Below are 125,343 nucleotides of genomic sequence, written 5' to 3'. Positions count from 1 at the left end.
CCACAGTGATCAGTCTGGTCATCCAGTACACCAGTCAAAAGGTGGAGATCTTGCTCATGTGTCTGGTACAGTTTTTCCCTCTAGCTTAACTGCCTTGCTTCTAGAATATCTCTGTTAGGGCACTTTGTTTGTAGGTCATGTCTATGCGATGTGTTTTAGGCCCGGTTTTTTTTTTTTTTTAATTTACAAACTTCATATAATCCATGGACACTGTGTTTCTTAAACAGAATTCCAGTCAGTAAAATTAAAGTAGGAAACTATTTATAAAGGCCTTGGGAAGACCATTCATCTCTTAAATTCCCTAGTGAAATAAGCTGTAAACCTGTAAAACTCATCCCCCAAGACTAAACAGTAGTTCAGCAGGATGTGGGTTTTGCAGTCCGTGTTGGGTGACTTTGTGGTTCCACAGAAGTTAAGGCCTCTCCATGTTGATCAAGTCATTAGATCGGCTGCGGAAGTATCTCATGGCCTGATCCTTAGATAGGCGATAGCCCTTATATAGATAGAATCATACAGTATTTGTTGTGTCTGGCATATTTCACTTAGCATAAAGTTTTCAACGTTTATTATATCGCAGCACGCATCAGAATTGCATTCCTTCTCAATGCTGAATGATATTCCATTGTGCGGATATACCACATTTATCAGTTCATCTGCTGATGGACTCTTGAGTCATTTCTCCCTTTTGGCACTTGTGAATAATTCTTCATTGATCCTTCATGTAAAGGTATCTGTATGGATCCCTGCTTTGATTTATTTAGGTATATATTTAGGAGTGGAATTGCTGGATCACACGGTAATTTTATGTTTAACTTTTTGAGGAAGGATTGGGTTTCAATTGGGTTAATTTAAAAGACTCACAGAGCAGAATGCCATCTCACTAGAAATCCAGTTGTGGGGCTAATGTCTGTTAATAGATCAGTAAGCAATCCAAGGACATCTAACTTAGGCCTTTTACTCTCTTACCTAAAATATTTATTGAGTACAGGCTATGTCCCAGACCCCATTTTTGAACAGAGACCAGAGAAGGAAGCTTATAATCTAGTGTAGGATTCAGAGAGTTACGTCACAGTACCTAAGCACTGTCATCGTATAAGAAAGCAACTAGAATGAGGGTGCCCAGAGGAAAGAGGAGTTGGTCTGGGTGGAGGTGAGGAGGCAAGGCAAAGCAAGATGAAGAGTTAATTTTGTTTTGAGCCTAAGATGCCTGTGGAATAGCCAAATGGAGATGTGAGCTGGAGGGAGCTTAGGGGAAAAATGTGAGCCAGAGATCGATATTTGGGACTTGTCAGCGTATGTGATGGTAATTGAGGGCATAAGAATGAAAACACAAGACAAAAATGTCTTTTTGGGGCAGGTGCACAGAGAAGGAGAAGGAATGGCCAAAAGATGAGTGGATAGCCAAAGAGTCGGGCTCATGGGGCCTAGAGTAGTTTCAAAAAGCCAGATTTCACACAAATCAACAAATCATGTCTGAAGGCATTGATACTCGAACTGTGTTGAGAACCTTTGTTAAGATTTAATTTTTAAATCTATCTTAACTGAAAAAAATAAAAACCAACAAACTCACATATGCTGCTTGTAACATTTTAAAACCTTGAAACCAACTAACAGGAGTTCCAGGTAAACGGTTTTTGTACAGATGCCACAACAAGGCCATCTCTGGTAAATTGAAGAGCATCTTGCTATTTCAAGGTGAGTTATTAAAGAATTCCACTGCTTAGTGTGAATTAGGACTTTCTCAACACTCTGCAGCTGAAACAAAATACAGAAATCAAGTCTTGTACATAACCTAACTTCTTCTTAAATAAACCCAGACTCAAATGTTTGTTGTTTTCTAAAAATAACTTCGCTTTTCTTACTTTACTGGTCAAATTAAGTGTCCTACACCATCCCTTCTGTTGATGTGTTGGTTTTCCACGTAGCTGTCATTCCTAAAAGGTTGCAGGGACAGAGGGCCACAGATCAAAGGAGGTTGACACTTACCTCGTAGAACTTGGCTTATTTCTCTGTGGCTCACCTCTCTCTCCTCAAAGTCAAGTTGTAGGGGCTTACATGTATTTCCTGTATCTTTTTTAATGTGTTTTTCGGATACTTAACTCACCACTAGGACCAGGTGGTTTTGTGTTTGCATTGCTGTGGGAAGTTTATAGAGAGTTAACATTGATGTGATCTTAAATGATCTTTACTCTTTTTTTCATATTGATTCGTAAATAATTGTATACAAATTATCTCTGGTAGAAGTGATCATAATGACAACAACAGGAAAAAATGCTCTTTGTATTTGGTTTTAGATTGCTGTGTGGTATTTGATTTTTATTTCTCGTTTAAGTTAAAATTAGCTTGAATTCCTTGAGTAGACAAAGCTTGCACTACTTAGGCAACAAATGAGAGCATGTTAGACATTCCAGGAAGAAAAGAGGAGCTACTGGTTTTCAAATTTGGCTCCAAATAACCCATAAAAATTTGCAAATCACTTGTGAATTGTCAAATAAACTCTACCTTTTAAACCATTTTTGTTTATATTTTTCTATTTAGTGATTAATCCTGGTCTCTTTTAGCAGAGCCTTTATTTTATACTCTGTGCACTGAAATCCTGTGTTATATGTAAAAATATAAAATACAGAACTTCACGGTCTATGGCTCATGGCCATCTCAACAGTTGACAACAAATTTTCACAACAGTGTCATGACCTAAATGTTACTGTTATCCCCATGTTGTGATTTTATAGAGCCTGAGATTGAGCAAGATTAAGTGATTGGCCAAGTCAAGGGCCGCCAAGGAGGAGAACACAGGCCACTTCATCCCGCCTAAACTGTGAACTGCAGACTTTTTTTAAGAAGACAGGTACAAAAATTTATCAGTTCCCAATATTTAACAGCCTATCACCTAGGAAAATTGTTTTCCATTTCACAATGGTATACATCTTTGAATATTTATCTCCCTGCTGTCCCTTATCAGGATAAAAAAACCTTTATGCTACTCCTTCATGTGTGCTTTCTTTTTGCAAACATTCTTAATAGTACAGATAGAAAAGTCACTCTTGATCTTTCAGTTCCATCCCTACAAATTATGCCCTTTGGGCACATTTATATGCATTTATACATAATATGTGCTTATAGAAATATCTAATTGTTTTGGGGGGAGGAGTACATAAGTTCTCTTATCGGTGTGTCTTGTTCTATAGTTAGCTGGTTTTAGATCTCTTTGGAAGCTCTGTCCGAGTTAGTACTGTTTTTAACTCCTTCAGAGTGTTCCATTTTATGGATATATCACAGTTTGTTTAAGCATTTCCATATTTTCTTTCCTTTCTCATGCTACCCTCTTCCTGACTTGAGGCTCCTTTGCTAACCACAGTATTAGGGATATTCAAAGGAGATTAGTGCCCAGTTACCAAATGCCACCGCAGCGCCTCTTATATCCTCAATGAAAATGAACTCTAGATGGAAAAATTGTCCTGAAAACTAAAACTCAAGGGAAAAAAAAATGTTTTAACTGGTCCTGCTAAAACTCTTTCTAAATTACAAGCAACACCCAGCACCGTGCTTTGAACGTGGTAGTCACTGAACATGCTTCCTGCCGTAGGAACCAGGATGCCCAGTGTAGATGGCCAGCCTTTGCCGAGGGACTGGGGTCACCGCTGTTGCACAGCGGCCCCATCTGCGGCCACCCGGAGCGCCGGCACAGCTGCAGGGGACCGCTGAAAATGCAAAGTGCTATGCTTTGTAGCCCTCAAAGTGGGCGGGAAAGGACAAATAGATACTGAAACGGGTATTTCCAGACAGTGCCTCCCTCTTTGGCCAGCAGCCTTTTGTTACCTCGATGGTGGCTTTGCTTCTGCTAGCATCCCCTGCCAGTGGCTGTTTATTCAAACATCTGAGCACCTCCAGTGTCACAAGGGACTGAGCTAAGCACTGAGAACACCAACGTGATAATACACAGTCCCTACCCTCAAAAAGCTAAGGTCCAGTGAAGGAGGCAGACACAGCCGACAGTCAGGAACAGTAAGACAGTGACACTATGAAAGGAGTCCTGGCTTCTGCTCAACAGGTAGAGGAGGGGGTTAGTGTCTTTGAGGAGGTGGCATTTGAGCTAAAATGAAAAGGATGAGTAGATGTCCACCTTGAAGATTCAGGTGGATGGGTGGAAAGCCCAGGGGAAAGGACATATCACGAAGAGCCACACACTGAAATTCAGCCTGACGCCCTGGCGGGCCCATCAGTGGTTTCACTAGGGCTCCAGAGCACATGGGATGGCCACGTTCCAGACTGCGACCTTGCCTTGGGTCCTTGGCAGTTCTGACTTCAACTGAAGGTGGTGGATGCCACTGAAACCTTGCAGGACGGAAGTGTCATGACTAGATTTACACTTGAGAGCAGGTAAATCACTCTGGCCACATTATCAAGAATCCATTGAAGACTACATGAGACGATGGGGGTGTTCATTGACCTTAATTGTGGTGACCATTTTACAATGAGTACATGTATCAAATCGTCCCACTGCACACCTTAAACTTACATAATGTTCTTTTTTTAAATATTTTATTTATTTATGATAGACATAGAGAGGCAGAGACACAGGCAGAGGGAGAGACAGGCTCCATGCTAGGAGCCTGACATGGGTCTCGATCCTGGGGCCCCAGGATTGCGCCCTGGGCCAAAGACAGGCGCTAAACCACTGAGCCACCCAGGGATCCCTATGTAATGTTCTTTAAAAAAAAAAAGGATTTATTTATTTATGAGAGACAGAAAGGCAGAGACATAGGCAGAGGGAGAAGCAGGCTCCCCTCGGTAGACTCTCCACCACTGAGCCACGGAGGCGTCCCAACTTACACAATGTTCTGTGTTAAATGTCAATAAAGCTGGGAGAAATGGATTAAAGAAAGGTTCTGCAAACAGATTCAGAATTCAAGACTTTTTTTTAAATTGTAGCAATCCAGGTAAGAGACAAAAATGAAATGAAGCCAGAAAAAGCTGAACTTACTAGGAGAGACTCAAGAGGTATCTGATGGCAAGATTCAAAATTCTAAATTCCTGCTTCATTTGTGGCATTTATTGCTTCCTTTGCCTTCCTCCCACCCCCAATACAAGCCACAGCAAAAGCCTTCTATTCGCTGGCCCTCAGGATTGGGTGGTTACGGCAGTAATGAGTCAGTCCTCTACTTTTGAATTCCTCCACTCAAATGAGATTAAAAAGGAAAAGACAAGAGGAGGTGAAGGAAAGCAAGATGACAAGAGGGTGACAAGTGTGACTAAGAAGGGGCCCTGAGTGCTGCTCCCTTCCTCCAATGCACTGACCTTAGATGAGAGGTTGGGGGACAAATAAGTGCCCCCCCCTCCAGACAGGATGGGGGGTTGAAGACCCATGCCTCACTTTGCAGGTTTTGCCTATGGAAGAATTCCCCTGGGCCAGGAGGATGGAGCAGCTCCCAAGGAGAAATAGTGATGTGGTGTGTCTGCTAAGGGAGTCCCCAGCAAGTCCCCTGGAGCCCCACAGGGAACCCGTGGGGACATAGCTGAGAAGCCTCCCTGCCCCTGCCCCCGGCAGGTGGAGAAGCTGCTGACAAGCCAGTGAATTGGGATAGAGGGTCACTGCTGTGGATGTGGGACCAAGGACCAGATGGACATCTCTGGATGCTGGCTGCAGAAGGCTCTCAGCGAGTGCCAGCATCAGTAGAAGTGGACCAAGAACCCGAACCCCCCACTCTTTCCCAGACCCCTAAGCGCTCTGACACCATATGGAGCGAACTTGTAACCCTCGAGGAGGTGTAGCCAGGAAAACTTAACTGGCTGGTTTTGTCTTGAAATAACAAAAACCATGCTTCTGCTCTTGGGCAGAAAATATTTTAGAACAAAATTGAGAAGAACAAGATGATTTGCACATCCTACTTGCGGCCTGTGGACACGTGCCCACTACCAACAGACCTTGCAGGACGTGACAACTGTCTGGAGGACCTGTGGGCTTCCAGACTCAGCTTAAAGCAAGGGGAGGCCTGTGCTGGCCATGTTGAGTTTGAGGTGCTTCCCCAGCTGGAGATCTAAATCTGGAAGTTACCAGAAAACAGACTGTTGGCGAAGTCCTAGGCATGTGAACTCCTGGAGGGTGAAGAGGACAGGCTGGAGCTGTAGAAAGCCCTGACATTTAAAGGGATGCGCGGAGAAAATGGGGGTCGGGGAAAGCCCGTGATGACAGGTCCACGTGACCTAGACAAGCACCAGCAGGGGACACCAAATAAACTGACGGCTAGGACTTCTACTGAATGGGCTCCAGTCCCAAGATAGTTCATGGTCATAAACTAAAATTCTCTGTGACATCTCTCCTTGACCAGAAAATCAGCTGCCTCATCCCCAGGCCGGAAGCCATGTCCGTGGAGTTCAACCTTGCTTCCACGGTGTTCCTGCAAGGAGATCTGTTCCTGTGCTCGGGGGACACTCACATGTTATGTCAATGTGCTGTCAGGGTCCTGGGAGGGTTGTTTTTTTGGTTTGGTTTGGGGCAACATTACCCACTTTTTCAAGAAAAGATCTCCATCACAATTTGTTTTCAGAGATTAAGACTAAATAAATTTGTTTTTTCGGGTCTAAGCTGCTTATTTCTGGGCAATGACAACTACATAAATCCATCATTCCCTTATCACCCTGGCTGCCAGGAAGCTCGAGACCAGGTTTTAGGCTTAATTTGCTATCACGTTCCTCAGCTAGGAATTCTTTGTATTCTAGGTTTTTTCCTTGTTGATCCCTATTTGTTTTTTCCTGTTCCTATTTTGTTATCAGTAGTTTGGTCTTGTACTGGTCTGATAGTACCTATATTTTTATAATAAGTTACCTCAACTCTTTAGTGAGTTTGGTAAGAAGAATAGCTAATTAGAAAATAAGTGAATGTCATCATTTTACAGGTTTTTTTTTTTTTTAACCTCTATCTCTCTCTAAGGCTGACCATTGGTCTATGGTAGTAACTGGTGTCTTCATTTTAGTTACAAAGTTCGTTCTGGGGCAGCCTGGGTGGCTCAGTGGTTGAGCATCTGCCTTTGGCTCAGGGCGTGATCCTGGGGTCCTGGGATCGAGTCCCACGTGGGGCTCCCTGCGTGGAGCCTGCTTCTCCCTCTGCCTGTGCCTCTGCCTCTCTGTCTGTGTCTCTCATGGATAAATAAAGTCTTTTTAAAATTTGTTTCATTTTTAAAAATTTAACAAAGTTCATTCTGACGAGTAATTCAGAGAAAATTCCCCGACCCCACACCCCAGTAGCCAACCGTATATCCACAACAGTAGCAAAAATGAAACATTTGTTTGCTGACACAGGGCATTTAAGAGAACGAGGTAACCCCAGTGAAGGGAGATCAGCAAGCTTTCCTCTCTCAGCTCTTAGCTCTTCCCTGTTGTGGCCACGTTGGTTAACAATGTGGCCAGCGATCTTTTAAGTCATTAGCATAAAACCTGCCTTCTCCAAATCCCATGTGAGAGCTGATAACCTTCTTGCTCTAACTATTGAAGAATCATGGGCAAGAACTCGGCAAAAATACTGTGTTCCCTGTACTGTGCCTGGTCCATTACTTTGGACGTGCTGTCACCGGCCACATCTTTGAGACGATCACATCTTTTTGAGATGCCAAGATGTACTTTTGCTACCGCCAGTCAGGAGGACACAGGCTTCCCTCCAAGGCGGAGCGACCTACTGAAGGGCGCTGGGGTAAGACCAAACCTCCCCCCGCGGAGATTGGGCCGGGCCGGGCGCAGCCTCCTTCAGAGTGAAGCCCACACCTGTGAACACACCTGGACCTTCCTTGCCTCACCTGGCTACAAACTCACCCTAGGTCTCCGTTCGCCGGGTTACAATGAGGTTACCAGGCGCCACGGCTTTACTCCTCCCATTTCAGAGGGTCCCGCGTCACCCGATTTGAAAGTTGGATGAAACCCCTTAAATAAAACCCACCGCAGGCCTTCCGGGCCTTGGTCCGCAGCCTCTGCCGGCCGAACCTATTGTACGTTCTTGCCTTGCAGGTGCAGTATTTTACCTTCTTCCCGATAGAAGTGATTTTCCTCCCCCAGTCTCGGAATTGCCTGTTTTCCGGGCATTACCTTCGTTCGGGTTTGGCCTCCCTTGGCTGTGCAGGCCTCCCCGGGCCTGTCGCTCGCGGGGCCTCTCCACCCGCCGTCTGCAAAGCCCATGGTGGGTGCTCGCTGCTCTGGGGCCGCGGGGGCTGGAGGGGACTAGCCCGCTGACCGCCCCCCCCCCCGGGTTCGCCGTTGCCCCCTCCACCTAAGCGACCGGGTCTTCTCTGGCTCGTCCATCCCCAGGAGGAACCTCTGGTGTCTCGGGGCAAGGAGGGCCCCGGCGTGGGGGGGGACCCGTTGCCCCCGTTGCAGGCCGCACCCCTGCAAGCCCAGGCCTGGCTCCCGGGCAGCGCTGCCGCAGACTCCCACGGGCGCCGCCACGGTTAAATCCGTAGTTCCTGCGCAGACCAGGGCATTTCTGCCCCAGGTTTTTTATTCCTTTAACTGCCATGTTAGGGAGAAGCAGGTTTCAATCCATCATATTTAACAAAGTCCTTTGTTGGCATTCTTTATATTTTTGGGTATTTTGATTCTTTAGGACTGTTTCCATAGAACGTCAGAAAATAGAAATTCTGCACTTGTCAGTTGCACCCAATTCTCTACAAAAAGTAAACATGAAGGTAAGATTTTTTGGTCATTGTTAATATAGTTGTTGCCTGTTGCATTTTCAATTTGACATGTGAATGAAATTCTGTTCTCTTAAAGAAGGAAATATGATCATTGCTGCCTTTCAGACTGTCCGGGAGCAATCTGTTCTAATCTCAGATGTCCCTGCTTGTTATAAATTACTCAGTCTTTGGGAGAAATCCTAGTATCCTATTTCAGGAGAATAATTTTTACTAGGCACCAGGTACTCTTCTATTCGATCCGCCTAACCACCATATGAACTTCACTGTCGTCTCAATTTTATGGAGGAACAAATTGAAACAGAGAAATTTGTCCAAATTCGCACAGCTCGACTAGGTGTCCGAGTCCTTGCTATGAGCCACGTTGCCGCGTTATGTTGCAACATCTTTTTATTTAGTGAACATTTTAAAGCTCTTCCCACCTACTTCCTCAAAGGAAACTCATCCTGTTAGGACACCAAGGAGAGTTTCACAGATACAGGGATGCACACACTCAGAGCAAACTGAAAGGAGCTGAAAATGCTGCAGACCAGAAGTTTGAGATGAGTCGTTTTTTTTCCATTGGAGCACTTAATCTGCTCTGATTTGCTGGCAACTAAAAAAAAATTGAAATGTTAGATTATATGGTTCTCGTGTAGAGCAAGCACGCAAATTATTTTGAGAACACAAGTTTCTGGCAATTGAATTCTAGAAGCAATTTCTAGAATTGTAGTAAAAAACTAAAACTATTAGGGTTTTAAAAATATCTTTATTGTGAAAATGAATACTCAGAAAAATACATTAACATAAATGTACAGCTCACCGAATTGTTGTAAAGGGAGCCCCACCTAACCACACCCTGGTCAAGAAATAAAAGCTTCACAGACCCAAAGAACACAAACATGACCATTGTAATTTTTTTTTAAAGATTTTATTTATTCATGAGACACACACACAGAGGCAGACACAGGCAGAGGGAGAAGCAGGCTCCGGCAGGGAGCCTGACGCGGGACTCGATCCGGGGACCCCAGGATCACGCCCTGGGCTGAAGGCAGGCGCCAAACCGCTGAGCCACCCAGGGGTCCCTGTCTTCTTTTTTATTATTCTACAGTATTTTACTGAATGCCTGCACCACGTGTGAGGAATGGACCACAGTTTGTCCATTCCTCATGAGATGCACATTTGGGGTATTCTGGGGGCGGGCTTTGTGAGCAGTCTCGTCTAGGTCTCCTTCCTGACTGAAGTGTGTGCGTATTTTAGGTGAGTCACGGGGGAGCACAGATCCAACTTCTGTAGATGATGCCTAGCAATCTTCCAAAATAGTTATTACCATTTATACCACCACTGGTAGTGTCTGAAAGCTCTTTTCTAAGTCCTTAAGAAGACTTGAAATTGTCCATCTTTTCCATTTTAACCATTGTTGAGGGCATAACGGCATCTGATTCTGGTTTAGTGCTCTCCTTATTACTAATGAGGTCGACCCTTTTTTGTGTGCACCAACCATCTGAATCTCTTCTATGAATTAACCTCCTAGTCAAGTCTCATGCCCAGTTTTCTACTGCATTGTCTGCTTTTCCTTGAGTTATCAGGATTTTTTAAAAGATTTATTGGGGATTCCTGGGTGGCTCAGTGGTTTAGCGCTGCCTTTCGCCCAGGGCGTGATCCTGGAGTCCCAGGATCGAGTCCTGCGTCGGGCTCCCTGCATGGAGCCTGCTTTCTCCCTCTGCCTGTGTCTCTGCCTCTCTCAGCAATATGTCTATCATGAATAACTAAAAAATTAAAAAAAATCTTAAAAGATTTATTTACTCATGAGAGGTACATGGAGAGAGGCAGAGACACAGGCAGGGGGAGAAGCAGGCTCCCTGTGGGGACTGATGTGGGACTCGATCCCGGGACCCCAGGATCACGCCTTGAGCCGAAAGCAGACTTTAAATCAACTGAGCCACCCAGACACCTGGTTTGTCAGTTTTTAAACAATGATAGCTTTTATAATTTTAACTTTTAGCTATTTGATACTAGCATACAGAAATTCTCAAAAACTGAGTATTATCAAGAAATTCTTACTAAAACTCTTAAATTCATTCAAATTTTTTCTACATACATAATATACTATCTGTGAAACAGTATCATTTTCTATCCTTCACTTTTTCTTGCCTGCGATGTTAGTACCTCTGATACAGTGGCGAATGAAGTGGTGACAGAGGGATTCCTCATCTTCAGTCTCAAAGCTCCATGGTCTTGTAGTGCCTGACACCTCTATTTGCCACTAAAAAACAAATATTGGAGCAATTTTTATGGACTTTTCACTACTTTGGGCTGCAAGTGATGCTTATTATTACTGCTTTTTCCATTTCATTGGTCAGGACTAAGTGGTCATGCAGCTCTTCTAACTGCAGGGGTGCTGGCAGCTGGATTATGGGATTAGCAGGACTGATGGCAGGTACGGTGGGACCCACTCCAGGGAGCGTAGGAGGCCTCCCGAGAGGCGACCTCAGTGGAAATCTGAAGGATGAGGTATTCGTTTCCTAGGACTGCTGTAGTAAACCACCACAGACCGGGGGGCTTAACTGACCTTGATTTAGTCTCAGTCTATGGATGCTCGAAGTCCAAAATCAAGGCATCAGCAGGGTTGGCTCCTCTTGAGGACCCTGAAGGATCTGTCCAGGCCTCTCTCCTCGGTGTGTACACTGCCATCTTTCCTGTAGGTCTTTCCACAGGCTCTTCCCTCTATGCATGTTCGTATCTAAACTCCCCCACTTATAAAGGTACAAGGCATAGTGGACTAGGGCCCACTCTAGTGACCTTACTTTAACCTGACTACTGCTCTAAATAGCTTGCCCAGGTAGGGCACCCAATTTCTAAAAAGAGGTATGTCACAAAGTGGCCTGTAGGGAAGACCAAACAATTTTTTAAAAATAGATCTGAACCACTAGAACACTTGTATGTTTACTCAAAGATTCTACAGATTTTGGTCTTTCTTTAAACATGAAGAGGGATGCCAGGGTCCTGGGATCGAGTCCTTATCAGGCACCTACAGGGAGCCTGCTTCTCCCTCTTTGTCCTTGACTCTCAGAAATAAATGTTTAAAAAAATATATGGAAAAAATTATTTTGGCCTACACCGGTCTGGGATGTTGTCCCCAACTGGACTACTTCCACTATAGAACCATGGTATGGCTTTTGCACAATGTAATTTTGAATAAGATTATGTCACAATATGCCCATAGGAGGGAACTTATCTTCTTGCTCCTCTCCCAAGTCACTTAATGGTGGTTATTCTTCTAGCTTAGGTATATATTTACTCTATACTGCACACAAAAATTTACATTTATTCTAAGTCTTTTATTATATTTTTTAAAAAGATTTATTCATGAGAGACACAGAGAGAGAGAGGCAGAGATACAGGCAGAGGGAGAAGCAGGCTCCATGCAGGGAGCACGATGCAGGACTCGATCCCGGGGCTCCAGGATCATGTCCTGGGCTGAAGGCAGGCGCCAAACCACTGAGCCACACAGGGATCCCTAAATCTTGTATTCTAAATCATAAGCAGTTTTAGGAGTAACTATGATTGATGGATTCCTGCCAGCCTTCATTCTTTCCTGAGCCTCCAGCCCAGGGCGTGACCAAGTTGTCACTAGATAAGTCCCGCGTCAGGCTCCCTGCATGGAGCCTGCTTCCCCCTCTGCCTGAGTCTCTGCCTCACTCTCTCATGAATAAATTAAAAAGTCTTTTTAAAAAGAATGTCGGTGTTTTTGCACCAAAGAATTCTAAACCTCTCCCAAACAGCTTCCTGCAGCAAAGAATTCCTGAGATTTTCAACCAGCATATGGAATTCAGCAAGGTCAGGATGAGTGACAGTGGTAAAGGACTGTGGAATTGTTGTTGGGCCTAGAGTTACCGGAGGTGTTTTGTTTTTTTTTTTTTTAATTTTTATTTATGATAGTCACACAGAGAGAGAGAGAGAGAGAGAGAGGCAGAGACACAGGCAGAGGGAGAAGCAGGCTCCACGCACCGGGAGCCCGACGTGGGACTCGATCCCGGGTCTCCAGGATCGCGCCCTGGGCCAAAGGCAGGCGCCAAACCGCTGCGCCACCCAGGGATCCCCAGTGTTTTTGTTTTTTACCTGACTTGAGACTAGTCCAACCCAGGGAGGGTATCCCAAAGCAAACACACACACCAGGACTTCGTAAGTGTGAACTAGGTGCCAGGATTCCTCTGAAGCACTGTGTTGGGAGTTGTATTAATTCAAGAGGCAGAGATGATGTTGTCAGTTTGGCTAGATTTCCCTTTATTAAATCCATTCTCGGAATTCTCAGAGAAAACTCATCTAGTAATCCAAGCCTCCTGGCTAGTTTCAGATTTATTTACGGAGGGAATACTTGGGAGAAATTTCTCCCTTAGTGTAGAATCCTGGAGCTGAAGTACCAAATCCCAGGATGTTTAGCCCATCATCTTATAAATGATGGCTTGGGAAGGAAGGGGGAAGGAAAAGAAGAAATAAATCACGTACTGCCAGCTTAGGAACCTTTTCACCCAGCAACTAGCATAGCCCCAATAATAACACATCAGAAGAAAAAGTCTGTTATCTGTGGGAGCAAAACTGATCAGAACTGCACAAGGAGGAACTGGAACTGGAGCTCATATCAAAGACTGAGCAGCACCGGCTAAGCGATCTATGGCTTCCAGTTACGCTAGTCCTATGTGTGTAACTGTAAAGCCAATAATCTCAAATAGTCACAGATGGGTTGCTAAAACGAAAGGCAATTAGAGACTTTCCTGTTTTGAAAAGTCAACATCGGCCTACTATGTGGAGAGCTACAGACATGAATAAGGCTTTTATCAGCACGAATCCGGCTACTTCATTTTAAACAGTAATCGGGAGGCAGAAGTTATAGATTAGTGGTGGCTGAAGCCTCTTCATAATGTTATAGCAAATTCACAACTTGCTGTGCTCCTGTTTGAAATAAAGTGACCAATATCTACCACCAATGCTATTTTAAACAAACAAAATAAACTCAATAAATATCTTTTATTAAAGAAAAAAGGAGTATTGTTTGTTAAGCACCAAAACTGTATGTTGTTATTACATTGCATGTACAAGAGAAGGTGATTGCAATACTTGCTGTACAAGTACTTAACTCCGAAGTCATGAGTGTAAAAAACATGAAATACAAAGCAAAACAATAATTACAACGCAATAAAGTTGCACTAAAGAGCGAAAGGCAATAGTCAAAACAATTATTGGAGATTCCAGAGTATTGCTATAAATGCCTGCTTAGTTTTTTCTTTGTACTTTTAATACTTTAGAATATTAATGGAGCATATTTAAGTATTGTAAATTTGCAAGAGTTGGCATTTACAATACACTGTGCACACGTCCATTTAATGTACGGTGTTAAAGCCATCTTTAAAAGCCAAGCACGATGTGCTAGTGTTTTGCTTCTACCATTATAATATTGCACAAAGCTAGTAAATGGTGAATTGGTTTGCCATTTTAATTTTTCACTTAACCATAAAGGCTAAAAAAAAAAAAAAAAAAAGTCAGTTTCAGTGGCCCTAATGGGCTTTTAATCATGCAGAATGATCTGTAGCCTTCGATTTTTCATAAACTATGTATTATGGTTTCACACTTGGCAAGACATACAGTACAAGAAACTCAGCAAGACAGTGTGGATTCTTTCCTTCTTTCCGAGTCAAAGTAGTCAGAAGTCACTGTCTGGGTGGTATTGTCTATCCCTCTTGGTTCACAATTGAAGGGAAAATGCCATCTTGTGATCATGGATACTTCTTAAAACCAATGTAATTAGTACTGGGAAAAGCTAGAATAACTTGTTACACTCTTGGATAGTTAACCATAGAACATGCAGGTTTAAAAAAAAAAAAACACCAAAACATCCCTTGTTAAAAATTCAACTATAACCAACACCCATACACCCTCTGTGTATACATCTAAAAATCACTTTCCACGGTCTTTCCTCTCCACCCGTAACCCCCCCCACACTGAGCCACTTGAAGTTATAACTGACTTTTTATAAAAAGCAACAAAAAACTTTCCCCTCTCAAAACAAATGACTGCTTTGAGATTCAATGTGAAACAGCACTGATGAAATATTTGTCAACCTCAGAGGTATTTTCTGCATGTGCACCTTACAGTGGCATCATAAAAGTGGAGAAGGGGAGAAACATTTATAAATCTGAATTCAATCAATTAAATTCCTGAAATACCAAGCTGTACATTTATACTTGTGGGCAAAACATAACATTTTAGAATGAACACATTTTCAAAATAACCCAGTGGGAAAACATGGCGCACTCTCGCGCGCGCGCACGCGAGCATGCACACACACACAGTCCAGATCCCCACTCACCTTTAAAAAACCCTCTGTTTACATACATGATAGTTTAGGCAGCAATATAAACTCATTTTGTAGGAAAAACTTTTAAATTAGACTATTTATAGGATAAAAAATACCATTGCTTCAATTTACAAAGCAGTCAGGCAGAGATTCCTCATTATGTGCTTTAAAGCGCACTCTGCAGCAGAGTTCAGAAATAACTACTGAATTGTTCAGTAGCACTAAACAAATGCAACATGCTCCAACGGTAAGGTGCTTCCACTTTTTTAACTCTTCCATCTGAAATAAAGCTTGCGAGTCAATCCTCTAACACTAAGCATAGCTCTTCTTGGATGCTAAGAAATTGAAATAAAATCAATGCACACTTAACTTTATATTATTTAAATTCAGTGCAAGAATTACGTGAAACTTGTTAAGGTTTCTGCTCTCATCAACTGGCTGCATGTTAACAATGCATCTGCCAGGGTTTCTAAATGTTTTGCAGCTGTTCAAAGCGATCTTTTACAAATAACCTGGTAAGAATGTGTATGAAATTTGAATTCCCTGATAAGGCCTTTAAGAGACCCCTTAGTACTTTCTGGGTTGGTATCTCATATGTGTATATACTAATTATAAAAGTTTAAAAACAAAAAAATCCCAAACCTTGTATTTATTAAAAGAAAAAACTTTCCTCAGGCTAAAGACAAGTTTATACACAAACTCAATAAATGGAATTTAAAAATGGAATCTTAGGGAATGTAGAGAACTAAATAAATTGTGTTAATTGTTCACTGGTCCCATTCCAAGCAGACGGTGTTGCCCATTCAGTTTTGTTCCACTGACCCGAGTTTTAATTCTTAGTGGCTGCTACGGCCAAGGTATGCCTCAGAATTTAACAATATCTAATGGCAAAGCGGTCATGCTGTGTGTTACCAAAGATTGCTACACAGTTTAGCTTTGTAGAAACAAGGATTTTTGCCCCCTTGTTTTACAGAGTAAATCAGAGTGCTGAAAATCTGTTTCATGTAATGAGGAAAACACCACATTCCAACTGTAGAAAATACTACACCTGGTCATTTCTTATGGCTGCATCTAAATTAGTTTAAAAATATATAAGAAATCTTTCAGTTCCACAGTAAGAACTAGGGAATGATTGTTTTTATGCTGCTTCCGAACTCAGAACTTATAAAACACACATCAAGTAAGCAAGACAACTGCTCCTTTCAAAAATCCTCTTTAGCCAGGCATTTGGTCACACTGCTATGCCACAATACCACCCATATTTGAGATCATTAGGAATACCTTTTCTATTGGTTATATACACAGCATTCTGACTATAACTGGGAGAACTTTAAAATTGGCATTCAAGTGAGCAGTAGCATTAACCTTAAAATATCCTCAAGTTATCTAAAATATATTACAGTCGAGACTAGATTGGTAAATGGACTTCTAAAGTGATTCGGCACAAGCAAGCAGCTGTTTGTGGATTTTTATGACAGAAATGACACACTGAGATATATAACTATCAAATATTTTAAACCATATAAATAGTATGGGCAAGTTTGGAACTTGAAACATCATCTATAAATACCATCCTAACTAAATATATTAAAATTTAATATTGAGGGCAAAGATGCTCTTTTTTGGGGGCAAGGGGAGGAGGGGAATTCAATCATGCTTACATAATTGTTGGGTCCGGAAACTGTTTTAATTAACATGAGGGGGAAAAATTAACATAAGGATTCAACTGGTAATCTATCTCATCTTGGACAAGTGGACTGTAGTTATTTAAAATTTTAACACTGAGATTCCAAAAGGTGAATGATCTGCAGTTACTTGTAATTCTGTGGAAGTAGGAATCTGAATCTTAAGGATGGAAAGTAGGTATGTTGGAGAACGTTATTCAGCAGAGTGTAAGCATAGCTGGTTATTAAGGAGGTTTTGCAAGTGAGATAACCTTCATGGAGTACCACCGTGAGATGTACTCAGAGCTGTGGATGCACCCCCAAAAGGATTCACAGGGGTCTGTACCCTGTCTAGCATTTGCTGAACACTTACCAGGACATGATTCTGAAAGACAAATCACAGGACCCATTTATAATTGAGCCCAACTCTCGATGGAATCCCCACTCTAACATTAAATGGGGAGTAATTCTGACAACAGTTCTAGTGATTTTGCTGTTCATTTAATGTTAAGTTCTCCTGTGTTTTTCTAAGTATCAATGAATGGGAAAAAAATGATTCATAAGCATTCAAAGGCTTAATATTGATACATGATTTTTTTAAGGTTTGAAAATTTGCTTTAACATTTTTTTGCTAAATTATATTCAAACCAATCATTCTTTCAATTGAAAAGCACGCTTAAATGCCTTACTAATTCCACCTCCCCATTGTAGGATAAAGAGTCTCTATACAAGATATATATTTTAATTTTCCAAGATAACATGTGGGAATACAAGAAGAAAGCTAAAGTACTATGAAAAAAAACTGTGCAAAAAGCTCCTACTCTCCTCAATAAACAGAAAATTTTCTCCATAATTATTCTAAAGGAAATACATCTTAAAGTGACAAAGGTCTAAGCATTTTTTTCTCTCTTCCGGAAAACCAATTTATACATTGGAGCGCTGCTATTCTGGGACTGCTTTCTGGTGCTAGGCCAGAGAAACGCTTTCAGGAGAAAGTTCTCTTTGGTACACCAGTCCTTACCTAACTCCGTTCATACAGAGGCTAACGTCTATCTGATGCAGAATTACACTCTATAGAAGACGGTGGGCTGGGTCCAACATATCCACCCTTCATTCAGCCCACAACAGTCCTGCTGAGAATCCACAGTGGCTCCACTCACAAAAAAATGCATCCTTTGGGACTCCAATACAGCAAAGTCAGCACCTAGAACTACATACATAGGTTTTAAAAAGTCTACTGATAGTAACAAAGGCTCTCTCCCAAAATTCCATTCAAAACATTGTGAAGATAGTGAAATCCCAGCCAAGGAGGCTTTTCTGCCTACTTTCTGCATGTTTGTAAGGGCACACTTCACTGAGGAGCATAAAAAACTTAAATGGTGCATGTTAAACAGACTTAATATCTGCATCCCTATTACTGAATCCTCATTTTTGATTCTCAATAGGAAAGTCATGTTGAATTACACTAATCAAGCAATTGTTCAAACAAAGAGACTAAAAATAATTTGAAACATTATCAAGTTACAAAGTATTGCTTTTCATAAACAAAGCTGCACATGAAATCCAAACTATTATAAATTCACAATTATGAAGAGCTATTTAAAAGCATGGAAATTTTTACTTCAAAACCTTACAAAGTGTGAGAGTAGGTGGTCTTTTAAAAATATGCCATGTTAAATGTATCATGTTGTGGTAAACACAGTAAGTGTATCTCCGTGGTTATCTTTCTTTTCAGATGTTGAACATCTTTATGAAATTTCCTCTGGAGATGAGTAAGATGGAAATTTTCAGGGCATTTCCATCTGATTCTTTCCAATTCCTATCCTATAGCTATCATGATAAACTTTTTCAGAGTGCTGCATTATTTATAAAAGCTGATATGGAAGCAGCCCTGTGTTTTCAAGCAGAGGACTATTCAGTGCGTGGAAAGATGGATTTCAAAGCAGTCCCAATACAGCTCACAGTAGATCTCTGTCAGCCCACTGTCTTCCAACTCAGAACAACCCCTAGCTTTAGCGGCCACTACAAGGATGTACGTGGGTGGACAGGAGGGGAAGGTGCTTTAAAAAAACAGGCATCTCTGGAAGGCCTTTTCTTCATTGCATCAGGAGCATTGCACATCTAAAACTCATGTTAACCACCAACTACTGGAATGACTGGAAAAGCGTTAACTTGCCAATTGTGCTTCCATTTTTTCATACCACTGAGCCAACACACTTTTTGCATCTAATGGAATCCAGCTGGGAAATCACGTGTTTAAAATTTTGTTTTTCAAAAACAAATCCTTGATCTTCAACTGAAGGTATTTTTTTTTCTGTTGAGTCACCTGTTTATAAACAAAAAAAGTGTATTAAAAAATGTAGACTTATTGAAGATAGTGTGGTCTTTTAAAAATATGCCGTGTTAAATGTATCATGTTGTAAACGCATGTATATCCCCATACAACTTGCAATATCTGGATGAACACTGATTTTTCTTATAAATGTCCATTTGTAGAGATCATATATAGGAGACAAAAGATGCGTTTGTATTCTTAAAGCAATAAAAATGAAAACAAAGTAACTTGAATATGATTTAGATCACTTCAAGATTGTATGTTAGATTCACTTTTATTCCTTTTACTCAAATTTTATGTCAAAACTATTCAGTAAAAATGACCAAATACAACTGAACATATCAGCCTCATAAAATGCCAGTAGATTAGAATTAAATATTTTAAAAATTCACCAGAAAGTGAGTTTTTGTTATACTGACGTTTAGAGGACAGGATTAGTACTAGTCTTTAAATGATGCTTTAGCAAAGTTTCAGAGTAGTTGTACTTGAGATCTATGGGCGTACACATGTCACAGGAGCATTTATATGAAAGAGCTACTAATCAGATAAAAAAGGACATAGACATAAACTGAGTCCTAACTTATTATAGTTCTGAATTAACTAATACTGTAACTACATGTGGCTTTGGGGCACCTGAAACATGGCTGCTGTGAATGAGAAAATGAATTTTTAATTTGATTTAAATTAAAATCTGAAGCAGAAATATTAAAATATTTCTCTATTGGATGCAATTTTATTGTTTTGGTAGGACATTTTTTTTTAAATTTTTATTTATTTATGATAGAGAGAGAGAGAGAGAGGCAGAGACACAGGCAGAGGGAGAAGCAGGCTCCATGCACCGGGAGCCCGACGTGGGATTCGATCCCGGGTCTTCAGGATCGCGCTCTGGGCCAAAGGCAGGCGCCAAACCGCTACGCCACCCAGGGATCCCTGGTAGGACATTTCAACTTTAACCACTGAATGATTAGCATAGAAATTGAAATGTGCTACAAGTATAAAATACACACTAAATTTTGAGGACTACATTTAAAAAAATGTAAACTACATCATGAATTTTTTATATTGATAGCATGTTGAAATATACTATTTGGGATATACCATATAAAATATTATTGAGATCAATTTCAAAAAAATTTATTTTTTAAGGTAACTATGGTAACTTTACATCTGTGGCTCATATTTTTTTTTTTTTAAGATTTAAAAACAGCGCACAGCAGGGGGAGCAGCAGGGAGAGGGAGAAGCAGGCATCCTGCTGAGCAGGGAGCCCAACTGGGGTTTCATCCCAGGACCCTGGGAACGTGACGTGAGCCAAAGGCAGATGCTTAAGTGACCGAGCAAGCCACGCATGCCTCGTATTTCTATCAGTGCCATCATAGTTACTTCATGACTTAAAAGGAGGAACTTGCAGAAAACCAATTGGAAACTCCATATGAAGCCTCTATAATGATATGTATTCCCTTACATTTAGAAAGTTCCTTCAAGGACACGCTTACCTACGACTAGTTCTTAAAAGAGTTTTAAAGGAAGACACAGCAGAACAGGAGATAATGACTATTTCATGAAGTTTTGAGAAACTACTTGTTTTTCTGAAGAGCTAATTAATGATTTCAGATCTGTAGGAAGCTGATCTGTAACAGGAAATACAAATTATAGTGTTTTTAGCCATCTGTAGAGAAGATCTGGAAGTTCAGTCTTTAAAAACTATTTCCCAAGACCACACACGAGGTAGGAGGAATAGTTCCTTTATCACTGCCTGCTCAGACGGGCCTACGGTTTGCTTCTGGTACGGGATAGGTTGTTTTTTTTTTTTTTATAAATAACCGACTTTGCAGGTATCTGAACTCCTGTGTTGCTGGGGAGTATTTCATTGTTTCTCTCATTATAATACATATACCAGCCGTAAATAATCAGCCAAAACCAGGAAATTTTGGGTATTCATGGTGGACATACTCTTAACATTGGCTCTAAGGCTAAAGTAGTAGCCTAAAGCTAAAAATAACTACCACGCATGGGCATGTCGGAAATGCTGCTGCTGTGCCTATGTGTTAGGATCTGGCAGGACTGGTGAAAACCGAGAAGAGGGGAACTGGCCTGAGCTCCTGCCACCGGGGAACGTACCCCACCTGCGCTACTGCCAGCAGCTGTGACCAAAAAACAGAAACACTCATTTATTATGTGAAGGCCCCACTCTGAGGTTAGCCAGTTAGTGCCTAAGACGGTAGGTCCCAGCAGAGGCAGACACTGGGATGGGTAGGACACACCGCGAAGTGGGGAGAGAATCTACACATCTCCAGTGTGGGAAGGCTTCCTGGTCAGACATCCTCTATCTCTGGACTGCTCATACACTGAGCAGATGCAATACTGTATCTCCATGCTTCTGCAAAGCACGTGTATAGCACAAATGGTTTGGAATTACTTGGCAATTCAAAAACACTGGTTCCGGGGATCCCTGGGTGGCGCAGCGGTTTAGTGCCCGCCTTTGGCCCAGGGTGCGATCCTGGAGTCCCGGGATCGAGTCCCGCATCGGGCTCCCGGAAATGGAGCCTGCTTCTCCCTCTGCCTGTGTCTCTGCCTCTCTTTTTCTCTATGTCTATCATGAATAAATAAATAAAATATTTAAAAACAAACAAACAAACAAAAAAACCAAAACACTGGTTCCTACAAAATGGTAATTTTGTATAAATTCTCCTCTTCTATAAAGAGGAGAAAAGGCATGCCAGTGGCCTAATTGCCGTGGTAGCATTGGTAGTCACACGTGGTAGCGTGTGACTGAATGCTGCCTGGAACGCACTAACAAAGGTCATCTATACCCACTCATCGAGGGGAATGGGACGTTTTCAACCCCCCCCCCTTTTTTTAAAGCTACTGATTAGTGTAGAGGCTGATGGGCAGAGGAGGGATGGGGGTGCACAGCAGAAGAACATCTACTTTTTCCTGATGGATCCATCCACAAATAAGCAGGTAAAATTGCTTTTGATAGTATCTGATATATCTCGCACTCTTTCAAATGTAATTAATATAAAGAATTCCTGACACAGTTTACCTTTTTTGTATTAAGTGTTCAAAATCAGAGGTATGCCTGCATAGACATCAGATCTACTCAGAATCCACATGAGTGAAAGCCAAGAATCTGCATTTTTAATAAGCTCCCCAGGTAATTCTTATAACCAAGCATGTTTAAGAATCACTTTGCTGACCAATAAATTTATTATTCCTTCACCTACTTTCCTTCCAGGGCTAGGAGTCTTCCCTCCACTTTTGGTGAATGTTGTAAAGACCACAGAAATATAGTCCATTGAGAGAGCAATCAAGATACTTAATAGGACATGTGCATATTTGCATTGCAGTTTGCACAACTTATAATATTTCAGCTATCACTACTGTCAGTTCTCTATGTACTATTTATAGCATATGTTACCTTTACTGACTGTATTTAGCATAATTTGTGCCACAGGACTACATAATTATCTTACTAAGTGTGGCTCAGTAACAACTCTATTACTTTAGGAGAATGCCAAATGTATATATAACCAGAACCTACAGGGGTACTCAATAAGAAACACTTATTACATATTTATTATATTAGCTGCAACTTTATCTGTAACATGCAACAATTATGACAAGCCTTAAAATGATAGACCTTCATTTTAAAGGCTTGGAAAGCTAGATAATCAGGCAATGCAATAATTTTTATAAACTGATCTCAGAAAATTCCTTTGTAGGAAGCTAAGAAGACATCCAAATTCAATATACCTAACAGGTTGTACCTGAAATGCTTCACTCAAAAAAGGCCTTTTCTATTTTTAAAGCAAGAAATAAGACTGCCACTTCACTGGAATGAAACTATCCTCTTTATTCGGGCTATATCTATACTGTAGAAATTATTAATGAGCAGGATATAAACAGCATTTACATACCAGGTATCTTCTTGAAAAGTGCTTTACTGTTAAGTTTCAAGAAACTACACAAAACCTAAAGTTTACAAATCCATGATCAATTCTATAAGTGAGCTGTATAATAAATAAACCCAACCATAAAATTTAACAGATTTCATCATCTACTATGAAACCTATATTACCAAATGCTACTAAAGAAAGTAGGGATGATTTACTTGTTAGTTTTCCCAATCTGTGCAAGGCAAAGCCTCCTCTTCATCCTCCGACTCAGGGGACGCCTCTTTGATTCTTCTAAGAGCCTCATGGATGCTCCGTGTTAGAGGGTCTGTGTCAGGCAGAAGCGTGAAGGATTCTCTCAGAACTTCCTTCTGTACCTTCTTCAATTTTACCCCTTTCCTGATTTGTGCCAAGATATTATTACTATCATCCTCGTCAGGAAAAGGAGGCAGAGTTCGCTGTTCAACTTTTTTCAGGTGAAAACTACCACGCTTCAAGGAAGCTAGCACCTCATCCATGGGTGAACTCACTTTACAAACGAGAAAGAACAATTATAGTTAAGATCACGATGAGAGTTGAACGGGCAACCTCTAAGTCTTTAGGACTGTGCTAGCCAAGGACACTAAAAACAAAATGGACCATAAAGTGTGGACTGAAGGTTTTCCCAGGAACACATGGGATCCCAGTTATGCTCTTTGAGAAAGCAAAGCCCCAACAGCCACACTTCAATTCCAAGTTATTATTTCTATTATTTTCCATGTGAGAGAAGCAAGCTAGAAGGTGGTCTTTGGGAATATCATGGGTGAGACAACCAAAGGATTTCCATAATGCACCAACTCAATCTAAATTCAGACACTGAGTTATAAATGTACTTTTAAAGAACTAAGTTTTGATTCACTGTGTTAATTTTTTAAGTTTTTTTTTTTTTTTTTTTTAATTATTAAGTAAACTGCTCTCTATATGGGGCTTGAACTCAGGACACCAAGGTCAAGAGTTGCATGCTCTAATAACTGAGCCAGCCAGGTACCTGCACTATGGTGCTATTGATTTTTCCACTTAGTTATTTTACATACAAAATTCTACTCCAGTTACAAGATAGAATTTACAGAATGCTTACAGAATGGTTTTACAGAATGGTTTCTTAGAATTTAATATCTAAATCATTTTTATGTAATGTTCTCCCAATGAAAGGTACAGACCAGGATTCCTTTTTCTTTTCAAAAACAGCTTTCTAAAGGCAAATCTGACATGCAATAAGTTATGTTCCTCTTCCATACTTCCTTGCTTTTTTATACAGAGCATACCAAAGCCCTCAATAAACACGTGACCAGATGTTAAATGGTCCTATCAGTGTGATCCTAGTGTGATAGTCTTTCTTGCCCAGCTGTTTTTTTCTGATGTGAAAACCTTTCCTGTATCTCCTAGGTTTAAAATCAGATTTTCCCCTTAACACAGAAAGAGCCACTTACTATGTATTACCAGATACACCAAGCATCACTTCAAAATATATAGTTTTTAAAATATCCCTAAGAGCTCAGGGTGATACACGTCTGTGTATATACACATTTGCTGATGTGGGTTGGTAGGATTTCCACCAAGGTGTGACCCTGAAAACTGTTTGCTATCAAATAATGTCCAAAAATAAAATAACGTTTTAAGTTTTGTAGGGTCCTATGAAATATAAGTCCTTTGATTATGCCTCACTTTATTCAACAGATGAATACGAAAATGTCTGTTCAACTTACCCCTTCTCCTCTGCAAACCTTCTGCAGTCTTTTTGAGCTTCTTCCTGGCACTGACTAGCTGGCTGCTGTCAAAGAGATGTGCTGAGGGGGCACTCGCAGACTTCGGGATCCTCTTCTCATTCCCCTCTGTCCTAGGCAGACCCTTCTCCAGTGTCTCTAGGGAGTTGTCCTTAGCAACAGGCAAAGGTGGTGGTGGGGGAGGTGGTGGTGGTGGTGGTGGTGGTGGAGGTGGTGTTGGAGGAAGAGGTGGGGGAAGTGGAGCTATGGTAACAGAACCTGGTTCGAGGTCAATATTATTTAAAAGTGGAAGAGAAACAGTGGGTGGCAGTTCAGAGGTAACACCGCTGAGAGGTAATGAAGTGGGTTCAAGTTGTGCTAATGAAGTATCTTCAAGTTGTGCGAGGCTTTGGGCTTCTGTTTTCTGTGATGACTCAAACTTGCCTCTTCCTTCCTCCACCTTTTCACTTTTATCTTCTACCTGTAGCGCCCCTGGCAGAGAGTCACACTGCTCCTCACAGGGCACAGGACTGGCTGTGCTTCTTCTTCTTGCATGAGCCAGTCGCAATCTGGTTGATTTAAGTATGACTTGGCCAGGGTATCTCTAAAAAAATCAGAAGGTATTATAACTGGTCAGATCACATTAAAATATTTTATGAGCAAACATTTTTCAAACAAGCATAACTGGGATCCCACGTGTTCCTGGGAAACCTTCAGTCCACATTTTATGATCCATTCTGTTTTTAGTGTCCTTGGCTAGCACAGTCCTAAAGTCTCACAATAAGGTATTATAACTGGTCAGATTACATTAAAACATTTTTATGAACATTTTATTTCCTCCTTTAGATGAAAGATGGTATTCTAAAGCTTTTGTGATTTTTGGAGAAGGTTCTTTAATAAAGTTATACAGATGACTAGAATACCAAAGCATAATACCTTTTGACAATTATCACTGAACTCTTTTGCTTATTAAATTCTGTCTCCTTTTATCCACTTAAGAAACCAACTGTTCAAAATTACCATGGGATTTAAAGAAGATTAAAGATCTTTAAATAACTTTAAATTCATTTAAAGAACTTTAATGACTGACATTATTATTTTTTTAAGACTTTATGTATTCGACAGATTGAACCAGAGCGCACAACCAGGGGGAATGGCAGAGGGAAAAACAGACTCCCCACTGAGCAGGGAGTCTACCGTGGGGCTCAATCCCTGGACCTCAGGATCATGACCTGAACCGGAGGCAGATGCTTAACCAAATGAGCCACCGAGGTGCCCCTGAAATTATTAATTTAAATGAAAAATAATAGCAATGTAAAATATGAAACATAAATGCTTTTGGTATACAGAAAGCTATGAAACTGTTAGTTTCTTACATGCATTTTCAAATACTTACAAATAAAAAAATTAAAAATTAATGTTCTTTTTAAAAACCATCTTGTGGCATTTAAAAAACTCTTGAGGGGATCCCTGGGTGGCTCGGCGGTTTGGCGCCTGCCTTCGGCCCAGGGCGCGATCGGGGAGTCCCGGGATCGAGTCCCGTGTCGGGCTCCCAGTATGGAGCCTGCTTCTCCCCCCCCCCCCCGTGTCTCTGCCTCTCTCTCTCTCTGTGTCTACCATAAATGAATGAATGAATGAATGAATGAATGAATGAATCTTTAAAAATAAAAAATAAAATACTCTTGAAACAATATGTACGTTTTTATGATGGAGAGGGAAGATTTTTTTTGAGTAATGATATACAGAACTCTCCATCTGTCTTTTACTATAGTAAAACCTAGCATTAATCCAGGGCCATGGGTTAGCCTGGCAAGAGAACTGCCAGACCCTTTCTCATATAAGTTGATCCACTTTAATTATGCCAGGGTCACTGCCGTAGACTGTTACTATAGGTTATTATATGTGGTATTAATAACAAGGTGATACCTGAAATGGATAGTCAATTGTGAATTTTATAAAACTCAAGAAGAATCCAGGCTTGCCAGAAGCCCCGACCATTACTTTTATGCTACTGAAGTGGTAGACCAATAGCATGAAAATATTAATGCTGTACACAAGTGGATTATAGGTATGAGATGCCTGCATGATGCAGTCAATTAAACGACTAACTCTTGGTTTCGGCTCAGGTCGTGATCTTAGGGTTGTGAAACTGAGCCCAGAGTCAGACTCCATGCTCAGTGCACAGAGTCGGCTTAAGATTCTCTCTCTCCGGGGATCCCTGGGTAGCTCAGCAGTTTAGCGCCTGGAGTCCCGGGATCAAGTCCCATGTCGGGCTCCTGGGATGGAGCCTACTTCTCCCTCTGCCTGAGTCTCTGACTCTTTCTCTATGTCTATCATGAATAAATAAATAAAATCTAAAAAAAAAAAAAAAAAAAAGATTCTCTCTCCCTCTTCTGCTCCTGCCCCCACTCTTTCTCCCAATAAATGATAAATCTTTAAAAAACAAAAACAAAAAAATAAGAAAATAAATTTAAAAAATAAAAATAAAAAACAAAAACAGAAACAAGAAATCCACAAGTGGAAGAAAGGTAGCCTTTTAATCAAACATTAAAACAAAAGGCAAATTATTTTAAGATTTTATTTGTGTGTGTGTGTGTAACAAAGAGAGAGAGAGAGAGAGGAGGAGGAGGAGGAGAGATTCTAGTGTAGACTTCCAAGAGCAGAGCCAGACGCAGGGCCCAATCTTAACCCTGAGATAACATGAGACAAAATCAAGAGTCAGACGCTTAACCGATTGAGTCACCCAGGTACCCCTAAAATAATTTTCTTTTTGGTTTTATTTAAATTCAATTTCATTAACAAATAGTGTATTATTATTTTGGGGGTGCAACTGTGTTTCATCAGTTGCATATAACTCACAATGCTTATTATAACATCAAGTGCCCTACTTATTGCCCATTAACCCATTCCCAAGAATTATATTTTCTAAATAATAGAGGAAAAAACAAAGTTTTTCTTAAAATCTTACAATAGGAGTGTATATGTAGCTATTTAAAAAGCAATGAAAAACAATAAATTGATCATACTTTTATATTACCTGTTTAAAATTTCGAAGTCTATCCAGTGTTCTTTGTCTCTCCTGGCTAACCCAAGCACTTTTTCTTTCTTCTTCATCATGTAATTTTTCTCTCTTCTGGTAAAAAATTAATAGTAATTCCATTATGATGTGTCCCGTTCATTTTTCTTAATTGGGGAAAAAAGTTCCCCCAATAAGTAAAATGGGTAACTCCAAAGAATGATTCACTTTGCTTAACAAAGTGTTTTAATGGCATGAAATTGATTTCTATTAAAAACTGGTATAGTTTTAAAATTCACAATGATAGGAGAAAAACAATACTGTTTCGTTTTTTGCATTTACCTACAATTAAAGATGTTTATTCTGACAAGTAAAATCAAATATCACTGAACTAAAAATGTTTCATCTGGGTTTCTGGCTTAACCAATTTAAGTATAAAATACTTATAGCTGCTATATTTTACTAAATAGAAAAGTTGAACATAAAAATAAAATCAGCAACAACCTGGCCTGGATTCAGATACTGCACATTAGTTCAACCAATACAATCAGCAGTTGGGGGCGGAGGAGCATTTGAAATAAACCAGAGAAAGACAAATATCATATGATTTCACTCAAAAGTGCAATTTAAGAAACAAATGGGGAAAGGAAAAGACAGAACGGAAGAAAGAGTAACCAAGAAACAGATTAACTTATAACAGAGAACAAACAGATGGTTGCCAGAGGGGAGGTGAGTGGGGGGAATGGGTGAAAGAGGTGATGTAGATGAAGAGTATACTTATCATGAAATGCACTGAGTAACGTAAAAGAATTGTTGAATGATTAGATTGTACACCTGAAACAAACAGGACAGTGTACAGTAACTATACTGGACTTCCCTGTGCTGGTGAGTCACCTAAACGACATCTAATTAAATCTCATTTTGCAGAACAAGCATTAAATGAAAAGGCTTTCTAGCTTCATAAATAGTTAATGCCTTATTTCCTGCTTTGTTTTAAAAACCTGGAGATATCTCCTACAAGATCAGTTAATTTCGTGTGAAGAGGACAGTGGTCTCCGGTGTCATTAACTTGTCTCTCTTCCATTTGTCCTTTTCAAATTCAATCTTCCATTATTCTCTTATTCTATTACCTCTCTTCTTTCCCACCAGCTTTTCTCTGGACAATTTCTAGTGAGAGTTACTGCTTCATTTGTCTCGGATGATTATGTTGAAATCTAACGGATAACTTGAATCTTCATGCTGAAAGTGAACATCGAGTTTCAGGAAACCCTGATGCACAATGATCACCTGGTAAAGTTACTAGACTTCCACAATAAACAAAAGACTCTGTAAGTATACAGGTTTTAAATGCAAGTCTCATGGAGAATGGGTGGAGGGAAGGGAGACCTCAGGCCTCTACAATGCAACATTCAATGCTACAAGAAAGAACAATGTGTCCAAAATTTTGATGGAGAGAAAATTTAATTTATGACCTAGACAGATGATCTCTTGCTTAGGAAAGGGACAAGCATCCCCAAACATGCCACAACACAGAATAGATAGTAACCATGAAACTTTCCTGAAATAGTACCTCAGTGAAATCTAACTCTAAGAGGAATCAAACTCAGGAACAGAAATTGTGATAATCTATTCTGGTTTTGATTTTCTTTGTAACTTTTTCCTGTATTCATTTAATCTTTTATAGTGATCATTTATGTCTTTTTACAAACATAAGGATTTTTTAAATGTATGAGAATGGTTGAGAAGCAGTTTTGCAAACCACTAATTAAAATTGCTTATAATAGAAGAATTTTCAAATACACAGTAAAGGAGTTTAGAATATGCTTTTAAAAATCTGGTACGTGATCAAAATTTTTACACTTATCAAGATACTCTATATTTCAGGAAAAAAACTGCCTTGCTTATTTAGGTAACAGGACAAAATCAGAAAATACTAAGTAAAGCACAAGAAAACTTTACAAAAAATAACATGCTAAAATACCATCTAAGAGAGTAATATGGTAGAGGAGAAGCAGCTGGAAAAAGAAATTCCATTCTCATATCAAACACTAATTACCTGTCAGCCAGACCCTATATTAAACCCTAGGAAAGCAGGGATGTGTATGTGGTAGTGAGAAGAGTAGGCATGTTCAACAGAGCTGGCGAGTTAGCTGTCAAGCACCAAGGAAGAAACTGACCCTGTTAGAGGTGGAGGTGCTGAAAAGGAGGAAAACTCCTAGAAGAGAGCACAGGCAGTAATCTCTTGGACTTTTCTATACAGGTCTCCTTAGGCAGAGGAAACAAAACCAAAACCAAATTTTATATTGGACTACCCCAATATAAAATAACTTCAGCACAGTGAAGGAAACTATTAACACAACAAAAAGGTGAACTGCTAAATGGAAGATACCTGCAAATAATATGTCCAGTAAGAAGTTAATATCCAAAAAATAAAGAACTTATACAACTCTACACCCCCAAAATAAATAAATAGATAGATAGATAGATAGATAGATAGATAGATAGATAGATAAATAAGAACTATCTGCTTTAAAAATCGGCAGAGGATTTTTCCAAAGAAGATATGCAATTGGCTAACACACACAAGAAAAAATGCTCAACATCACTCATCATTGGGGAAATGCAAAGCAAAACCTCAATGACATATCACCTTACACCTGTTAGAATGCCTAGAATTTAAAAAGACAAGAAATAACAAGTGTTGGTGAGGATGTGAACAAAAGGAACTCTTGTGCACTGTTGGTGGGAATGTAAATTCTGCAGCCACTGTGGACAACATATGGAGGTTCCTCAAAAAACTAAAACTAGAAATACCCAATGATCCAGTAATTTCACTTTTGGACATTTACCCAAAGAATATGAAAACACTAATTTGAAAAGATATATGCATCCCTATGTTTGTTGCGGCATTCATTATTCACAAGAGTCAACATATGTAAGCAACCTAAGTGTCCGTTGAAAGAGGAGTGGATAAAGATGGATATGTACAATGGAGTATTATTACTCAGCCCAAAAAAAAGAATGAGATCTTGCCATCTGTAACAACATGAATATATAGCTAGGAGGTATTAGCTAAGTGAAGTAAGTCCAACAAATACTACATGATTCACTTACATGTGGAACTTAAAACAAAATGAACAAACCAAAAAAAGCAGAAAACAGACCCGTCAGTACAAAGAACAAACTTGTGGTTTCTAGAGCAAAGGGAGGTGGGCAGGTGGGAAAAAGGGGGTGAAGGGCAATGGAAGATATAGGCTTCCAGTTCTGTAATGAATAACTCACGGGGATAAAAGGTACAGCACAGGGAATAGTCAGTGGTGCTGTGATAGTGCTGTGTGGTGACAGATGCCAACTACATTTGTGATGAGTATAGCATAATATATAGAACTGTCAGAACACTATGTTGTACAACTGAAACTAATGTAACGTCAGCTACACTTCAATTTTAAAAAATCTTCAGTTAGAAAAAAAAAAAACTATTATGAACACCAGTGTAGCTAAGGGACTACATCTTAACTATAAGGAATTATGTGATACCACAGATGTTAGCAATGGCAATCATACTGCAATAGGAATGTATCAAAACAGTACCCTGCATCTTAAATTGACACAATGTTATATGTAAAATATCTCAATTTTTGAAAACTGTCAAAAACAGTTTTTAGAAAACCATTTTAAGTAAAATAGTCTTAAAAGTCCTGATCAGTTTCCATACACTACAGCTTGTTTAAGTCTTCTGTTTGTACTTTCTTGAAGTGAAACCCTTCAGTTATTAGTATGATTACATAAAACAAGAATGCACTTTTTTAATGAGGGAAAAAATGACTTGTTTCCCCACCACCATTCCTTCTCTTACTCAATTTGTCTCTCAGCTCTAAAAGGGGGGAGAGGGGGGCTTTACATTTTCTTTATTCTGTTTTAGAGAGTTTCTGACAAATATTAAAATAGACTTCCTTAGTCTTCGTTAAATATTTAATTTGCAAGGATTTCCAGAAGAAATTTTTCAGACAATAATGTTAACATATAGGAATGTGCATTTTAAACCCCCCCAAGAGATTTTAATAAAGGTGGTTCAAAGCTAACTTTAAAAAACAACAATTTAATGTAGGCCAAATATGCCTTTTCCTACAGTTAGGCATATTAAAGATGAGATGGTTAATGGGCTCATTCTTCCACACTTAGCATTTCCAAAGCTGGTATTAGGCAGAATTATAAGGCAGATGACAGGGCAGCCCCGGTGCCGTAGCGGTTTAGCGCCGCCTGCAGCCCAGGGCAAGATCCTGGAGTCCAGGGATCGAGTCCCACGTCAGGCTCTCTGCATGGAGCCTGCTTCTCCCTCTGCCTGTGTCTCTGCCTGCCTCTCTCTCTCTCTCTCTCTCTCTCTCTCTCTCTCTCTCCCCCCATCCATCTCTATGAATAAATAAATAAAATCTTAAAAAAAGATTAAAAAAATATATAAGGCAGATGACATTTATCTTTGAGATCCCCTCAAATGTCAATTTCTTGATTTTTTTTTTTTTTTTTTTTTTTTTTTTTTTTTTTTTACTCTTCTTTGCCTTAAAAAAACTCCTGGAGAAAAGGATTTGATACTCATTCTAACAAAATAATTAGCTACTACATCTACCAAAGTAGTAGTATTTCATCAGAAGCCAACATCTTCCTAAAGCAAGTAACAACTAAGCATGGAATCTCAACAATCTGACAGCACAGGTACAGATGGTGATAGGGGGCATTCCTATTACTCTGGTAGGCTGGCCCATTATCCTTTACAAGGTAACTTATGATCTATGAAAAGGACATTAAAAAATAAAAGTACAGGGCACCTGGGTGGCTCAGTGGTTGAGCATCTGCCTTTGGCTCAGGTTGTGATCCCAGGATCCTGGGTTTGAGCTCCGCATCAGGATCCCCACAGGGAGCCTGCTTCTCCCTCTGCCTATAGTCTCTATCTCTCTCTGTGTCTCTCATGAATAAATAAATAAAATATTTTTAAACATAAAAAATAAAAGTACAAGAAATAATTTTGTTATTTATAGTTTCTTGGAGAATGATGAATCTTACAGTTTTATGGGTAGTTTGGCTACTTTTATGTGTTTAAAATCAAGAGTAAGGAATGACTTACACATATGCCAAAAAGAGCTTACAGGATTAATACATATTAAAGCCATTTAGCCTTTAGGGTGATACTAAAGCATATATAGTGATATTGTCATGTCAATATTTCTATTCAATGAAATCAAAATTAATGGTTGAGTAATCTAAGATACGTGTGTCTGAAAAGACTACTATCAGGATAATATACTGCAGACATAATGAGGTACAGCAATGCTGGGAGTAGAAGAAAGCTAATACAATTTTTTAAAAAATGAACTAATGATCTCAGTACATCACATATAGAGAAGAACCTGCTCAATTTGATAAGGAATATCTACCGAAAAAACCTATTGCTAAGCATGGTAGTTAACAGTGAGACACTAGAAGCGTTCTTGTTAAGATCAGGAAAAGACAAAGATGTCCCCTTTCTCACCATTTCTTTTCAGCACCGTATTGGAAGTCCTATATAATGGAACAAGAAGAGTAAATAAAAGATACATAGATTGACTTCATTCACAGATGACAAGACTGTTCATGTAGAAAACCTAAAAGAACCAACAGAAAAACAAAAACTCCTGGAACTAGTAAGTGATTACAGCTCAGTTAGAGTAAAAGGTTGACATGTAAAAGTCAACTGCCTTTAATATAAGAGCAATGAACATCTCAAGTTTAATATTAAAAACTATTTATGTGGGATCCCTGGGTGGCGCAGCGGTTTGGCGCCTGCCTTTGGCCCAGGGCGCGATCCTGGAGACCCGGGATCGAATCCCACATCGGGCTCCCGGTGCATGGAGCCTGCTTCTCCCTCTGCCTGTGTCTCTGCACCTCTCTCTCTCTCTCTCTCTCTCTCTCTCTGTGACTATCATAAATAAATAAAAATTAAAAAAAAATAAATAAAAACTATTTATGTTACCACCAAAAAAGGAAAGAGGCACAAATCTACTAATTTAGATATAAATCTTAGGTATACATATAAATATATATAGCATCTATATGAGGCAAACTATAAAACTTACAGAAGAAATCAAAGAAGATCTAAATAAATGGAGAGCTATTCCTTGGTTAGATAGGAAGACTCAATAGTGTTAAAGTATAATTATTTCCAAAATTAACCCAAAGATGTGATGTAATCTTAGTCAAAATCTCAGTTGCTTTTTTTTTAAAGATTTTATTTACTTATTTATAAGAGACACACACACACATACACACACACACACACACACACAGAGAGAGAGAGAGAGAGAGAGAGAGAGAGAGAGAGACAGACAGACAGACAGACAGGGGGGAAGCAGGCTCCACGCAGGGAGCCTGATGTGGGACTTGATCCCAGGTCTCCAGGATCACACCCTGGGCCGAAGGCGGGTGCTAAAACTGCTGATTGATTTTTGATTACTGACTAGCTTTGGAGAGGCAAAAGATCTAGTCAATATAAAAGAACACAGAGCACAAAACAGACCCAAACATATTTAATCAACTGATCTTTAACCCAAGAGGAAAGGCAATCCAATGGAGAAATGAAAGTTTTTTTTTGTTTTGTTTTTTTAAAGATATGGTGTTGGAACAACTAGACGTTCACATTTAAGGCTTGTGGCTTATAACCTTCACATACATTAACTCAAAACAGATCAAACACTTAAATGTAAACACTTAAATGTAAAATGCAACTTAAAGCTCTCACAACATAGGAGATATATAGATGACCTTACATTTGAGGAGGACTTTTAAGATATAATACCAGAAGTATAACCCATGAAGAAAGAATTGCTAATCTGGACTTCATTAACATAGAATTTTAAATTAAAATAAAATTCTCTTCTGCAAGAGATTCTGTCAAGAGAATGAAGACAAGCCACACACTGGGAGAAAATATTTGCAAAAACCCTATGTGATAAAGGCTTGTTAACCAGAACAGATTTAAAAAATTCAATTAAAAGATCAGCAAAAGATATGGACATAACCTTAGTAAAGAAGACAGAGATGACAAAAAAAAGCATTATAAACAGAGGCTCATTATCATATAACATTAGGGAACTGCAAACTAAGCAATCAATTACCACCACATGCCTAATTACAATGGCTAAAATTAAAAACAAAAACACTGACAATACCAAATGCTGGTAAAAATGTGGAGCAACAGGAACTCTCATTCACTGCTGGTAACACAAAATGGTATAGCCACTCTGAAAGACAGTTTCAGTTTCCTACAAAATCAAATCAACTCTCACCTCATGATCCAACAATAGTGCTCCTTGATATAATTTATCCAGAACATGAAAACTTAAGTACACGCAAAAACCTTTATGAACGTTTATAGCAACTTTATTAATAATGGCCAAACGTTGGGAGTAACCAACCTATCTCTGTAGGTGAATCAATAAACTGCAGCATACCAAGATGATGGAATATTATCCGGCACTAAAAAAGAAATGAACTATCAAGCCATGAACGTGCATGGAGAAAGAAAAACAAAATGCATGGAGGAATTTTAAATGCATATTAGTAAGTTATGCCAATCTGAAAAGACTACATAAATTCCAATTGAACATTTTAGAAAAGGCAAAACTGTAGAAACAGTAAAAAGATAGTGGTTGCCAGAGGATTGAAGAGGGGAGCGGGGATCAATAGGTAGAACACAGGACATTTTGAGGATGGTGAAAATATTCTGTGTGACATTATAATGGTGGATTCATATCACTATACATTTGCAAAACCAATAGAATATACACTACCAAGAATGAGCTGCAATGTCAACTATGGACTTTGAGTGATAATGATGTATCAGTGCTGAGTCACTGACTGTAACAAAGGTAGCACTCTTTGGTTAGCAGACAGTGTGCATGTGTGGAGGTTTATAGGAACTGTCTATACCATCTACTCAATTTGTGTAAAACTGTTCTAAGTAATGTATATATATGTATGGATATATATTGAACTACATAAGTTCACATATACACATATATGGAATAAATGCTAACATCTAGTTACTCACATTTTCTTATTCTCTATCAATCTTATTTACTTTGAGACATCTAAAAATCAAAGTTTTCTTCTAAGTCTTTAGAGTCCAAACTTACTAGTTGTACTGTGTGATGGGTTCTATACTCATCTTCACTCCGAAGGCGCTGTTGGAACTTTTCATTGTGTTTTGCAATACAAATTTCCTATAAATACATAAAACGTGTTTTAATAGAGTGAAACCTGAAAGACTCAAAACATCACACCAGAATTTATCTTATTGGGTTTAATTTTAATCTTAACATATATCTACATAGCAAAACATCAAGTAAGCCACCTCTGGCTTCTCATCTAGAGTACTAAAGCAGCATAAAACAAATCATTAGGATCTTTTTTTAAAAAAAAAAAAATTGGTATTAACTTCTCTAGAATCCTTTTTTTTTAATGGGGAGGGATGCAGCAAGACAGAGTGGAAGAGGGTGTCCTTAGATAATCTCAAAGCTCTTTTTTAGCAGTGAAGTCTGTGGATTCTAAGTCTTATTGTACTCTTTAAACTAGTCTGGGCAAGAAAGGATATATAACTCTTGGCTTAAAGTCTGTATTCTTAAACTTTGATGAGTTGAAGAACATGATTTGCCTGGAGTGGCTTAAATAGTATTATGAAATTTGTATCTTAAGGTCAGAGACTGAGTGAAAAGAGACCTTAAAAATAAAAAGTCAGAACTGTATTTTAAAGCAACTGTATCAGGATGCCCGGGTGGCTCAGCAGTTTATCACTTGCCTTCGGTCCAGGGGGTGATCCTGGAGTCCCAGGATCGAATCCCACATCGGGCTCCCTGCATGGAGCCTGCTTCTCCCTCTGCCTGTGTCTCTGCCTTTCTCTCTCATTCTGTCCCTCATGAATAAATAAAATCTTTTAAAAATTAATAAATAAAGCAACTGTATCATCCACCCACATGGGGTTGACTCTATTGCCTAACAGTATAGACCCTAAAATTAACCTCTTTAGGACAGTCTCTAAAGGATAACAAAGATGATATTATATATAAGTAAAATGATAAAGTGATACAATGGATCAGGTTTCTAAAAAAAAAAAAATCATACAAACTAAGACAGAATCCTACCTTTGTGCCTAACTACCTGCCTTTCCTTGGGTGATTTACTTAACTACCAGGAGCCATAGTTCCTTTGATTATCAAATGAGAATATAGATCCCTTATTTTCAGATTTTACAGAGGTGGCATGGTGCGTATACATTACCCAATAACTCCAGCAGGATCTGAAGCAGCACCCTATAAGTAATAGTACCATTTTTGCAGTGAAATACATGAAAAGTCAAAAGGACTATGAAAGGGACAACTTCCTCTCAGCTCAGATCTGGGTTGTCACCACACCAAGCCTGAGAACGCTTTTGATTGTTGGAGCTTTTTCGACTTCAGGTAAAAGATTATCATCTCATTTAATTACTGATATCATTAAAGAATATAAAAATGCATAAAGAATAGTGCTATTTCTATTATTATTCTTAAAAAATCCAATCACAAAGCATAGACTTCAAGTCCTCATGGTATAGCCAGAGACTGTCTTTGTTTTTTCAAGAGGAGAGACAAGATATGATTTATTTACAATCAGAACTACACTTGGGCATGAAATTCTATGGTGGGTGCTGGATAAAACAAGCACCCTGTGACTATATGTTGACATGGAGAAAAGGATTACAGAACGATGTTACATGGAGAGGCATAGTTTCATGTTCTCATTAGCTTTCTTTTTATGACTTAGTGTTTCTAATTTATACTCATTCCAACCATCTTTTGCCACTCCTTTCTGCAGACTTGTCACCCCAAGTGGTAGGCTTGGAGGTATGGGGAATAAGGATGGGGGAAGGCAAGACCATTCAGAACCCCCAATTCTATGTGATGTGATGGGTTGTGGCAGATCTGGGGCTGCTGGTATAAACCAGCAGATCCTCTGGGGGTGACTTCTCCTACCTCAGATTTAAATTAATCTATACAATTCCTTCAAGACTGAGGTCAAAACCAAGACTTAATTGTTGAACAGCACTGAGCTTCTTAAATAGTGAGCCGGGGAGGGGGGTAGGGGGCTGCTAGGTGGCTCAACGGGTTAAGTATCTGCCTTTGGCTCAGGTTGTGATCCCAGGATTCTGGGATCTAGCCCCACATCAGACTGTCTAAGTCAGTGGGTAGTCTGCTTCTTCCTCTCACTATCCCCATTTGTGCTCTCTCTCTTAGGTGGATAAAGGAAATCTTTTTTAAAATTAAAAAAATAATTAATGAGCCAGGAGCTGCATTTACTTTCCTACAGTCATGGCCTTTAGCACAGTTACTTTCAGTACTTTTCAGAGTATCATAGGTAAACAGCTATCCTAATGTGTTTTCACTAGCTATCCTAATCACTAGCTATCCTAATGTGTTTTCTTCAGAAAACTACATGTTAATATAATGGCCTGAGGATTGAGAAGAGGTAACTCTTAGTTTTAAAACATTCAAGTAGGGCAACCCCGGTGGCTTAGTGGTTTAGCACCGCCATCAGCAAAGGGTGTGATCCCGGAAACCCGGGATCAAGTCCCGTCTCGGGCTCCCTGCATGGAGCCTGCTTCTCCCTCTGCCTGTGTCTCTGCGCCTCTCTCTCTCTCTCTCATTAATAAATAAATAACCTTTAAAAAATAAATTAATTAATTAAAAAAAACATGCAAGTATTAGGGGCACTTGGTTGGCTCAGCCAATTAAGCATCTGCCTTCAGCTTAGGTCTTGATCCCAGAGTCCCAGGATCGAGCCCTGTGTCAGGCTCCCTGCTCAGTAGGGAAGTCTGCTTCTCCCTCTTTCTCTGCCATTCCTGCTGCTTGTACTCTGACTCTTTCTACCTCTCTGTCAAATAATACAATCTTAGACAGACAAACATGCAAATTTTAGTGACAGATGGGTTAGAATTATTACATATAGGTCAAGGACTAAGTAATGACTAAAAGCAAGGTTTAAAATTAAGGCTGTCTATTCAATAAATACCTATTATACCTTTTTATTTCTGAGGTAGGCTTTCTTGGCTGAAACCCGTCCACGTCTTGCTTCCAGCTGGCGTGCTTTCTGCTGAAGTTTCTGTAGCTCTTCTCTCTGTAAGTGCACAGACGCTGCCATCTCTTCCTTCTCCAGCATGGCCTCCATGCTTTCGTAAGTGTCATAGTATACCACTTCATCTCTCTTTTCTGTAACAGAAGAACAACGAAAGGTAGAGTTAAGAGCATGGGCTACAAAGTCAGACAGAACAAGATTCTAATTAACTTATTGGCTCTGTAACCTCTGTTTTTTCTTTTTTTTTAAGGATTTTACTTATTTGACAGAGCACAAGTGGAGGGAGCTGCATGCTGGCAGAAGGATAGGGAGCAGCAGAATCCCTGCTGAGCAAGGAGCCCAATGGGGCTCGATTCCAGGACCCTAGGATCAGGAAATGAGCTGAGGGCAGACCGTTAACCAACTGAGCCACCCAGGTGCCACAAACTTTTTTTAAAAGACTCAGTTTGATCCTGGTTAAGTACCTGATTCCTTTCCCGCCGCCCCCAACCCCAATAAGCTCTACAACCATCAAGGGGCTTGAACTCATGACCTCTTAACTTCTCTGTAAAAAAGTGATTATTAGGAAATATACCTTCTCGGGTGAGAGTGTGTTTAGAAAGTACTTAACAGTGTCTGGCATGTATTTATTTAAGTGCTCAGTAACTGTTACGTATCATCCTCCAAATTCAAAAATTTTCTGGCTGTAACAACCTTACAAAGTGAGTATTTTACAAAGCTAATAATACTGCTCAGTCTACTAAATGACTGGAGTTTAAGAGCTCCTCTAAAATGTTCTATGTTAAAACTTTTTTAGTCTCAACAGTTTGAAGAAATATAGCTGACAAATATATCTATCTTCTCTATGTATTCAATTTTTTCTGGATTTACATAGTTGAATGCACAATGTACCTGATATAAGTCTTTTGATGCTTTCCAGTTGTGCTGTCAATAACAACTCTTCACACTTCAGGATTTCAAACTGTACTTCATACAACTGAAGTTGCAGATCATAATAATCAGCTTCTAACTGATCCAATCGGGCTATGGCTTCTGTACCACCCTGCAAACTCTGCATCTGCATGAAGAAAAAAAAAAAACATTTTTAATTGGTGGGGACAAGAAATAATAAATTGGGGCACCTGGGTTGCTCAGACCATCTGCCTGTGGCTCACTTCAAGATCCTGGCGTCCTGGGATCAAGTCTCGCCATCAGGCTCCCCACAGAAAGCCTACTTCTCCCTCTGTGTCTTTGTGTGTTTCTTATGAATAAATTATTTTTTTTAAATGGATGTTCTAAGTTATTTAGTTTTGCTTTCCATAGATGAATGAGATTATATATGAATGAATAAGATTAAGCCAGACTGGGATGGTTACAACCAAGGAATAGAAAGTCTGGTTTCTCAACACATCCAGAGCTGTGTTGTTGTGCTCCATGGTCACAGCTTGGATAAGATCTAGAATCTGGTGAATGGAGAGCAAAGTAAGCGGGTGTGAGGAGAACAGCATGACATAACTGATTTTCTGGAAATCCCTGCGTCTTTGATAACTATTAGTATCTTTAAGTAAACGCGCTCGGGATCCTACATTGAACCTAAGGTGGAATTCAGATTTCTAAGCATGTCTCATGAAGCGGTGGAGGGTCCTACAGGAAGTTTGCTTGGCTGGTTGATTGGGTTTTGGTCCTGAATAGTTGGAGAGAAGAGATTTTGCCAGGCATTAGAAGGAAATTACTACCAGCAAGGTATGCTTCAGGTATTAGTCCCCAACCTCATTATTTCCGTGGATTCCTACTTGGATCTACAGAGAAAGGTAGCTATAAGGAGCTAACAGAATGGCTTTTCAGTAGGCTATGAAGTTCAAGCATGGGAGAGAGTAAAGCATTCCTTTGGGGACATTTCTTCTAAGAATACAGTGCTGTCACTTTGGCAGTGTAAAGGTTCACACTTAGAAATTTCAAGACACTACAGGCACCAGTGTGCCCTGAGGGAAGTAGCAGCCTTGGTGAAAAAGGCCCTGGCCTCAAATGGCATCCCAGTAAATCACTACCAAAGAGATGGAGGAACAGAGGAAAATGAAAGAAATATTTTGTGACCTCATGTGAGAGGTGATCTGGGGTCCCAGAATACTAAAGGGATACTTGGCTAGTAGTTTTGGGACAGTTGTGGCAACAAAGTTCATATTGCTGCAAAATAATCCTGTCTTGTAAGGTTGGTGAAACATGTTAGCACACAGAGAGACTATGTTTTAAACAAGAGTCCAGCCTTTTCTTTATGTTCTAGATACTCAACACAGTCTTACCTAAAAACTATTTTTTTAGCACATAATTTCAAGTTCCTTTTAAACTGCAAAGCAACATGGGGTACCTGAGTGGCTCAGTTGGTTAAGCGTGCTTTTAGCTCAGGTCATGATCTTAGGGTCCTAAGATTAAGGCCCATGTCATGCTCCACACTCAGCAGGGATTCTGCTTCTCCCCCCCTCCTGAGTCTCTCCCAACCACTTGTACTCACATGCTCACTCTCTCTCAAATAAATAAAATCTTAAAAGAAAACACTGCAAGGCAATAGTTGGGCTGTGATCTAAGTGTGCAATGGTACACATTTAAAAAAAAATAATCTGGTTAATTAAATACAATGTGAGAAATGCTATACAGATATACATATTTAATGAATTATAAGTCAGTGATCCTGGTGCATTAGAATATATTTTTTTGACTGACACAATAAATACAGAACAAACCACAAAAGGCTTTCATTATAGTGGCTTCTAGAGGAGAATGTTTTTTTTAAAGAAGAGAATGTTGACAAAATGAAATCCTGATGTTTTTGTCCTAAGTCATAAAATTTCTTTCGAGACTTCCAGTCTCGTTTTAAATTATAAATATCCCTTCACGCATGGTCTTGAGTCTCTTATCCAGCTTTGGAGACTAGCTCCAGAATGCATAATCTTTTAATCAGCAGCACACTTTCTGTGAGCACAGCATACACGTAAAATATGTAATGTTAGAAGGTTTTATTCTCTAGGGAATTATAATCAGTTAAGATGAAACCTTAGTATAAATCGGTCTAAAAACGTTCATGTAAGATCAGTTCCAGGGACACCGGTAGAAATCCAGGCTGTTAGTTGCACCTTCAATGTCTCTAGTTTTCTCTAGCTGGAAAGAACAATTTATGTGCCATGTTCATAATGCTGTGCTAAGGCTCCCCCGCTCCCCCCACCGCCAGGACTCTCCAAATTTGACTCTCTTATCTAATACTTTGGCTAAGGAAGAAAGCTGAGACACCCCTGTTGACGTACCTTTACATTGTCAGCCAATATCAAATACCAAACTTAAGAAGTGACCTTACCCCCCAACTTGCTGGTTTACTGAGTTCTATACAAAGCAAGGCTGTCCAGAGGTGGATCTACCATCACAAGGTTCAAGAAGGACAAAACCCTATCAAAGGCAGAAGTGCAGACAAAGAGGCAGAAGTGCAGACAAAGGATCTGTTGAATCCCAACCTCCGAGAGAGAAAACAAACAATAGGGGAGTGGTGGGCGTGGGGCAAGTAAAACGGTTTTAAGAATTTTATGGGCTATGCTAAGGAGAAAGAGATAAGAGACAAGTCAGGGAAATCTGGGAGGGCAAAACTGTCCTCTGAAGTTTATTTAAACTTTAAAATGGAGATGAAATCCTCAGTGAAAGATATGTAGACACAGGGGAAGGCTATGCTGCTCCAAATCTCTTCCCTACATTATCTGTAATTTTCAGACTGATTTTTTCCATACCTACATTTCAGCTGACCACAGAATTTTAAGAGAAGGGGAATCCATAGTGAAAGGAGTACTGACTCTGGACAAAGGAGCAGTGCAGAGAACTTAGGTGACACAGTTGGGGAACCTTTTTTTATGCCTGAGGGCACTGCTTCCCTGGACAAGAAGTAAGCTGAGTGCTTAAAGGAGATAATCAAATGCCAATGAAAACTCTGCTAGCTTGAAATTTTACTCAGCTCAACTTTTACCTTCTGCATAAACGTTTTTTAAAAATATTTATTTACTTGGGACACCTGGGTGGCTCAACAGTTGAGTGTCTACCTTCGGCTCAAGGCGTGATCCCAGGATCCGGGATCGAGTCCTGCATGGGGCTCCCTGTGAGGAGCCTGCTTCTCCCTCTGCTTGTGTCTCTGCCTCTCTCTGTGTGTCTCTCATGAATAAAACAATAAACCTTTAAAATAAATATTTACTAATTATGGGGGGGGGGAGGGACAGCCCGTGCACATATGCGCCAGGGGAGGGGCAGAGGAAAATGGGGAGAGTGAGAATCCCAGGCACACTCCCCACTGGGTGCAGAGCCCAACAAGAGAAGAGGCTCACTTCCACAACACCAAAATCAAAACCTGAGCCAAAAACAAGAGCTCGATGCTCAACCTACTGAGCCACCCAGTCACCCTCTAAATAAACAAAATAAACTTTTGATACTAGGATACCAAGATCCCAAAACAAACTGCCTTCCCACTATAACCCAGGTAATACCAGCAATGTCAGAGCCTTATTCAATTCTCCCAATTCCTACAAGATGGCCTTCCCATCAGACAAAAGTAGGGAGCACTATTACAGTAAGTATGGAAAAGAAAACAAAGTAAGTTTTTACAGTAAATCTAGCAAGGAAATGAAGTAAATATCCACACATCCATGTAAGTGCATCATTAACTGCTGACCCCAATGATGATCATTCCCACCATGCACAATAACAATATAATAGCTTTCTTGTATACCTATCTGAATTACAGAATATCATGTAACCACACAGAAAACAAGTTATACAAACTAATGTCCCTGTCCTGCCTTTCACCCTAGTGTGCTAGAAAAACCTCATGACATGTAAGAGGCTATGAAAAATAAAGTTTTCAGAGTATCTGCAGGTGGAGTCGTTCATTCAAGAAATACTCCCCGGGCATCTGCTGCTGTCTGAGTTACAGAGTATAGCAGTTAGCAATAAATAAAGTGAGCAAAGAGTCATCATGAAAACCTTGCACCCTATAAGAGAAATAATAAAGGCAAGCTCGGCAAGTTCGCAATCAACACTAGCCATTTTATTATGGGTAAATGATAGAACATGAGAAACGGTACAGATAATATAAGTAGAATATAAATAGAGTTTCCACAAATAAGAGCTGCACAAAAATGGGAGGATACATATAAACAGAAGGAATTATCTGGAATTCCACATTTCAGAAATTTTAGAAAACAGCCAGAATTTCTCATAATCCATCTGTAGGAAGGTATAATCTGAACTGATGTGAATCCCTATTTATTCCTTTTAATATGTTTCATTAGTGGAATAGTAACACCTGTCTGGAAGTTATATATCCTAAACTATTCTCTGAAATCTGAAAAACTTAGAATTCTAAAACAGATCTAACCTCAGGGATTTCAGATAATAACTTATAGGTTTACAGCATAAAGGGTTATGTTCTAAAATTAAATGAGACTATATAATGCACTAAAAATAAGGCATATAACGTTTAAAACTTTATTTTTTATGGCCAGTATCAAAATATAATTTAGATGGCTAAAACAGAATTTCATAAGTAAAATAATTTAAAACTTTTAGAGTAGAACTTAGCTTTTTGTACTTAGAGAGACTTTGAAATTTCTAGCACAGAGATTACTATTACAAATTAAAAATGAAAAACCAGCCTCTCTGCCTGGACAAGCATCCCAGCTGTTCCGATTGTGTCCACCACATCAAAGCTCCTCGCTGTTGAAAGTTTTCAGCAAGGCCCACTTGAAATGCAACTGACTGTCTTATGCATGGGAATTACATTTTTCCCATCTTTGTTTTCCCTTGATACTTGCATAATATCTAACATAGATTAAGGTAATAATGTCTAATATTTATTAAGTTCTTACTCTTCATGCCAGGCATTATGCTAAATGCTTATACATTGACCAATGGAATCATAATGTTCCTAAAAGGTATATGCTAGTCATATTTTATACAGAGGTTAACTAATTCAATCAAGGTTATATAAGTAATAAGTTTGCAGACTCAGGATCAGGATCTACATTACTCTGTCCAGCATAATAGCCACAAGCTACACATGGCTATTTAAATATAGATTAAATCAAAATTATAAAATTATATTCTTGTCACATAAATCACATTTCAAGAGCTCAACAGATATCTGGCTAATAAGTACAATACTAGAAAATACAAATATAAAACATTTCTATTGTTGTAGGAAGTTCTATTAAGTAGCACTGTCTAGATACTATGCTTATTTCCTCTAGGGCATACTGTAAAATGTTCAATAAAAGTAACATGGGGGAACATAACCTTAATCATACTACAGCTATATGCTTTTAGGAGAAAGACAAAACTATGGATTGTAAGGAAGTAGCTGCCTCAGGATTGTCATATATTCAGCTCAATAGTCTAGCAGTTTATGTTCATAAAGATGACCTCAAAGAATTAAGGGTTTTTTTTAGGGGGCAGGGGTGCCTGGGTGGTTCAGTCAGTTAAGAGCCCAACTCTTGATCTTAGGATCATGGAGTTCAAGCCACAGGTTGGGCTTCACAAAGGTGTGGTTATACTTAAGAAATGAGTAGGGAATGGTTAAAATTCTCTACTAACATAAGAAAACACACTGATATATTTTTAGAACCTTCAACAAGGATTGTCAACGAAAAGGTTTTCTGGTTAATTCCCTGTTAACCAAATATGGTTAACCAGAAGATAACAGCAAACATATTAAATGAGATGTGATTGTATTTTCTGATTTCTTCCATGCTAGCATCTTAATTTTGATATCTATTTTAGTAACCACAAAATCCCCTCATTCCATTAATAATCCTTATTTTTAATGATCCTTCTAATATATACATACTACTCTCTACCATGTGTGATGTTATGTATTCTCCTCTTGTTCAATGTTTTATTTTTATTTAAAGATTTTATTTTAGAGAGAAAACGAGCAGGGGGAGGGGGAGGAAGAAGGGGAGGAAGAGCAGCAGACTCTCTGCTGAGCAGAGAACAAGATGTGGGGCTCAATTCCAGGATCATGACCTGAGCTGAAGGCAGAAACTAAATTGACTGAGCCACCTGGGTGCCGGGTTCAATGTTTTAAAATATATCTAATATAATCTGTAAATAATATAGATTTGAAAGTAAAATTGTACTTTCATACCCAGATTGTGTTATTTTTGAATATGGATTGAAGGGGAGGGAGTATAGTATTCAAAGAGTAGAGTGAAGCAACTGCAACTAATTAAACTTACTCCAGGTTCTTTCAAAGGTATTGAGGCAAAAATACATTGATATATTCAGGAGTCTTTGAGGATAAAATTTCAACACCAGTGGCAATTTGAGATCAGAGGTTCAGGTATAGATGAACAAATTGTGTGTGCAGGGCTGTGTGTACATGCATATTTCTCTTAGTGCAGGGTTCGTAGTTTTTAAATTCTTTTTTTTTTAAAGATTTTATTTATTTATTTATGAGAGGGGGGGGGGAGAGGCAGAGACACAGGGAGAGGTAGAAGCAGGCTCCATGCACGGAACCCGACGTGGGACTCGATCCCGGGTCTCCAGGATCATGCCCTGGGCTGAAGGTGGCGCTAAACCACCGAGCTACCCAGGCTGCCCTCTAGTTTTTAAATTCTTAATGGGGCAGAAGTCTGTACCTGAAAAGGGTAAGAATTACCACAATTAAGATCCAGGAAAATTTAAAAAAGGAGACAGATCAAAAAGGAATGTTACATACTCTTAAAGCACATTTAAAGTTAAAGAATTTATTTTTTTAAAGTTTATTAGAGAGTGCAAGTGAGCAAGAACGCACACACACGTACAGGGGAAGGGCAGAAGGAAAGGGAGACAGAGTCTGCACTGAGTACAGAACCCCCATTCAGGGCTCAGTCTCACCACCCTGAGATCACAACCTGAGCTGAAACCAAGAGTCAGATACTTAACATACTGTGCCACCCAGGTACCCCAAAGAAGTTAAAGAACTTAAAAGTCAAATAGATTTTTGCTTACACAGGTAAAATTTTGCTTATACGAGGTATTTCAGAATTAATTTGGCAGTTTTGTTTCAAACTTATTAGCACTACAGTCGTGGCAAGTACTATTTTTAAATTTAATTTTTAAAGTATTTTATACTATCACATCAGAAAGCAGCTTTCTTTAAAAAAAAAAAAAAAGACACAACACACTGACGTTTTTTTTCAGAACAAAAGTTTGCCCATAATTTAAATCAGAGTAATACTGTATAATAAAGCCTTCACTGGGAAATCGTTCGTTTGGGATGGGCCTAATAATGCTTATTTGCTATTTCACATGAGTAATGTGGTCACCTTAAATTAATGCTCATAAAACTGGTGCAGTACATCACAGATATACATAAAACACAATATGTACATTATATACACTCAAGCAAAAACCTGGCAAGAATGACTGATAGGTTTACCAAACCCTCTGATGAATTCAAACACAATCCAGAACATAAGAAAGCAGACTATTAAGGTAATGGGGGTGCCCCAGGGAAAATGACCCCACAGATAATCATCTCAAACTCTTGAGGCCCATGTTAGCCCAGCCCTTCTTCTACCACCCTACACCAACTCCAGTAAGAACAAAGTTCTTAAAATAGACAGAAATCTTACCCTCAGCAGCTCTTTTAGGTACCATGTAACTCAACATCAGCCTGGTTAGAACAACAAAGCAAGTATGTGTGATGAAGACAAAGAATGGTACTCTACTTCACAGGCAATAAAATGCTAGCATTTTAAAAAAACAAAACAAAAATGTTATGAATTTCGTTTTCAAAAATCCTGGAACTTAAAATTTCAGACAGCTAGTCACATAAAGGAGAAAGCTAACCAGGAAAAGGAGATTGCAGTAGAAATGCTTCAGGGCTATACAAATGGGACTGAAGTCCCTGTAAAGCGATTCTGAATATACTATGAAAAAGTTCAAGGACAAGTTACAATTTTACTTTTAACACCAACAGCAAATAAAACCTAAGGGTAAAGTCACAATTTAAAATCATTAACAGGGATCCCTGGGTGGCGCAGCGGTTTGGCGCCTGCCTTTGGCCCAGGGCACGATCCTGGAGACCCGGGATCGAATCCCACGTGGGGCTCCCGGTGCATGGAGCCTGCTTCTCCCTCTGCCTGTGTCTCTGCCTCTCTCTCTCTCACTGTGTGCCTATCATAAATAAATAAAAAAAAAAAAAACAAAAAAAAAATTTAAAATCATTAACAAAAGACTTCTTTCTAGATCATAGCCATAATGCATTTTAAGTTATCTCCTACTTTGTTTTGTTTTTGTTTTTGTTTTTGTTTTTACAGATTTTATGAGATAGACACAGAGAGAGAATGGGTACATGTGAGAGAGATGGGGGTGAGGACGGGAGGGGGCGCGGGGGAAGAAAGGGGAAAAAGGCTCCCCGCTGAGCACGGAAGCCTGAAACAGTCTAGATAAATCCCAGGACCCTGGAATCAAGACCTGAGCCCAAGACAGACACTTAACCATCTGAGCCAGGCAGGCGCCCCTATCTCATACTATTTTTTAATATAGTATAAACAAGATATGAGTATAAACAAGAGTTAATAAGCATGTGCACTTTTAAAATGTCAATAAGGACTAAATATACCTTCTAAGCCAAAAAAATTTCATGCAGTGAAAAAGTGAAGGCAATCTGTTTTCCCTAGAGACTAAAATATGCTACTTTCACATAGAGACAATGTTCTAAAACTGTCAATCCACAGAAGAGAGCAAATATTTTCAAATCATATGTCCCATAAGATAATTGTATCTAGAACATATAAAGACTCAACTTAGTAATTATTAAAAAAAAAAAAAACCTTTAAAATGGGTCAAATATCTGAGCAGACATTTCTCCATAGGAGGAGGTAAGTGGCCAATAAGCCCACAAAAAGATAATAACAGGAGGGAAATGCAAATCAAAACTACAATGACATAACCACTTCACACTCACCAGGATGCTATAATTTAAAAAAAAAATGGTTAATGTAAGAGGAAGGTTTTGGAGAAATTCTAACCGTTGTACACTGCTGATGGGAATGTAAATGCTACAGTTGCTCAGGAAAACAATCTAGCAGTTCCTCAAAAAGTTAAAAACAGCACTTTGACTCCTAGGTATATATCAAGATATATGAAAACCTTATGCATAATGCATATTTAGAGTAGTATTGTTCATAACACTTTCCAAAGGAGAAAAACCCAAATGCCCATCAACTGATGAATGTATAAAATGTGCTAATAACCATAGAATACAGTATCATTCTACAAAAAAACTAAGTTGAACACTCATACATGCTACAGCATGGATGAACTGTGAAAACATGCAAAGTTTAAAAAAATGTGTATTTTATGATTCCATTTATATGAAATGTCTAGGATAGCAAATTTATAGAACAATTAATGGCTGGCTAAGAATGCTGAAAGAGGAGATAGAGGACTCATGGCTAATGGGCTCAGGTTTATTTCCCGGGTGATGAAAATGTGCTCAAGCTGATTGTGATGAAAACTTCATAACTTTCTTAGTATACTAAATAGCACTGATTTTTTTTTAAGATTTTATTTATTCATGACAGACGCAGAGAGAGAGAGAGAGGCAGAGAGACACAGGCAGAAGGAGAAGTAGGCTCCATGCAGGGAGCCTGACGTGGGACTTGATCCCAGATCTCCAAGATCACACCCCAGGCAGAAGGCGGCGCCAAATCGCTGGGCCACGGGGCTGCCCAACAGCACTGGATCTGTACACTTTGCACTTGATCATGGCCAAAAGGCCAAGAGTCCATGAAGTTATACACATTAAATGAGTGAACTATAGGTATACAAATTTTTAAAATTAAAGTATAGCCAGTGATGTTACGTTAGTTTTCACAATTACATACAAATTGTGTACAAATGTACACAAATTATGTATTAATGTGGTTTTTAAAAAGCACTGTGGGGTACAAAATACAAGACAGGAATACATTCCAGGATCACCAGTGGATGCCTGAAACCACAGATATTACTGAAACCTAAATGTACCGTTTGTCCTATACATATATAACTATGATGAAGTATAATTTATAAATTAAGCACAAGAACTGAAGAATAGCAATAAACAATTATAACAATATATTGTAATGATAGTTCTATGAATATGGTCTCTCTCAAATTACCTTCTTGTATTGTCCTCACTCTTTACCCATTACCTGTGAGGCGAATGTCGTATGCATTATGACATAGTGCTGGCTACTACTAACCTTTTGGCAATGTATCAGAAAGAGAATCCTTTGTTTCAGGGTCACGGTTGACTATGGAAAGTAAAACCATGGATAAAGAGGAACTGTACAACAAATATAATCAAATAATTTTATTCTTATCTAATCCTTGAGGTATAACTGCTTTTTTTTTAAATAACACAAATTCCGTTCATTCCCTGCTGCCCAATAAAAAGCCACACTTCTTGCCTCCTTTAACCAGCCTATTTAAGATGATTGCAGAACCATTTGAACAAAGGCACAGCCCATGTACACTCAGGAGCCAGGGCATGTGCAGTCTGGAATCTGACCATCACCAACCTGAGTTTACTCAATTCTTAACCACCCAGGAATACTGTGCAACCCTGAGTAGTTTTTAAAGCAGCATTTTCAAATTTCCAAAACATAATGTAGATTTAACTTTTCCCAACTCCCAACTGCCTTCAGCTTAAACCTCTTTTGTTAATTGAGTAAAGGGTCTAAATTCCTGGTATTTACACTCATTTTTGAGAAATGCCTTGCTTTCTACTATCTGCAATGACACACAGTTTGAAAAGCACGGATGGAAAGATTTAAGAATGACTCTCCATTCTGACTGGTGCTCAGTGGTTGAGTAGACATCTGCCTTTGGCTCAGGTCATGATCCCAGGGTCCTGGGTTTGAATCCTGCATTGGGCTCCCCAGCAGGGAGCTTGCTTCTCCTTCTACCTATGTCTCTGCCTCTCTATGTCTCTCACGAAAAAAAATATAATCTTAAAACAAATTTTTTTAAAAAGAAAAGAAAAGAAGGAAGGAAGGAAGGAAGGAAGGAAGGAAGGAAGGAAGGAAGGAAGGAAGGAGAAAGAGAGAGAGAGAGAGAGAGAAAAAAAGAGAAGAAAGAAAGAAAGAAAGAAAGAAAGAAAGAAAGAAAGAAAGAAAGAAAGAAAGAAAGAAAGAAAAAGAAAGGAAAGAAAAGGGCTCTCCAGTCAACTGTCTATGAACTGGCCAGAGTCATTATTTCATAAAAATAAATTTGATTTTGTTACTCTTCGATTTAAACTTATAGTGGCTCCATACTGTTTTTAGAATAAAAGCCAAATTCCCTGGTAGGATGTAGAAGGCTAGCCCCAAATTTTTCTTACTTTTTCAACCTCATATCTCACTACTTCTTGTCTAGATAAGTCTTTCTCCCTGCCCCCCCCCCCCCTTTAGGGCTCCTGGAACATGCAGTTCGCTTCACCCATGACCCTCTGGTCAAAGCGGAGTACTCCTGCAATGGCCCACTTTATATATAATGATACCTACTTATCTCACAGCTTATTTTCACACTGCATATCTTGCCCCACCATACTCTAAGAACTCTAAACACTATGGCTACATCTTATTTAGGCTTTATAAAGCATTTGGGAGAGTGGAGGACACAAGCGGTATTAATCATGTCTTAATACCCATCATGCATTAAAATTCTTGGCAAAAACAAATAAATAAAAGCAACACCACCTCATGTTTGTTAAATAAATAATTGAGCAGGAACATTTGAGTTGGGGGGAATTCCAAAAGGCAGAAAAAGAAGACAACTGAAAGGGAAGAGTTAAAGTTTTGAGCCTGGAGTACCTTGAAGATACCATGGACTTAACAGAAAGGAAGATTTAAGAAGACCTATCTGGGGATCCCGGGTGGTGCAGTGGTTTAGCGCCTGCCTTTGGCCCAGGGCACGATCCTGGAGACCCGGGATCGAATCTCACATCGGGCTCCCAGTGCATGGAGCCTGCTTCTCCCTCTGCCTATGTCTCTGCCTCTCTCTCTCTCTCTCTCTCTCTCTCTATCATAAATAAATAAAAATTTTTAAAAAAAAAAAGAAGACGACCTATCTGGACAAAATGAGAGAGTTTTGGCTTCAGAAATATTTTACACATAATGTATCAGCCAAAAAAGTGACTTCATATTTTTTCAAAAATGGCTTAATAATGTATGACACAATAAGTTGTTAATTATTCTGAAGGAAAGCAAGGGAAAACAATCCAAATTTTATATAATGATTCAAATACTTTTCATCTCTGAAATCTTTTTTAACTCTCAGTACAAAAGGCACAAACTGAATGAATAGTTGTGCCTAAACCATGAAGTCTTATATATACCATCTAGAATACCCTCTACATTCATGCCTAACACCAGCTTTAATCTTCATTCACTTTTAAAGCTAGAGATGACCCCTGAACAACGTGGAGATGCTTCTTCTAATACTTAGAAGACCAATGTACATATCTGAGGATCTACTCTTTCATATAAAGCAATCTATTCTGGCCCAATTGAATAGTAAAACGTAAAATGTTCAATTGAATTTAAAAATAATGGCCTGGGAGTTAATGAAAAAATAGCACACATCTAACGGTTTCAAGTATTTTCCAAGCAAGATTTGTGCTTCAATGGTATATTCCGTGTTGCACTAGGCAGTATGAGCAATACTAAAATCATTGATGAAAAAAAAAAAAATAAAAAAAAATAAAATCATTATGAATAGGATAATAACGAAAATAAGTAGTTCGGTTTTTAAGATTTTGTTTATTTGAGAGAAAAAAAAAAAGAGTATGCATGCACATGAGTGGGGGGAGGCAGAGGAAGAATCCTGTGCAGGCTCCACACTGAGCCCGATGCAGGGCTCAACCCCACAACCACGAGACCATGACCTGAACCAAAATCCAGAGCTGAACACTCAACTGACTAAGCCATCCAGGCACCCTAAAAGTGGTTAACTTTTAAAAGATAATTTTAGATATATTTTAAATATGTTTATCAGCAACCTCTTCAAAGATTTCTAAAACCATTCTTTGGGCAGGGGGTGAGTCTTAATGATGCACAGTCAAAAAAAAAATTGGACCTCTGCTGACCCTGTTTTGTGTTTCATTTTTTTTTTAAGATTTATTTATTTATGATAGACATGGGGGGGGGGCGAGACACAGGAGGAGGGAGAAACAGGCTCCATGCCGGGAATCCGGCGTGGGACTCCATCCCGGGACTCCAGGATCGCGCCCCCAGCCAAAGGCAGGCGCTAAACTGCTGAGCCACCCAGGGATCCCCTGTTTTGTGTTTCAGTAGGAAAAAAAAAAGGGAAGCTCCAAGAGGTAATGGTTTGAGCATAATATAATCAATTCTAACAAAATTCTACTGCCTTAAGAATTTTCTTTATTTCTCTGGGCAGTTCAATTTTCTTAATAAAGCTATGAACCTTACAGTACAAAAAAGTTTAAAGACAACAAGGAAAGTCTAATGTCAGCCTCCTTTTTAATAGTGCACTGCTTCCTACAGCCACAGTGATGCTTTGAGAATACCTCATAGGTCTAACGCCTCTATTAGTGGCAACTCAAATGGTAGGACCCATCATGATTGTTACACAGTCTCATGGAAACACTGAAAAATTAACAACTGCCTGCAGTGTCAGAAAAATGCCAGTCTTGTACAAAGATAAAAATCAAGTAGCAAAATCTTTTTAAATTTTATGTATTTTTTGATGGTTTTCATTACCTCTTCTTTTAGTGCATGTTTCCTCTGTTCCAAACAGATCTCTTTCGCTCTCATCATCTGTAGAGTCTCCTTAGAAACCGCATACTGGAGTTTTTCCATACGTTCTGCAGCTGCTGCCCATGATGCTTTACCAAATTTCTTCTGATCTGCTCGCATTCGATCATACACAGCTAGCAATAATTTTTTAAAGAGACATTAAGACACAAGACAACGTGATACTAAAGAATTTGAAAGTTTTAGATCTCACTGACCACAGTTAAATATAAACATATGAATCCTACTCCTTTAAGTTACCTACAGCAGCCATAAAATATAACAACGTATTTTAGATTCTTTAATCTTCAATAGGTATCTTACATTATCATCCTCAGAAATAACTTCGTAAAGATAAAAACTGGAGTTGTCAGATTTTAAAACTTTTAAAAATGTTCTTCCACATGTTCAGTGTTATTAAATTTCAATAGTTTTATACATACTATATTCTATAAAGGTTTATACTTTTTCCTGGATATGTTGATTGAAATCAGAGTCCTAACTATTTAAAATTATTTGAAATTATTTCAATGCCTGTGTTGAATCTTAACCTTCTGAGCTCCTTCAAAAATATTTTAACAATCTGATGAAGGAATAAAATAAATCCTACATGTTAGCATGGAGGCTTATTCTAAGGTTAGAGTTTGAGCAGTACAACCAAGTCCCAAGGAAAACACCCAACTTCCTCTCCTACGCCCCCCAAAGGAAAAGAAAAAAATAACTTTTTATTTGTCACAACAACAATCTATTTCAAGAGACACTTCTTGACAATAAAATGACTGCTATCTTTCTGAGTTAAAGAAGTTTATCACTGATTGTGGTACCGTAGTGACTTATCCTGGGACCTCTACAATTAAACCAACCATCCTATGTCCAACCACTTTAATAGGTCAGAGACATACTTAACGTGAAGGGGGAAGGCAATCTGATTGGTATGGAATGTAATCTTTAAATCACTACACATGCACTAGTATCTTTTATATGTAAGAGATAATCTTCTACTGCTACTATTTCCTAATCATCTAATTCAAGAAAGGCATCTCAGCAAATCTTTGTCTTGAAATCTTAAATTTGTTTTTATAATAGTACATGTATATACTTAAAAATTAAACTATACAGGCAGGCTTCTACTGAAAAAGAGCAGTTTCTCAGGTCAGCTTGCCCCTACCCCTTAATCTCAGTGCCCAGATGCAATCAATTTTTAACTGTTTATGGTTGTTACTTCCATATAAAAATACTGCTGTTTCTCAATTTACAGTCTTTAAAAACTGTACTTGAGTTCCTATTATAACAGATGAGGAACTGTACTGACTTATACTCTTCTCTCAATATGGTTAAATTCGTTCTTTCGGTTTGTTTTTCTGTGGCCTTTAAGTGCTAACATAAGGGAAGTAATTTTTCAATGCATAATCTTGCTCTGAATCTCAATTTTAGGTTTTCTAACAAAATCTACTCACTGGTTGAATATCAAATGACTTTGCCTTTATAAATTCTACCTATCTGGGCAACCCTGGTGGCCCAGTGGTTAAGCGCCACCTGCAGCCTAGGGTGTGATCCTGGAGAACCAGGATTGAGTCCCACGTCGGGCTCCCTGCACGGAGCCTGATTCTCCCTCTGCCTGTGTCTCTGCCTCTCTGTGTGTGTGTCTCCCTCTGCCTGTGTCTCTGCCTCTCTGTGTGTGTCTCTCATGAATAAATAAATAAAATCTTTAAAAAATTTTTTAAAAAATTCTACCTATCCTTGAAAACTGTATTATAATAGTTCTGCAACCTTAAGATCAATATAGTAGCACAATGTAGGAAAAAAATCAGAGGATTTGGAGTCAAAGAGATAAATTGTCAATTCCACCTGTAACTGACATATAACTTGTGGCAAGAACCTTCATTGTTCTGGAGTGCATTTCCCTTGCATGCAAAAAAAGGAAATACAGCATCTAGCCCAAAAGCTTTTATGGAAATTAAATGAGAGAATGATAGTTATTCAAACGTCTCTTCCACTTCACATGGTACCACCATTCTCCTGCTCTCCACTAAGTGTCAGCAGTAGCTTCCTGTCCTAATTCAGTCTCATGTTGTTACCTGTCACAAGAGCTAGCCGACAGTCTTCTAATACCTTGGCTAGAACATAGTCCTACAGTGTTATTACTCTCTTCACATGGAATTATTTTCCCCAACAGTTCAGTAATATGACAGTAATAAAGAAAACTTTGTGAATGTAAAATGCTTGGAATACCCCTAGAACACTACTGGGATATCTCTAGAAAGATTATTCTCTCCCTCTGCTAGCAAGAATAAAGATTCCTGCTAAGTGAACCATTCACATTATAAGGATAACAACTCTATAATAGTGTATGATGATTAGTATATGTAAAAAAAAAAAAAACAACTCTGAAGGCAACACAGTTCTGGTGTTCACAAAGAATCATGTTAAATCTATTTTTTAAAAGCTTAATATGCTAACATGTATATTTGTCAGAAATGGGTCCATTTAAGATGTTTTTGAAGGCTAAGCAGGAATAGGGGCAGCTGGGTGGCACACAGTCAGTTAAGCATGCATCTGACTCTTAATTTCAGCTCAGGTTGTGATCTCAAGGTCATGACACTGGGCCTTATGTCCAACTCCACATGCAGCACAGAGTCTGCTTGAGATTATCTCTCCTCCTCCTTTTACTCCTCCTCCTCATGCTCTCTCTGCCCACCCTCTAAAATGAATAAATAAATCTTTAAAATAAAAGCTAAGCAATAGTAGGTCAAAATTAGGTTACATCTGGCTCTGTTTAAGAAGAAACAAATAAAATAATGGCATGTTTTACTCTTCCTAAAAAAAAAGAAATAAGAAAGCAACCTTTTAAAAAAAAAAAAAAAAAAAAGAAAGCAACCTTTTAATGGGAAAGATAATGGAGAGCTATTACTATCAGCAGCATAAAGCCACAGAGAGACCTTCATTCTGTTTCTTTGATATGTAGGGGAAGGTAAAAAGGAAAATTAAATGGCCAAGCAAGTATCTCTGAGTTCAAAAAGGCTCAGTGGTTTAGTGCCACCTTCGGTCCAGGGATCAAGTCCTACGTCGGGCTCCCTGCATGGAGCCTGCTTCTCCCTCTGCCTGTGTCTCTGCCTCTCTCTCTGTATGAATAATAAATAAAATTTTTTTTTTAAAAAAAGCTTCTTGCTAAGATAAAGTCACCAGAAGTGAAATATAAAGAAGTCTACAGTGATTCTAATGAGGCATATGGAGCCCTATAATGATGGCTGTCATGTACAAAAAGGTGTTGCTTAAAATTGGATAAGTATAAAATAAGAGCAATCATCAAAACTGTACACAGCCAGAAGTATGAACCATATAGAATACATAATTAATTATATGCAAAATTAATGCAATTATGTAATAAGCCATATACTTAAAAATTGGAAGAAACACAAAGGGGTTGCATAGGTAATAGGATTACAGATGACTATGTAGGGTTCCCCCACTCGAATATTCTAAATTTTCTATAATGGTTATTATATTTTTTAATAAATTAATTTATTTGAGAAAGAGAGAACAAGGAGAGGGGCAGAGGTAAAGAATCTTAAGCAGACTTTCTATTAAGCAAGGATCCCGATGTGGGGTTCAATCTCTCAACCCTGAGATCATGACTTGAGAGGAAATCAAGAGTCAGACGCTTAACTGAGCCATTTAGATGACCCTATAATGGTTATATATTTTTAACCATAATGCAATTTTTTTAAAACATTAAAGAATGCATCTAGAAAGTAGACATTAAACCAAATGCCTTACAGTCGGGAAAGTCATCTTTAAGCTATTATTTAATAGTTTAAGGAAACAATATTTTAATGCACTGGTTTTTTTTCTTTTACATTTTTAAATTGTCATAATGCTCTAAGGTGAATACCCATGAGCGAGATTACTGGGTCATATGGTAAGCATATCTTTTAACTTACATAAGAAATTCCATTCATTTTCCAGAGAGACTGTATAATTTTGCATTACCACCAGCAATACAAGGAGGGTTCTTGTTACTCAGCATCCTAGTCTGCCCTTGGTTTTGTATTTTTTTATTTTAGTCATTCTAATAGGCATGTGTTGGTATTTCACTGTGGTTTTAATTTGCATACTAATGACTGATGGTCCTGAACATTTTTTTAGGTGCTTGTCACCTGTGTCAAAGAATAAATGGCCATGTATTGTGAACTTATTTCTTATTCTGTCCCTTCCATTATACTATACCACAGTGGCTCTATAATTTGTAAAGTAATTTGTAAAAGTCAGGCAATGTGATTCTGTTTTTCTTTCTTTCTAAACTGTTTCAGGTATTTTAGTTCCTTTGCCATTCCAAGTAAATTAGAATCAGCCTGTTTATATCTACATGGAAAAGCCCTGCTTTTGTACAGTGTTAAATCTATAGATCATTTTGGAGAGAACAGACATCATTACTTTGCTGGACATTCCAATACATGAACATAACATGTCTATATCCATTTACTTACATCTGTGATTTTTTTTTCATCATGGTATGTAACTGTAAGAATATAAATCCTGTACATGTTTTGTTAGACTTAATATAAATGGATTATTTTTTTGGAATTGTTAAAAGATTTCTATTTCCAACTATTCATTGCTTATATAGATAAATAGAACTCATTTTTGGGTGCTGACCTTATTTCCTATTAACCTGAGAAAGTCACTTGTTAGTTGGAAGAGTTTTTAAAAATAAATTTACATAATTACAAATTTAATATAATGTTCAAAATAAACATCTAAAATAGGAACCATTTTATTTCTTCCTTTCCGACTATACGCTTTGTTTTCTTGCCTTATTACCACTAAGATTTATTTTATTATGTTGAACAGGATAAGTGCAAACATTCTTGACCTTTTAACCTATTTTAGGGGGAAAGCATTCAGTCTTTCACCATTAAATGTGATGCTGGCTATGAGATTTTTGCAGATCTCCTTTATCAGATTAAGGAAGTTCTTTTCTAATCCTAGTTTGCTCACTGTTTGCATCACACACAGCATGTTGTATGTTGTCAAATGATTTTTCAGCATCTTTTTTTTTTTTTTTTTTTTAAGCTAAAGCTTCTCAAACTCAGCACTTTAGACATTCTGAGCCAGAAAATTCTTAGTCATAGGGTGGGCTGTCCTATGTGACATAGGATGCTTCATATAATCCATGGCCTCTATTAGATACTAGTAACACTCTCAGTAGACAGCCCAAAAGGTCTCAAGACAGCCAAATGTCTTTTTGTGTAGCACAATCACCTCTAGTTAAAAACCACTGTTGTAACCTTCAATGTGGTAGATTACATTGATTGGTGTTCAGATAACATGATTTTCTTCCATCAAGAAAAACCCCACTTGGTCACAGATTTTTGTCAATATGTAGGTGGGATGCTCATCTGTAGGGTTTTTTAGTACTGTCTTTGTGGAATTTTGGATTTAGGATATTGCTGATGTCATTTAATAAATTCAAATTATTTCTTCCTCTTCTGTATTTTGGAGGAGAAGCTTGTAATACTATATAAAAGGATTTTGTAAAATTTGCCAGTGAAACCCTCTGGACCTGGAGAATTCATTTGTGTGAGATTTTTAACTACAAATCCAATTTCTTGAAAAGTTAAAGGAATATTCAGGTTATTAATTTCATCTTGATTTGTTCAGTTTTTTTTTTTTTAAGATTTTATTTATTGATTGATGAGAGAGGCAGAGACATAGGCAGAGAGCAAAGCAGGTTCCCTGTGGGGAGCCCGATGTGGGACTCTATCCCAGGACCCTGGGATCAAGACCTGAGCCAAAGGCAGACGCTTAACCATTAAGCTACCCAAGTGCGCCTATTCATAGTTTTTTGTTTTGACAAAGATTTGTTGCATTCTATCAAGACTGTTGGATTCATATGCATGTAGTTGTCTACAGTATCCCTTTTAATGTCTGCAACAGAATATCCCATCATCATATGTGTTTTTATTTTTCAAAAAATACTTTATTTATTTGAGATAGAAAGAGCACAGCAGGGGCAAGAGCAGAGGGAGAAGCAGGGTCTCCGCAAGCAGGGACCCCTAGGTGGGGCTCAATCCCAGAATGCCAAGATCATGACCTGAACCAAGGACAGATGCTTAACTGACTGAGCCACCCAGGCACCCTTTAATATATGTTTTTAAAGATTTTATTTTGAGAGAAAGAAAAAGCATGAGTGCAAGTGGGGGAAGGAGTAGAGGGAGAGAGAGCAGCTCAAAGAGACTCCAGGCCCAGAGGGGAGCCCATGACAGGGCCAGATCTCAGGAACCTGAGATCATAACCTGAGCTGAAATCAAGAGTTGGACAGTCAACTGAGCAACTCAGGTGCCCCTTAATATGGGTTTTCAAATAAATAAATACTTCTGTATTTAAATTGTACATAGAGGAATAGAGGATAAAAAATGGTGGCAGGGTAACAGATGATGTGATTTTCAAAATTCCTTAATGACAGGGTACCATTGGGCACCTGGGTGGCTCAGTCTGTTAAAATTCTGCCTTCGGCTCAGGTCATAATGATCCCAGGATCATAGGATTCAATCCCACATCAGGCTCCCTGCTTAGCAGGAAGTCGGCTTCTCCCTCTCCTTCTACCCTTCCCCCCACAACTCCTGCTCACGCTCTATCAAATAAAATCTTTAAAAAGGATAGGATACCATCTTCCTAATAAAATAAAACTGGAGAAGCAAATAATGTGATTTACTCAAAACTTCCTAAGTTAATACTGCCTCATGTCTAGCCAAATATTTCAGGAACAGGAAAGATGGGATGCATTAACTTGACTGATACTATGAGATTTCAAAGTAGCAATGAGCATCATAAAAAGAAGCCTTTTCTACCTTCTGTGCACAAAATCACTCACATCAATATTAAAAAGTTATAACTGACTAGAATTAATTCAAGAAAGCGCTTACAAACATTAAATGCTAACCATAATTCTACCTCTTTGAATCATTAAGTCCAAGAAACAAAAAACATTTACTCAACAAAAAGAAATCACATGATCACTAAAAAGTTAACTACTAAATTTCACTTTGTTCAGAAATGAAATATTTAAGCATCTCAACACATTCTATATCCTATTTATCACAAAACAGGAACAAAGGCTTGAAAATTAAAAAATAAAACCTATTAATAGGCGTACTATCCTTCTTATCACAAAAAGTAAACACAACACCCAGAAGAGAACTGAGAAATGTGTAGAACCTAGATGATTTTAAAAAACAAAACAAAAAAACCCTACAAAACTTTCTGGAAGAAAACAAAAGACTTGGATAAAATGGCAAGATATATCAACTACATAATTTTTTCAATTATCATATTGACATACAACAAAACATTTACTCATCCCATGAATATGAAAATCCTCTTGTCAAATTCTACAGTATTGTTGTTCTGGTAAGAATTACATTACTTTGGTAAGAAATAATTTTTTAAGAATAGGATTATAGTACTATCTTAGAATAAATGACTATACACCCAAAATTTTTGAAAAATAATGAGGAGGGGGTAATTAATAAGCTGAGTAGGGCAGCCCCTGTGGCGCAGAGGTTTAGCGCCGCCTGCAGCCCGGGGTTTGATCCTGGGGACCCTGGATCGAGTCCCACATCGAGCTCCCTGCATGGAGCCTGCTTCTCCCTCTGCCTGTGCCTCTGCCTCTCTCTCTCTCTGTGTCTCTATGGATAAATAAAATCTTTAAAAAAAAAAACTTAAAAAAAAATAATAAGCTGGGTAATACATTTCATTATGAAGCTATTGTCATTACTCAGAGCATAAGAAAAGGCTTATCCAACCAAGTAGATGAAAGTATGTCCAAGATTATGAAAGGACTTTAGTCTTTTTTTAAAAGCTTTTATTTATTTATTCATGAGACAGAGAGAGAACGAGAGTGAGAGACACAGGCAGAGGGCTCCATGCGGGGAGCCTGATGTGGGAATCGATCCCAGGTCTCCAGGATCGTGCCCTGGACTGAAGGCAGCACTAAACCGCTGGGCCACTGGGGCTGCCCAGAATTTTAGTAGGTTTTAACTATTTGGAGGAATCCAGAAACTTCAAAAAATATAAGTAACAATTTAAAGATTTTTAGAAAATCATTCTTAGAAGCTAATGGTCTTTACAAATAAATTTGTAAACAATAAAAAAAGTTAAAATTTAGGAACGGATATTTGCAATAGATGTCCAAGTGTAATATAATAAAAATAAACCAATATAAGGATCTCTTATTCATTAAGAGAAAAAAAACCTACCAAAAAAGTATTAAGTGAAAAGGATATGCAAATATCAACTATTACATTTTAAAAAGCAGTAGTCAGTCATAATGAAGGAAATAAAAATTTAAAAACATGATACTTTCAAACTATTTTTATTTTTTTAATTTTTTAAATAACAATGTCAAATGATGCTAAAGAATCAAAGACCGCATTCTTCTTTGGTACACTGGCATTCTGAAGGAATAATCTGCTTCAAGTACAATTTCTAAGGAAATGTGGATTTGCTGAAGGAATAACCTAAATGCTAAACTATGTTAATGTCAGGCAGATCATGAAAATAATGAATAGCAGTGACTTTAAACTGCTACTGAAGGATTTCTGTGGCCACGTGTGGAAGAAAATTGGAAGGAATGGACCTTCAGAGACCTTGCCCTAAATATCTCTTCATTTGGCTGATCTTGATTTGTATTGTTTATAAACTGTAATTCTCCTAAGTATGTGCTTGCCTGAGTCTTGTGGATCATTGTAGCAAATGAACAAACCTAAAAAGGCTGTGGGAACCCCAAAACATGTCATTATTTGGTCTAAATGTGGGCAGTCTCACTGGGACCTGGGCCTTTAAGCTGTGGAATCTATAACGGGTTAGTATCAGAATTGAATTAAGCCACACTAACACTCCATTGCTAGTTTTTAAAAGTGAAGAATATGTAAATACATGCCCAAAAAAAGATTGAAAGGATCTACCATAAGTTGCTAATAGTGATCTTTTAACTACTAGAACTATGAGTAATCTTTATATATTATTCTTTAGAACTCCTGCAAACATGAAATACTTAACCCACTCATTTTCAAAAATATCTAACAAGGATAACTATACTAGGAAACTCACCTTTTTGTGCTTTTGCTGTTATTTCAAAATATTTGACAGTAAGGTCTTGAATAGACAGCACAGCCATGTGAGCTTTTCGCTGCCAATCAGCATCTTCTTTCTGTAGACTTTCAATTCTCCGGGGACCGAGATAATCATTCTCCATAGAAATCTTTAGAGAAAAAAATAAAAATTAAGAAGCCCACTTCTTTCTTTCTTCATTCCTTAAATATTCACTGAATTTAGATATCAGGCATTATGCCTAAAACAAAGCATATTTTTCTCTTGCTCTAGAATACAAGCTATTAATTTACAAAATAAGTAAATTAACAATGTTAAAGCTATCAGATGCAAAAACTGGTTCCCAATTCCTCTATCTTCTATCTTCTTTTTCATCATCCCCTCCTCCATATATAAACAAAGGACATACAGCAAAATGTTAGATGAGGAAATAGATTTCCTCCTTAGGATAATTATATTTTCAGATTAAGAATTACTTGTGCCATTAAAATACTTCTTTTACAACTGACATAAAATAATTGAAAACTCAAATTTTAAGACTGAGAATTTATGAAAATCAGCCCATCTATCAAAGACCTCTAAACAAAAGTAACAGACAAAAATAACTTATTTGCAAGAGGGCGCCTGCGTGGCTCAATCTGTTAATAAGCGTCTGCCTTCAGCTCAGGTCATGAACCTAGAATCCTGGGATCCAGACCCGCATTGGGCTCCCTACTTAGGCAGAAGTCCACTTCTCCCTCTGGCTTCCCCCCAACCCCCGGCTCGAGATCTCGTCTCTCTCACTCTAATAAATAAGAAAATCATTAAAAAAACAAAACAAAACAAAAACTATTTTGCGAGAGTTACAACTGAAACAAAAGGACAAAGGAGAGTTGAAAACCTAATGATGGACAGGGATGTACCAGGTGAATGCTATAGTAAAATTCACAGTACAGACGGTATTAATATAAAAGTATATAAAATTACTACACAGGTATGTTTAACATGGAAGAAAGGTGAAATCCATAAAGACTAGCAACAGATCCTTTGTGCCGTCTATCCTGCTTTATCATATAGTAAGAAAAGACAGCCTAAAAATTCAATGAGAAGTGAGCATCTTATTAAGATGATGATAAAAACAAAGATATTAACCCATGCCTGGCATACTCCTTAAAAACTAAATAAACTATCATGAGCCACCAAAAAAAAATTGTAAAAAAGCTTCACAAGTAGAAATAACACAGGCTGCATTCTCTAAATGGTGCCATAAACAGATTAAAAGAACAGCCTTACCCCAAAATAACACGTTAATCTAGGAAATGTAACGTAGAGGAAGGTAACATTTGGTTTTGGCCTTAAAAAACAATATACTGCTAGCTCCTTAAGCAAATGAAGAAGCTTCCAGATAGAGATGGAAATATATGCAAGATCACTTAATACAAACTCAGCTCACAATTGAGCAATTTATAAGAAGTGTTATAAATGGACAAAATAAGCAAAGCACAAGGAGGGATCAAGAATGACTATATAGGGATCCCTGGGTGGTTCAGTGGTTTAGCACCTGCCTTCGGCCCAGGGCGTGATCCTGGAATCCCGGGATCGAGTCCCACATTGGGCTCCCTACATGGAGCCTGCTTCTCCCTCTGCCTCTGTCTCTCATGAATAAATAAATAAAATTAAAAAAAAAAAAAAGAATGACTTATAGGAGCATTTGGGTAGCTCAGTTGTTTAAGCAACTGACTTCAGCTCAGGTCATGATCTCAGGGTCCTGGGACAGGCTCCACGCTTAGCAAGTAATTTGCTTCTCTTTCTCTCTCTGCCACTCCACATGCTTGCACACGTGTGCACTTTCTCTCAAATAAAATCTTCTATTAAAAAAGAAGAAGAATGACTAGAAAAAAATATCTAGGGGTGCCTGGCTGGCTCAGTTGGTGGAGCATGAGACTCTTCATCTCAGGGTTGGCAGTTCGAGCCCCACACTGAGTGGAGATTTTTTTAAAAGGTCAATAAAATATTTTTAAAAATTTGCATATAGAATTTCAATTTTCTCAAAAAAGTAAACAATGAAGGAGTGACTAGTTTCAAAGGGGAGACCATCAAGGATTTCATCTTATATATAAGTCTGATTTTGCAAAGGTCATAACTAGAGAGAAGTATTTCAGTAGCCTTGACACAAAGATGACATTTAACAGCCATCAGAGTGAATGAGGTTATCTAAGGAAGTCATGAAAAAGGCTCATACTTGAGCCCTGAGCTGAGCCCACACTGTGAAGAATAGACTATAGAAACCAAGCCAGGGCAACCCCAGTGGCTCAGCGGTTTAGCACTGCCTTCAGCCCTGGTGTGATCCTGGAAACCAGGGATCGAGTCCCATGTTGGGCTCCCTGAGTGGAGCCTGCTTCTCCCTCTGCCTGTGTCTCTGCCTCTCTCTCTGTCATGAATGAATAAATAAAATCTTTAAAAAAAAAAGAAAAAAAAGAAACCAAGCCAGAGGAAGTGGGGACACCAGTAAAGTATGGAATCACATAAGGAGCAAGATTCATTCAGAGGAGGAAAAACTGACCCTGTCCAATACTACTAAGGTGTCAAGTAGGATGACATCGAGTACCCGCAGATCTAGTGGGTACTCTAGTTCTAGAGTATAAGCAAATTTCCTTTTCCTATTAACTCCCATCACATTTCAGATCCTAGTTCAATTACTAGTTCATGGAAGTATTCCCTGACTTCTCATTATAACCTCTTCAGTGTAATACAGATAACTTTCCTTCATAGCACTTACCATAACCATTTAAGATTTTGTGAACTTTAAATATTAACTGTTTCCCACTTTGAAAAAGTTCTATGAGGGCAGAGAATGGATAGGTTTGTGTGTTGGTGGTTTGTTGGGTTTTTAAATTTTGCTTCTCACTAGCATGCTGCCTGGCATGAAATAGGCAATCTAAAATATTTCCTAAATGATGGAATTAAAAATTCGCTCTGTACCTGTCTTTAATGAGAAGAAATGCAGACTTGTTTAAATAAATACTCTGAGAGATCTGAATGAAGAGGAAAAAGGGTGGTGCTAGAAAGGACAAAGCTTAAGGGTAGACCCTTTGCTTTTTGTTTTATTTTAATGGGAGATCATGGAATAGGCTGAGAGGTGATAAAAGTATCTAGCAAAAGGAAAACATACGGATGCCAGGAAAAAAATGAGGCTGATTATAGTAGAAAGGTCCTTATAAGAAGGACATGGGAAATGACAGGATTTAGAGTACTGGTGTACGGGATATGCTCTTGGTAAATGTAGGCATAGTTTCTCTGTGGCCATTAAGAAAGCCAAGTTTTAGATTTGGTAAATGGATGGGGGGGGAACTCCTGTTTGAAGATCTCTATTTCTCCCTGTGAAAAAAGCATCCAGATATGAATAGTTTGGTACAGGAGAATGGAGGAGAAAAGACACAAAATAACTGTTTTAAGATAGTACAAAGACAAACCATTCAGAAAAATGCACTAAGTAAATATTTTCTTAGAAAGTAACCAGAAAAAAAAATTTAAAAAAAAAAAAGAAAGTAAGTAATCAGGGCTGGGGCCTGGGTGGCTCAGTAGGTTAAGTGTCTGCCTCTGGCTTAGGTCATGATCTCAGAGTCCTGAGATCAAGTCTCACATGGAGCTCCCTGCTCAGCGGGGAGTCTACTTCTCCCTCTCCCTCTGCCCCTCCCCTGCTGCTTGTGTTCTCTCTTCTCTTCCTCTCAAATAATCAATCTTGTTTTAAAGGATTTGATTTATTTATTCGTGAGAGACACAGAGAGGCAGAGACACAGGTAGAGGCTCCCTGCAGGGACCCCGATCCGGGACTAGATCCCAGATCCCAGGATCATGGCCTGAGTCAAAGGCAGACGTCCCAATAAAATAATCTCTTAAAAAAAAAAAAAAAAACTCTTAAAAAAAAAAAAGTAACCAAGTTTAGTGTGGTCATGGCACAAACTCATATGCTAGTAGATCTATAAATTGATGAAAAACTTTTCTGTCAAGTATTTTATGGTACCATACTCTTTGAAGATATTTTTTTAAATATCTACTTTTTATCTATTTAAGAAAATACTATCAAAGAGTAATAACCAAGGATATTCACTACAAAGCTGCTTAAAGGAAAAAATGTATCAGATATATTGAATAGACAATGTTACAGATAATACATCTATAAAAATACAATTCTATACAAAAATAATGCTTATGAATTTCTAATAACAAAGGAAAATGATTATAATATTAAGCAATGACAGATCAAATCATAGACATGATTTCAACTATATAAAACATTTGGTTTTGGCCTTAAAAAAACAATATACTGCTAGCTCCTTAAGCAAATGAAGAAGTTTCCAGATAGAGATGGAAATATATGCAAGATCACTTAGTACAAACTCAGCTCACAATTGAGCAATTTATAAGAAGTGTTATAAATGGACAAAATAGCAAAGCACAAGGAGGGATCAAGAATGACTATATAGGGATTCCCTGGGTGGTTCAGTGGTTTAGCACCTGCCTTCGGCCCAGGGCCCAGGGCGTGATCCTTGTTTCTCTCAAACAAGGAGAATATATGTACAATGTATTACTGAGGTCATTTTTCGTTAGATTATGGGTAATTATTTTTCTTCTGTTTAAAATCTGTACTTTCCAAATCCTCATTGTGTATGTATTGCTTATATTGCTTTTATAATCATGAACCAAAAAAATGTTCTCTCTCTTCTTTGGGTCACAAACTATACCAACTAGACAAAACTAAAACACATTATCCCAGAAGTTTCTCTCTTTCTAGTCAAGCAAACAATGAGCTCTTGTTTTCATATAGGAGGACCATCAAGAGGCAAAATTGTGAGACTTATTTTTTTCCCCTAGTGTGTGTGGGAGGGAGGGGAAGTTGAGATATGATCAGAACTTAAATGTCCTCCTTAATAGTTGGAAAACAGAATTACTTGAGCTCTACTTCTGGTACTATAAAAATAGTGCATAATTAAGTCAGTAAGAGCTTAGATTCTTGATATCATATTCCTTACTCACTGAGACTGGAATTTTTTTTAATTCTCACAAAACAATTACTGTATCTCCAGTCACATATTCCAAGACCCAAATTACATGATACTACTGAATACGGTAGCTTTTTTCTTCCTTTTTGATTTTACGACAGCTAATATTTGGAATCTTTCAATTATATAATTTGAATAAAGAGCCCACTGTACTAGGTGCTTCAGGGGATATAACGTAAGGTACACATCTTCTCCTAAGAAATTTACAATCTAATTGGAGGATAGGGTAAGCAAAGACAATGTGATGTAGAAATCTGTCTTCAAATTAGGAGACCTAGCTGTGCTACATATTAAGTGTGAGCGCTATGACACAATCATTTATAATTTAATTATTCATTTCAGCATCAGTATTATACTAGGCTTAATATAGATCCCTAACTATTAGACTTCAAATACCTTTCTTTTGGAGGCACCTCAGTGGCTCAGTGGTTAAGCATCTGCCTTTGGCTCCGGTCATGATCCCAGAGTCCCAGGATCATGTCGCTTCCCCCTCAGGGAGACTGCTTCTCCCTCTGCCTTATGTCTCTGCCTCTCTGTCTCTCTCATGAATAAATAAGATATTAAAAAAAAAAAAAAAGAATATACCTAAGATACTATGCGATGTACCAGCTATAGAGGCTGCAGTATTGAGTCTGGGAAGAAAATTTCTAATGGGAATGATAAATAAATTCTTAATGAACAAGGAGAATTTTATCTAGGTATTAAAAATAGTTAAGAGTGTCTCTATAGGGGGATCCCTGGGTGGCTCAGCAGTTTGGCGCCTGCCTTCGGCCTGGGGCATGATCCTGGAGTCCCAGGATCGAGTCCCGCCTCAGGCTCCCTGCATGGAGCCTGCTTTTCCCTCTGCCTGTGTCTCTGCTTCTGTCTCTATTTATCTCTCATGAATGAATGAATAAAATCTTTTTAAAAAAAAGTGTATCTATAAAAAGAAAAAAAAGTATTTTAAGACCTTCAAGGTAAATGAGACGTTTGGTAAGAAAAGAACACATTTAGCTGTTTAGCTCAGGATGTACCTTATTGAGGTTCAAAACTGTAGAGGGCTCTAAAGGAGGGGTATGATTGATAGATACATATGGAATATAAATAGGGAAGTAGAACCACCCAAAAGGCCTCCTGGAGGCAAGAATTAACCTGAGCAAAAGACTAGCCTAGAGGCAGCTAAGTTCAGTGTGGTAAGGGACAGAACAGTCCAGCATGTCTGGAGTTTAGGTAAAACAGATAAAGATAATAGAAGATAAGACTAGAAAAGGAGGTTGTGATCACTATTAGGAGGCCTTAAAATGTCAGGCTGAATTTATAGTTTGAGAGGCAATAGGTAACCACTGTGAGATTCTAAGGAGTCAGTGGCATATTTAGACTTTAGCTCAGATAGGAGGACTCAGAAGACTTGTTTGCTATCTAACAAAACCATCGAGGTTTGTGCTTTGTTGTGATTACCTGATTTTTAAATATTCAAGTTAAAAGGTTTAAGACTAATATTCTTAAGCGGGGACCAGAAATTTAGTAAATTGAACACTACAGCTAAATTTTTAACTTATTCAACACGTTATGATACACAACTTTTCAATGACATGATTAAATCTTGTACACTTTCAAGGACTTATGGTGCCTAAAATCTTAAACTAGGTTAGTAGGGTTTTTTCCCCCTAACTTCAAAAGTCTAAAGATATATATGAATTCTTGTTCATCAGTTCAAGTTCATCCTTAGGCCTTCTAATGCTAGGGTTAGGGCTCTGTGAACCACATCTAGGCTTTGCTGATAGAAAGGGCTAGAGGAAGGACACGGGATGTGCTTCTTCTTATGTGTATCACATGACTTTCCTGTTCGATGTTCCAATGAGCATCATCACAGACTTATTTCATCCCAGCCTATGCAGGCCCTTCCTGAAGCAGTTCACAGAATCCAGTTTACAGTTCATCGGCCTTAGCAGAAGTAGCCTCACTTTCTGCTCACCCTCCCCTGCAAGACAAACCAACACCAGCCTGCCCATTCCCAGAAATCTGGGTCTCTCCTTTGAGCTGAGATACACCAGCCCTTGACAAGCCATGTTGCTTTCCCTGGACTTCAGCTCCACACACAGTCCATCCTCCACGCTAACTAAAGCTTTAATACTTACCATCTCTTTCCCTGTGTGCCACTAATCCCAGAAGTGGTGGCTGTTTTTACAATTGTTAGCTCTGATATCTTAGAGTTGCCTTCTTAACCATGTGGTTAACAACTTTATATCAAGTTAACTATTCTTTGTATTAAATTCCCCCTATTGAAATTACTGGTTTACTTTTCCAATCAAACCTCTACAGACACAACCATGGAATAGAAATTTAATAAACAGGGATCCCTGGGTGGCTCAGCGGTTTAGCCCCTGCCTTCCGCCTAGGGTGTGATCCTGTAGTCCCAGGATCAAGTCCCACATCAGACTCCCTGCATGGAATCTGCCTCTGCCCCTCTCTGTGTGTCTCTAATGAATAAATAAAATAAAATTAAAAAAAATTTAATAAACACCAAAACAGTGTTCAAACTTCAAAAATCTTAACTCGGATCATTAAATAAATAGAAATCTTTTCTACTTGGATGCCTAACATTGTACAGATGTGAGGAAACTTGCATTATGGCTTTTTAAAGAGAACAAATTAAAATCTGCTTTTAATTATTTGAGGAAAACTTGTACTTTTTTATTGGATTATCTTTACCTTCACTGTAAAGGCACATTCAAATATACGCAACACAAACATGCTCTCTATGCTTTTTTTAATGCCGTTTAAATGACCTCTGAAACTCAGTAATTAATGGTACAGCCAACTTATAAAAAAAATGTTATTACAGTTTATTGTACCTAAGACACTGAGCCAGGATACTAAGTTCCTTTCCTAACTTGGCAAGTCTGAAAATGTACAGCATTGGTCAGCTGGATCATGTGCTTAAAAACAATGACATCTCTGTTTTCAATTTCAGAGCTAGAAAGAAAACAGTGCCTGTTTTTAAAATGGAAAAAAGTATGTGTCAGTTTAGGTAGCTATAGTGAGACTAATAAATACAGATTTCTTGGCATCAATTACCTATTATGAAGTACATCACTTCCTTGGATACTGGAGGTTTTTGGGGTTTTTTTTGGATACTGGTTTTTATATGAGAAACCTAAGTGTTATTCCTGTCTACTGTCTGGTTAGTGGGTGAAGATGGAATTTTAAAAACCCTCCAATTCTCAGGTGAAAGAGATGGCAAGATAAATTTGTGTATATACTGATGTAGTAGTACCTTTTGTGCAAATTTTCCAGGCCCAGGCATCACCCAAAGGTGACTATGATTAACAAAATGACATGATCAGGTTTGGAAGTATCTATGTGTGCATTTTTTGTATTTAAAGTAAATCAATATTCTCAAAAAAAAGTGTGAAATGATATATTTTTTTAAAGATTAGAGAAATCTGGGGTGCCTGAGTGGGTCAGTCAGGCTGGGGGGTCTGACTCTTGATTTCAGCTTGGGTCATGATTCCAGGGTGATGAGATCAAGCCCTGTGTGAGGCTCCATACTTAGCAGGGAGTCTGCCTGAAATCCTCTCCTTCTCTCCTTCTCCTCCCCGCACTCTCATGCATGTTTTCTAAAAATTAATAAATCCTAAAAAAATAATAAATAAAAGTGAGAAATCTAAAGCCAAGGAATTCAACAAAAAAATGGCTCAGGTAAGAGAAAAGTAGCTTAATGTAAACTGACAGCACTATAGAGTTCACAGTTGGCATGCAATAGTATATAGTGGTCCAATAATGTAACAGTCACACTGTGTACAAAAGAGCCCGATGAAGGATGCGGAGTATAGAGACTGAAAAGCCCACATTTTGCCACATCATGTGTACTGCTGCAGCTGCTCAGAAGAAGGCCCTTTTCTAATTTGTCTACTGGAATAGGGGCTGGGGAGTATATATATTGTATGTATAATATGGAGAGAATTATATATATATATAATACACACTATTAATATAATAGTATTTATATCTATTTCACCAGATACCTACAGATTTCTTGGTCCTGGGGAGAGGAAGGGTGGAAGAGCATATTTAAGATTCAATGAGGAGATGACTGGCAAAATGAGGCGCCTGGCTACAAAGGGGAGAGAAGAACTGAGGATGCTTTCTAGATTCTAGCTTATTTCTTTCAGCAAGTACTAAAAGCCAGCCAACGTGTTTGAACTGCTTTTAGCTAATAAACAAATTAGTAGGTCACTCAGTAACTAACCCTGACTCATTAATAGGCTGGGTTTAAAAATCTAGACAGAATCTAGTTTGAATCTCACTCTGTAGTTATGAAACCTGAAGCCCAGAGATCGTAACTTTGAGTTCAGTGTGTTCAATCCCTTAGTGGTTTTAAGTTCTTTTAAACTTGTGGTTCTCAAACTTAAGTATCCATCATGATCACCTGAAAGACTTGTTAAAAAACGAAGACTGCTGACACCTTTCCCCTACAGTTTCAGTAGAGAACTGAGGTAAGGACCAAGATTCTAAAAAAAAAGGGGGGGGGGGAGGACAAGATTCCGTACTTGTGACAAGGTTCCAACTGATATTGATGCTACTAGTCCAGTTTTTGAGAACCAATATATTAGACATAGAGTCTCGTAGTCCCTCAAGGGGTGTTTGTCTCAGAATTTCTAGGCCAAAAATTCTGGGTAGGGCTGCTTAATGCTTATAGATGAAACCAAGGATTATTGAAAAATCTTTATTAATCACCATTTATAAAAATATAAAGACTATAATAAAGTACATTTAATATATACAGTAACTATATCATATTAATATATGTATTATTTTATAAAATATAAAATTATTTTATATAAATTTTTATATATTTTATATCTATAAAGTTTATATATTATAAATTGTTGCTTGGGTGTATATATAAATAATTAGATGAATTATAATTTTTATGTTATATATTATTTATTTTTATATATTATATATTTATATATTATAATATAAATGTATATTTACAAATACTTTATAAATAATTTTACAAATATAAAGATATATTCAAGGTGCCAAGTTAACTTCTTTTCTATCATGCCTTAATATAGAGGTTAATCAAACCACTGGAAATAAAGTTCTCGAAAATCGAGAGTATAGGTAAAACTCCCAGGATGCCCGACCATCTCTCCTCTCATTTCCTACAAATCCTTATACCCAAGACATATCAAACAATTTACATCCTATGGTATAACTAAAACAGCAAGCTTTGCAGTCAAACACACGTTTTGATCCCAGTCATGCTATTTACTGGCATCAACTAATGGTGCCAGATAGGAGTTAAGATTTGGTATTTGTTCAATAATTTGACTAAATGCACAAATATATGCCTATTCACTGTACCATTCCTGTTTTTATCTATTTATGGAGCATTCCCTATTCCAATCTCCAATGTAGACATATGTACCCACTTCCTATTGAATTCATCTTCATTCTTCAATGGTGAAACTCTTAATAATCTTTTTTTGATGTATCTTTAGACAGTGTTGATCACTCCAGTTTGTGTGCCTCTAATCAATTTTTACAGGATTTTTTTAAATCAACTTTATTAAGTTATAATTTACATACAACAAAATGTTCCCAAAGTAAGTGTAAGTTTGATGAATTCTGACATGTTTATATGCCCATGTAAAAATCACTAACCAAAATTTAGAGCCTGTCAATCATCAAAGGATTGTTACACCTGTTCCCTCTCAATCTCCACTGCCCAACCTCAAGCAACAAATGCTAAGCTTTCTGTCAACATAGGTCACAACCATAATCTCCAGATTTTCACGTAAATGAATTTATATAATTTACAGTGTCTATCGTCTTTTGTTCAGCATATTAAGGTTTAATTTACATTCAATCAAATGAATCCATTTAAAGTGCTCAATTTAATGACTTCTGATAGCTACATACACCCAAGCAACAACCACTACCATGGAGACACAAAACATTTCTATCACTTTCAGAAGGTTCCCCTGCCATCCACCCCTTCACACATGTATATACACTGCTCTATTTGGCATCTTTGATTTAGCAAAATTTAAGATTTATCCATGTTGCTGTGCCTATCAAAAGTTAATTCCTTTGCACTGCTGAGTATTTATACTATAAATATGGAAATATTACATTTTGCTTATCCATTCATCTGCTGATGGCTATCTGGGCTGTTCTAGTTGGGGCCTACTGTGAAGAAACATGGCATGAGTATTAGTGTTTAAGTCTTGTGAGCAGACGTTTTATTCTCTCTTTATAAATAATTAGGGTTTGAACAGGTGAGTAGTAAGTTATGTATATGTCTAACGTATGAAGAGCCAAACCGTCTATCAAAGTGCTTATACCACTATAAAATATGCTAGCAATATTTTAGAATTCTAGTTACTCTCTATCCTCATCAGTCCTTGGAAGTGCCAGAATCTTAAATTATATTGATTCTAATGAGTATGTATCTCATTATAGTTTTAATTTGAATTTCTATGATGACTATTTTAAGCTATTCTGTGTGTCCTCATTGGCCATTTCTTTGTCTTTTATTTATTTTTTTTAAAGATTTTATTTATTCATGAGAGACACAGAGAGAGAGAGAGGCAGAGACACAGGAATAGGAAGAAGCAGGCTCCCTGTGGGCAACCCAAAGTGGAACTTGATCCCAAGACCCTGGAATCACGCCCTGAGCCAAAGGTAGATGCTCAATTACTGATCCACCCAGGCATCTCTCTTTAAGTGCCTTTTAAGTATTTAGCCTGTTTTTAAATTTTTTGGCTGTGTTATTGAGCTGTACAGTTCCTTTTTCAGATGTATTACAAGTATTTTTCTCAATCTATGGGCTTACCTTTTTTAATCTTTCAAAAAATAAGTGTTTAATTTTGGTAAAGTCCAATTTTTCAATTTTTTTTTCTTTATGGGTCAAGTTTTGTTCATCATGTCAAAAAGCCCTTACTTTTTTCTTCCCCAAAATTGTGAAAACATTCTATGTTTTCTTATAATTTTTTTTTAAGAGAGAACTAGGGGGTGGTGGCAGGGAGAGGGGCAGAGGGAAAGATCTTAGAGCCAATGCAGGGCTCAGTCTCACAACCCTGAGATCATGTCTTGAGCCAAAAGTGTTGGATGCTTAACCTACTGAGCCACCCAGGCACCCCTCTTATTTAAGTTTTAGAACATAAGAGATTCTATTTAAGTCTAAGATGGATTTCAAGTTAATTTTTGTAAATGGTATAAGGACATAGATCAATTTTTTATATGGGCATGCAATTGTAGTAGGTATGCATTTCTTGCAAAGATTATTCTATCTCCCCACTGAACTGCTCTATCACCTTCATGAAAACCTTACTATGTAACCATGCATCTATTTCAGGATTCTATTCTCTTCCATTGATTTACAATTCCATCTAGGCTAATACTACAATGACTGGTTTTCTCTAGCTTTTTAGTAAATTTTGAAATCAGGTAATGTAAGTCCTCCAATTTCATCTTTTTCAAAGTTGTTATAAAGCCATCCTTTGTCTTTCCATAAACACTTATTAGCTTGTCAGTTTCTGAAGGGGAAAAACCTATTAGAACTTTAATTTGGGGGGCAGCCCAGGTGGCTCAGTGGTTTAGCGCCGCCTTCAGCCCAGGCTGTGTTCCTGGAGGCCCGGGATTGAGTCCTGTGTCTGGCTCCCTGCATGGAGCCTGCTTCTGCCTGTGCCTCTCTCTCTCTCTGTCTCTCATGAACAAATAAATAAAATCTTTAAAAAAAAAAAAAAAAAAAAGAATTTTAATTTGGGGATGCCTGGGTGGCTCAGCGGTTGAGTGTCTGCCTTTGGGTCAGGGTCGGGGATCGAGTCCCACATCGGACTCCCTATATGGAGCCTGCTTCCCCCTCTGCCTGTGTCTCTGCATTCCTATCTCTCCCTGCGTCTCGTGAATAAATGAATGAAATCTTAAAAAAAAAAGAATTTTAATTTGAATCTACAAAACTGTAAACTGACATCTAAACATTACTGAATCTTCCAAACTATTAACACGATTCCTCCATTTCTTAAGGTACACTCACTTAATGACTCTCAGCAAAGTTTTATAATTTTCAGTGTACAAAACTTTCAAATATTTTGTAGAATATATTCCTAAAGAGTTTGTGTTCAGAGCCTGAACCATTAACATAATTACCATTATATATAATATATAATTACCATTATAATGGTAATTTAAAGTTTTTGTATAATTGTTTCATTTAAAAATTTATTTGAGAGACACAGAAAAAGCATGAGCGGTGGGGAAGGAGTAAGGGAAAAGCAGACTCCCCACTGAGCAGGAGCCTGATACAGGGCTGCATCCCAGGACTGTGGGATCATGACCTGATGAAGGCAGACCACGTAACCAACTGGACCAACCCAGTTGCCTCTTCAGTTTCATTTCTAAAAGAAAATGAAACTATATTTTAATACTGACCTTGTAACTACATTTACCTATCATTTTCAACAGGTTTTTGGTTTAAAATTCCTTAGGATATCTTATATACACGATCATATGATCTAAAAGTACAGATGGCTTTATTTTGTCCTTGTAATTTATATGCCATATATCTTTTTCTGGCTACAAACTCCAGAAAAAACACTGAATTAAAGTGGTGAGAGCAGGGCACCTGGGTGGTTCACAGTTGGTTAAGCATCTGCCTTCAGCTCAGGTCATGATCCAAGGGTCCTGGGATCGAGCCCCAAGTTGAGCTCCCTGCTAGATGGAGAATCTACTTCTCCCTTTCCCTTTTTGTTCATACTCCCTCCCTCTCTCAAATAAATAAAATCGTTTTAAAAATAATAAAAATAAAGTGGTCAGAGTAAATAATCTTGCCTTGTTCCCAAAGAGGGAAAGAATTTAATCATTCACCATCATATATGATGTTAGGTAGGCTTTTTATACATACCCTTTATCAGGTAGAGGAAATTCTGCTTTCCTCCTGTAGTATGCTAAATTTTTATCACGAATGGATACTGAACTTTGTTAAATGCTTTTCTGCATCCATAGACACATTGATTTTTCCCCTTTAGTCAAATATGGTAAACAACACTGGTTTATTTCTGAATGTTAAAAGAAACTTGTATTTGAAATAAACCCTAATCATACACACTGTATGATCATTTTTATTGATCACTAGATCTTATTTTTTAAGATCATATTAAGGATTACTGCATCTACATTCATAAGGGTCATGTGTCTCTAGTTCTTTTTTTGTGTAATATCATTTGATTTTGACATCAGGATAATGCTACACTAAATAAAAAGGGGTTAGGAAGTATTCCCTCTTTATTTTTAAGATTTTATTTTATTTTTTAAGATTTTATTTATACATGAGAAACACGGAGAGAGAGAGGCAGAGGGAGAAGTAGGCTCCATGCAAGGAGCCTAATGTGGGACTTGATTCCAGGACCACGGGATCATGTCCTGAGCCAAAGGCAGACGTTCAACCACTGAGCCACTCAGGCATCCCACCTCCTTTATTTTCTGAGCTTGTGTAGAATTGGCATAATTTTTTTCTTACATCTTTGATAAACCCAATGATGTCATCTGGACCTGTAGATTTCTCATTACGAAGGCTTTAAATTATGAACTGCCCAACATTGTTAATATAGGGCTCCCAACAGTCTTCTGTTTCTCTGTGAATCCTTTTTGATAATTTGCATTTTTTTCCAAAAAATTTATCCATTTCATCTAAATTGCACAGCTTGGGGCGCCTGGGTGGCTCAGTGGTTGAGCATCAGTGGTTGAGGCCCTGCCTTCGGCCCAGGGCGTGATCCTGGGATCCAGGTATCAAGTCCCACATCAGGCTCCCTGCATGGAGCCTGCTTCTCCCTCTGCGCCTATGTCTCTGCCTCTCTGTCTGTCATGAATAAATAAAATATTTTTAAAAATATATCCTTAAAAATAAATAAATAGGGCAGCCTGGGTGGCTCAGCAGTTTAGCGCCGACTTCAGCCCAGGGCATGATCCTGGAGACCCGGGATCAAGTCCCACGTCAGGTCCCCTGCAGGGAGCCTGCTTCTCCCTCTGCCTGTGTCTCTGCCTCTCTTTTTCTCTCTCTCTCTCTCTCATGAATAAGTAAATAAAAAACCTTTAAAAATAAATAAATAATAAATAAAACTTATTGGTGCAAACTTGTCCATATTTCTTTATTAACTTTAAATCTGTAGAATCTGCAGTGATATATGCACTTTCAGTCCTACCAGATATGTGGCTCTTCTTTAAAAAAAAAAAAAATTCAGTTAGAATTATAAAATATAGTGTTTTTGCTCCCAAACACAACCACATTTTGGTTTCACAGATTTTTTTTTTTAAAAATTTTTTTTAAGATTTTATTTATTTATTCATGACAGACACAGATTGAGAGAGAGAGGCAGAGACACAGGCAGAGGGAGAAGCAGGCTCCATGCAGGGAGCCTGACATGGGACTCGATCCCGGGTCTCCAGGATCACACCCAGGACTGAAGGCGGTGCTAAACCACTGGGCCACTAGGGCTGCCCTGTTTCACAGATTTTTTTAAATCTGTTTTGTTTTTTACTGACCCCACTCTTAATTTTGGAGGTTTAACTTGCTCTCTGTTTCTACCCTCTTAGGGTGAAAGTCTGGATGGTTGCTTTAAAACTTTATTCTTCTTTACTAACAATAAATTTCTCTATAAATACAGCTTTAGCTTCATTCCTTGATACCTTGCCAAAGCTTCAGGATGACATTTTACAGACCTAAGGTTGTATCTATGTCATTTCCCACAAAGACATTAGACAGAAAAAAAAAAAAAAAAAGAGTAGCTAAAAGAACACCATGAAAAGGAAAATGTAGTAACACTTGCCTCAAAAAGTGTAATGCATACTTTACCCATGAAAATTAAACATCATAGATTTTAAAGCTCTAAAGGGTTGCCCAGGTGACAGTCAGTTAAAGTGCCAACTCTTGGTTCCAGCTCACGTCACCATCTCAGAGTCCTGGGAAAGAGCCCTGCATCAGGATCCAACCTCAGCATGCAGTATACTTAAGATTCTCTCTCCATCTCCCTCTGTACTTCCCACACCCCTAAAATAAAGCTTCAAAAAACAATTTTTAAGCTCTAACATGAAATTCTTCCAGTCTTTGGGGTGCCTGGATGGCTCAGTGGTTGGGTGTCTGCCTTCGGCTCAGGTCATGATCCCTGGATCCTGGGATCAAGTCCTGCATCGGATTCCCTGCAGGGAGCCTGTTTCTCTCTCTGCCTGTGTCTGCCTCTCTGTCTTTCATGAGTAAATAAAAAAATCTTAAATAAATAAATAAATAAAATCTAACTTTCAAGTAAGGTATTCCCAGAAGAAATGTTCTGAAAACTTCAGATAAAGAAATCTAAGACTAGACAATCCCCAAAACATTAAATGGGAGAGGAAGAGAAGAAAAGTATAGGAAAAGAGGGGGAGGAAGGAAATGAGGATTTCTCAATGTATCTTCAACTTTACTTTCTAGGCTCTTCTCATCCCTGGCTACTCAACAGAATCACCCTTGAGATACTTTAAAATGAGGTGCTCAGGTTCTGTGTAACCTGAACTGACCAGAATACAATCTTTGGAGAGAAAGGACCAGGTATCTACATTTTTAAAAAGCTCACCTATGGCCAGCCAGCAACAAGCAGGCTACTATGGAGGTTAAAAAGGAAGGAAGGAAGGAAGGAAGGAAGGAAGGAAGGAAGGAAGGAAGGAAGGAAGGAAGGAAGGAAGGAAGGAGAGGAAAGAAAGGAAAGAGAAAAGAGAAAGAGAAAAGAGAAAGAGAAAAGAGAAAAGAGAAAGAGAAAAGAGAAAGAGAAAAGAGAAAAGAAAAGAGAAAAGAGAAAAGAGAAAAGAGAAAGAGAAAAGAGAAAAGAGAAAGGAAAGGAAGGAAAGGAAAGAAAGGAAGAAAAGAAAAGAAAAGAAAAGAAAAGAAAAGAAAAGAAAAGAAAAGAAAAGAAAAAAAAGAGGGATGCTTGGGTGGCTCAGCGGTAGAGTGTCTGCCTTTGGCTCAGGGCATGATCCTGGAGTCCCAGGATCGAGTCCCGCATCGGGCTCCGTGCATGGAGTCTGCTTCTCCCCCTCTGTGTCTCTACCTCTGTCTCTCATGAATAAATAAAATATTAAAAAAAAAAAAAAAGATGACGAAAAAAATACCTTAATCTGCTGTCTTCGTAGCATGGCAAGTTCTCTCATGTCTCTGAATGGCTGTAGTAAATACTGATATAGTTCAGTTGTGGCTTCTGCAAGGCTGCTATAGGCTTCATCCTCCATCTGATACAAATCCAGAAGCTCAACCATGCTTTCTGTATTCTTGTGCTTATCCAGGAGCTGTGGAAGGAGAAAGTTTTATTGCAAAGTAACTGATTATAATAGCCTATACTACTTGATTTAAACTCTCTCCCTTAACCTCTTAGGACCCTGAAATACTGAAACACAGAAGGAACAAAAAGCATTGAATGTTTTTCATCACTTGTCTCCATACTTGATGTGTCTTACTACCCAAGACCTGCCTGAATCATCCTTTTCAAACTGCTCTCATATTATTCCTATTCTGTGTATTTTCTGGGACTCCGTACTATCTACCTGCCTAGACTTAAGCTTAAAAATTTTTTTCCCACTTATCTGGTAGAAAAAAAAATTCATTGCTAATATACAAAATAATTATCAACTCTTGCCAATATTATTTTACTAATTTTCCCAAATCTTCTCGCCACTCTGCTCTTCCTCCCAATTTGGAACACTCCCACATTAACTTTCAACTCATGCCTATTACATCCCTCAAAATCTAGGTTAATAAAAACTGTACTAAAAAGTTTAAGACTGGGACGCCTGGATGGCTCAGAGGTTGAGCGTCTGCCTTTGGTTCAGGGCCTGATCCCAGGGTTCTGGGATCGAGTTCCGCATTGGGCCCCCTGCATGGAGCTTCTCCCTCTGCCTATGTCTCTGCCTCTCTGTGTGTGTCTCTCATGAATAAATAAAATCTTTAAAAGGTTTAAGACTGAGTATAATAGATTTTTATGACTCTTACTTGCATTCCTTGGTACGTGTATATGCATGTACACACACGTCTTCCTTCACTCCTCAACAAACATGAACATTACAGAAACACACTCTCTTCAGGAAGCTTACAGTATAGTGAATAAACAGAAACTAAGTAAATTTTTAAAAATTACAAACTGTGATATTATAAAGATTATCTTTTAAAGTTTTAAAAGGAATAAAAATACAGTGAAACAATGAATACCATGAGAAAGAATGAGAGGGCAATAAAGGCACACTGTGTGACCTGGAGAGAATAGGCAATCCTTTTCTAAGAATCCAAGGAAGCTTACGCTAAAATTTTAAAAGACTCTGAAAAAAAACATGTAGGCAAGACAATATTTTATGTATTTACTCTTGGTGCCTATTTACCTGGTGACGGTTTCATCTTCTCAAAGGCACAAAATTTTGCTTTTCATTGCATACCTAAAGTTTTCACTACTATTTTCCTCTCCAGCTTTTTGCTTTAGTAACCTTATTGGGTTATACATTTATACCCAATTTAGAATTCAAGTTCTCTTCCTGCCCAGGTTCTTAGCACTAAATGTACCAGCAACTACATGTTAGTGTCTGCCTAGTATATCATTAACAATCATGATGAATCAGATAATCTACCTTAAAGTGCTTTTATGACAAAAAAAAAGTACCATATAAATGTTATTGTTTTAAGGCTATTATAATTCCAACTTTCACTGCTAATATGAAGAATTGCCACTATCCAGTATCAGCTGAATAGTTTCTTAGACCAACTCTCTCACCAATAGTGCCTATTAAACGCTGAGCAAAATATTACAAAACTACCTGAAGGCACTAAAGTGACCAGAAGTAAATAAAAACTGGAGAACATCAATACTTAGAAGATAGTAAGACCCTGAGTGAATTTTTACTCATGGCATTTTGCCTGAGGGCAAGCCCCAGTGGCTACCTGAGGAAAGAAGTTTGTATAAAACAAAACTACAGTCTTGGTGCTTGAAGAATCAGAGGGCAGAGTTTAAAGCAACCATAGCACACAGAAAAGGGTGGTCGTGGGAGGAATGCTGAAAAGGAGAAAGCCAAAGGAGGAAATCCCAAATTGGTATATAAACTCTCCTCAAGGAGTGCCTGGGTGACTCAGTTTAAGTGTCTGCCTTCGGCTCAGGCCAAGATCCCAGGATCTGAGAATCAAGCTCCATCTGCAGGCTTCTTGCTCACTGCCTCTCTTCTGTCCCTCATGCTCTCTCAAAAATCATTAAAAAAATACACTCTACTCATATTTCAAGATGACTGGAACTATGTATACATAGCATAGGCTATGGGCATAGCGGGTAAGGATATAAATGTAATATTTTAGCCACTGCTCTGTGTAAGAAGAGTAGTAGAGTTTGCAGTTGAACCAATTAAATTAACTATCTGCTGAAACAAACCTGTTTAAAAAAACAAAAAAAATTCTCTGGGGGAATATAACACACAACAGAGGCTCTCTGTTTGTACCATTTATAATGTCCAGAATACAATCCAAATTTAGCAGACATATAAAGAAATCGGAAAACAATGCTCAAAAGGCAATTAAATGGAGACCAAATTTAATATGAAATACTGTTGATTTAGCACAGATTTTAAAGCAATTATTATAAAAAGCTAATGGACACAATTTGCTCATGCAGAATAAACAAAATCTCAAAGGAGAAATAATTTTTTTTAAGATTTTACTTGAGCGAGTGAGTGAGCACAAGCAAGGGGGCTGGAGGACAAAGGGAGCAGAATACCTACTGAGCACAAAGCCCTAGGAGGGGCTTGATCCCAGGACCCTGAGGTCATCATGACTTGAGCCACCAAGGTTCCCCTAAGGATATCATAGGACTAAAAAAAACCTAAAAAATACAGTGTCTAAAATAGGCCCAGAGCAGACACACCAAAAGGTTAAAAGATTAAAAAGTAATCATAAATCTATGATTAGCACTTCTTATTCCCCTAATTCCTTACTGTTTCATCAGTGGGGCTCCTGTACAAAAGGAGAATGAAACAGAAAAAAACATGTCTTAGGATTTTAAGAAGTAACCAGGGAAACCCAAAACACCACAGGAGACAAAACCAAAGACAACAGAGGAAATTTTAGCCTCTGACACCTAGAACGATTGCCTGGAGTAACAGAGTCTAGCCTCCTCTAGACAGATAAACAAAACCTCACTCTAAAGGCATATTTATCTCCGCTCCTTTTACCTAGTACCATCATGTCCAGCTTTCAAAAATAATTACAGGGCATATTAAAAGCAAAATTAGAAGAGATAGAGCAAGCATCAGAACTACACTCAGGTATAATAAGCAGGGATATGAGAATTATCAGACTGGAAACTTTAAACTATGATTAGTATGCTAGGCAATCTTGGGGTGCTTGGGTGCCTCAAGAAGGTTGAGCAACTGACTCTTGGTTTTGGCTCAGGTCATGATCTCATGGTTAATGGCATCAAGCTCCGCACTCAGTAAGTTCTCCCCCTCTGCCTGTCCCCTCACTTGCATACTCTCTAAAATACATAAATTTTTTTTCTAAAATACATAAATTTTTTAAAAAATATATATGCTACGGAATCTGATAGAAAAAGTAGACAACATACAAGAACAAATGTATATAACATAAGCAGAAAGTTGGAAATAATAATAATTAAAAGGAAATGCTATAAATCAAAACCACTAAAATGCAAAAATGCCTTTAATGGTCTTATTAGAATGGTCACATCAACAAAACACAAGAAACCAATGACCTTGCAGAAATGTCAGTAGAAAATGTTTTTTGCATTATAGTTTTGGCAAACAAAATTTTGAAAGAATAGAACATTCAAGCATGGAACAATTACCTATAAAAGAGTAAGGCCAGATTTATATCAGACTTCTCTTGAGAAACCATGCCAAGAGAGAAGTCAAGTGAAGAGTTCGGGGATCCCTGGATAGCTCAGTCAGAAAGCATACCACCATTGATCTTGGAGTTGTGCATTCAATTCCCACACTGTGCAGAGATTAGTAAAAAAATAAATAAGCCTTAAAAAAAAGTTAAAAAAATCCATATACCTAGAATTCTGTATTCAGTGAAATCAACTTCAAAATTGAAGGAGAAATAAAGACTTCCTCAGGTAAACAAACTGAGGGAACACCGATCTTACAAGAAATGTTAAAAGGTATTTGTCAGAAAGAATGAAAATTATACAGGTCAGAAATTTGGAGCTATATAAATAAAGACAGGAAATTAATAAAAGTAAATAACATCTTTTCCTATTGTTATTCTTATCTAATAGGTAATAGTTTGCTCAAAGTAATAATCACAATATATCCAGTGATTACACCTTACAGATTAATAAAATAAATGACGGCAAGGTTAAAAGGGACAGGAAGGAAGTACTGGGAATACCTTGTTATAAGGTACTACATATATGTGAAATAGAACAGCATCATTTGAAAGAAAGCTTGGTTAGTACTGCATATGTGTTACAGAAAATTCAAATACAACCACTAAAAACTTATAAGATTTCATTTATTTATTTGAGAAAGATAGAGATAGGGAAAGAGAAAGCATGAGCAGGGGGAGAGGGAGAAGCAGATTCCTGGCTGAGCCCCGAGCCTGATGTGGGGCTCAATCCCTCAACCCTGAGATAATGACCTAAGCCAAACGCAGATGTTCAATCAACTGAGCCACCTAGGTACCCCTTAAAAGTTTTTAAGGTATCACAAATATGGTAATTGAGGATCTACTAATTGAGAAAAAAAAAAAAGCAGAAATAATAAATGCTCAATTATTACCAGAATGCCAAAAGAGTGGAAGACAAAAAAAAAGGACAAAAACAAGGCAACCAACAGAAAATAGTAACAGATATGATAGGTATTACTCCAACTTTATCAATAATCACTTTAAACATCAATGGTTGAAATACACCAATTAGAAGAGACTGTCCAGGTGAACATAAAAACAATATCCAACTGTATGCTGTCTAAAAGAAACTCACTTTAAATACAGACACCGATGGGTTAAAGTGATAAAGACATAACAATGCTAACACTAATCAAAAGAAATCTGCAGGAGCTATATTACTTTCAAACAAAGCAGACTTCAGAGCAAGGAAAATTATAAGAGAAAATTACACGAGTTAATTCCAAAACATAATACTTATTATGTGTATATCCAAAAACAGAACACCCCAAAACACCCAGAAAGAAATGGATACAACTACAAGGAGAAAAACATTAGTCAACTATAACAGTTGAAAACATCGAGATCCCTTATCAGTAATGGACAGATCCAAAAGACAGGAAATCAATAAGGATATAGCTGAATTCGACAGCACCATCAATCACCTGGACATAATTTACACCTATCAACTACTTCATCCAACTACAGCAAAATACATAATTTTCTTAAGTTCACATGGAAGATTCACCAAGAGAGGCCACATTCTGGGCCTAAAACACAACAAGTTTAAAAGAACAGAAATCACACAAAGTATGCTCTCAGACTACAATGGAATTAAACTAGAAATCAGTAACAAAATTGCTGGAAATCCCCCAAATACTAGGGAGATTAAGCTACATAATTTTAAATAATGCATGGGGCAAAGAAAAAGAAATTTTAAAGTATTTTCAACTAAATGAAAACAACTTCTCAAAATTTTTGGACTGCAGTAAAAGTGCTCAGAAGAAAATTTGTAGCATGTTACAAAAGTCTAAAGTAATAATCTAAACTGTCATCTTAGAAAAGAGCAAATTAAATTCAAAGACTGCAGAGAAAAAAGGAAATTTAGAGTATAAATCAGTCAAATTGATAAAGAAAAATAGAGAAACATCAATGGAACAAAAACTCTGGTTCTTTGAAAATATCAATGAAATTGATAAATCTCTATATCAAGGTTAACAAAGAAAAAGAGAAGATACAAATTACTAATATTGATAATGAAAAAGGAACATCACTACTAATGCCATGGACATTAAGAATATTAGGAACATCTCTGTGCACGCAAATTTAAAAATCTAGATCAAATGGATGAATTCCTTAAAAGATACACTCTAATAAAACATAAGAATAGATAATCTGAACAGGCCTTTATGAAACTTAAATAACCTTGCAAAATAGAAAACACCAAGCCCAGATGGACTCACTGGTGAAGTTTATCAACAATTTAAGGAAGAAATTTTGCCAATTTTCTACAATTTCTCAAGAAAAAAAAAAAAAAGAGGGAATACTTTCCTTATTCTAAGAGGCCCAGCATTTGCCTAATGCCAAAAACAGACATTACAAGAAAACTACAGATCAACATCTCTCATGAACATAGACGCAAAAATCCTCAACAAATTATTATGAAGTACATCCAACATTATATAAAAATTATATACTATGACCAAATGTGATTTTTTCCAGTTATGCAAGACTGATTCAATGTTTAAAAAAAAAAAAATCAATGTAATCCATCACATCACAGTTTAAAGAAGAAAAATCATATGGTATCAATAGATGCAGGAAAAGCATCTGACAAAACCCAACACCATTCATGAAAAAAAACTATCAGCATATTAGGATATAGGGAAATTTTCTCAACTTGATAAACAAAAAAACTAGAGCTAACATCATATTTAATTGTGATAAATTAGATGCTTTCCCATAAGGTAAGGGATGAGGCAAGGATGTAGCCTCTTATCATTCCTATTTTACATCATATTGTAAGACTTAACAAATGCAATAAGAAATAAAAGATATACAGATTGGGAAGAAACAACTGTCAAAAAAAAAAAAAACGAAACAGAACTGTCTTTATACAGATGACATCACTGTGTAGAAAATCCACAGGAATAGACAAAAATAAAGCTCTCCAAATAGAACTATTAGCACACAAAAATCAAAATACTTAGGTATAAGTCAGTGTACAAGATCCATAAGAGGAAAATTACACAATTCCAATGAAAGACATCAGAGATCTAAACAAATATTCCATATATATAGAGATTGGAAGACTTACTGTCAAGATGTCAGTTCTTTTATGTTGATCTATACATTCTATGCAATGCACGTTATTTTGTGGATATCAATAAATCACTTGTAAAGTTTATATAGAAAGGCAAAAGACCTAGAACAGCCAACACAATATTGAAAAACAAAGTCAGGGAATTGACACTATCCAACTTCATTAGTCACTTTCTAGAAAGCTACAGACAGTAGTCAAGACAGTGGGATAGTGATGAAAGAATAGATCAACAGAATAGAGTCCAAACCCCACACAAATACAGTCCAGTAATCTTTTGACAAAGGAGCAAAGGCAATTCAATGAATAGTCTTTTCAACAAATGGCCATCTATATGAAAAAAATATCTAGACAGACCTTATACCTTTCAAAAAATTAACTCAAAATTGATCATGGACCCACATATAAATTGCAAAACTAAAGAACTCTTAGAAAATAACATAAGAGAAAAATCTTGGTGAACTTCGGTTGACAGATATTTTAAACACAGCACCAAAAGCACAATCCGTGAAGAAAAAAATGGATAAGCTGGGCTTTGTTATAATTAACTCCTATAAGACACTCAAAAGAAAAGGCTACAGACAAAACATGTGCAAAATACATTTCTGACAAAAGACTGTTAACACTTAATATTTAAAAAAAAAAACTCAACATTAAGAAAACCCAATTTAAAAATGAGCAAAAATCTGAAGAGATCTCACCAATTAAGATATACTGATGCCAAGTAAACATATGAGGAAATATTCAACATCATACTGTCATCTGGGAAGTATAAACTAGAACAATGAGATATACCACCACATTTGAAAATACCAAATGCTGGCAAGGAATCAGAATTCCTTCATTGCTGGTGGTAATGTATTCTTATGATCTGTTGTTCCACATATGCACATCAAGGATTATGTCTTCCTACAGAATTAACTCTTTTATTATTATATAATTCTCTTTATCCTTCATAATTTCCATTGGTCCAAAGTCTGCTTTGTCTCAATATAGCTACTCCCAGCAGCCTTCTTTCAATTAGTCTTAGCATGGTATCTCTTTCTTACAAACCTAAATATATTCTTACCATACAATCCAGCAATCATGCTTCTTGAGATTTACCCAAATAAGGTGAAAACCTAAATCCAAACAAATTCTGCACATGAATGTCATAGGAGCTTTATTCATAAATGCCAAAACTTGGAAACAGATAACCTCCAATAAGTAAATGGATAAACTGACTGTGGTACATCTGTACAACAGAATATTCATTCAGCACTTAAAAAAAAAAAAAAAGGCTGTCAATCCACAAAAAAAAGGGGGGGGGGAGGAACCTTAGCTGTATATTCAGAGGTAAAAAGAAGCCAATCTGGAAAGGCTACTTATTGTAGGATTCCGATTCCATGACATTCTGTAAAAAGCAAAATATGGAGACATATTTTTTTTTGAAAAATCATTAGTTGTCAGTGGTTCAGAGAGATGTAGCACACGCCAATGAATAAGAGCAACGTGATTTTTCGAGCAATGAAACTGTACTGTAGGATACTATAATGGTGGATATAGACATTCTCCATTTGTCTGTCAGAGAATTGCCCAAACAATGACCCCTAATGTAAATTATGCCCTTTAATAATAGGGGAGAGTATGCACAGGAGGGGAGTAATGAGAACTCTATGTATTTTCTGTTCAATTTTTCTGTAAACCTAAAATTTATATAAAACAAAGTCTACTGAGGTGCCTGGGTGGTTCAGTTGATTAAGTGTCTGATTCTTTTTTTTTTTTTTAAGATTTTATTTATTTATTCATGAGAGACACAGAGAGGCAGACACAGGCAGAGGGATAAGCAGGCTCCCTGCAGGGAGCCTGATGGGAGACTCCCAGGATCCTGGGATGACGCCCTCCCTGAGCCAAAGGCAGATGCTCAACCAGAGCCACCTACGTGCCCCATAAATGTCTGATTCTTGATCTCAGCTCAGGTCTTAATTGCAGGGTCCTGAGTTCAAGCCCAGCTCTGGCTCCACACTGGGCATTGAGCCTACTTAAAAAGTAATAAATATAGTTAGTTTTTAAATGATGATATAAGCTTAAAGACAATTTTATATTTCATTGTTTATGTGCTTAAATTATGTTTAAAGTAAAACAAAAGATTAAAAATAAATCCCAAATAACACTGATTTTTATCTCTGCTAAGCCCATTATTTTTTTTAAAGATTTTATTTATTTATTCACGAGAGACGGGGGGGGGGGGGGGGGAGAGGGAGGGAGGGAAGGGGAGAGAGAGAGAGAGAGAGAGAGAGAGAGAGAGAGAGAGAGGCAGGCAAAGGGAGAAGCAGGCTCCATGCAGGGAGCCTGATGTGGGATTCGATCCCGGGACTCCAGGATTACTACCTGGGCAGAAGGCAAGCGCCAAACTGCTAAGCCACCCAGGGATCCCCTAAGCGTATTATTTTATTAAGGTGACCAGATCAATGTCTCTCTGCTTTGTTAACAAGTGGTTTTTGTTTGGTTTTGTTCGCTTAAGAGAAGTCAACTAGAACAAAAAAGAATCAACTCAAACACTGGTGATTTTAACAACTGATAAAATATAAATGAATTACAGATGTGGAAAGAAGCCAGGCCAAGAGAGGGATCTTGCTTTATACTGAAAGTAAAGAGACATCATTAAAGGTATTTTGTTTAATTTCCTTCAAAGACCTCTCTGGTTATAAGAAAACATCAGGGAATACATTCCAGAGTAAAAATCTTATCTGTGTTCTGAATGATGAAAAGGCATAAACTAGGTGAAGTGGGAAGGAAAGACTGGGTCAGACGGAGACCAAAAAATAAGGTTAAATGAAGAACGTGGCGGGGGCTGGGGGGTGGGGGGAACGTAGTGAAAGACAATTCTGGAGACACTAAAAGACCCTACTGGCCCTGAGTTACAATAGCGTTGAGAAAAGATTGGAAGGGGCATCTGAGCACAGGCAGAGAGAGAAGAGTTCACAGGCTCCTAGTGAGTCCATGAAAGTTGACTAAAGTTTAAACTGGGGGAGAAAAGAACAAAGATTCAAGAAATGCTCTGGAGGTAAAAATCAACAGTACTTGGTAAAAGACTAGATTTTAGGACAGAGAGAATTAAGGATGGCTCCTAGGACTCTGGCACTAATTGAGACAAACAAGAAAGGACTAGAGACAGGTTTTTAGTGACGAAGATTAATGGTTTCACAGGCACTGTCCAAACTGCTTTTTAGATACCCAAGAGCAGAGTCATGCAGGGAATGCACAATGTAAAAGATAAAACTAAGAAGTCTATAATCTAACTAGGGAAACAAAGCAACAGATATAAAAGTAAAATTCTGATTATAAAAGACAGTAAAATGTTAGAGAAAAGATGAATCAGAGTAGGCTAATGCAGTTGGAAAAGGTATTCTAAAGCTAGGATTTGAACTGGTTCTTGAAGGATGGAAAGAGCTGGGTAGGTGAAGAAGAGCAGCCAGACTTGACAAATCACATAAATAAAAGTATCTTGGATGTGAAATCTGGGTGGACTAATGAGTAGCAGAGTGTCTCTCATGAATAAATAAAATCCTTTAAAAAAAAAAAAAAGGGAAATTAAAAGTACTGCTCCAGTAAACAAATGATTAAATAAAATCCACACAAATGTTTTAAAAAAGTGATAGAGCCTTATTGTTGATACACAGTTTTTAGTGGCCTGCACAGTTCAAACCAGCCACAATATTCTCTTAAGCCAGGGCCTAAAATCCAGAGCAAGGACCTAACTCTCTTCAATTCTATGAAGGCTGAAAGAGGTGAGGTAGCTACACAAGAGAAGTGTGAAGCTAGCCAAGGTTGGTTCATTAGGTTTAAGAAGGAAGACGTCTCCATAACATAAAAGTGCAAAGTGAAGAAGCAGAAAGTGCTAATGCAGAAACTACAGTAAGGTGCCCAGAAGACCCAACTCAATTCATGAAGGTGGCTACCCTAAAAAGCAGATTTTCAAGGCAGACCAACCACCTTACATTGTTATAGTGGAAGAAGATGCCATCTAGGACTTTTCACAGGTAGATAGAACTCCGGGTCTAGCTTCAAAGGATAGACAGGGCTAATGCAGCTGGTGACCCTAAATTGAAGCCAATGCTCACTTACCATTCCCCAAATCCTAGGGCCCTTAAGAATTATGCTACATCTACTCTGTCTACACACTACAAATGTCAAAGCAAAGCCCGGATGACAGCACATCTATTTATAATATAGTTTACTGAATATTTTATTATTTAAAAGATTTTATTTATTTATTCATGAAAGACACACACAGAGAGAGAGGCAGAGACACAGGCAGAGGGAGAAGCAGGCTACATGCAGGGAGCCTGACGCGGGACTCGATCCCGGGTCTCCATGATCATGCCCTGGACTGAAGGCGGCGCTAAACCGCTGAGCCACACAGGGATTCCCAGTTTACTGAATATTTTACCCTGTTTTATCTACTGCTCAGAAAAAAAACATTTCAAAATATAACTGCAGGGCAGCCCCGGTGGCACAGTGGTTTAGCACCGCCTGCAGCCTGGGGTGTGATCCTGGAGACCTGGGATAGAGTCCCACATCGGGCTTCCTGCATGGAGCCTGCTTCTCCCTCTCCCTCTCTGAATAAAATATATATATATATATAAACTGCACCCTGACAATGTACCTAGTCACCCAAGAGCAATCATGGAAATTAACAGGGAGATAAATGTGGTTTTCACAGCTGCTAACACACTATATCCCTTCTGCAGCCCACAGATCAAGAAGTAATTTTGACTTTCAAGTCTTATTCTTTAAAAACTACATTTCATAAGACTGTATCTGCCATGGATAGTGATTCCCCTGATGGATCTGGGCAAAGTCAACTGAAAACCTCTGGAAAGGATTCACCTTTCTAGACACTATTAACAACAATCAGGATTCATAGGAATCGATCAAAATACCAACATGCCAAGAGTTTGGAAGAAACTGATTCCAACTCTTATGAATGATTTTGAGGAGTTCAAGACTTCACTGGAGAAAGTAACAGCAGATGTAGTAGAAATAGTAAGAGAACTAGAATTAGAAGTGGAGCCTAAAGATGGGACTGAATTGCTGCAATGTCATGATAAAACTTGAATAGATGAGGAGGTGCTTCTTATGGATGCACAATTAGTTTCTTGACACAGAATTTACTCCTGGTGAAGATGTTGTGATGCTTGTTGAAATTACAACAAAAGATTTAGAGTATCACATAAACTTCACTGATAAAGTAGGGGGAGGGTTTGAGAGGACTGACTCCCAATTATGCAAGAAATCCTACTGTGAGTAAAATGCAATCAGCATCACATGCTACAGAAAAATTGTTCATGAAAGGAAGTGTCAACTGATGTAATGAACTTTGTCTCATTTTTAAAAATTGCCACAGCTACTGCAACCTTCACCGTGATCAGTCAGCAGCCATCAACAATGAGGCAAGACCCTTCATCTGCAAGACGATTATAATTCATTTAAAGCACAAAAAAATTTCCACTTTTCAACAATCAAGTATTTATTTAAAGATATATCTATTTATTTGGGGGAGGGGAGAGGGAGAGAGAATCTTAAGCAGACCCCATGCTGCTTGTAGAGCCTGACAGGAGGCTGGATTTTGACTGAGATCAAGACCTGAACCAAAACCAGAGCCAGACAATTGACTGCGCCACCCAGAGCCCCCAAAGTCTTTTTTCCCCCTAAAGTCTTTTTAAATTAAGGTATATATACTGTATTTTTCTTTCTTAAGATGTAACACTATTGCACACTCAAACTACGGTATACTGGAAATAACACGCACTGGAAAACAAAAATATTCAGTAAACTTGCTTTATTTGTGACCTTTGCTTTATTGTGGTGTCTGGAATCGAACTCACAATATCTCTAAGGTATGCCCACATTTAAACTAAAATTGAGTCAAACTCCCATTTCTCACAGTTCAGTTCTCTATTAAAGTACTTGGGGGGGGGGGCATTTTTAGCTTTTCTAAGCAAAAAAAACAAGTCAATCACAGAATGATTTTTTTTTAATTTATTTCTTTATTCATGAGAGACACACAGAGAGAGAGAGAGCCAAAGACATAGGCAGAGGAAGAATCAGGCTCCTCGCAGAGAGCATGATGCAGGACTCAATCCTGGACTCCAGGATCATGACCTGAGCCAAAGGCAGCTTAATTGCTGAGCCACCGAGGTGTCCAAAAATGATCTTTATTAAAACAGGTGTAGAGGGGAACCCTGGGTGGCACAGCGGTTTGGCGCCTGCCTTTGGCCCAGGGCGCGATCCTGGAGACCCGGGATCGAATCCCACATCGGGCTCCCGGTGCATGGAGCCTGCTTCTCCCTCTGCCTGTGTCTCTGCCTCTCTCTCTCTGTGTGTGTGACTATCATAAATAAATTAAAAAAAAAATTAAAAAAAAAACAGGTGTAGAGTAACAGACAAAAACAAAATCATAAAAGTAGAAGACATAAGGATTTGTTTGTTTAGCTTTAAATAACCTCATCATGGGGTACCTTTCCTTTTTAAAGCATGATGCAAAATCCAGAAACTATCAAACTAATTTTGCTGCAAAGTTTTAAACTGGCTACAAAGGCATACAAAATAATATCAAGAAGCAAATTATAAAGGGAATAGTACTTTCAACACAGATAATTTCCACAAACAATTCAGTAAAAATATAGGTGAAGAATGTAATGGGTTCAAAGAAATAACTCCTGAACAAATGAAGGTTCACTCATAAAAGATTTGCAACATAAATTACAAACTAAAACTTTCCACAGATAAGACCAAAAAGGTTTGAAAATAGTTTTGGGTTGAAAAGGATATAGAGGGGGCAACCTCCTTTTGTCTGAGAGCCAGTAAACTGGTATACCTCTAACAGAAAACAAAATGTACATTCTCTTTAACCTAGAAATTCCTTTTATAGAAATTTATCCTACAGGTACACTTGCACTTGAGAGAAAGATACACTATTTTAACAGCAAAACATCAGGGGAGTGGGACGCCTGAGTGACTCAGTGGTTGAGCATCTTGTCTTTGGCTCAGGGCATGATCCCAGGATCCAGGACTGGGTCCCACATTGGGCTCCCTGCATGGAGCCTGCTTCTCTCTCTGCCTGTCTATGCTTCTCTCTCATGAATAAATAAAATCTTTAAAACAAAACAAATATCAGGGGAGAACAAGCAATGCACCAAAACAAATCCATTCAATAGAGTATTAGTTAGCCATTAAAAGAAATGCAGCCCATTAAGAGAAAAAAAAAAAAAAAAACAACAACACTAGAAATGTCTCCAGAAATAAGGGTAACAAAAGCAAAAATGAACTATTGGGACTTCATCAAGATAAAAAAGCTTCTGCACAGCAAAGGAAACAATCAACAAAACTAAAAGCCAGTCTACAAAATGGGAAAAGATGTTTGCCAATGACATGTCTGATGAATAATTAGTATCCAAAATATATAAAGAACTTATCAGACTCAACACCCAAAAAAATAAATAATCCTGTTAAGAAATGGGCAGAAGACACAAATAGATATTTTTCCAAAGAAGACATACAAACAGAACAGACACATGAAAAGATGTCAACATCAATCATCAGGAAAATACAATCAAAACTACCATGAGATACCACCTCACTCACATCTGTCAAAATAGCTAAAATTAACAACTCAGGAAACAACAGATGTTGGTGAGGGTGCAGACATAGGGGAAACCCTCTCTTACACTGCTGATGGGAATGCAAAGTGGTGCAGCCGCTGTGGAAGACAGTGTGGAGGTTCCTCAAAAAGTTAAAAAGAGAACTACCTTATGATCCAGCAATTACACTACTAGATATTTATCCAAAGGATACAAAAATACTAATTTGAATGGGTACCTGTATCCTGATGTTCAGAGCATTATCAACAATAGCCAAAATACGAGCCCAAGGTTCCATCAACTGATGAGTAGATAAAGATGTGGTATAACTATCTGTATATACACACACACACACAAATACATACACAATTGAATATTAGCCATAAAAAAGAAGGAATTCTTGCCATTTGCAATGATGTGGATGGAGCTGGAATATATTATGCTAAGGAAAGTAAGTTAGAGAAAAATACCATAACTTCATTTATATGAGGAATTTAGACAACAAAACAGACGAACACAGGAGAAGGGGAAAAAAAACAATACATAAGCAAGGTATAAGAAACTCTTAACTACAGAGAACAAACTGAGGTTGATAGGATGTGGATGGGGAGATGGGCTAAATGGGTGACAGAGATTAAGGAGAGCTCTTGTTGTGATGAGCCCTGGGTGTTGTATGTTAAGTGATGAATCACTAAATTCTAAACCTGAAACCAATTTTATCATATATGTTAGCTAAAATGTCCTATGTTTCTTTGTATATGTGACTGAAACTGAAAGACATATAAGAAACTCATGAGTGGTTACCTCTGAGAATGAGATCCACAGACAATAGAGGTTAGTGGGGGAGTAGGTCTACATTCTACTTAACACTTTTTTCAATCGTGATCTATCAAATACATATACTTTTTTTTAAGGAAGGTTTTATACTCTATTCCTTCTCTGCTTCCCCATCTCGAAGTAATTTTGGCTTCACTTCAAAAAAGGAAAATTAAGTTACCCCTTTGCCACAATATGTGTACATGTAACTTTTCCAAAGGATGAGGCTTAAGAAATATGAAAATAATACACATTTCTCTTCTTGGGCCCACCTACCTATTATTCAGAAGTAGCTAGATCCTGTGTTGAACCATCTATTTTAAGCTACACCTATTTAAGTAGAACTATGCAACTAACAGCAGCTCATCAATTTCTAATCTACAGCACTGAAGTCTGAGAAATCAGTTCTAACTGGTGGCAAAGATGCTCACCACCATCATGGCTTGCCACTTCAAGGCTGCAGATATCTTAGAAATATAATAATCAGATTAAGGAAGGACAGGATACGGCAATTGGGGAAAAAAAGAATGTGTAATAGCAACAAAACAATGAATTAAAATTAATTTTTACAATGAATTATAAACAGTCTTTTTATAAGGTTTTAAAGGTAGTAATTCTCCCCTTGCCAGAAAAATATATATTTACAGCCCTTTATCTTTTATTCCACTGGAAAATGGAGACTTTTGTAGCACCTGGGTGGCTCATTCGGTTAAGTATGTGAACTTGATTTTGGCCCAGTTCATGATCTCAGGGTCGTGAGACCGAGCCCTGAGTTGGACTCTGCACTGGCCACAGAGCCTGCTAAAGACTCTCTGTCTCTCTCTTCTCCACTGTCCGCCCCCCCCCCCATATCTGCCCCTTCCCTCTGGCTCCACATCCACATGCATGCTCTCTCTCTAAAAATAAATAAATAAAAATGGAAAATTTTCCTTGAGATAATGATTTTCTACCACATTTCAGGAACGTAAAACTACTGAAAGAATGAGAAAACAAAACTGTAGAACATCTCTCAATAATAAAGTTCCTGGAATCATTTACCAGTGATCAAATGCCACCATTCAACAGTAAGACAATCCTCAGACACTAGGCTTCTTTGAGCTCTTCTTACAGAGATACAAAAGTAAATGTAACGCACCAAACAGATACTATTTTCTGCCAACAACATCAGGTCACCAAATGCTTATTAATTAAATCACAATACCAATCTACACAGGTATGTGCAATTCACAACACAGAAAATCAGTTATCCTATTCAAATGTTAATGTATTTATATATATTTCCCATATGCTTTTTATCCTGAAACAGAACGGTACTTTACAAAGCTATTATGCAACAACTAAACTTAATACTCTTGCAGAGAAGCCCAAGGCATCTCACCTATCACTGCTAATTTATTAATTTGTTCTCTTTGCTATAAAGTTTCATGTTTTTCCAACATTAGAGTACCTTAAAACCAATCATAGCTTCAATTGGCAATTTATTTTAATCTAAGTATCTGAAAATAATCTTCAAGTAAATGCATTTAAACTTCAAATATGCAATTCACTATAAGCAGACTTTTTAGTCTAAACCATTTCCTATAATCTAGGACAAACGAATTTAACCAATAAAGAATATAATAACTAACCTATTATAACAACCTAAGTTTCTATTCTGCTAACCAAAACTAACAAAACCCAGGGAATAAATGAGCTGCAGACATCTACAAGTTATAAACTGTGAAATGTGCAAGGTGCTCTAAATAATACACACAAAAACAGAGTACAAAGAAATTGGAAGGAAAGTTGAGTTACTTAGGATGAAGGATATCTGGAATATATACAGAAGGCCTAAATTTAAAGTATGGAAAATGCAGGTTTGCTAAATTTGACAAAATTCACTGATGGGACACAGAGTCAGAATGTCAATGGACCTGAATGAGAATTACAACACTCCTGACAGAAAGATGAAAGGGCTCAAGAGCAGGCAACATAATATAGCTCACAGCAGGATGCAGAGGAAAAAAGGGATAGGCAGGGAACAGGGGCCTAGAAATAGCAAGTTGAGTCGAATTATTTCTACTTCAAGACCTGATGTCTCATGTAATTTTAGGAAGTTATTTTGCTCTGTTTGTTCAGTTAAAAGAAATGAAGCACAACTGCATAAAGTATCAATTAAACATATTAGCCTAATAAGAACACTTTCCTTCCCTTTTTTTCCTCCCTTGATTGTGATAAGAAATAGGCTCTTAACCTCGGAGGTTTCACTTATCTGATATCTGAAACAAAACTGCTTTTTGCAAAATTTTTCTAGGGCAAGAACCAAGACTTTCTAACCGGTTCTTAAAGGAGTCAGTGACAAGAGTTTAAAAACTAATAATAATAAAAAAAAATTTAAGACTCCCTATAGGACCCTTTCTTCTGGAAAACAGTGTGGAGGTTCCTCAATGAGTTAAAAATAGAGACTCCTGGGTGACTCAGCAGTTAAGCATCTGCCTTCAGCTCAGGGCGTGATCCTGGGATCCCAGGTTCGAGTCCCACATCCGGCTCCTTGCATGGAGCCTGCTTCTCCCTCTGCCTATGTCTCTGCCTCACTCTTTCTGTGTCTCTCGTGAATAAATAAATAAAATCTTAAAAAAAAAAAAAGTTAAAAACAGAGCTACGCTTAAGACCCAGCAGTTGTATACTACTGGGTATTTACCCAAAGATACAGATGTAGTGAAATGATGGGGCACCTGCACCCCAGTGTTCATAGCAGCAGTGTCCACAATAGCCAAACGGTGGAAAAAGCCACAATGTCCTTCAACAGATGAATTAATGAAGATGTGGTGTATGTATATGTATATATATATATATACATACAGAGATACTGGTACAGATATATATATACACACACTGGAAAAGAATATTACTTAGCCATCAGGCTGAATACCTATCACATTGACATGGATGGAACAGGAGGATATTATGCTGAATGAAATAAGTCAATCAGAGAAAGATAATTATCATCTGGTTTCACTTATATGTGGAATATAAGAAATAGTGAAAGGGATCATAAGGGAAGGAGGGAAACTGAGTGGGGGAAAAATTAGAGAGGAAGACAAACCATGAGAGACTCCTAACTCTGGGAAACAAAAGGTTGTAGAAGGGTAGGTAGTTGGGGGGGGAGGGTAACTAGGTGATGGGCATTATGGAGGGCACATGACAAATGAGCACTGGGTGTTATACTATATGCTGGCAAACTGAATTTAAATAAAATTTTTAAAAAAGAGAAGTCAGTCCTAGGTTAGACATTGTGAATATTAGTGAATTTTTAAAAAGGTAATGTTTTTCAATACTAAATACATTAAAAATTAAAAAATAAAGATTCCCTACAATCACTGCACAGAGAAAACTGCAAAACAACCCTGTGCCATTTCTTTCCCCAATCTTTCAACCTGGTTTCTATGCCAGTGATCAACACAAGTAGGAGTGAAAAGATACCTCTTGTGCTTAATTATGGAGTCCCATCCTATACTTTCCCAGAGTTAGTTCAAGTTCAATCCTCTCTGACTTTAGGATTATAGGATGCTTACTATCCTTGAAGATCATGGAATAATTTTTAAAGCCCTAGATACAAAATTTAGAAACTAAACTCTCCTGTGTATCATTTCATGACCTTCTTCCACACTCTAATGTATCAAACCCAAGACAAAGTGCCTTTTATTTTTTACTTAGATGTTTAAGAAGCAACATAAGATCTACAAATATCTTCATTACTAAATTATTTTTAAGATATGCAATTTACCTGCTTGTGAAAAGGAGTGACTCAGCACTAGCACTAGAGTGTCGAGATGGGAGAAGCCTAACCCAGCAATGAATAGGACCTGTGGCCCTTGGAACTTCCCTTTAAGTCTATCAAATCTATCAATTGTAAAGGACTAAAGACAAACCTATTTCCTGTATTCACAAAGCACAGTGTTCAATTCTCTTCTTGATCTGTGACTGAAGCATTTTTATATTATTTTGTATATTAATCACTGATTACCCGTTTATAATGGTGAAGGTGGAAACCCAGCTTTACAAAGTGTAAGGGCCACGACAGTAATAATTTTAAATTTTAAAATTAATTTCTAGATTCTTTACTCCATAGAGAAGTGGGACCTTTGATTTCATTTTGCTCCAGAGGAAACACATACCTTTAATCAAAATGTTAGCTACATGCATAGATGTCATGTAAAGAAGCTACTTTCTGAATATCAAAGAATATCTACTGAGCACCTACTATATACAGAGGCACTAGGGAATTTGAGGCATTAAAAATCGGTAGCATGAAAATCCATCTTTGTCTCCTAAGTAAGAGTACAATGCATTTTAAAGGGCAAGAGTGGTTCAAAGAGAGAAAAACACAGGGCAGCAGTTATGGATGATATGAGCCATATGTAACATAAGGCCTCTCTGATCTCTGGATTTTTTGAGAGAAATTCCTCTGACAGTGGTCAGAAATGACTTTCTATGAGGGAGAATGTGATCTGGCCCTAGAAAAAACTGTAGAAATTATACAAAAAAAAGACATTAGAGGGTGGTCTCCTGTATTGTGGAAATGGGTACTCTAAGTTCAGCAAATAATCGGTAAAAGAGCTTGGCTAGAATAATGAAAAGTTCATGCAGAGAAGAGTTAAGGCTGGCAGGCTAAATATGAATGGCTCTGAATGCCAGGAATTTGAGCTCTGTCTACAGGATAATGGTAAACAATAGAAGAGTCGTTTGTTCTGTGTTTAATTCTTTCGTTCTAAAATCAATATTTAATATTGCTGAATCAGCATGCATTTACAAATCATTGTGTACATGTAATAGTGTTTCTTCTTCCGCATTGAAGAAAACCTATCTTAAAATCAAACATGTGCCATAATCAGTGGGTTCTTAAAACCAACAAATACCAGGTTTGGAAGAAATGAATAAAAGTTCTGGAAGTTGGGGACACCTGGATGGCTCAGTGGTTGAGCGTCTGCCTTCGGCTAAGGTCCTGATCCCAGGGTCTGGGGATCAAGTCTTGCATCAGGCTCCCCACTGGGAACTTACTTCTCCCTCTGCCGGTGTCTTTGCCCCTCTGTGTGTCTCTCATGAGTAAATAAAATCTTTTAAAAAATTAAAAGTTCTGGGAATTGAGGGGAGTGAGGCATTTTCAGGGAAATAGCAAAGACTCAGATTAAAGGCACTGCTCCAAAGAGATCCACGCACCAAGTGAGGGATGGCAGGTGGTAGGATGCACCGGATAAATGGAATAAACATAAGTTCAGCAGAGCATCCAGATTCAAGTGAAAGCTGGAAATGCTGGACTTAGAACTCTAGGATGAGATGACCACAGGGCAGAAAGAGTAAATTAAAACTCTACTTAGTATCTTATAAGCCAGGGCACACACCAAAACATACACAGACATCAAATACCAGTCTTAGGGCAGCCCTGGTGGCACAGCGGTTTAGCGCCGCCTGAAGTCCAGGGTGTGATCCTGGAGACCCGGAATCGAGTCCCACATCAAGCTCCTTGCATGGAACCTGCTTCTCCCTCTGCTTGTGTGTGTGTGTGTGTGTGTGTGTGTGTGTGTGTGTGTGTGTGTGTGTCTCATGAATAAAATAAAATCTTAAAAAAAAAAACACCAGTCTTAAAAACAACCTATTCATATACTTCATGAGAAACTGATAAAAACCAAAACCAACGATTTATGAAGACTCAAAAGCTTTATCTCCAAAATCCCTGACCTGTGACACAACAGTGATGTTCTGAATCCTCCCTTTGCCAATTTATTCCATTCCACTTCCCATGATGGCTACCTGATTCTAAAGGTATTGCAGTATGTCCACCCTGCTGTACTTTTCAAGTCATTAAGCTAGAAGAGACCAGAAAAAAAAAACATTTGTAGGGGCACCTGGATGCCTCAGGTGGTTAAGGTCTGCCTTTGGCTCAGGTCATCATCTCAGGGTCCTGGGATCAAGCCTCACATCTCTGCTCAGCAGAGAGTCTGCTTCTCCCTATCCCTCTGTGCTTTCTCTCAATTTTTTTTTAAACTTAAAAAAAAAAAAGAAAAAGAAAACACCAAAGGCATGCCGAAGTGTCTTAAGCCACATTAATTTTCCACTCCTCCTTAGCCAAAGGTGAATGGAAATTCTGAAGTAAATTGACTTGTTTAAAAATATATATATGGGGGGCTTCCTGGGTGGCTTAGTCTATTGAGCACCCCCCAACTCTTGATCTCAGCTCATGTCTTCTCAAGATCATTAGTTCAAGCCCCAAGTTGGGCTCCATGCTAGGGATGGAGACTACTTAAGGAAAAAAAATATGAATATATTCAAATACCTAGATGATCCTTATAAAAAATAATTCTTGGATCCTTTGACATACATAGTAAATAAATAAGTAAAGGTGAAGATAAGAGTCAACTACAGGTAGTTCTCAATTACTAAACCCATTGTACCTTGAAGGCACATTTATTTTTCCCCCACAAAGACAGTATTTTAAGTGGTGGTTGGACTTCTAACCACACAACCCACTATAAAATGACTACCTAAAATAGAGGTAAATTTGTACAAGTGCATGAAATATAACATTTTACAAGAACAAGTATTAAAATACTAGTCAGAGATGCCTGCACTTAAAAAACAAAGACAGTTCAATCAGAATGAACAGAATTTGTAGTGAAGCTCAAGGAAAGGGGCTGTTTTGTGGTTTTTTATTTTTTTCTATGGTAGGCTGAGCACCTGACATGAAAACAATATGCTGTATAGGGACAGATGTGGAGCCTTAAAGGCCTATTAAGGACTTCCAAAGGTTAATCCTTACTATTTTCTTAAATCATTATTACAGTTGGAATATCCACAAACCTGATCAGAGTTGTCTGGGATGCTTACAAACAAAAGTGAACAAAGTACCGAAAAAAATGAGCTACAGCAAGAGCAGACTCTAAAAAGGACCATCCTTTTCTGCAAAGTTGGCCAAAATAAGGACATTCACATGAAGCAGCAACAAGGGACATGGAACCACAGACTAGGAGTTTCTACTGAAGACACATTAAGAGGGGCTTAAAACAGGGACGTGTGGGGTGGCTCAGCAGTTGAGGGTCTACCTTCAGCTCTGGGCGTGATCCTAGAGTCCCAGGATCGAGTCCCACATCGGGCTCCCTGCATGGAGCGTCCTTCTCCCTCTGCCTGTGTTCTCTCATGAATAAATAATTTTTTTTTTAAGAGGCTTAAAACAAAATCACTTTCTTACTGTTTTGGTTTAGAATTATTTTACCTGTATGGCATCGCTTACTTAAAAGCATCCTGGTTTGCAAGAGAAACAAGTTTGAGTCTGGGAGGAATCCAGCAGTTATCAGTTTGCTTCAGGAAAAAGCGAGTATGATATTAGCTGGTATTTATTGAAGGTTTTGAATACCAGATACTCTGGTATACAACCCTACACACATTCTCTGTTACTTTTTCCTAACAACTGTATGATATAGGTTTAAGTATTATGCCAATAACTTGCCTATAAAGTTAGGTAGAAGGTGAAAAAGAGAAGGTATGAATCCTCAGCAGCCAAATTCAAACTCTTAACCACTGCCCTTTATACCCCTACTCACAGTCTACTATTTTTCCTTTACAGGAAAGATGCCAATCTGTTGAGTTTTAAAAGACAAAGTGCGATAAAAATATTTCACAAGGGGAAACTGAAAAAGGTTAAGAGGGGAGTTGTGCAGCTGGACAAGATGAAAAGAGAATGAAATTGTAATTCAATTTTGGAATTTCTTCCAGTTTTCATTTAGCAAATCCACAAACATGCAGAATACTTAAGGCAAGAAAGTCTAATTTCTAATTCATTTACATAATCTCTACCAAGATACATAAAATAGTCTTATTTGAAATTTTAGGTCTCATAAGATGCAATGTATAGAATAAAACCTGCTCAAGACCCAATTCCAAGTCCCTCCGAGGAGCCAGAGAACTTATAACAAATGATTTATAAAAGCAAGCCAGAGACCTTATAACAAATGACTTATAAAAGCAAGCATCTACACAGGTTTCTTTTTACTAAAATAAGGTTAATAAGGCTATCTATTCTAATTCTTCTATTTTAAATACTGCTCAAGTTAATTCTCACTCCTTTTCTTTTAAATTTTGTTGTTAAGTAATCCCTACACCCATCATGAGGCTCAAACTTACAACCCCAAGATCAAGAGCTGCATACTCTACTGACGGAGCCAGCCAGGGACCTCTCACCCCCCTTCTTTTCTTAATTTTTCATTTCTTTAACCCAACTTGTCATAACCTTTTCATTTTCATTTAGCAACCCCAATACTAAAATTCACATCACGTAACAGAAAGGCAGAATTTCCAACTAAAAAAGAAGTTAACACACTTAACTGCCCTCCTCCCCTGTCTAGCCAGAAAAATTTAGCTAATGAATTATTTATTTTTAAAGATTTTATTTATTTATTCATGAGAGAGACAGAGAGAGGCAGAGACACCGGCAGAGGGAGAAGCAGGCTCCATGCAGGGAGACCGATGTGGGACTTGATCCCGGGACTCCAGGATCACACCCTGAGCTGGAGACAGATGCTCAACCACTGAGCCACCCAGGCATCCCAAGGGAATTATTCAGTATTTTTAAAAGGAAAAGGAATATAATATTCACTATTATGGGCAAATTATTTAAATGTAAATAGAGGATGAAGGAGGTAGATTTCAGGTCTCAGCTAAGACCATACCAAGTTCTCTAGCTCTGACACAGAGAGGAAAAAGCATTAAAAAATGTTTTGAGGGAAAAAAAAAAAGTTGTGAGGAGAAAACAAATCCTTTGAAGTAAAATACACATGTGAAAACTTTTGAGGAAAATAATCTCACTTTCGAAACCAACTCACTCGTGGCGAACTCATACAGAATTTACAATAGAATATTTAAATATCAATATAACATTTATTCTTCCTGTGATTATAGAAAAATATTTTTATAAATGATTTTTTTAAGAGAGACTTTTTAAAGATTTATTTACTTATTTGAGAGACAGCAGAGAGAGCACAAGCAAGGTAAGGGGCAGAGGGAGAGGGAGAAGCAGACTCCCCACTAAGCAGAGAGCCCGATGAGGGGCTCAATCCCACAACTCAGATCATAACTTGAACCGAAGGCAGGCAACCAAATGAGCTACCCAGGTGCCCCAGAGAGAAAGAATCTTAAGCAGGCTCCACACCCAGCACAGAGCCAACATGGGGTTGGATCTCAGGGTCGTGAGATCACTGGAGCCAAAATCAAGAATAGCAAGCTCAACCAACTGAGTCTCCCAGAAGCCCCTATAAATGATTCTTTTAAGAATCATTGTATTAAATCATGTATTAAAATGATGTATTAATCGTGTATTAAAAAAATAGAAAGACATGTATTATGTCTCACATCAGAGCTTCATGTGTCATATATGCAGGCACAGATTTATTAATCTTGCCTCCTTTGGGATTACCATGTTCTCTAATTACAACACTGTTGTTAATTACAGTATATATCCATATAGTATATGTACATAATCAGGGTTTTCCAAGAAAAAAAGAATCAGCTTAACCAGCTTAATGATTTTGTCCAGTGGTGAGACACTGACCAATCATTTCAATTTGCCAATATTTATTAGTTAGCTTCTCTCCCTTTCTAGAGCAAAGATGGTCCCAATGGTTAAGAGCAGGATAGATTCAGTCAGGCTTGGATTTGAATCCACTTACATGCCAGATGTTATCTTACACAAACTTACCTGATCTCTTTGAACCTGTTTCCTCTACTGTAAAATCCCTACCCCTTAGTTTGATAAGGAGATTAACATTAAAAGTTCACATTTACCAAGTATTTCCTGGGTACACAGCACTGTTCTAAGTAGTGACATAAAACCTATTTCTAAAGGCAGCAGTAGTCTCTCACTTTACAGAAGCAGCTGCTAAGGAAGTAAGAGAATTAGGTAGGCCCATATTCACAAAGCTATCAGGTGGAGTCAAGACTCAACACTCAAACACTACCTCTTAACTCCTATCTACACACTAATTGAAATTATTTGAAGACTTCAGCACAGTGCTTGAGCCACAGGAAGCATTCAATAAAGGTTACTCTGATGACTGAAAATCAAAACCTCACATACTTAACTACACACAGGTCCCTCTAGTCATGGACCCATTGGTGTCAGTAAAGAGAAGACACACCTCGGTAAGAAGGTGAAGAGGAAGAAAAGCTTAAACAAATAATTTTAGTAACTAACCATTTGCTTTGTACATGTAACTTCAGGTTATCAAAAACTGATGGAAAAGCATTTTTTTTTAATTTTTATTTATTTATGATAGTCACACACAGAGAGGGAGAGAGAGAGGCAGAGACACAGGCAGAGACAGAAGCAGGCTCCATGCACCGGGAGCCCGACGTGGGATTCGATCCCGGGTCTCCAGGATCGCGCCCTGGGCCAAAGGCAGGCGCTAAACCGCTGCGCCACCCAGGGATCCCTGGAAAAGCATTTTTAATACTAGAAACCATAGTGAAATATACCAAAGGATGGGGGGAGGGAAACAACACCTTCCAGAACTGGTAATGAACAAAGCAAAGCCAAAAGAACAAATTTAACAACAAGAAGAAACACTTCTGTCCTCTTCTAATGCCCTCTGCAACCAAAAAATTAACTAGGACTTTTTCAAAGCCTAGAAAACTCTAGCAAAATTAGAAGTGCTGCAATCTGAACAGTCAGTTTACAGCAGGGACCTAAATCTAGATACAAGCACATTAAACAAATGGCTCAGGTCCCAACACTTGCCATATTGTACCTGTGACCTACCCTAGGGATCCTTTTTTGTTTGTTTAAAGGTCTTATTTATTCATGAGAGACGCAGAGAGGTAGAGACATAGCAGGGTGGAGAAGAAGGCTCCCTGTGAGGAGCCTGATGTGGGACTTGATCTGGACCCAGGATCATGCCCTGAGCCACCCAAGCGTCCCTACCCTGGGGATCCTTAACCTCTAACTTTGGTCTTACCTCGGACACTGAGACCAAGGACAGTTAATGACAGCGCTAAGGTCAAGCCACTAGTATCAGAATTTGGACAAAGATACAGATTTTTCTGAGCCACATTCAGTAAATTTTCTTTCCCTAAGCACTAACCAACAATAGTGTAGTTAGAGCTTCTTAAAAAAATACAGTGCCTCAAAAACAAAACAAAACGAAACAAAACAAAACCCTTACCTCAACTAATTCCTAGCTGCAGGCTGCTTTGGTAACCAATTGTATTTAAAACTACTCCTGAAGAAAATGACCAGTTTTGTTTATCACTGTAGTTTCCCTATACTTATGCTACCTGAATGCACTATATTTATTGAATAAACTAAGCCCTTAGCCATCACCCTCAAAGTTAAAAATAAAACCTCACATCATTAAATGAACTTCATACATTTATCCTTAAAACCATCCTCCAGCCTATCAGCCTATTTTTATTTCACAGCCTATACTATAAAACCTTTACCACAGTATGAACAGTTTATCATATGCAATTATAACTACATAAAATTTAAAATTCAGCTGGGCATCCACTCTTCATTTCAACTTATGTACTGGTCTTAGGGTTATGGGATGGAGCCCCGCCGCCTGCACCATGCTCAGCAGGAAGTCTGCTTGGGATTCTGTTACTCTCCCCGACCCACACACTCTCTTTTTCTAAAATATAGTCTTTAAAAAAATAAAAATGAAATTCCAGGACCAGCATAAAAAGGCAATTTTCTACATTTACGAAACATCACAAAATTTTCTTGCTTTTGCTGAATGAATCGTTCTGTGCTTCTGTGGAGCTTTAGTAACTTACTCTGTGTTAAGGCTACTTACAGTCCAATACAAGAGGCTTGCAAGGCCAAGCTTCAACACTTCTATCAAAAAAAAAAAAAAAATAGCTCCAAGAACTATTAGTCTTCATTGCATTCTCTTAGCATTGCAACTTTAATTTTCTCCCATCAACAAGTGAGGGAACTGGACAGATTCAGAGGGAGCAGGGCCTATTAAAGAGTGAAAAGAGCCACAGGAAACTTTCCATTACAAAAAAGTAAGCATACAGGCATTTAACCATCAGTTAAATTAGTGGAAGGCCACCTTTTGCTTTCACTTCCCACTTCCAGCAGTATTCCATAGTCAATGAGGTCAAATAAAGCAATGGAGAACAGTGAGAGACTGATTATAAAGTTCATGTGAAGATTTGGAGGGTGAAGATTGCTAATTCAAACAATTGTTATGTTTGACAAACCAAACCTCACCTCCCACTCACATTGTCCCTTCTATCCGCCCCCCCAACACACACCCTTGAACTCCCATTGGTCAACTGTTTGTCCAAGTTGGCCTTGTTTTAGCAAAAAGGAAACATGCCTGATTTCAAGTCTGTGAACTATCTGGTGGACTTAAACAGCAAGCAGACAAAGCACCACACATAAATCAGCTATCGTGAAGGCTGCTGCTATCCTGCCACCAGCCTCCACATTTCTACATTATAGATGCGCTAACCTTAAAAGATTTATCTTTTCTATACTTCTCTTTCTTCAGTGATGTGAAAAACGGCCAAGTTTATTTGGGCACAGGAATGAAGAAGATGATCAGTACCTAAGTCACTGTTTTCACAGCCAGCCTCTACCTTTCAAGTCTTTGGTCCTAACTTTCAAGGATGCCACAAAATTCACTCAGCTTCATTATTCCTCAACTGTGTTTACACTATTTTTATGGGAATATACAGGCATATCACCTCTCTCAACTGCAACTACATTACAGCCTTACTGAGTCTGCTTCTACTATTTATACCAAATCATGGGTCACGGCACATCATCCAATCAAAGACAACCACCCTTGGGCTCACAAAAGACTGATTTCTCTTATATATTTGGGATGTCAGTGTTGCTCCAGAGTTTTATAATTTTAATTTTCCAGAAAAATTATGAAAATCATAATTGGGAGGAGAGAAGGTAAGCATTCTTTCTAGAGCTTCCTGCCCCTTATGTTAAATAACCTCAGAAGTCAGCAGTCATTTACAGCCGAGTCTTTTTTTTTTTTTTTTTAATCTACGATAGTCACACACAGAAAGAGAGAGGTAGAGGGAGAAGCAGGCTCCATGCACCAGGAGCCCGACGTGGGATTCGATCCCGGGTCTCCAGGATAACGCCCTGGGCCAAACCACTGCGCCACCCAGGGATCCCACAGCCAAGTCATTTTAACAATACAAGGAAAATGGCAAATGGGCACTCTCGTCTAACAAACTCATGCTTGCATACCTTGGCAATCTCTTCTGTAACACAACATGAGATTCTGTCCCAGACCATGCCTATCATAACTAATTGGAAATTAAACAAACAGGTTATCTTAAAAGCCATTATTGAACTGACTCATTCTCAGGAGACTGACATCCCTTCTAATGTCTTCACAGAAACAAGGCAGGGCAGAAAAGGCACATGTTTGGATTCAGACAAATCTACATTTGAATCTGTTTGATTGTGTCTTAGCTGTTTAAGGTTGGCCAAATCCAACATCTTTAGGTTTCAACTTTTGTTTCAGTAATATAGGTATAAAATTTATCTGGGGGTATCTGAGTGGCTCAGCCAGTTAGTCAAGTGGCTGCCTCCGGCTCAGGTCACGATTCCAGGGTCCTGAGATGGAGCCCCATATCAGGCTCCCTACTCTGCAAGAAGCCTGCTTCTCCTTTTCCCTCTGCCTGCCGCTCCCCCTGCTTGTGCTTTGTCAAATAATAAAATCTCAAAAAAAAACACCCAAAACACCATTTATCTGAAAAGAGAGTGGGCGAATGAAAAGATTTAGTAAACATGAAACACCAATACCTAAGTAGTGCCAATAAGTATTAGTTCCATTCCCAAAAAAAAAAAAAAAAAAAACACGTTGAGGTGAAAACTCTGGAGAATCCTCATTACAGGAAAGAAAAGAACCCTTTCTGGAAGCCGCCTTTTATACTCGCCACTTTGTTAAACACTTTTTCATAATGTCCTACTTAAATCTCTATCTTAAGTTTCTTCCCCCCTTTTCCCTGTTTCAAAAGGTTAAGCAGGCCGCTGAAGTGGTGAGTTCTATCTGGAAACCAGGTCTTTCTAACTCCAAACACTAGGTAGGCTGTGTTACAGCATGCCTTACATGGCTACTTACAAACATACAAGCTGCTCTCAGTGTTTGTTTGTTTTTTTACTAGACATAAGTTAAAACCAACTGGGAAGAAGTTAGCTTAACAGTTGTATAAATAAATTCCAAGAACACTGTTTTAGATCTTAAGACTACCACCATAGTTAAGGTTTACTATCTAAAGGACCATAACCATTTCAACGATAGTTGTCCTTATACAGAAACCATTATTTACAAAATCCAGGTCATCAAAGTAAGTAAGCCATGGTATGGGTCACTCATGCACATACATTATATAATATAATCCTCAGTTCTGATCAACAACTAAGACTACTGAAAATATTCGAAGAGGCCTTGGTGGCACTTGATTCATTCAGGGATGGATTGAGTACTTGGTAAATAAATAGCACTCCTTAGAGCAAATCCTTGTGAAAATCCAAAACAAACCTACCATGTAATAAATTCTAAGATTAAGGCCCAAAGTAGCACACAACCTTACAATTCCTATGTTATCTAAAAATTTATCAGTGGGGCACCTGGGTGGCTCAGGAGGTTAAGCACCTGACTTGCATTTTGGCTCATGTCACAATCTACTGGGTTGTGGGATCCAACCCCCTGTCAGGATCCTCCCTCAGCAGAGTTGGCTTGATTCTCTCCCCTTGCCCCTCCCTCCTCTCTCTCAAAATAAATAAATCATTAAAAATATTTAATAAACATAATATTTATAATAATATTTAAAATATTTTAAATGTTTTAAAATAAAAATTTCTCATTATTATATGAATTACAGCTCCTCAAACTCATTTCCAGTCAGTTGACAAAATTTGTGAATCATTAACAAAAATGTTTAGCAGAAAACTAAGTCTTTTATTCAATATTTCACAAAACAAAGATATAGAAGTACTTCTTATAACCCCATATTAAATCATAAGTGTATTCTAAAACTTAAGCTCCAATAGAGGTATGCCCAAAGTTTACAAAGCAAATGATACACAATTATGGTTTTAAAGTTCTTTTTGAAGAACATCTTAAAGAATTTGATAAAAGGCTCTCTCCAAAAACGCATATAAAATTAGCATTTTAGTTTACGGCACCCCATTAAAATCCAACTATAGCTCCCCTCAATTTATAAGGAATTCCCAAACCCAAATAAAGACCCCTTATTTAGGAACACCTGCGTAGCTCAGTGGTTGAGTGCCTGCCTTCGGCTCAGGGTGTGATCCTGGAGTCCCGGGATCGAGTCCCACATCGGGCTCCCCACATGGAGCCCGCTTCTCCCTCTGCCTGTGTCTCTGCCTTTCTCTGTCTCTCATGAAGAAATAAATAAATAAAATCTTAAAAAAAAAAAAGACCCCTTATTTAGAAAGTTATTTACAGTTTTAAAAGATTTAACTCTCAGTTTCTAAATGCCATGGTCCCTTATGCAGAATTTACATTCATCAGTTTATAAAATTTTATGTACCCACAACTTTAAATCAAAAAGACTCTTCTGGTTAAATTCTTCTAACGCTGGGGGGCGGGGGAAGGTGCATGGATGGTTCGGTCAATAAGTGTCTGACTTTAGCTAAATTCATGATGTCAGAGTCCTGAGATCTAGCTTCAAGTCAGGCTCCAGACTCTACTGGGAGTCAGTCCACTTCTCCCTCTCACCCTCAGAGCGTGCACACCCCCACTCCAGCATGCTACCCGTGCTTAAGCGCTCGTGCTCTCTCTCTGATAAAGTATTTTAAAAACTAAATACTTGTAACGCTAAAAGGCAACAAAAAGGGGATCCTTGGGTGGCGCAACGGTTTGGCGCCTGCCTTTGGCCCAGGGCGCGATCCTGAAGACCCGGGATCGAGTCCCACGTCGGGCTCCCGGTGCATGGAGCCTGCTTCTCTCTCTGCCTGTGTCTCTGCCTCTCTCTCTTTCTCTGTGTGACTATCATAAATGAATGAATGAATGAATGAATGAATGAATGAATAAATAAATAAATAAATGGCAACAACAAAAATAAAAACACTTCTGGCCTTGGTCCACAAATCCTAAAGAGTGCTGACAAGATGTATGGCCCTGAACTAGGGATGGCAAAGAGAATTCCAAGCTACTGTCAAGGCCAGTGACCTTGAGAAGTTTACAATCTAGTTGTACAGTCTGTTCTACTTTAAAAAAAAAAAAACAAAAAAAAACAAGGGCAACCTGAGTGGCTCAGCGGTTTAGCGCTGCCTTTGGGCCACGGTGTGATCCTGGAGACCGGGGATCAAGTCCCACGTTGGGCTCCCTGCATGGAGCCTGCTTCTCCCTCTGCTTCTGTGTGTCTCTCATGAATAAATAAAACCTTTAAAAATAAATAAATAACCTCCTTTCCACAACTGACTGACCATTTTGAACAAAAACAGGTGTGGTCTTTAAGCTGAACTCTTTAGATAGGAAAAAGAATATGGGGGGAGGGGCAAAAATAGAACGAGAGAAATTAAAGGAAAAACAATCAAAAGACTAAATTTTCTAAGTAACATATACCTAAAAAATACCTATAACATACCTAAGAATGTTTGATTTATCAGATACACCTGGCTTGAACACCTATAGCCACTTCCACAAATTAAGTCAACTGCAGAATTGGGAAAAAAAACAGTAAATTGGGGGATCCCTGGGTGGCACAGCGGTTTGGCGCCTGCCTTTGGCCCAGGGCGCGATCCTGGAGACCCAGGATCGAGTCCCACGTCGGGCTCCCGGTGTATGGAGCCTGCTTCTCCCTCTGCCTGTGTCTCTGCCTCTCTCTCTCTCTCTCTCTCTGTGACTATCATAAATAAATAAAAAATTTAAAAAAATATTTAAAAAAAAACAAAACAGTAAATTACATATGATTACTAAATATAATAAATAGCGCAAAAATGACACAATTTCTTAAATATCTTACCTAAAAAAAGCTACTGCAAACTATTACAATAGTAAAAAATTTAAGCAGCTAAGGAACAACAAAAAAACATGCTGGCATGCTCTTACACTCCAATTATCCTGCCCACAGCAGACATTACTAATTAATCATACCACCCTTTCTCCCCAGAGCTTCACTTCTTTCAATATAAACTTAATCTATTTGTTGTCTTGGTATTTTTCAAAAACCATTCGAATCAACAAAATGAAGCACCAACAATTTATATATATAAAATTTCCAATGAATTTATAATAAACTTCACTTGAGTGATCTTTCAAAACACAAAATACTCCTTAAATTTTTAAATTTCTTTGTGTTAAAGAGAATGCAGTATCATGGTCAATATAACCTTAATTAGGAAAAGATCGTCTTTTTAAAAAAATGTAACCCTCCACACCCATGAAAGAGTTCCAGAAACTGTAATTAACTATTCTTTGGCAACTTTCATTTTTTACCCTATTTGAACAGGTAAAAATTACTTTTTCTGAATGTCAATGAAATTAAAACTAAACAAGTCTACATCATTTATATAAGATATAAAGTTTAGACGTGCCTGGGTGGCTCAGTAAGTTGGTTAAGCATCTGCCTTCCTCTAAAGGCTCCATCCCAGGGGGATGAAGCCCCGCCCACCCCAGGCGTTCTGCTCTGCAGGGAATCTGCTTCTCTCCCTCTCCCACCGCCTCCTCCCAAACCCCAGCTTGTGTGCACCCGCTCTCTCAAGCAAGTAAAATCTTAAAAAAAAATAAAAGAAATATAAAGCTTAACAAACAAGTATAAGAGAAAGAAGTACTAGTTTTGTCCACGCAGTTAAAAAAGAAATACAGGTCGGAACGCCTGGGTGGTTCAGTGGTTGAGCGTCTGCCTCCGGCTCAGGAACTTGCTTCTCCCTCTGCCTGTGTCTCTGCCTCTCATGAACAAATAAAATCATTTAAAAATTAAAAAAAAAAAAAAAAAAAGGAAAGAAACACAGGTCAGTATTAACAAAACTCAAAAGAGAATAAGAATGTACATGACCATTTAAAATTTGTCATTTCCTTTCAAAATGAATTAAAGTAGAACACAGTCTCCAGAAGTAGATGATAAAGAAGGAAATAAAAACCGATCCCTAGAACTCTCTGATCACATTACTTGGTGGGTGTTACTTGATGGGTGATACTTAGCACAAAGTAAACTGGAAGGAGTGAAAACCAGGAAATTGTCAGAGAGCACTGTAGGTAAGGGAGAAAATATTTTTTTCCTAAGTCCCCAAATTTAGCAATGAAAAATATGTACTATTCCATGTAGAAACCAGGAAGGTACTAACTTCCAAGCCTTTATAGCAGGATTCAAGTATTCAATAAACACAGGCAAGGCTAACAGATGACAACACAATGTCAGGAATATAAACACCATAAAAACGGGCATTTCCCCACCCCACCTCTAACCTCAACTGGTACTAGTACTAAAAAAAGCTTTCAGGGATCCCTGGGTGGTGCAGCGGTTTGGCGCCTGCCTTTGGCCCAGGGCGCGATCCTGGAGACCCGGGATCGAGTCCCACGTCGGGCTCCCGGTGTATGGAGCCTGCTTCTCCCTCTGCCTGTGTCTCTGCCTCTCTCTCTCTCACTGTGTGCCTATCATAAATAAATAAAACAAAAAAAATTTAAAAAAAAAAAAAAAAAAAGCTTTCAGGAAGTATCTGTAGTGCCCATTAGGGAAAACTAAAGTATATATTTTTCAAGATTTTTTTATTTTTAAGTAATCTCTACACCCAATGTGGGGCTCAAATTCACAACCCCAAGGTAAAGAGTTGCATGCTCTATCGACTGAGCCAGCCGGGTGACCCAAAAACTAAAATGTATTTTAAAATACTTTTTTTAGTACAGTTCCTTCATCAGAAGCTGTTAGGACTGACCTCCAATTATGCATATCCTACAAATTATAGCCGTCCTCATGCATACCCATGCAGACCTTCTCCATTATTTCCTGTAATTTTAAGTGTAAGATACTTTGAATAAGCTTTATATTACTTTTACAGGTACAAAAGTAAAAGCATTCCTGCCCAAGACCTTTTTCATCCCTAAAACAGGACCTTTTTCATCCCTAAAGCAGCCAGCTCTAAAGACTTGAGACTATACATAAACCTTTAAAAATTTCAGCATCCCACTGAGAGTTGTTGCTTCTTCATTTCGACAAGCTGCTCATTTGAAGGAAAACGAATTTAAAATTTGCCGAAGTTGACAAACTACAAATGGAAATTAGAAGAAAAAAAAAAAAAAAAGACCGACTTCATTCTCTAGTACAAACTATTCTGAATAAATGAAGAGGACATCAAAAAAGTAGGATTACTATATGGGCAATCATTGCTGGAAAAGAGGCAAAAAGAGAAAGGAACGCTGAATGTCTCTGGGACGCCTTTTTTTTTCTGAGTGGCTTTAATCTACTTCCAGCACTGAGTAGTAAACACGTCCCTTGTGCTACAGAACCTATCTTCTATATGGGAAGAGGAATTCCAAAGACTGATGCAAGTTCCTTTAGGGAATGTCACGGTTTTCCCACCACTCAAAGTAAGGGGTAGATCGGTAGGGAACCCGCCGTCTTCCTCTTGCCCGGTAGAACAAGTTTCCCAAACGCTCCGAGCCCGGGCCGAGGCGCCAGCCTCCAGCAGCGAGTAACCAGGAGCAGGGAGGTGCAGCCCAGCCTGGGTTCTTACCTCCTGGATGCGCTTCCGGGCCCGCTGAAGCACTTCTTCGTAGCCCTTCTGCCGCAGCTCGCTCAGGCTTTCGTAATACTCCTCGGGATCGTCGGTCTCGGTGAAAAGCACCTGGGACAGGATCTTCCAGCCGCAGGTGTCCAGGCCGTGGCCCAGGTAGACCTGGAGCTGGTAACACAGAGTGTCGATCTCCTGCTCGGTCATCTCTGGGGCGCCCCCGAACAGCACGGTCCACATGCCAGAGGGCTCCTCGGGGAACACGGGCAGGCACTGCTCCAGCTGCGAGTTCACCGAGCACAGCTGCTGGTGCACAGCGCGCAGGTCCTGGAAGGAGAAGAGCCCGGCCCAGCTGCACTCCTCGGCCGGGGGCTCCAGCTCGGCGCCGGAGGGCGGCTGCTCTGCGTCCGAGAGCGCCAGGGCCGCCGGGGCCACCTCGTCCTCCCTCACCATTTCCAGCACCTCTATCTCCTCGGAGACAGCCCCGCAGGCGCTCACGACTCGCACCGAGGACACCGGGGCCTCCCTGGGCGCCGGCGGGGCTGCCGGCGGGGCTGCCTCGGCCGCGTCCCTGCCTTCGGGGCCCCTGCGGGCCGGCCCGCTCTGGGCGCGCCCCGGGCTCCTGAGGGGGCTCTCCGCCCCTCTGCCGGCCGCACAGCGCAGCGACGGGTCGCCCCGAGGGCCGCGCGCGCTCCGCGGGGAGCCGCCGTCCGCCCAGGCCGGGCTCCTCCGGGGCCCGGGGCTCCTGCCCGGAGTCCCAGAGGCGGCGGCCTCGGGCCGGCCCCTGCCGGCTGGGCTGCCCGGCCCGCGGGCCCCGTCGGGCGCTGGCGCTGCGGGCTCGGCGCCCCCTCGCGCCCCCGCCTGCTCCCGGGAGCCGCTCCTCTGCCTCTGGGCCGTCCGGTTGTGGCAGGTTATGGCAAACTTGCCCTCGATCTCGTTCCAGGCCACAATGAAGACGAACTTGTGCTTCTCGCGCTCGTCGAACACATGCGGCCGCACGGCCACCCAGTCCGACTCGAGCGTCTCCTCCAGCGCGAACGACATGGTGGCCGCGGGGGAGGCGCCGCTGGCCTGCCCGCCCGCGGGCTCCCCGGCTGGCTGCACCGCGCCCCCCGCTCACCCCCGCCGGGCGCCTTCGGCCATCTTAGCGCGCCGGCCGGCTCCCTCGCCTCGCTCGCCCGGGGCTCCGCGCTCCAAGCCGCCGCGCTCCTTTGTGGCAGCGGCGCACGGTGAAGACAATACGCGTCCCCGGAGCAGGTAGTTCACATGGTCACGTGCGGCTGGATCTGTTTACAAGCCCGGCGCTGCCGCAGCGCCTCGCGCGGGTCCCGGCCGCCCCCAGCGCGAGGCCGCGGCGCTGCGTCTGCGGCTCTCGGAAGGCGACGAGCGGCCCCGCGGGGCCGGGGCCGGCGATGTGCGCGCCTCCGCCGCTCGCCCGGGCCGAGCTCCCCGCCCCTCCTGCCCCCCCTCCGCTGCCCGACCGCCGCGAGCCGGCCTGACTGAGAGACGCGTCTCCCAAACTCCGAGCCTCAGGAGCGCCACAATGTTGCCATTTGGCTGCTGACGTCGGCTGCTCCACGAGGGACGTAAACACGGGCACGTGCCGCACGCTGGTGACGCGGCGGCGCGGCGGCGGCGCGCACACCCCGCCCGCGCGCGCCGGCCCCGCCCCCGCGCCGGCCCCGCCCCCGCGCCGGCCCCGCCCCCGCCCCGGAGGGGCCGCGCCCTCCCGTCCTCCGTTCCGCGCAGCCTCGCTGCGCAGCGGGTGCTCCGGGGACGGTGAGCGCGGGGCAGGTGTTTCTTGCGGTGCAGGTGGCCTCGAGCCTCGGGGGTGGGGGGGGGGGGAATGGAAAAAAGCGTAGGAACCGCAGGTTTTTCGAACTCCGGTCATTCGAAGGGACCCTGACATGTAAATGTGCCTCGTTTCTCCCGGGGGAGTGGGCACAGGTAACCGTATTCAGAAAGCGCTCAGAAACACTACCCGGGCTGCGAGCTAGACTTTAGTGGCGCACCCCAGACTGTGAATTCTCCTGTAACACCCCCGGAACGCAATTTAAGATCTGAAGACAGCCCAGTGGAACAACAAAACAAAGTTAAATGAAAATTCAGTCGTGTCCTAATACAATGAATGTTTCCATTTCAGCTCAGCGGGGCTTCATTGCTTCAGGTTTCATCACTGTGTGCTTGCTCTTCTGGGGACCTCGTTTCCAGGTCACCGGAGTAAGCCCTTCTCAAGTTGTATTCAATTACCAGAGACCCCAAAATGCACATAGGAAAAAAAATCATGTGATTCTGAAGAATTATGCTGAACTATGATAAAACACATTTTTTAAAATTGCCTGGTGGATCTTATAATCTATATTATTGGCATTCTCTCCTATTAGCGCCAAGTTGATAGTGCAGGTATTCTGCATCCATGGTAAAGTACAACGGGAATTTTACTTTTATCCATATTTCTCAGATTATGCAAAACCATTTGGGTTAAAGATGCATCGTCAGCTACACTTACTTCAGTACACTGACATCTGAACAAACAACCAAAAGTTTTAGCCCTTTTGCTCAGATGGACATTACACACCTACAGATCTGCTTAGACAAAAAGAAATTTTTTTTTTTTTTTTACTTTGGGCAGGATGCACAAAAAGGGGAAAGGGCAGGTTTTGTTTTGTTAAATATTTATTTATTTGTTTGTTTATTTATTTATTTATTTATTTATGATAGAGAGAGAGGCAGAGACACAGGAGGAGGGAGAAGCAGGCTCCATGCCGGGAGCCTGATGAGGGACTCGATCCCAGGACCCCGGGACTCCAGGATCGTGCCCTGGGCCAAAGGCAGGCACCAAACCTCAGAGCCACCCAGGGATCCAGGACAGGTTTTTAAAACTTTTTTTTTACGATTTTTTTTAAGATCTTATTTATTTATTGAGAGACACAGAGAGAGAGGCAGAGACACAGGCAGAGGGAGAAGCAGGCTCCATGCAGGGAGCCCAACATGGGACTCGATCCCGGGACTCCAGAATCATGCCCTGGGCTGAAGAAGGCAGGTGCTAAACCGCTGAGCCATCCAGGGATCCCTTTTTTACAATTCTTGATGTGGAACCACAAATTTTGAAAGTTTGTAACAGAACTTGTGCCAACTCTCAAATGCAAATCAGAGATACAACTTTTGAAAGGCAAGAAGAGAGTCAGAAAACCCATTGCAAATCTGTACCACCAGCTAAGCAAACACTAGCTAGCACATCATGGAAAACTTACCTATCTTTTCTGCTAAAAAAATACTACTAAAAGTTTTTCTGATAAAAAGTAATGATCTCTTCTTGTAATATACTATAGATAAGTATGAATACCAAGAATGAGTACTAAAGGAATATGTTTATAGGAAATATTTTGATTTATATATATATTAAAACTGCAATATTTATCCACAGATGATACATTATATCATCACAATAGTGCTAAAGAAACTTGTTTCATGGTCACACAGGTTTTAATTATTTTCCCTAAAGACTGTTATGTTTTGTCAAAAGAGTTGTTCAATGCTTCTCATTTCCTTTATCTTAATAATTGTCATACTAGAAATGAAAAGAAACAAACCAAAATTCTCATGGTAGGTTACTGTAGAACTCTACAATTCTTTATCTAGGTATGTATCTAATTGTCAAGCAAGATCTCTGAGTGTATAAATTACTCCCTGGGAATAGATATCCCCACAGAAAACCACATACACCTTACCAGCTTTGAAAAGGCTTGAAAACAATTATCATAATTAATTTTTAACTATTGAGAATTGTTGGGTGATCTGGGTAATGCTTTAATTCTTTAGGCCTTTTAATAAAAACTAACCATTTACATAGGAATTTTCAAATGCCATAGCATTTTCTTGCACGTATTTATCTTAACAACCATATGATGTACTTACGAGGGGAATAAATCTTTAATTTTACACGTGAGAAAACAACGGTTCAATTACTTAGTCATACATCCCAGGACTGGGAACAGGGAATGACTTGAGTTCAGGGGTCTAATGGATGCATCTGTCCCAGTTAGATTCTCCCAGAAGCAGACAGACACTCAAAAGAAATTTGAATTGCAGAAGTTTATGAGGGGGTAGCACCTATGAAAGAAAAGGGGCAGAAGCAGGATTGGGCAAACCACCCCAACAGGGAGGGAACTCCAGAGCAAAGATTATTCCCTTAGAAGTGCCCCATCGAGTAAGAATGATTAGGCCTTCCTCAGTCATTGATGGGGGACCACCCTGAGAAAAGCACCCAATGATAATCTGAAGTTGACTGTCAAGACAACAAAGCTGGAGACTCAGCTAACCACATTCCTTGCAGCTGGAGTGAGTCCTTTTTTTTTTTTTTAAGATTTATTTATTTCTTTATTTGAGAAAGAGAGTGTGTGCATGCAAGTGGGAGAGGAAGAGAGAAACTCAAGCCGACTCCATACTGAGCCCAGAGCCTGACGTGGGGCTTGATCCAATGACCCTGAGATCATGACCTGAGCTGAAACCAAGAGTCAAACACAACGGACTGCACCACCCAGGCGCCCCAGAGTCCTTAAAGGATGACCTGATTGCCGCCTCTGCACGTCTGCCACAGTTTACCTTGTGCGCTCAGTGGATTCACTTCCTGACACATTGGGGGAGCACCTCCGTGGCTCTGGCTGGCTCCTCTTGCGGAGGGGAAAGTTAGAAGAGGGAGGTGAAGAGACAAACTGTGGCCTCGCGGCTGTGGTTGATCTCATAGCCAAAACTGGTACTTGTCATCTCTCTCCTGCACTGTCTGTTCGAAAGTCCCTCACTCTGGCTCACGTGATGTTTCCCAAGCTCCTACTCCTGAGGGGTCTGGACTCCTGGTGACCTTACCCATGGATAGCCTCCATTCCTACATCATTACATTTGTCACAATTAGGAAAGAGCGGTCCAAGAGGCATCCAGTGGGCCACCTGAGTTCAATGCGCATTCCTCCCTGCTCCCATCATGCAACACAGCCTTGCCTCCTCCTGCGGATCAGTGTTAATTACTCCTAACAAGGTAGTGATTCCTCTCCTTGCCTGCTGCTTTCTGGCCATAAAGGGCCCAAAGTGTCCAAGTGGCAGCTGTAGCTTATAGTTCAATGCAATCTTTGCTATCTCATGATAAAAAACATACCATTTTGAAGATCAGGACCTCTAACCTTGCAAAATTCAGTTGGTCATCCAAAGTGATGGTGAGGCCACTCCTCCTTCCACTCGTTGGTTCCTGGACCCATATATTCTTCCTCTTGGGACATAGTGCTACATAGAGTTCTGTAATTCAGTGTTTTTACATGTTTTGGAGGATGATATCCGCATCCTTGCAAGGTGTTGCCACTGAGTTGGTGCTGCAGCCGTACCTTGGCCACTCTATTTAGCCAGCAGCCTCTAGATGACACACTATATAGCATGACCAGTGGATCTGTAAAATGAGTTCCCTGATTAGATACTATTTTGATTCATGTTTGTAGATCAGACATTCTGTAAGTAGCTTGATAGTGCTGGCAGGAAAAGCAAACCCATACCCAGATTAAGTTTCTATTCCTATGAGAAAACCCGCTACCTCTTCCAAGATGAAAATGGCCCCATGTGGTTCATTTGCTGCCAAGTGACCAGTTAGTCTCCTTAAAGAATAGTGCCATACGGGTGGCTCAGTGTTGGTGTCTGATGCTGGTGGGTTGGTCATTCAAAGCAGGCAACCACTAGATTGGCCTTCATAGGTGGAAGTTGTGTTTTTTTGACCCATGCAAAGCCTCCGTCTCTTTCACTGTGATCGTGTCATCTGAATGGCAACTAGTCCAGTTACTTTGTAGCTTGGCCACTTGGTTCCCAGACCACGTGGATACTTTCTGATGAGTATTAAAATACAATATAAAAATCTTCACACCTTGTTCCTACTCTTATGTCTGTCTACATGTCTCTTTTCCAGACATTCTCATCTCTAATATTTAAATTTGTCTCCTTCCAGGCCCCAGACCACTCCCCATTGGCAAAAACCCGTATATGTTTTGACTTTAGATCACTTTCTCTGTCATATGAAGTGGATGACCAGGTGCATCTCCTGAAGCTCTGCTCATTGGGAAGGTTTATCTTTCACAAAGTGTCTCATCATGATTTTTCACAGCCACTGAATGATTTATATAATGCAGACAGCATCCGCTTTTGGTTTTCACCTAATACCAAATCAACCTATCCATGAACCAAGCTGTCAAGGTGAAGGGGAGGTTCTCCTTCTTCAACTGATTGGATGGGAGATCCATATGGTCACTGGTGTGAGCAGAAGGGACACTGCTATATAGTGGGTGCCATGATAGGACACAGTAGATGCTATGAAGTTCTAGACCCTCTCTTCATGCCCCTTGCAGTGTCATTTCTTCCTGCTCATACTCAGTCTCAGATATACCATTTCCATCTTATGATGGATTGCCACTGGGACCATCTTACTTTATGACTTATCCCCAACAGATGATGGACAATTCCAGAATTGTGGTTGCTTGGTATCTGAAGGTCATGCATTCCAGCTCTGTCAGGGCATCCTAGCATGCTAGAAGCTATTCTACAAAAGGTATATAACCCTCTGCTGCAGGTAGTGTAACCTTGCTTCATAACCCCAGTAGGCTGTGTTGTGATTCTTCCCCTGGAACTTGTCCTAAACTTCGCACCACCTCCTTTTCTACCGTTAACAACTGAAATATCATAGAGTGTGCTGAGACCATTTGTTCTAAACAGCAGGGCTACTTGCTCTACAGCAAGAACTGTTGTCTCCAAAGCCCAAGAAGGCTTAACTGTCATTGAGGTGGTGGATTCATGATGCAACGATTTGCCCTTTCCTTTGAAGGGAATGTCCTGGCATGACTATGGGATGTGCAGAAACTTTACTGAGTTGGCAAGTGCCTGAATTTTTGTAGAGTATGGCTCCCTCCCTTTGACATACATGTGTCTTACCAGTTCTGCACACACTAGTACCCTCTTACTCATCTGCCAAATCATCATGATGTCAGCAATGTAATGAATCAATATGATTTTCTGTGATATGTCCAGATGGTCCAGATGTCTTCAGGCTACATTATGACAGAATGTGGGAAAGTTAACACAGTCCTGGAGCAAACTGTTTCTTGATCTTCTTTCCTGACTAGGATAGAAGACTATACATTCACCAGCCCAATGGCTGCATACTACATGCCAGAGACCATATTATCTGCCCCCGCAAAAAAGACATTTGGCTGGGTGGCTGTGATCAGGGCTATTTCTTGGTTGAACTGGCAATAATCTCCAGGGCTCATTTGGTTTCTGCAAGGACCAGCAAATTAAACAGAGATATGCTAGTGACCACCACACCTGCATCTTTAAGAGTGGCACTAATCTCTGCCATCCCTCTCCAAGGTTACACTGTTTTTGATTCACTATCTTTTTTTTTTAATTTTTTTTTATTTATTTATGATAGTCACATAGAGAGAGAGAGAGGCAGAGACACAGGCAGAGGGAGAAGCAGGCTCCATTCACCGGGAGCCCGACGTGGGATTCGATCCTGGGTCTCCAGGATCGTGCCCTGGGCCAAAGGCAGGCGCCAAACCGCTGCGCCACCGAGGGATCCCTTGATTCACTATCTTGATGGGAGAGAGGGCAATTTCAGAGGGTTCTGCTTGGCCTTCTGCACTATGATAGCTCTCACCAACAGGTCCAATGTGTGGGTCACTCCAATCACTGCATATGCCAATCCCAATTACAAATTAGAGAACTAGGAAAATGAGCACCAGGTGAGTTCATAGACCAAGGGGACCCAGATTTTGGCTGTTACTCTATTTATCACCTGGCCCTTGTATGTATGTCCTCACTATTATACAGAGCCTGGGATAAAGTTCTGGGTTGTTGCGTATCAGTGCCAACTTGACCCTGTCTCTGACAGTGCTTGAAATGTCTGAACGTTTTCCTTTCCCCTTGAATAGTCACTCTAGTACATGGCCTAAATCCCTTTGGGGAAGCACTGGGGAAATCATTATGTATTACAGGGTCCTTGTCCCTGAGATCCAATTATCTCTTCAGTCAATTAACACCAGGTCTGAAAACTGAAAAGTAGTTCAGGCCAGAAACTGGGCAAGAGACCTTCAGGGTAACTCCCTTCAACCTCCCACTCATCCACTCACTCTATTTTGACTATGTATATTGAACAGTGTGTTTTGATTGCTTAACTATTTGTCCCTCCAGACGCGGTGTACTCTTAACCTCCCATAACGTGGGCACTGTGACCCTCTGGCTTCTGATGGTGAAATGCTACCACCAGGGCCTTTTCATCCTCTCGGCTATCAGGGAGCCAAATTCTATAACCGCTTCTCCTGCCATTAACCCTGGCCTTCAGAGGAGAGCCACGTTACACTTCATAGTGATTCTGGGACCCCACTTACCAGATCATTTCTAACACCCTTATGGATGGTGAATCCTTTGGGCCTTCCTGGGGAACATATTCCTTCTCCTGGCCTCATGTAACATTTAGGTTGTCATCACTTACATCCTTGAGCTAATTCCTAATTCTTTTTTTTTTTTTAAGATTTTATTTACTTATTCATGAGTGACACAGAAAGAGAGGCAGAGACACAGGCAGAGGAAGAACCAGGCTCCATGCAGGGAGCTGTATGCAGGACTTGATCCTGGGACTCCAGGATCACACCCTGAGCCAAAGGCAGATGCCCAATCACTGAGCCGCTCAGGCATCCCAGTCCTAATTCTAAATATTTATTTCCTAATTCTTTGAGCACATAATTATTTTCTCTTTTCATTCTTAATGACCTATCTAGAGAACCCTTTCAAACCCATACACCTAATTACTGTGTTACTTAAGAGGCGATTGGATGTGCAAAAGATTTGGGGGAAAACACCTGTGAGGGAGAAAGGAGAGGAATCCAGAGCTAGGGGGAGAGGTAGTGATGGAGAGAGGGGGGGAAAAAGAGAAGTTTCAATAGAAAGCATCCTAGAGTGCAAGGTAGTCCAAGAAAGTTTCACTAGGCCAGTGGGGAATCCTCAAGCCCACGTCACCTGCCAAAAGAGTTTCCTGTCTCTCTGCCTCACTGGGTCATTGGCTGGCTGTGAGCAGCCTGTGGGAACTGTGGTGGATTCATAACATAGTAGTCTGGCCCATTAGTATTATGCCTGGAGATCTGAGAGGCACATTCTCATGGCTGCCACAAACACCATCTGTGCTTTAAAAAAAAAACTTGGTACTATTTACTCATTGATTCATGACACATCGAGGGCACAAATATGATATGAAGTAGTGCTCACACTCCAGCAACTGGCTTCAGTTTGAGTGGATTATCATGAATAATTTTCAGAAATTAAGAATAGAAATAGATTTCCCAAATCTCCTGAGGCAGATCTTCAGGGTATGGCTTCATTTTTTTGTTTGAAATGATTTGAAATTCTAGAGTAAGTTTTAAGCTAAATACTAAATGGGATTTGGATTCTTCGCCACTGTTCTCAAGAAGCTACAACTGTACGTAAAATTTTATTCCTTTGGAAAAGGTCTATATTAGTATGGCATTATGGCACAATGCTAATCTTTGGTGAAATTGATCTTAAATACATGAATTTTTTTCATTATTTTTTCTGCATTTTAAAAGTAGTGCCTAATAAAATTCACACTTAAAAAATACCATTCAGTCATTAAAATTATAGCTACACATATTAACATGGATATATTTCTTTTTTAAAAAATTTTATTTATTTATTCATGAGAGACATGGAGAGAGAGAGGCAGAGACACAAGCAGAGAGAGAAGCAGATTTGATGCAGGGAGCCCAACGTGGGACTTGATCCCGGGACTCTAGGCCCACACCCGCAGATGGTTAACCACTGAGCCATCCAGGGATCCCTAACATGGGTATATTTCAAAAGCAATGTTGAATGAAAAAACAAGAAGTTGCAGTCAGATATATATGTTATGAGACCATTTCCATTTTTTTAAGATTTTATTTTTTTATTCATGAGAGACACAGAGAGACAGAGACACAGGCAGAGGGAGAAGCAGGCTCCCTGTGGGGCACCCAATGTGGAACTCAATTCCAGGACTCCAGGATCACAACCTGAACCAAAGGCAGACTCTCAACGACTGAGCCACCCAGGCGCCCCTCATTTCAATTTTTTAAATAAGCAAAGTGACATTCTATATTATTTATAGATCTATACTTATGTGGTAAAAATATTTTAAAATGCAAGGGCAAGACACACACCAAGATCCAAATAGTTTTTCCTTGAAGGAAAGAAAGAGATAAATAGGACTGGAGAAGGATGCAAAAAGGACTTCCAAATATTCACATTGGCTAAATCTGGTTATTGAGTGCCTGGTATTATACTCCATACTTCTTGGTTATGTTTGAGATGGTTCAGAATTTGAAAGAAATCAAACATTCCATCCCATTTGATCTTCTCTTTGGTTATAACAAAAGATAGCATGTACGTATATGCCACTGCTTGTTTGGCA

The 125,343-nt window shown here is 39.0% G+C and overlaps 1 protein-coding gene across 1 annotated transcript; it reads right to left on the bottom strand.

Moving 5' to 3' along the window:
- Positions 1 to 13,666: 13,666 nt before the first annotated feature.
- Positions 13,667 to 116,004, bottom strand: JMY (junction mediating and regulatory protein, p53 cofactor). The gene is made up of 11 exons (XM_055342211.1): positions 114,859 to 116,004; positions 79,853 to 80,026; positions 62,679 to 62,829; positions 53,535 to 53,704; positions 39,691 to 39,856; positions 38,746 to 38,933; positions 35,829 to 35,915; positions 27,685 to 27,780; positions 24,651 to 25,251; positions 23,124 to 23,434; positions 13,667 to 19,002 (listed from the first exon to the last, which is right to left on the bottom strand). Exons 1-10 carry the CDS (start codon positions 115,897 to 115,899, stop codon positions 23,127 to 23,129), a joined length of 2,982 nt encoding a protein of 993 aa, XP_055198186.1. The 5' UTR covers positions 115,900 to 116,004; the 3' UTR covers positions 13,667 to 19,002; positions 23,124 to 23,126.
- Positions 116,005 to 125,343: the final 9,339 nt, after the last annotated feature.

The sequence above is a fragment of the Nyctereutes procyonoides genome, unplaced genomic scaffold (genome assembly GCF_905146905.1).
Source record: "Nyctereutes procyonoides isolate TBG_1078 unplaced genomic scaffold, NYPRO_anot_genome, whole genome shotgun sequence".
Classification (NCBI taxonomy): domain Eukaryota; kingdom Metazoa; phylum Chordata; class Mammalia; order Carnivora; family Canidae; genus Nyctereutes; species Nyctereutes procyonoides.
Note: the sequence above shows the minus strand (reverse complement) of the source record. Positions and strands in the feature narration are given on the sequence as shown.

Bases quoted from the DNA above. Each gene is read 5' to 3' on its own strand.
- JMY (XM_055342211.1), bottom strand. From the start codon at position 115,899: ATGTCGTTCGCGCTGGAGGAGACGCTCGAGTCGGACTGGGTGGCCGTG. The intron at 27,781-35,828 runs GTAAGTTTGGAC...ATTTTTTACCAG, and splicing joins CCCATCACACAGTACAACTA to AAGAGAGAAAAATTACATGA. The intron at 23,435-24,650 runs GTAAGTTGAACA...TCGTTTGTAAAG, and splicing joins AGGTTTGCAGAGGAGAAGGG to TGAGTTCACCCATGGATGAG.